Source organism: Anguilla rostrata, chromosome 6 (genome assembly GCF_018555375.3).
Source record: "Anguilla rostrata isolate EN2019 chromosome 6, ASM1855537v3, whole genome shotgun sequence".
In the NCBI taxonomy this organism is placed as follows: Eukaryota; Metazoa; Chordata; class Actinopteri; order Anguilliformes; family Anguillidae; genus Anguilla; species Anguilla rostrata.
This window is the reverse complement of record NC_057938.1, coordinates 23,622,476-23,732,870: the sequence shown is the minus strand read 5'-3', so window position 1 is coordinate 23,732,870 and position 110,395 is coordinate 23,622,476. Positions and strand designations below refer to the sequence as shown.

General features: G+C 41.0%; 7 protein-coding genes and 1 long non-coding RNA gene across 15 annotated transcripts; 2 read left to right on the top strand and 6 right to left on the bottom strand.

Moving 5' to 3' along the window:
• Positions 1 to 1,961: 1,961 nt before the first annotated feature.
• mfn1b (mitofusin 1b) lies at positions 1,962 to 20,879 on the bottom strand. Of its 4 annotated transcripts, none has more exons than XM_064339101.1 (19): positions 20,704 to 20,879; positions 19,554 to 19,711; positions 18,822 to 18,945; positions 18,102 to 18,237; positions 17,657 to 17,819; positions 16,856 to 16,980; positions 16,130 to 16,238; positions 14,705 to 14,812; positions 13,920 to 14,073; positions 13,530 to 13,597; positions 11,972 to 12,093; positions 11,133 to 11,259; positions 10,763 to 10,867; positions 9,358 to 9,460; positions 8,993 to 9,219; positions 8,066 to 8,221; positions 7,103 to 7,299; positions 5,998 to 6,132; positions 1,962 to 3,959 (listed from the first exon to the last, which is right to left on the bottom strand). In XM_064339101.1, exons 2-19 carry the CDS (start codon positions 19,563 to 19,565, stop codon positions 3,890 to 3,892), a joined length of 2,241 nt encoding a protein of 746 aa, XP_064195171.1. In that variant the 5' UTR covers positions 19,566 to 19,711; positions 20,704 to 20,879; the 3' UTR covers positions 1,962 to 3,889. The 4 variants fall into 4 exon arrangements, with proteins under 4 accessions (XP_064195171.1, XP_064195173.1, XP_064195174.1 ...); XM_064339103.1 differs by having other exon boundaries at positions 19,554 to 19,658; XM_064339104.1 differs by lacking the exon at positions 20,704 to 20,879 and adding an exon at positions 19,948 to 20,532 and having other exon boundaries at positions 19,554 to 19,658.
• A 3,486-nt stretch (positions 20,880 to 24,365) lies between these two features.
• LOC135256867 (phospholipase A and acyltransferase 1-like) lies at positions 24,366 to 28,210 on the top strand. 2 transcript variants are annotated; one of them, XM_064339099.1, is made up of 4 exons: positions 24,366 to 25,625; positions 26,268 to 26,406; positions 26,503 to 26,768; positions 27,602 to 28,210. In XM_064339099.1, the coding sequence occupies exons 1-4, from the start codon at positions 25,623 to 25,625 to the stop codon at positions 27,701 to 27,703; spliced, it is 510 nt and encodes a 169-aa protein (XP_064195169.1). In that variant the 5' UTR covers positions 24,366 to 25,622; the 3' UTR covers positions 27,704 to 28,210. The 2 variants fall into 2 exon arrangements, with proteins under 2 accessions (XP_064195169.1, XP_064195170.1); XM_064339100.1 differs by having other exon boundaries at positions 24,368 to 25,625; positions 26,503 to 26,690.
• Positions 28,211 to 29,667: 1,457 nt separating this feature from the next.
• gpank1 (G patch domain and ankyrin repeats 1) lies at positions 29,668 to 32,245 on the bottom strand. The gene is made up of 3 exons (XM_064339098.1): positions 32,055 to 32,245; positions 30,709 to 31,365; positions 29,668 to 30,217 (listed from the first exon to the last, which is right to left on the bottom strand). The coding sequence occupies exons 2-3, from the start codon at positions 31,272 to 31,274 to the stop codon at positions 29,773 to 29,775; spliced, it is 1,011 nt and encodes a 336-aa protein (XP_064195168.1). The 5' UTR covers positions 31,275 to 31,365; positions 32,055 to 32,245; the 3' UTR covers positions 29,668 to 29,772.
• A 2,419-nt stretch (positions 32,246 to 34,664) lies between these two features.
• On the top strand, positions 34,665 to 39,365 carry lim2.2 (lens intrinsic membrane protein 2.2). The gene is made up of 5 exons (XM_064339097.1): positions 34,665 to 34,775; positions 35,861 to 36,068; positions 36,658 to 36,795; positions 37,646 to 37,780; positions 38,465 to 39,365. The coding sequence occupies exons 2-5, from the start codon at positions 35,891 to 35,893 to the stop codon at positions 38,533 to 38,535; spliced, it is 522 nt and encodes a 173-aa protein (XP_064195167.1). The 5' UTR covers positions 34,665 to 34,775; positions 35,861 to 35,890; the 3' UTR covers positions 38,536 to 39,365.
• A 1,061-nt stretch (positions 39,366 to 40,426) lies between these two features.
• LOC135256863 (uncharacterized) lies at positions 40,427 to 79,405 on the bottom strand. The gene is made up of 56 exons (XM_064339096.1): positions 79,232 to 79,405; positions 78,939 to 79,030; positions 77,855 to 78,024; positions 77,455 to 77,614; positions 77,285 to 77,364; positions 76,886 to 77,066; positions 76,573 to 76,728; positions 76,265 to 76,398; positions 74,003 to 74,161; positions 73,434 to 73,614; positions 72,870 to 73,081; positions 72,063 to 72,251; positions 71,672 to 71,814; positions 70,719 to 70,878; positions 70,153 to 70,236; positions 69,126 to 69,260; positions 67,371 to 67,490; positions 67,056 to 67,145; positions 65,474 to 65,691; positions 64,992 to 65,188; positions 64,041 to 64,280; positions 62,389 to 62,618; positions 62,052 to 62,219; positions 60,394 to 60,471; positions 59,012 to 59,383; positions 57,709 to 58,065; positions 56,647 to 56,958; positions 56,366 to 56,497; positions 55,627 to 55,776; positions 55,136 to 55,252; positions 54,862 to 55,035; positions 54,414 to 54,618; positions 54,014 to 54,162; positions 53,497 to 53,609; positions 53,211 to 53,292; positions 52,907 to 53,044; positions 52,626 to 52,788; positions 52,014 to 52,141; positions 51,614 to 51,760; positions 50,614 to 50,727; positions 50,274 to 50,402; positions 49,261 to 49,419; positions 48,760 to 48,921; positions 47,974 to 48,136; positions 47,395 to 47,570; positions 46,887 to 46,979; positions 46,474 to 46,654; positions 45,700 to 45,887; positions 45,409 to 45,506; positions 45,109 to 45,293; positions 44,609 to 44,811; positions 44,222 to 44,384; positions 43,551 to 43,660; positions 42,671 to 42,811; positions 41,644 to 41,785; positions 40,427 to 41,538 (listed from the first exon to the last, which is right to left on the bottom strand). Exons 1-56 carry the CDS (start codon positions 79,387 to 79,389, stop codon positions 41,528 to 41,530), a joined length of 8,892 nt encoding a protein of 2,963 aa, XP_064195166.1. The 5' UTR covers positions 79,390 to 79,405; the 3' UTR covers positions 40,427 to 41,527.
• A 144-nt stretch (positions 79,406 to 79,549) lies between these two features.
• Positions 79,550 to 89,598, bottom strand: LOC135257958 (apolipophorins-like). The gene is made up of 16 exons (XM_064341171.1): positions 89,593 to 89,598; positions 89,374 to 89,444; positions 88,470 to 88,635; positions 87,502 to 87,639; positions 86,813 to 86,990; positions 86,576 to 86,715; positions 85,806 to 85,909; positions 84,841 to 85,006; positions 83,894 to 84,079; positions 83,536 to 83,688; positions 82,497 to 82,641; positions 82,065 to 82,223; positions 81,859 to 81,977; positions 80,983 to 81,195; positions 80,668 to 80,823; positions 79,550 to 79,753 (listed from the first exon to the last, which is right to left on the bottom strand). The coding sequence occupies exons 1-16, from the start codon at positions 89,596 to 89,598 to the stop codon at positions 79,550 to 79,552; spliced, it is 2,304 nt and encodes a 767-aa protein (XP_064197241.1).
• LOC135257975 (uncharacterized) lies at positions 89,599 to 90,896 on the bottom strand. The gene is made up of 3 exons (XR_010330828.1): positions 90,803 to 90,896; positions 90,343 to 90,393; positions 89,599 to 89,750 (listed from the first exon to the last, which is right to left on the bottom strand). It is a non-coding gene; the product is annotated as an uncharacterized LOC135257975 (long non-coding RNA).
• A 2,319-nt stretch (positions 90,897 to 93,215) lies between these two features.
• LOC135256862 (GRAM domain-containing protein 2B-like) lies at positions 93,216 to 106,524 on the bottom strand. 4 transcript variants are annotated; one of them, XM_064339093.1, is made up of 14 exons: positions 106,028 to 106,524; positions 102,309 to 102,456; positions 100,464 to 100,604; positions 100,069 to 100,126; positions 99,696 to 99,768; positions 99,277 to 99,380; positions 98,437 to 98,535; positions 98,160 to 98,231; positions 97,977 to 98,045; positions 97,751 to 97,847; positions 97,475 to 97,543; positions 96,349 to 96,448; positions 95,906 to 96,013; positions 93,216 to 94,463 (listed from the first exon to the last, which is right to left on the bottom strand). In XM_064339093.1, exons 2-14 carry the CDS (start codon positions 102,377 to 102,379, stop codon positions 94,448 to 94,450), a joined length of 1,077 nt encoding a protein of 358 aa, XP_064195163.1. In that variant the 5' UTR covers positions 102,380 to 102,456; positions 106,028 to 106,524; the 3' UTR covers positions 93,216 to 94,447. The 4 variants fall into 4 exon arrangements, with proteins under 4 accessions (XP_064195163.1, XP_064195162.1, XP_064195164.1 ...); XM_064339092.1 differs by lacking the exon at positions 102,309 to 102,456 and having other exon boundaries at positions 106,028 to 106,522; XM_064339094.1 differs by lacking the exon at positions 106,028 to 106,524 and having other exon boundaries at positions 102,178 to 102,316.
• Positions 106,525 to 110,395: the final 3,871 nt, after the last annotated feature.

Below are 110,395 nucleotides of genomic sequence, written 5' to 3'. Positions count from 1 at the left end.
GTTTATATTAGGCCCACGTTCAGATTCGATGCTTTTCATTGTATAAAGATTTCACCAGCGGGCGTTCCCTTAATGTCCTCGTTCCTATTTTAATCAGAAGTGCAAATTTGACCCATTCGACATAACAGAAATGCGCATCTGATTGTCATCCCCGTGCGTCTCGACAGTGCACCAACTTTAATTCGTTGGAGTGCCAGAAGAGGCCACTCTTCTGCAGCAATCAAGGCATGCAAGTTGGGGAATGAATGGATTAAATGGGTTAGAGGATGAAAAACAGGCCATAACAATGAATATGTATATTACCGTCAATGTAATATATTTCAATATATTTCACTCATTGAATTCTCCATTAACTCAATAACCCCAATAATTAAAAAATACCTGCATACACCCTATGACTCAAAACAATCATGTGGGGGAACTAAACTAAAAGGGTAAATATACACAAAGAATTTAATACAAAACCCAGGAACAAACAAAGGGGCTACAAGGAGCAAAAACACAACCAAAAAAAAAAAAAAAGAACAGAACACAGGCGGGCGGAACACAGGCAGGTCAGAAAAACGGGCAGGCGGAACACACACAAACAGTCAGAAACACAAACACAAGCAAGCAGATACATACAAGCGAAACACACATGAAACGCAAGCAGGACAAAAGCGAGTAGGTACATATAATCGGATACAAACACAAGGACCCAGCACCCGAGTCAAGCGGGACAAAGAACTTAAATAGACAAGACACAGGTGAACTCAATACATAATCAAACGAGAGGGAAGGGATAACGAGAGGCAGGTGGGGACGATGATTAAATAACGAGACAAATAATGGAAAACAATAATACAATTAACACAGGAAACCAATGAGGGAATGAACAGAAATACAAAAACTGAGAAGGAACCGCACGCGGCAGCCGAAAAGGAAAAATAGAAAACAAAGTGAACCATACATCATGAGGAAATAGAGCAGGGGCTCATTAACCAAAAAGACAAATAATGAAACAATACAATTAAACGAAACCAATAATGGATGACACAGAATACAAATTGGAAGGGAGTCTGAACCTAAAACGAGGAAAAATAGAACAAAAGACAGAACCATGACAATGGATACTATGATCAATGCTTCAGTAAAAAAACTAATAAATAAATTGGATACAATGTAAATTCTATGTAAAAAGCGGTGTAAGTTGCTCTGGATAAGAGCATCTGCTAAATGCCTATAATGTTATGTAATGACCTTGTGCATTCCAAACCTAAAGTAACTACCTACAAACCTACAACCAGCATCAACAGAAGGAAGACAAAAGGTGACTGCTTTTATTTATTTATTTATTTATTTATGTAATTCTTTCCTCTGTGAATGTAAATGGAGACAACTCTATTTTGCCCTTGATTTTTATTTAGAGAAGTTTCAAGTGTTAATTTTGGAGATCCCAGACTTGCCAAGTGCCACTTGTTTTCTGGTCAAGGTTGAGGACAGGGATTGATTTAAACCAGGTCAGAGCCATTTTTCTGTTCATATGAGCAACTGAATTTTGTCAATACTCATGAGCTTAGAGAGAGAAAAGAGAGAGAGAGGGGGAAAAAATTGAATTAAAAATCTGATGCAGTAAACAACCATTCAAGTGTACAGCCATGCAGTATTAAGCTTTGTGACAATTTATGTACTGCTATACCTGCAAAAATTAGTTTTGTAATGGCACACCACCTTTTGCCTCGTATGTATTCCAGCAGTCTTATTTTGTATATTTATTATTATTCATAATAATAATGCATTTTTTATTCAGTCAAAACTGAGTGGCATGAGCTATTTACAGTGATGTTGCACTAGTCAAGTTAACATTTTGTAGTATTTTATTGTTTTTTTCTCACACCAGATAGGTATTCTTACTGTGGCTCTGTGATTCTGATATTACATCACACATCACTGAATATTGCGACCAATAAAAGGCAGCTTAGTTTAAACCAAGGGTGTAGTTTATTGTCTATATTGTTTCTTCATTTTTCAGAACCTGGACTTAATAAAACCCAGATAAGAAATAATTCAGTTATCAGTGTGATTTCCTCTTGCACACACATAAACAAGACACACAATAAAATGCAACCTCTACCTGGTAAAATAGACAAAGTTCAATTTTTCAACCTTCCAGGTCATATTTGTAGAAACTTAAAACTGATGAAAAGTACAAAATGGATACAGAAAAGGCTATCCACAAGAATTTATTATCCTGGGCAATGCAACAATGTTGCAACTAGCCTGTCACCAAAAACATAGCTTTGTTTCATGGGTATTATTTGCAAATTCAGAAAATAGTGTTCTCAAAATACTTAATTTGAGGTAACAGTCAAAATACTGACAGAGATCTTAAACTGATCTGACCACGTAATTTACAATAATATTCACTAGTGACAATAAAGTTGTTCACTTAGGGGAAAAAAACGTCATAGTTCATCTACAGACACTGTAAAGCAAGGATCTCAAACTCCAGTCTTGGGGGGCTGTGATGTCTCCATGTTTTTGTGGTTTCCTTCCAATCAGCAGCCAATTAAGGCCTTATTAAAAAGCATGGTGACTGGACCCTTCAGCCAATCAGGGACTTGGCACTGAAACAGTGCAGCAAGGCACCAAACCTCAGCAGACACTGTGGCCATCCAGGGTTCGAGTTTGAGATCCCTGCTGAAAGCATATTCACAGTTGTAAAGCATTTCATTTAAATATAGTACAGTGCGTCAAGTTTGTATTGTCTGGATTTACAGCATGAATTTGAAGTCATAACATTTACAGGACATTCAATTTACAATTTCGGTATCACAGCCTACACATTTTAGGTACATATCCCTTAAAAATATGTTAAGTACATTTCAAGCCATTAGGCTCTGCTGAGGACAGGAGAAAGCTTTCATGTAAAATCAGGGATAAGGAATAATAACGCTGTAATGGCCTAATGTCAGCATGCTAATTTCTCAAACCACCCCTTTTAGTGTGCAGTCCTTCCGCTTGACTTATCCGTTCACTTGGCATTCAGACAGTTTACAGTGTGCTCCTGTCCATTACATTTATTTGACAGTGACCACTGAATCAGCCAGTTATTATGCTACTACAACTGAACAGATTAAAAGATAACTCGTATCATGGGGTATGCAAGTACACAATTACTTGTATCATGTAATAAATCACGCCGTCAAAGCTATCCATAACCCATGCAACCTGTGATATCTATCATTTATCAACAGAAAACGCATTCACGTAAAACATTTGATCTGCTGCTTCTTCCATTTTTACAAATTGGTCTCACATACAGAGCCATCCTTCAAGAGTTTACTTCATTAGCAGCATCCTCACATAATACTTACTTTGCATTCAAGTAATACTGCCACCAGTGTTACCTTCCTCTCCAAATTGTCTTTGCAGTTGCATCTGCCAACACTGCCAATAGTGATCATTTCAATTAATTTTGTTAATCACACTAATATTTTTTAAATAATTGGTTCTGTTTTAACGTTAATTAGATCACTAATATAATGCTAACAAATGCCTATGCTATTATACTGTAGTACATACATGTGCTATACCTAGGTATTATATTAGTGGTGAGTGCAATGTAATTTATTAGTCGTGTCATTAATGTTAAGGTTGCTTGTTCCAAATATTTAGGGCTTGGTAGGGTTAAAAAGTGCTTGGCTTGGAGTGAAGGAGTAGTTTTTTTCCTGGCTAAGTTACAACTGTATTCTCACATCTGCTGGAGGGCAAGAGTCTAGTGTAGGAGGTAAACCAGAGGAGAACAGCAGTGTCCATTTAACTCTGTGTAACGAGGCAGTAAAACGAAAGAGTCCAGACAAAAAGATCGTCTGACACTGAGCACCAAACAAAGTGGATTTCCCAAAGCTCACTGATGAGGGTGCAGATACTCTGCTGTGAAACTGTCCAGCTGAGACTCCAGATCAGTTGCTTTGTGTCTGTAAAAACAAAAAAAAAGGCATTAGTTATTTCTGCACCCATCCAACTTTGACTGATCAAACTTTGACTGACACGTTACAATAAACAGATAAAGGAGGGAGCCTCCACATAAACATGCTCATAAAATCACAAATCCATTGCAGGGCACACACACCATTCACTCACGAGCGTGCAAACTCCACACAGAAAGGCCCTGGCCAGGATTTGAAACAGTATCTTCTTCTCGCAATATCTTATTGATTTATTTAATTACAAGGAAATGTGAGACATCTAGAGCAGGGTCCATCACATAGCTGCTGGGTAAGTGGAAATAGCACTGCACTTGTACAAAAGGACAATTTCGATCCTAACAGGACATCCAGGATCAGGCTTACTTATTCCAAATCCTGCTGCCGAGTAAACTCCATTCATTTCGCACAGATGGTTTTAAATTTTCATACTCTCAGCAAATAGGATCGAACTGATTTCACCTGTCAGTTCGCAATTAAAACAATTAAAAATTGAATATCTTTCAATTGGAAATATCCGATAAATAGCACACACAGCACAGTAAATGGAAGCATAAGTAGTTCCGACTGACCTAAATTCCTAGGATTCCTGGGAACCACTGTGCATGCTGGTTTTTGTTCCAACCATAATAACAAGCTCTGTATTGTAAAGAGCTGCTAATAGTTCTGAATTAGGCACCATTATAGTCTAGTGAAGGACGATTTACCCTCTTAAAGCAAAACTAAGCCATCCATCCATACCTCACAACAGGTATAAGCTATATCAGGTCTGATGATTACAATTCTGAATTCATACACATCCCTACTTGGTAGGGGTGGGAGAAAAATAATCCTGTGTATATAGATGAAAATCAATTGACACTAAACATCAAAATAGTTGAACCGTATATATTATCACATTATTTTATCAGTAGTTGCACTACCCATATAATTCTGCGTCTTTGGCAGGCATTTCAAAATCGGTGTTTTACATCAATTCATTTGTGTTCTGATGCCAACTAACATTACGTCGTTCATAATTTTATTACGACACTTACAATTAAGGCTTTGGAGTTCTGATCAAAACAAATTACTGCCACACAGGCTAATAATAATGAAAAACCCTAGGAGCTATGTCAGTTTTAATTTAATCATGTTGAGTAATTAAGATAGCGTGACATCTCACTTTCGACTTTTAATTCAAATTGAGTGCTTTCTCTTTGATTCTCATAATGCTACAGCTGTGCAGGTATTATGATCAATAAACAGCACAAATGTCAGACAACGAAAGACAATAGGCTCAAAGAATCAGGAGTAATTATTTTTCTGTGGTTCAAGTATGGGTCATCGTCCATTGGGTTCTTTAAAAAATCTTTTTAAAAGACCTCAGAATATCACAGAACACAGTGTATGTTCGTCCTGTATTTTGGCTTTTTTCAGCGTAAAAAAAACAGAATCCTGTGTTAACGTGACCATTATTTATTTTAAGTGAATTTAGTTTAAAAGTTTAAAAGGTGTAGACAGATAATTTTCTAACAAACTATTTTAAAAACCTGCAGGAGAACCCCAAAGCACCTGGCATTGACAGAAGAAAACTCCTGAGTGCCATGTGACTAAAATATTCACAAGCTCATTCATTCGACATGCTGATTTGTTTAGAACACGCTTTACCGTGACTGGTTCTAACAGCCACCTGGAAGGGATCTGATGATAGATACTTCTGATAAAGGATGGATGGATGCACTGTTTTCTCCCAATACATTTAGTGGAGAAAATAGTCCATAAAAAAAGAGTAAAGAATATAAATAAAAAATAGAAATACTTTGAGATATGTCTCGTTAATAAAAAGTCTTATTTCATTGTAAATAAACAGCATGCTGTTTAAAAAAACCCTACCCAGTACGCACTGTACCGTGAACTCTTTATCGTGATATGAATCGTATCGTTAGCTGTGTGTACTGTTACATCCCTACTACCAGGGGTGTAATGTTTACCCCATGGAATACCTGGGGGTGCATATTAGCCCCTGTGAAACACAAGCAGGCCCTACCTGAGAGCCTTTGAGCGGCTCTGTACGGTCTCCAGCTGCTGGATCCGGGCAGTCAGCCTCTGGATCTCTCCTTCCAGCTCCTTCTGGCTCAGGTCAACCTGCCGGCATAGCCGAGCAAAGCTAGTGGCCATCTCCCTGCATGGAACAGCCCCATCATCATCCACGCACACACCTCTGCATACCAAATCAGCTCAAAGCAGAACCACATGTACATGCTCAGCTAAAAAAGCAGTCTGCAGAAACATACTGTATGAGCGACATCCCCAAAAATCATATTGTTTTTCTCGATTAACGGGCAATGATAACATGATTAATGAACAATGCTTTTAGTGTTTAAGTTTTGTTTTGACCTTCTCAAAATTTATTGAGGAGCCCTTATCCTAAGTAACATTAATGCACTTCTTTATAATCAGGAAATATTGGGGCATGTGATTTAGAAGGAAATGTTCCATGCATGTTTACATTATATACATTTATCAATTATTTTCAGTGCATTTAGGTGACTCACTAATTACTAGCAGACAGTAGCCATCAGAGACAAAACAATATAACCCTGGAAAAATACTACTGTATGTGGTTTTACTACAGTTCTACTTCAATACATTGACAACAAAGCAACAACACTGGTGTGTTAGATAGATAGTTAGAAATCCTAGCTTTTCAGAAATGTCAAAGGAAATCACCACTGCATGAAAACGCACATCATGGATGAAACTGTACTGGTGATGACACAGAATTTTCAAATCACACACAGGCGAAGGTAACATGGTCAATACAGGAACAGTTGACATGGGCAGAACTTCAAAATAACAGAAGACACCGGTCAACCACCCTTTCCAGGAATATGGTAAACAATACAATGATGGGATAGTGTGGGTCAGCAGTCACAGGAACCCCACAGTAGAACAAATAAAACTACTCAAACTCTGAAAACCAGCTGTGTGGTATTTGCAGGGTCACTACCAGTCTGTGGAGTTATTGCTCAATGCTCCAAAATGGGGTCACAGCGATTAGCATGAACACACGTGAATCCACACATGCACACACGCACACATTACGCCCTCTAAACCAGGTTCACTGAGTTCACCTGGATGGAGCCACTTACTGCTGGACCTGCTGGCTGCAGTTGCTGCTGGTGAGGCTGACGATCATTCGCAGCTTCTCGCTGGAATAGTCCACAAACTGCCGTTTTAAGGCCCTCTCCATGGCTTTGGTGGTCCACATCATTCTCTCGTAAAGGTAGAGTAACCCGTACATCCCGAAGGACAGCCCGATGATCCTCCACCCCATTGAACGCCACACCTGTCGCGAGACACAGCTATTCAGAAGAACGTCCAAGCAAAAAACCTACGTGTATTCAAGTTTCACTTGAACACTTTTCTAAAATAACACTTGGAATGTAGTACTTCCAAGTAGTACTAAAAACAGTCAACTATTACCATGAAAAATAATCAGATGTTGACATATATACAGGAATTTGCAGCCAAATGCAGTCCATAGACACTTGGGCCTTTGACTACTGAAGGAAAAATATACTTATTAAAAATAAATATCATTCAGATGCATCAAATGTTCTGGCTATGTCCAGTTCTGCATCTTAGCAGTGTCAGCATGAAAAAGGTTGCATAAATTTTGTTTCAGGAGTCAATTTCACTGTATTGATTTTCAAATAATTTCCTGAACTGGCTAAACTGAATAGACCTGAACCCTGCTGGCTGTTCACAGAATAGTAATAGCTATGCATATTTTAAGAAGGCATCTAATTTGTTGAAGAACCCTGTTATGCAGACTACAAAACTACTTAACTTGTATGTAACCTAGTCAGGTCACAAACATGAAAGCGCTAAGTAATTGTGTGGTACTTCCAAGCATGTACTCCAGGATTCACTGTATGTCTTTACACATGTCCATCCCTTCAACCATATCATGCTAATGGAATGAAAACATATTGTATTACAGTATTGTCTCACTGCCCATAATCCCAGCTATCCAGAATTGTGCTTTCGGAAAACACTGACGTGCTCATCAGCCTGAATGAGAAAGGGTGGGGCTCGGGGCTGGATCTTACCACGCCCCCAACGATGATCACGCCCATGGAGGCTCGTGACATCAGCGAGGCCATGCCAGATGCCACGGACATCATGAGCTGCTCGGGGGAAGCTGTGGCCTCCTGAGCCAGGGGCCCGGCGTGGGTCGATGCAGTGCTGTCTACAGGCCGGGGAATCTGCAGAGGTCATGGGTTATGAGAGATTTATCACTTTAATCCACTGTATAAAATTCATGCACACAAACAAAGCACCGGCTCCAGTGGAGAGCCAATAGCTTGTAGCCTCAAGTCAACATTTTGAAGTAGTGCTTTGGAAACTGCACCAGGAGGTAGAATCCCTAAGCCCTCCTGGCTTAGGGATTCAAAGAATGTGAGAGGAGATGCTAAAATGAAACCATGCTAGAGATTCATAATAAATTAAAGGTGTGTAAGAGACATTCGCACCACGATATAAATCTGGTTAACAAGTAAAATAGAAAAAGAACTGTTTGGTATCTAGAAGGTTAAGATGGCATGGTAGGGACCACACCTGTAAGTCTGTGCCAGGGCACATAAATTAGCTTGGTCTACCATTCAGTTTCCCCCCCATTTGTGAGCCATTTAACTTGACAAAATGTAAATTGCACCTCTGGTCTGCTATTGCTTCCTTTGTATGAGATTTAATCGGATACACAATGTCTCTTATTTGAATAACAGGTTAAAATACGGGGGAGAATGGCTCCACCTGAGACCAAGGTTTGAGAGCCTATGTTCTGGGAGATTTGATACATAAACGGCTCTCTTGAGAAAGCAGTTCCGTTCATAGACAAAACTAGAAATGTGCAAAATTCAGAGGAAATGTTTATGTTTAAAATGAACCCTCAACAACTGAACGTCGGTCTGTCAGCTACGTTCTTGAAAAAAGCGCTTGGGTTATCTTGATTGACATGCACTGAAATGTGAGGTCACCTGAAAGTTCTGATCCACTATCCTGAGAGCCCGCTTTGCATTGGCGGGACCCAGGAAGCGGTTGACCAGGGCGGTCCAGCCCAGGGAGAACTGGAATTCAATGTTCTCCTGGAAGTCGGAGCAGAGGGTCGCACAGTTGAGATCATAGCTGAGATCAAACTTCCTGCAAGGGACGTGCATGTAGAGCTGGCTCTGGACACTAGAGGGCAGCAACGGCCGGATTCTGTCTGGCAGAGCAACACCAAATAAACATTTGCATGACAGCACAAAAAAAGTCCTTTTAGTGCAAAATGTATTAAGCACTGGCATAACAAGGCTGTACCAACTTTCTCAGGGCTGTTCATATTGCAGTGGTCTCAGCGTACCTATCATGTCTTTCTGAGATGACTGTACGATGGTGTCGACTGTACTGGAGCACTGGAAAGCCAGGTTCTTCCCCAGTCCCTCCTCTACATGCGTGAGCAGCTCCTAAGTGACACAATATGACAGGAAGTGCACAGAGACAGTCAGCCAATGGATGGAAATATACATGACATGCATTTGATCAAGACATGGTGTTAATTCATGCTCCTTTAAGGTTTATTCAGTTATTGGCATGGGCTAATATATATTATACATACATTTTTGTGGGTTCCCAGCTTTTAATATTTATCCAGTTATATACGTAGTTCCCCACCCCATTTCAGTAACATCCTCCATCTATTTCAGAGGGAGACACAGACAAGCACGCGCTCCCCTCCCAAGCCAGTCCTCTCATCTACCACCTCTCACCTCCTCACCATGAGGAGCACACGCTGCTGCTGGTGCAGACAGACTGAGACTGAGGCACCTGATCAACCAATCAACGCTGTGCGATGAAACGAGGACGACGCCTTCCTCCCTACTGAAGCTACAGCTAATCACTCGCTGCCCTAGGGGCTTTGTAGCTATAGGAAGCATGCACAGGCTGATTGTCTTGGTGGGATTACCAAATCAGCAGCCACCATCAAACCCATTATGATAGGCTTTTGCTCATAGATTACCATGAGATGAAGAAGAGTGGACAACCTGAAAAACCTCAATCTCAATTGGCAAAAAAACAAAAAAATAATGTGTTGGCCACTAACTGAAGCATTTGCTACAGAATATTCAATATTCAACTACATCTAAATTTCGACAGTTCCTTCTCAGGAAACCTTTATTTCAAATGCATGTTTCCAATAATATAGAGCTACCAATCAAAGCAAAACTGAATAATGAATAGAGGTCCCAGCTCTGAGGTAGACAGTAATTCACATGAATCATCAGAGGATGGTAGATAGTGCACAACATTAACTTTCCTTGGATGGGATCCAATGCTACAAATAAACTTTCCTAGAATGTTATTCAAAAGAGTCATTGTCATGTTACAGTGGCAAAACAAGACATTATTTAGGCTTGCTCGACACCCATTAACAAAGTTACAGCCTTACCACCAAATGAGCCCAAACATTGGATTGTTTTTATATTATATGTCGACAACTGGAGATATCAAGTATTCTACGAGGTTAGCTACCTAGCAAGCTAGGTCTTGTGGAAATGAATTTTCTCTGTTCAATTCAATTCAGGCACCCTCACATCAATGACAGAATTCTATGTTTTGGCCCCTCTTTTTCCATTACTAATGACCTTGGAGCTCAGTGATCCAGACATCTGACTGTATCTCCAGAATAAAACATGACAGCGGCCATTAATATCTGTGAGACAGCAGCTTGAGCAGGACGGGCTGACGGAAAGTTCCGGAGCACTCACGGTCTTGTAAAGTTTCAGCATGTGAGGGGAAGGATGGAAATCGGAGTGAAACTCGTCGATTAGCGTTGAGAGACGGCAGATCTCCTCGGACATGGCCACGGACACCTGCACACCCAAACGCCAAAGACCAGTGATATAAAAAAATAACAAAACTAATGTTACCAACAAGGACATAAGATGGTTTTAGGATAGAAAATAAACATCCCAAGGCCTTGCAAGGGATTACCACTCTGCTTTCCGCCTCAAACACCTGACTGCTTTCCAGCATTAAAGTGATAGTAACGCGCATTTGTTCACTGTCGTTTAGTTTCCAAGCTTTCGATGATTAGAATTATGATGCTGCAGAGGCGTTTTGCTGAGGTGGTGCTACCTTGGCTGCGACTTCTTCAGTGACCGCCTTTATCCTTCTCTTGATGTCCTCAGTCAGGAGGTTAAGCTGGTTGCGAATAAAGTCCAGACGGTCCATCTGGAACTCCCTCTCTTCCAGTGAAAAGACCCTGCAGTGGTCAAATCCGGTCAGACACACACAGCGGTCTCGCCCTGCTTCTTGCTAATTTGCAACATCAGGGCTCTAACTAACGAGACCATACGGTGGCCGGGACATTATAGCAGGACCGTGACGTAGTTAAAGCCTATTCAAACGGACATCCTCGCTTAAAGTCCTCCATGCACACCCTATTTTACAAAAAACAACTTGGGCTATCCAATGTCATTGAATGTAAGCCAGCACTGTTCAGCTACCTTTGAGGAGGGCCCAAAACCAACAGGTTTTTTCAGCTGCATAACTGCTGAACAGGTGGGAAAGCATAAAATTAATTCCAAACAATTAGTTTAATGAGGCGGTTATGGGCCAGGTTGGAAAACCTGCAGGCAGCTACTCCTAGGGTTTAGCTGTCAGAGCACTGTGGTGCTAGTCATAAGAACCTGGCTGTGATATTCTAGCGTATGCTCTGAAAGCAGTGATTTTACCTGGGTATATTAATACAACGCAATAAACCTTTGCCCTCTAGGTTTAATTCCTGCCAAAGATCCAACACAATGAGAGCAGCATTCTTTCTTCATACATGACCTACATTTAACGTGCGTCTGACGATGCATTGAAGGTTGCCTTGTCCGAAAGGCAGGTCAATAAGAAAAAAAAATATATATATATTTAACGCAGGAATACCCAGAGAGAAAAAAAGAAAAGAAAAAGAGAGCAGGACTCACCTCTTTTCAGCAGAAGCGATATTGATGGAGTCCATGATGGCTCTGACAGTCTCAGTGATCTGCTTAGCCCTGATCGTGTGCTGCTCAAACTTTGTTTTCACTGCTGACTGCGAGATACACTCCTGCGAGGCCGCAACACATTACTGTGACACGTCTGCCCCGCCAAACCGCGGACGAGGTGCCGACCTGCTGCCGCAAAATCAGGACGAAAACGCGAAACGAACAAACAGAAACGCCGACGGAAGCAGCAGGTCTGCACCTTGTATCCGAGGGCCCATGCTTATCTCAGAGTCGTGTGCTCATTCAGGAGTAAGGAAAATAACAGAAAAGGATAAATTAATGCAAACCAAAAATAATCCATTTTTGAACATATAACCTTCATGTTACAGTAGAAGGTCTCATGCACAAATCTGAAAGTTAACTTCCATACTCCAATTCACATAAACCGGGCATGCAGTTAACTGAAAAAATATGCAACCAAAAATTGAACATAACAGTCAACGGCAATGTCTTTGATAATATTTTGAACAGTACTCATTTTACAATAACATATGATTAATTATTTTCTCATTTTTCTCATTATAGGTGTTCTTATAGTCCCCAATCTGTATTTTTGGCCCACAAAACAATTTCTTCGAAAGAACAAAAAACTGATAAGAGAGTGAGCCGCACAGTTTTGGTATGGAAGAAAGTAGTTATAAACCCATTACTATTTGAAATAGTCAATCTGAACAAAGACAATAAATTCTGGATGAATTCAGCTTCAAAAAGTGAAATGTTTTTCTCAATTGACATTCAACCAGTTGAAAATATCAACAGAACAGAACAGAACAAAAAAAAGGAGAAAAACAGAAGATACACAACAAAAGAGAAGAAAGAAAGATAATATGAATGGGGGGGGTGTGCCTTCGCCAAAGTAAATCTAGACTTCAGCAATGAAGACATAGGTTGATAGAAAGTGTGCACTGATTGGGCCTGCAGTTAGTGACACGGCTGGCTTGAAAAGCCACAAGAGACTGGGAGACAACAGCAACATTAGACTGTCTCCAGGGGAGATGCACACATCACCGAATCACATCGCAAAGCTTTCAGACCCCACTGCAGTGCTGACACCGAGGAACACATAGACCGAGACCCAGTTAGAGAAAGAGAGAGAGGGAGGCAGGGACTGATGGGGAATTCTTGAATTCCACACCATACACTAAATAAGATATTTGTGAATTTTACAGCCAGTGTTTGAATCCCTGGCTGACTTCCGCATCAGAAGCCACCAGTTTTAAAGACGTTTTTTCCAAAAAAGATGTTTTTTTTCCTATAAAGTCTCCTCCTCTAAAAAGTCATTGGGTGAGTATATATTAACAAGACATTGCTACTGGACTAACTGAGTTTGTCCTAAAAGCTTGTTGTTCAATTATCACATGACAATTTTCTCATTCTATAAATATTATGTTGGAAAGCGATATGTGTTTATGGCTGAAGTTGTTAGTCTTTTAAAGGGAGTAAAATGTGTGAAAGCAGGAAAATGACATCACAGGCATCTCGTGCTCTCTGCACTTGCCTCAAAGGTTCTCTCAAATCTCTGGAACTCCTGCAATCGGTCCAGGAACCCTTCAGCTAAAGCACCACCTGCAATTATTAAACTCACTTAAATTCATGAACTAGCAACACGTCATCTAGCACTCATTGGCCCTTTCAGAAGCAAAAATCAGGATTCTAAGCCAAATAAACACAAAAATGACAACAGACCTGTTGGTGGCAGCTGGTATGAGGTATAGTTACACTTGTCTGAATACGTTATGTGACAGAAAATTCTAGAGATGACACATCTGACTACTGGTAGAAATGGCTTTAATTTCAACCGAAAATGTTGCAGTACTTGTCTTTAACCGTGCCAATCCTGCACGCCCATGATTGGCATGCCCATTGGCCATTAACGTTGATCCCTTACCCGCCTCGGGCATGCCCTGGGCACGCTGCATTCTGGAGTTCAGCACCTCTTTGGCAGACACAAAGAAAATGCGATTGGGCGCCTTCTCCCTGTCAATCACCTTGAGCTCCTCCACAAGGAAGCTGACACAGCGGTCTGTGTGCTGTCTGCGCACCTGTAAAAAGAGCATGATTCTAACACCAGGCTTTTAGTTATTAAAGTCTCAGAGAAGCACTCAGCAACAGTTGGGACAGTGCAACACCGCAGGCTAAAGCCTTTAGCCTAAACCCCGGTCAACATAATTGGCTCAATTACTTGGCTTACAGCTCTGGAGTTTCAGAGGCTTGACCCTGTCAATGGGTAGCTTTTCTTTATCTCTGCTTTCTGAAGAGTAATGCCAAAAATTCCTTCTTTAAAGAGCAACTGTATGATTTTTGATCAGCTATTTTTTGGATATTGCAAGAATAAAGTTGGAGGTGCTTGACTGTGATTACTTGTGTTCTAAGGGTGGAACAGACAACAAGCTTTGAAACGTCACACAAATTTGAATGCATCCAGAACCTAACAAGTGAGGATATGCACACTCACACACTCATGCACACGCACTCTGTCACACACTCTCTCTCACACTCTCACTCTCTCACACACGCACACACACACAAACACTCATTCCACCTACCCATCAACGCCGCAATTCCTACCAAATTCAATTTATATGTATTTTAGGACAAAAATTGTTGGATTAACCATATACATATCACCTTAGAGATGTGCCATATTTGCTATTTTTAATCTTTTGAACTTACGTCCTCCATATACTCTGGCTCCGAGGCAGACGCATCCCACCGGTTGTTCAGGATGAAAATATTTGGCTTCGAAAGACGCTCGTTCACTTTGTGGAAAAAATGTTTCTCCTTTCAACCAAATACAAAGGCATATAAATTAATGATGTAGCAACAGATTATATTACAGATGCTGTTCATGCTGTGGGCCTCTTTAGGTTGACGAACAATGTACAACTGAACTCAAATGCTTGGTGACCGATGCATAGCTCATTACATAAGAGATGCGTGCAAACATGTATGATCAATGTAGGTGACAGGTAAGTAAAGGTCAATAAGTAGCCCGAAAAATGTTCAATTGTTAAATCAATCATATGTAAAACTAACCATTGCATCAACACTGTGTTTCTGTTTATTTTAATAGCCTCTTCTTACTTTTATTTTCTCGTAGATGTAGCTTAAGACTGGGCGGGTATGATTAAAGAAATAAAAATGAAAGACAGCCCAGAGGCCACGTGGCACTGAGGACTGTTATTGCACACAAGAAATATTATCATAATGGTGTATCACCCAGTCCAAGCGTAAAATCTCCCTCCATTATCAACACATAGAATTACAAAAGAATACGAGTTGTCACCACCTGGTGACATCATAACCAGGAATCTACATTTCCATATCCATTCTGTATTAATTGAATTAATTGAACAGATAGGTCAGGCCTCTGTGAGAAAATGTTAAAAAAAAACCTGTCTGCACACTGCTGTTTACCCCTGGCTAATACTCTACAGTCCAAAGCAGCAGTTGCACATATTTATAGAACACAGTGCACAAGACACTATGCTATAAATAACACAAACTAGCATAAGCAACAGACCTAACCAGCCGAACCTCAAACTGCCCGTCACTTTCAGAAGTCTAGTGTGAATGAGCAGTTCTGTGATTGGCTGCAAGCCCTGGGCATGCCATACAATGTTGGCACATTCAATGCAGCCCCAGTAGGCCTGTGTTATCTGGGTCATGAGTTAAAATCTGCTTTGAAAACCCTTCTGCTTCTTTATAGACAAGGCCTCAATCCTTAAATAGTTTCCAGTTTTTGCATATTCAGCCAATTCTGAAATACAATATACATTCAAAAGACGCAATGTCAGCACAGATCTAATTCCAGATTAAATGACACAAAAGTACAGTGCGTTTCATGCTGCAGTATGTCAAGTACTTCACTCAAGAATACTACAATGCAGTATATCTGGACATGACTGGCACTCCAAGATACAGGAAAAACAATCCAGAAGACTTAAACGGGATCCAAAGAAGACTATTAGTTCATATCTTGGTCAGTTGAGTCAACTACACATTGTCAAACATGGTTTCTTCCCAATATCCAGTTTAAATATTTTGATTATTTTTTTAAAGATACAGAACGGCTTACTGACGATTTACTGGGCTTACCGTGTTCATCAGTGTGGACTCTGAGTTGGCTACCAGCACAAAGACATCCGCGTCCAGGCAGAACTTGTCAATCCAAGTGTCCAGCTCTGAGGTGACATCAGTCCCCGGGCTCAAGGAAGAAGATCAGTGTTATAGCATAAGCCTTTAATTCAATTCTGCCCTGTATCTCATTACCATTCACTCAAACAAGTGCTAAGAGGTGGGAGAGCTTTAAATGAGTATCGCCAGCCTACTGTCAGTATTTATGACAACATACATTGTCCTTTGGTGAATACGTGTCCTCTGCTGCTACATCTACCATTTTAGGGGCAATGATCTCCATTAGCTCGCACTGGGCATCTTATTCGCAATCATACCATTTCTTTCCACTGCTATGCTGCTATACTCAGCCGCAGGTGTCAGATAACCCCGAAACTCCCAGTAAATTTACAGCCCAAAATGACTTTCTCAGAGATACCAAATCGGATGGTACAAAATGCACCGCGAGTCAGCGCTTACTGAAGAATTAGCCCTAGGACCTTAAATACAATTAGACATAATGTATTTGTAATGGGTTATGGTCATATGCTGTGAAGGTGCTAAATAAGCAGAGATGTCACTATCAAGAGAGTAAATAAGAAAAGCAAAACAGCAATAACATTATCAACAGTACCGATACAGTTGCTATTTCTGCATCATAGGCTGGGAAGAGATGGGGAGAGGTCGTCTGTAGCGGCTGTTCTCTACCTGTCCATGAGAACCAGGTCATCCCTCAGCAGGGCGCACTTGCTCTTTGGCCAGAACACCTTGACTAGACAGCCTGCGTCCAGGCTCTCGTCCATATGCAGCGCGTGGGCCAGCTGGTTGACCGTCTGCAAAAAAGAGCAGGGGAGGGTCAGGGCGGTCTACCGCAGCCTGACCGTGACCTCCTTACCCCACTGGCCCAGAATGCCCCTGAAGACCAAAGCCAAGCAGCTGCTTTCTCACTAATTGATAACGGAAGTTGCAGCAACGAGCGCTGATGTATAAATAAATGATTAGCCATTGCAAACTGGGGAGAACAAGGGGGAAAGTGTTCAAAAATAATAAATAACATGGTGTGTCGTTATCCTGAGCTTGTAAAAATGTAAAACAGGCCGAGACCGTGAGGGTCAGTCTGTAGGACAGCCGAATATCAACCCATGTAGAAATCCCCTAAGTGATTTAGGGTTTGATTCCCAGCTATGGCATGCTCTGTGCTGCGATCACATCTCTACCTGCACCCTCTCTACCCTATCTATTTACTACTGACATGTTGCAGAAATGTGTTCCTGTAAAAAGATATGGGCACCAGCTCCCATGTGTGTTAAATAAGGAACTGTACAAGTAAACAGTACTAGTGGATAACTACAGGCCAGCTACTTATGAGTATCGGTTTCATTTTATAAAACACCTCATAGCATCAAAATGGTTTGAAGAAACTAGAGTAGACCTTGAAACCAGAAATCAGCCCATGCCTTCTGTGCACCAGGCTCCGGAGGGGAAAGCTCGTAGATGGGAACGCTGTACCTTGATGCTCTTCTCCTCCGCGCAGCCCTCGGTGGTGAGGAAGGCCTTGTCCTCGTCGGTGCCCTCCACGCTCAGGAAGCAGTTGGTGGTGTGCCCGATGCCGCTGGGCAGAACCCGGTCCCGCAGCATGGCGTTGATCACTGTGCTCTTACCGTTGCTCGTCCTGCAAGGGGCAGGAAGCAAAAATAAAATAATTCAAATACATTCAAATAATTCAACTCTATTTACAACTGTATTAACATTCTTATCATACAGGTTATAAAGGGGCTGTCTCTTGCCCAACAGGCAAATGTATGGATATAAATTGTATGACTACTCATGCGTGTCATTATAAGCAGGGCAAAGGTGGCGCTGATTCCAGCAGAACTCCAGTTGGCATTACTTCAATGTTAAGGCAATCATTCAAGGAAGCCCTCATGGGAAAAGATTTTCTTACTTTACTCACCTGCCAAAAAAGGCCACCTTCATGTGTCTGCGGGCCAGCACCTCTCTGATCACAGACAGCTTCCTGGCATAGGCCTGTATCTGGGCCTGCTGCTCCTTCTCAGCAATGCATTCCAGGTCCTCGTTTTGGCATGTTTCTGACAATAAATGCCAAATGCAAAGGCCACAAGAAATCCAGCACCGTGAATCAGCAATGTCACTGCTTTAGTAATAAGGTGCAGACCAACAGAGGGACTTGTAAAAATGAACAACTGTGACCTGGTTGAAATATTACTATTACGCTTAAAATCGTGGTTACAAACCGTATTCACTATGGTGAAGCAAACACCTTAATCCAGGGCAAATTAGTTTTAATATATTTTCATATATTATGTTACCAATCAACAAAGTCAACTACCTTTAATAAAGACACAGCAATGGAGCCATTGTAACAGTTCTATGGCAGACATGTGGGGGCAATCTGCATCCCTAGATAGGCTACAGCTATTATATGCATATAGAAAATTATACTAAACTGCTTCAATATACAGGACATACACAGATTCTGAAATCAATAGAAAGCAAACTGTGACCTAGGCAGGCCAATCCAGACAAGGATGTGTGCCATGAAGCAACTAAATACTATTAATTACAGTAAAAAGTCTGGTGCCCTTTACCCTCTGTTATTGGCACTTCTGTTGGAGAGGTAGTCTATGATGTACAGGATGACCTCAGCGCTCACCTTCTACAAATTCAGAGCCTTCCTGGACATACTCCAGCAACTGCTCAAATACTGCGCTGATCTTCTTCTTTGCCAGCACAAAGTGTTTGAGTGGTGACGAGTCCCTGTGATCCATGACAACCGTCTAAAAAGAGAGGAAATGCCTGTGATTTCATGCATTACACTCCGGATTCAAGGCTTATTTCTTACCTTTATAATGATGATAGTATTGCACCCCACCTGTTCTAACTGTTTAAGAGAACATGAATGGTGCATTAAACTCAGTTAAAACATTACATGTCTTGCCTTCTAGGTGAAAAGGGCAGATTAAGGAGTTTCACAGACAGTGGCAGGGACTTAATCAGCACTTGTCCTTAGCTTGGGCTAACAATTACAAGCACGTTTCTACACAAACAGTTTGGTGAATTCTGAAGTCACTAAAACTAACATGGTGTACATATGCAGAGGGTCTTTTCTGGTTAATAGTCACAGTCCATGGCTGAGACCAGCACGCTGAAACTGCAAACCTTGTCAGTTGTACATTTCATTGCTCATACTCAACCGCCTGCGGACTTCAGCTAACTGTGATTCCGTAACGTTGCAACAGTTTTGGGGCTTTATTTCGGACGAGCAGTGTTGTAGCCTACTTCATTAAGCAATGCCAATTGCGCTGGTACATCTTTTGACAAGGTTACGACTATCTCCAGCTAATATCAAACTTGCTGTTAATAAGCATCTGCCTATGAAACATACCTTGCTATCCATTTCTGCATTGGCCTTGACAGTTATCGTTCGTTGCGTTTGTTGTTCCGTCTTTAGCAAAAACTTTTGGATAATGGTCACTGGAATCAGGCCAACCTAAGAGTAGAACGCTGTAATCTTGCTAGCAATGTTTGCCATAATGTTCAAAGCTGCGGGCGAACACACGGTTAGGCTGGTTAGCTAGTTATCACAACACAATAAGAAAGCGTTCACCCAAGTTAGGACGTAATGTTAGCATGGATACCAACGCCAGAAAATCTCGAATGTTTATCTGTATTGAGATAGCAAGTTAGCGTTAGCTTTCTAGCAAGACAGGAGGCACTGAATTCTATGCAGTGTGGGAAAATGGCTATTCAAAACATTGCATTCCAAGGCATGCACTTACAGAAAGCTAGACCTATACAGCTAGTACTACACATCAAAATAATTAAAACGCTAAGTAACATAAATGTATTATCTCTTGACACACAGAGATAGCCTAGCTAGTCTACAGTTAGATAACTGAGATTCTTCCAGCTAGCAAGAAGCCGCCGGTAGTCTAGATTCGTACTGCAATGTACATTGACGTTAGCTAGCTAAATACATTAATATCAACGAAGTCAACTAAATTTCTGGTTTAGACTTGCAGATAATCCAAACATGTTAGCTAGCTAATATTTAGGTTTAATAATCGAATGTGACCGACGATATGGACGAAACACAGCAAAGGCAAACCAGCTATCCCTAGATGGTTGATTTTTATTTGTGTAACGTTATGCACTGGACGTCAAGTAATAGTGTCCAGCTAGCTTGCTGCTATCAATCTAGACTAGTCAATAATTTCATTTTTGAATGCTCGTTGTTTCCGTTTGAATGCAGTGTCTGTTATGATGCCGATTTTAATTAGCTAGTATCAACAGCTAACTTTGGTATTTTGCGGTTCGTATTTAAAGATAAACATCCAAGCCAAGCTTAGCAGTGTTAGTTTAGTAGCGGGATAGCTTGCTAACCCAACAGCTAACAACACATTAACTCGCAGGGCTCATCTTCTGTGCGTATCCATGGCATCGCAGAGAGCTCACAGCTGTACTCCTACTACCACTGCCTACTAGCCAGCTAGTTTACGTCCAGTTGTCGTTAGACTAGTTTAATTCATTCTTACCTCGATGCACTGCCTTGTTTATTTGCGGATTTTCATACCAAATGCTATGTGCAGTTACATTACCGATAGTTTCACTGGAATTACCCAGTTTTATATTGTAGTTAGCTTAGTGTTCTTGAAGGTCCGACACATTGGATGTGCCAGACCGCTCAATGCCGATACACGTGAAAAGAGAGGGGTTACTGTAGGTCATGAGACACTGGGAAACAAAGTTGAGAAATATAAAACGAGATTTGCACATCCTACAGACGCCAACTATGTTATGGGCTTGCCAAAATGAATACCCTCACTTAAATACACTACATATTGCTGAATTATTTTACAAGATTAATTCTTATTCATAATTCAGTTTGTTTAAAGCACATTGTATGTAGCCTAAAAACTTGAGATTTAAAAACAAATGTTTTCAGCTGGAGTGAATTAACTTCAGTGCTACAGACAACATACAGATGTATCAATTCCATCTCATTTGTAATGAATCATTTTCTAGGAGCAGAATTTGTATTGCCTAATATGCAAGTATTACCGGTGCTGGCTGGAGTGGTGGCATTTAAGCACCAGAAAAAAAATGTGTATCACCAGAAGCCTGTTTTAAAACCTTGCTTAGACTATCCATACTCTGTGTTTGTCCATGCTTTATTGCACATAGGAAAAAAAAAGAAAAAAAACGGTCTGTAGCTTCTTTCCACCATTCTGTCTGGTTACAGCTCAACCCTCAAGGTTGCAATGGTGTTTTACACTTTTGAAATATAGACCCGTCTGCCAGCTGAAGAACGTGTGGTGCAGGGAGGAAACACATCACATGCACAATATGGGTCTGGTGGTGAGGACTTCCAGATTATCCAGATTCCATTTTGTTGTGGTCATCCATAAATTGCACATACATGTGGATTATCTTTAGGTAACATGGAGAGATTGGAGACAAACCGTTTTCTCCACGCAAGGAAGAGGTCATAGTGCACTCATCCATTAACTGAAACCATGGTCTTTGTCAGAGCCACAAACAGCCACTCTGCTGTACTGGGCCATACTGAGGGGTTAAAGCTTGCAAGAAGAGTGGTGGTTTCTCTTCTTGCTCTTGCTGTGATCTCATAACACAGAGACCTTGTCTCAGTGACTACAATAAAGGAGATGAAGTGATACTGTACGGCTGTTTCTTCACCGCTCCATATGCGTGGTAGAACACCCTTAATTCCCACAATGTGCACAGTCTCCTCATAGGAGACAATCACCTTTTAACCACAGCCAGATTAAGGCTGTCTCCTCTTGCTGCAGAAAGGGCCTCAGGTTTTCACATGCAGACACAGATTCAAAGTCAAGAATCCTTCAAACCAATAGTGGCCAGCTTTGTATGTTGCTTTGGAAAAGCCATTGATGCCATTGGCTTTTGCAAATTGAACAGTCAGTAATGAATCCCTGACTTCCTTATCAGAAGCTGCCAGTTTGAAAGACTTTTAATTTATTCCATTAAAATAGTCTCATCATGTTGTGAAATGAGAGGCTTAATATGCGTGTATGTATATTCCTTTATTATGCCCTTGACCCATCTTTGTAGTGTGGACTTTGACACATTCCATGACCTTGTCAACAACTTCTGCTGAAGAACCTGGCCTGCCTCAGCTTGCTCTCTATACTCGTGTGTCGCTCCCATCACTCTTCTGGTTGAGTTGTCTTCCTCTAGCATGCTTTCTCATCTCTCTGCCTGTCTCTTTAGTACCATTCACTACGTACTTCATTTTAATAAGGTAGTTGCAAATCATAATTAATTTTTTCATTTGTTTTTGTCTAATGAATCAAAATATGTATATATCAACAATCACTATTGCAATCTACCCTCTCTATACCCAACGTGTATCATAGTTTAAATACATATAGCTTTATCTTTTATTTCATTCTCAAGTAAAAAAAAAAAAATTAAAGAGGACTCAAAAAAGCTTCCCCCAGCCCCCACAATGACATCACATCAATGAAATCATGTGATTTTGATCACACGGTTTGTCTGAAAGCTTAGTAGTAATTATTTTGATTTGCAAATTGTCAGCAGGAAACAAACATATAAAAGCTTATTTTGCATACAGCTCAAAGCCATCCAGCTTGTGCCTTTTGATTGTGGTAATGGTGCAATCGTGATCTTTATTAAAGCTGGCTTTATTCACTTTACCATGTATTTGTATTCCATTTAAGGGTAATTGAAATGAACATACAGTTTTGAAGCTAGCAGTTTGTTTTTTTGTTTGGTTTTTTTTTGAAATGTTGAAATGATATGTTGATATTAATGTTAACTTCCATTTGTAGATCAGATGACGGCATTTGTTCACAGCCATGAGAATGAATGATTGTACATAGATTGGACAGGTTTGCTCATTTTTAATTAGCTTTTAGTAAGAATGTGTATGCCATGTTAGCTTCAGCATATGTCACTCACATACATCACTTCTGGAAATTTTGGGTCGCAGTTTAAAATCATGCATTCCAGAAATGATTGACTTAACACATTCAGTAATATGACAATTCTGCTTAATGTTCTCTTTAAGACTATGCTAAATTTAGCCCTGGGGGGTGATGTTCTGCCAGCACAGCATATTTCATTAAAATGTGTGATATTTTCATACCTAGGTATATTACCCTCAATGTGCCAGTCTCACGTTTTACCATTAGGTGTGAGATTTATTTTATGAGCTATGAGCTAGCCAGCTGTTTATGAAATGGGAAAGGTGTAGCTTGGGATAATTGTACTCATTTTAACATGCATTTTGTTTGGGGGTTGTTCTCTTCCTGGAAAGCTAGCTAATGTGCCCATTTTAATGAAAGACCTGAAATTAATTCCTTTTGTGAAACTCTGAAAAGTGGCAAATTCTCAGTGCTGCACAGGTATAGCACATGCTCACAAACTTTGCAAAAGGCATACCTGCCATCATAACAAACCATGATGCTCTGGTGGATTAGCCTTTTATCTTTTATGTGATTGATCATATTAAGTTTGGGGCAACTGGGCAACTGTAGCAAGTTAAGTATTGTAATATTACATCAATAATGCTATGTGGACTACGATAGCCTGCCATCCCATACTATTTGCTAGCTTTGTTGATTCATTGTTGAAAGTCAGTTTTATTAGTGGTTTTTATGATTTATTACAGAACATTTCCTGAAGCCTGTACTTAGGCTCTCATTCAATAAGGCTTTAGTTGCTGTTACCATAGCCAATTTTGCTGATGGCATTCTGGAAGTGACATTGTGTAACTGAACACCTCACGGCATGAAAGAGCAGATGTGACAAACGCTTCACTATCACCTTGAAAGCAGTAGTTGAAGTACAGCTCGTATGAATGACTGTACAATCTCCAGGACTTGAAAAAGCTATGGCAGATTTACCATAGATTGCTTTGTTGGAAGTTGCACATGTACATGAACGGGGTACAGAGTAAATATAATATTAGCAACAATAGTGATAATTATAATAATTATAGTGGCATTTTATTATATGATTGTACACACATTGTTGTGACACAAAATGTGCGCTTTTTCATTTGTTTCATTTATCTTGCATTGTCCTTGATTTACACGCAATACTGTACTTGTCCAATTATTATTATTATTATCATTATTATTATTATTATTATTGTTGTTGTTATTGTTTCTGTTCATCCTGAAACTGAGGTTGTAAATTACTGTCTGTTGAAAAAAAATGTTGTGTGGTTATATTGCCTAAAGCAAAAGGTTTTTCAAATGTCAATGTTTGATAGACATGCATATGGATACTATAATTATCATTTTCTGATAACAGAAATTACCAACTTTCTTTGCTTTCTCATAGACATTTTCAGTTTTTAGGCACAATTGTTTGGTAGGCTGTTTGTGAATTTTGTGTGTACATGTGTGTATTTATGTCACCCTTTTCATCAGCTTTGTGTTCCAGCACTTTGCACTCTCTAGCAATTTGTCCTCTCTCAGACAAGAAATCAGTACAACCCTGTGTAAAGCAAAATTATCCTACACATCAATTAAATTCAAAACATTCTGCATATGTGTGCAGACCGATTTGCTACATTGCAGAGAGAGTCTGTCCTATTCCCTCTCATGGGAACCTCCATGTTATTAAAATGTGACATTTCAGAGCCAGTAAAACTCAAGTGCTGGGCCGTAGGTACTCTGCTGTCATGCAATGACCTGGAGTTTCAGATTTTGTGCGCTTGTCTGTGACATACAGTCAAAGCTTCAAGTATTGGAGTTCAGCCACATCCGTCTGGGAATCCAGGGTAGGTGGGTAGGTGTTACTACTTGGTTATATCACTCAGAATAACTGTGTTGAATCACTGGTCTGTTGAATTCTATGAGAACTGCAACAGTCCCACTATAGTTATACAGTATTCCAGCGACCGTAAAGCAGCTGTACAAGCCGTAATAGATAAGATACATTACATTACAGTTACATTTGCATTTCACGTGCATCTTACCACACTAGTCGAATGACCCCTCCATCTGTGAGCCGGCCTACTCTTTCAGCACTGCGTCTCGTAATCGGAATATTATCTTCTATTCATGTCCTGTGTTGCATTATGGGACTATGCAAATTGAATTTTAGTGTGATGCATTCAGCTCCTCCTTTTCCTGTGGAGCAAGGTGAAACATCCTTAATAATGCATGCTCGTGCAGAGAGATGTGCTCTCTGTCCTATATCCCATCATGGGCTCTCTTGTGTATCTGTAGATCCTTCTCAACTTGAGCAAATTACATTCCTGCAGTGCCTGTAGTGAACTGACCCAGCTTGCACAACCCTTGTGTTTTATTGGCGCTGGGCGAGGAACTGAGGGGACACTTAAGCTCAAACAGAAGAGGAATGTTGCACCACCCGATGCAGAGGAGGACATTTATCTGTACTCATCTGGTGCTGCTGGGAGACAGAGGGCTGCAGACTCATTATGGTATGGTACTGAGCTCTCACAGTTGTAACTTTGGTCATCTTGGACACTGTTTGCTGTCTAGTGTTTTGGTGCTTTTGTGCTTGGAAAGTGGAGCAGACATTACTTGAGTTCTATCACATTAAGTGACGCACACTGTTGTCGCTGCTTGTAGTCATTGTTCTGCTACAAATAAGGGATACAGAGAACTTTATACTGATTATGGATGTGATCTTGTGCCTCTGTAATTAAGTGATGAATAAACTTGTCAGCTGTAGCATTTTAAGCTGAAAATTCATTTTAATTTAATATACCTGTGTTTAATGTGGTAGCATTATAAAGTAATATGTGAAGTAATTTCAGTGATTGTCAAACTTAATTGTGGGGGACCTCTGACCACAGCTGCTTCCTATTCTTTTGCTGTATGTAACAGGGAATGTGTCATCAAATCTGACTTTTGTGTATTGTGCTTTAAAAAGACAGGATAGTTTCTGAAAATGTAAATGGATACTGCTGCTTAGACCTGACATTTCTGACCACATCAGTTAACATTTGAAACAATCTTCTGAAGTGACCTCAATACAGTATCTCTATAGTGTGTACTACAATGGAATTCCAGTTAATAAATGCAGCTTGATTTTGTACCCACCTCTTCACCCTCTGTAGATGGCGTATAATGACCTTGACACCTTTGACACCCGTGGGAGTCCCCAACCCGGTGACCTCATTGAGATCTTCAGACCAGCCTATCAGCACTGGGCTCTGTACCTGGGCAATGGTTACATCATCAACCTGGAGCCAGTGGGTCAGTACAGTTATAAGTACTCTTTTGGTAAACTCTAGTGTTTTCTAGTAGTGTCGTTGTAATTTGCTGACATATGCTGTGCCTATCCCTCCCCAGGAAAGATCCAGGTGGGCAAGTCCAGTCTGAAGTCTGTGTTGAGCCAGAAAGCAGTCATTCGCTTGCAGCTGCTGAAGGAGGTTGCTAGGGGTGACTCATACCGCATTAACAACAAATATGATGACGACCACACCCCCCTGCCCATCTGCGACATTGTTCAACGAGCCCGGCTCTACATTGGTCACGAGGTGCCCTACGACGTACTGTGCAGCAATTGTGAACACTTTGTCACCCTACTGCGCTATGGAGAAGGCGTTTCTGAGCAGGTCTTTCTCTCATATGGATCTTTTTTTCAGTGGTGACAAAGAGCAGCTTGATGAACCCAGTCAAGGACACAGCTAATATTTGCAGTCAGCTCATTGCAACCAAATAAAGCTTAACTAAGGACACCACCCAAAAAAAAGCAGGTCAGCAGATTGAAGAATCATAGATGTAAATTAGCTAAAGGTTTTTTGTTTTTTATTGTGAAAAGGGTAACTAAGTGGAACACCCTGCCAGGTGCTTTAGTAGAGACAGAAACTCTTTTTCTTTACACCAGTGGTTCCCAAACCAGTCTTTGACATGCTTAACGGGTTAACACATCACCTGCATCTTGTTAAAATGTAACCCGTCAAATATAGAAATATGGGATTAAAATGTTAATATACCTACATATACAGTGCCAGACATACGATTTAAATTGACGGGTGTGGATGTCAATGGAACGTGCACTCTTATTTGACTGAAATAACTTGGTATATATATATCTTACAAGACCACCTCAACCCTTCTCAAAACCTACATTGTGCCCTTACCCCTGGTTTGAGAACCACTGTGCTCAACAGCCAGCAAATGACAAAAAATATTCTCTTCCACTCTCCACAGCCTTACACTGCAGTAGGTTAAAAACGCTGAGCCAGCACATTGGATTTAGGGCATCACTTTCAAATGTCCCTGCTCCTCATCAGTACTTTAAACTGCCTGCAATGCACTATTACTATAAACCTGCATCACATAATTGCCTGTGTCATATTACATACTGGTGGAAAGTCTCAGTCTGACACAATGTAACTGAACGCTAGAATGAATGCCAAATGATACCACTCTCTTGTCTCCTCAGGCAACCTGGGCCATTGAGGCCCTCAGTTTGGTGACAGCGGCTGCAGGTGCATTGTCTGTGCTGGGAATGATCAACCCCCACTACCGAAACAGGCCATTCTAACCCCTGCTGTATACCTCTTCTGAGTTGCATTAGGCTATCGTTGTCTTTGAGCATAAATGTCCCAAACTGCCCTCTTGGTCCAGTTGACCTCTTATGTTGCAGATCATGCCTGCAAGATACTCACAGCTTAGGTTTTATGATATATTTTATGATATATAATGCACATTGTAAGATGAGAAGAGAGAATACAGGTTGCTGAACAGACAGTTTTTATACATGCCATGGTGCAGTTCTTTAATTCTAAGATGTTAAGATGTTCTAAGTGCAGACGTGAAAAATAAAAGTAGTATCTTGTGAATTCTTAAAAGATATACATAAAGTCATTTGAAAGAATGACTGATGGCATTGTGAAATTATTCTTGCACTTTTGCTCCAAAGACAAAATTATATTGCTAATTTAACCATCTAACAGCTAACATTTGACTCTTCGGTCTTCATCAGAACAACCTGCTCAGTCCACACAGGTCTGTTTAAATATTAAACCTTATGGAACCCATACGTATACAAGATAAGCACATCCCAGATACATGTTTGAAGAAGGCAGTTCATAGAACCTAGGGCCGTGTCCAAAATGGCATACTTGCCTACTGTTGAGTATTTAAGTTGATTACACTGGATTGGAAAGTTAAGTATTTAAAATTGTATCACACAGAGAAGAGGCAGAGCCATCTTTAGGTCCTATAAATCAGAGAGGAAGAGGCAGGTCCTTTTTACTACAAGGGCCTGACATTTTATGACACTTCATCAGTACTATTGAAAAAATAGGATGGATATTTTTTTCTATTTTGACCATTGCATACTAAAGAATAAAACAGTAAACAGCAGGTAGTATGTTTAGTCGGCAGTACGTGTTTTGAGGACACAGTAGTTAGAATGCTGTTTCTGACACTACCTAGGACACTGTATAGAAAAGATGGTTGAATATATATATATATATATATATATATATATATATTTTTTTTTTTTTTTTAATCTTCACATATTCAAACAAGAAGCAGAATAACAAGCATACTAGATATGCCTACCAATCGCCTATCAATTACAAATATAATTTTCTAATACAAACTAATTATTCAAGCCAAATTGCCAAAATTCAGACATACGGCTTTATACCAAATACTTTAACGTCTTTAAAGCATAACTGTGCAAGTTTTCATTCTGGATTTTCAAATGTGACATTTTTACTCTACACCTTTTTCCCAGGACTTTTCGGAGTGTATATGCACATTCTCTCATCTTCAAATTATTCTTCTTAAAATGATGCAAGCATAGTACAAATTAAATTGTATAAATTAAAGTAAAATTCCCCTCCTTGCTGTGTGGTGATTAAATTCTTATTTAATCAGGTGGTTCCCACCTAGTGAAAATAAAAATATGAAGAAAATGTCTTGCATTGAAAAAACAATTTCCTATGAAATGAAATGTTATTTCCGCTTGTTTTGTAACTTCACAAACTCCTAATCAAAAAATGTGCAACCAAGCTTACAAATTGTTATCTTTACTCGCTATATCACATAATACAGGCCATGTGTAGTCATGGCAGCTCCAATCATATTTTGAATATTTTTTTAAGACCATAAAATAACTCCCAGTAACTAGTAAAATAACTACCATAACTAATATTTTCTTTTCTCTGAACAATTACTTTAAACTACACAAACTCATTATTTCTATGAACATGACTCCTTTACACAATCCACATTTCTTAGCCCCCTCATATTTCAAATCAAAGGTTTTTTTTTTTTAGATAAATATATTGTCACAGAAATATGAACTACTCTAAACAGGAGTAATGCCTTTGAGCTGCAAGATGAACCTGAAGATGCTTCCAATCACTGACAGCATTAGGAAGTCTGTTACAGTACACTGGGTCCTGAAAAATCAAGTACTATCACCCTACTGTGCCACTGATCACACAGAAATGTTTAGCTGCTCGCTGAATCAAAAAATATATACTTGTAACATAAAGTAACCAATTGTTTTATTAAAATAAATGCATGTAAAAGAGGTAGCACCTTTGCCAGACAATCCCACTTGAATTAGAATGTACATTTATGTGGGAAAACAGATTAAAGATCGAAGGATGTGCGAAAGTCCCGCTCCCAGTTCCTGTCCTTCTCTTCCTGTCTCCTCTCAGCCCTGCGTCCCAGTGTGGCCCCTCTCTCCATGCGGCCCTTGGGAACCCGCTTCACTGCCTGCGCGTCCTTGGCCTTGAAGTGCGTGACACGGGCCTTGGGGGCGGGGCCGTAGCCCAGCCCTCCCTGGTCCCTCTTCAGCACCGTCTGGATGGGGTCCTTTCGGCCCACCCCCTCAGGCCCCAGCCCCACCCTTGGGTCCCAGCCCTCACGGAGCATCATGCGGTAGCCGGCGCTAGAGGGGGGAAGGCAGTACTGGGGGGTGGGTGGAGGTCGACGCAGGCTGAACTGGTGTAGAGTGGAGCTCTGGTGTGTTTCCATGCTCTCGCTGTACTGGGTCCCACAGACCGAACACCACTGGGGCTGGGAGGCAGAGACACTGGAGAAACATATAGTGTTAGAGAGAAAAATAAAAAAAGAGAAAGAGCAAGTGCCCATTCATTAATGCTTTATGCAAAAATGTTCTGAAATTCACCTTTTCTAGCAATTAATTATAAACTCGTAGTAATTATAAACTCGTTTGTGGTTGACAACTTGTAATTGATAGAAAACCTTGACATATCATGTTACAAAGTAAATGAACAAGCATTGCAGGTTTGTATTTCCCCAAATTGAGAGATGAAATCTAGGTCAACCTTTTTCAAACTCACAAAATTAGTTAAGAGTAGTTCAGCTCTCTCTTCCCATTGTTTATGCAACCATTTCACATACCATTCAAGAGTTTGTGTGTGGTCTACAGTTTGCCATATGATATTCACTGCTTTATGCTGATTCATAACACTCTTGCCCATTGAACCCAATTTAGTTGTGTTATTAAACCAAAATAAAAACAGGTGTGAAGGTGAGTCTCAGGACGGAGTCAGTACTGACCTTCTTGTGTTTCTGGGCGTGTCTGAACGAACACCATAGCTATCCAGCTCTCTCACCACCTCCACGTGACCAGCTTGGTCAGCCAAGTCGCGCGCGTCTCGACCCTGAGTGTCCACCACCCCGACCCAAGCCGCGCCCTTGTCCAGAAGAAGCCTCACGGCCCTCCGCTGCCCCGCATAGCTTGCGCACATGATGGCCGTCCAGTAATACGTGTCCTTAAAGTTTATGTCGCATCCCTTCTTCTCCAGTAGCTCCCTGAGTCCAGGCAGATCTCCCTCTTGGGCGCATTTCAGCAGCCTGTGTCCGTCCCTCTCAGAGGCCACGGCGGTGGGGCGGGGCTGCTCCCTCCTGCTGCCGTGCGCCCTTTCAGGGTCGGTGGTCCTCCTCCTCTTCTCCCTCCTGCCCTCCCTCGCTGTGCTTCCCTCCTCTATAAGACTCTGGTAAAAATGCCTGGCCTCCTCTCCACTTTTAATGCTCTGCCAGTCTTCCAGGCGCCTCCTCCTGTCGCTTCCCAGCCAGCACCCACTTGTCTCTTTGGCAGCAGTGAATCTGATCAGGCCATTCATGGCTGCACACTGTCATCACAAACCTTGTTGCAGAGTTGCTCTCGTGGCCACTGCTAGCCAAACACACGCCGTAAGTTTGTGGTTGTACACCCTTAAGAAAAGAACATAAGCATTGGATAGGTCACTCAAATAGGCCAGCCTAATGTGTCATTGGTAGCACATGAAATACAATGGAACAGAATCATGCGGTTGCTGCAGTTAGACATTTGCAGAAGTCAAGGCAAAATATAACATATTGTTCACTAACTCATATTTGAATCAGTCCCATTGGTTTTGTATCCCTTTACTCAACCCCAAAAAAACATAATGCACCTATAATTTATAGCCTAAGTCAGTTCAGTAAAAACTACACACGCTTTTATGTTTAAATTGCCAACATTACTCGTTACTTCACCGAAATTGCCACGTTAAGAGTTTCTTTAGACATTAATTCAATGTAAGCTGCAATTACGGCGTATTTTCCTTTCTAAATTTAGCCCACGGAATAGTTTAATTTTTAAGACAAATTACTGTAACACTGGTAACGTCAGACTACCGTTACACTTAAACAACGCGATACAGGAAAACAAACAAGTCAGAAAAACGCAAGTAAAGATTTAATTATGTCAGTTAAATCAAGTTATACTAATGTAACGTTAGTTACGGTCGCTTTCGTGGTGTAAACTGAAATTAATCTGTAAAGGATTTCCAACATTCGATGGTCCGAAAAACGTTAGCTAACCAGTTTTGCAAAAATGTGTAAAGGCTACATATAGCTGACCTAACTATAAATTCACATACCTGACATCGGTGGTCAGCTTCAATCTGTTGTTGGTAAGTAGTCTACATAACGTAGCAGCATGTAGACCACATTAAACGGATTTAACAAATAAATAAAACATAGAAAATGGTACGTCGATTCAACCGAAACAAACACCGGAAACCCAGGGAAACACACTGGCGAATTTTGATGACGACATTGAATGCGTCTGACGTTAATTACGTACGTAATCACGTGTTTAACCTCTTCGTGCAGGTCCAAATCTGGCCAATCCTCAGCCATTTAGGGCGCGTTCTATTTAAGTCTTTATCAGAGCCAGTTCACACGGTCTATGGTTCCGACAGTAAGCATAGGCTAGGTCAGGAAGTTATTGTAAATCAACCTAGGAGACAAGTGCAATATAAGTGCTGGATTGAGATGCAAGTGTACAGTAACATGAAAGTGCTACAGGAACAAATTAGAAGGATTCAAATGATAGAAGCGATCTTAGATTTGGAGTGCCCTGCAGAATAATGATAGTTAGTCCAGGTACAGTCTGAAGAGATGCGGGGAATGATTCATGGAGGAATAGGGAGTTTGTTCCACCACTGTGGAGCTAGGGTGGAGATCACATATATAGAACAGATAAAACTATACATGTCATAGATCATAAACTCCTTGACCACAACTGTGCAAAACCCAAGGGTGATATGTGGAACTACTACTACTAAAGAAATATGAAGCAAAAAAGAAAGCAGTGTACTCTGGTGTCCCTTAGTGTCTCCATGTCTATCCAAAATACCTAAATTGTGCATTGCTGTACATCATAATATAATCAGATATTGCAGTAGAATCAACCATTTTGACTCATGAAATTCACTTCTGCATCATTATCAAGTGGGAATTACTATCTTCATCTCAGGGATCTTTAATATTGTAGTGAATATTATTTCTGACTGGATGTTATATACATCATTACAATAGGCTCATTAAAACGTCAGTCATCATTGTTCACTAAGCTAACCAATAAGAATCCTTGTAACACCTTTGTCATTTTCTTTTACAATATACTGTGTATACAGTTCAGATGTTGTATTCACGTAAACAGTAGCTTGGAGATCATGGTATTGATGACATATAATTCCATCTGTGCCCAAGCATAAACACCATTATTTGTTTTTTGTGTCTTTTCCAAATTCATAAATCATTCTCCCAAAAAACGTTTCATTTTTTGCTACCAGGAGTGAGGGGTACCTCCTTAAATAAGCAACCATTAATTAATTTAAACTTTCAGATATTTAGCTAGAGTTGATACCTTAACCTGTGGTACTGTCAGGCTTGTACAAGTGTCAGACTCTGTCCAATCGTAGCTGGGCAGATTTGCGAGGGGCACATTTTGGACGAAAGCAGGTGCAAAAAAATAACACGACTGTGAGTGAGTTCCATGACACTGAAGGTCATAGTTTTTATATCTATGGTTGAAGGATGGCTGAGTTTCTTTTCTTTGTTTTTGGTATTATATCAATTTTAGGATATGTATTCGCCCATTAATCGCAGAATGCCCTGATACCCAACATTTTAAAGCCTAGATAAATATCTAAAATATCCATATTAAAAAGTGATATCCATTCATAAGAAGAGGAATGAAACCCAAACCACGATCATTGTTTTAAAACCCCTTTTCATATGAGAAACTCAAAATTCAGAATACAGCATCCACCATGTGTCCTTTCCCTACCCGGGCGTGATATGGATGTTGTAATATTACAAAAGTTTATCATGTTAATATAGCTTCTTGTGGGGAATTCTCACATTGATGGAATAGCAATAAACTCAGAGGTGTGTGTGTGTGTGTGTGTGTGTGTGTCAGGTTTGCCAAGTCTCATGCATCTGATGAGACACTCAGGCGTTCAGCCTTTATCTCACACTCTCACGCTTCTCCAGAAATCTCATGCCAGAGCTATTTACAGATTTCCAAATGAAGAAAATTGTGCACAGATCCATTACACCGGACCAGCTGCCCAAAGTTACATATCATATCACATATTTATCTCTGCACTATTTAGTTTTATTTGATTAATCTAGGTTATGGCAGTAGATTTTATTGTTGATTCCCTGAAAACATTTGCAATTAATTGCCTATTAATAAATTAATTGAAAATGAGAAAAAGGTTCTTATTTTCTCATTTTATGGGTAGAAAAAGATGTGTACAATGCATGTAAGCATGTGTGTGTGCAAGACAGTCTCAAATGGAAAATCTCACTCCAGCCAACTGACCAAAGTTGGCAACTCTGGTATGTGTGTGTGTGTGTGTGTGTGTCTTTGTGTGTCTGTCTCTATTTGTCTGTTTCCAACCCGACACAACCTGATCCCAACAGGGAGTCCCATGACGCCAAGTGTTGCTAGGGCTGATCAATGACTTTCGAAGGGAGACATGGATTGATAAAACAACACTGAGAGAGTGCTGTGAAATCGAAGGGTGTTGGAAGCAGGTGATGATGGAAGCGGGTGAAGAAAGTAAAGAATGCAGGGGGATGAGTAGAAGAGGAAGTAGAGGAGAGGGACAATTGCGGGTGTGAGATGGTGGGCGAGACAGAGTGGGCCAGGGGGGATTACTATCTCTCACATGTTGCGCTGGATCATTCGGCTCTATTGTGGCCAGAACAATGCGGGCACGCAGGGCAGGGCTTAAAAGGATAGGCACAGGCGACCAGGCACACAGTGGATGCCTGTGAAGTGAGGGAACTGCTGAAAAACCAAGGTATCTGAAACTTTGCACCTCTTCATTGGCATGTGTGATATCAGTGACATAGATACAGGTTGGGAACAGCAGGACACTTCTAATTACACAGAATTATGAATGTATTAATGAATCTTCAGAAATCTACTTAAGTAAGCTTATAGGTAAAAGTTTTTTCATGTTATACTATCATTGGGAGACTCACACTCTCCAGCTTTTTGCCATGTAGTGCACTCAATAGGGACCGCTAATATTGGCAGAAAAATGTATGTGCACGCTTAAATTGTCAGTTGTCATTTTTTAACAATTATTTTTCTCACTATTGTGGACATTATTGGATTATTTATTAATCATTGCATTGGGAGGGGCAAGCAGCTATTAAGATTTGGTCACTTCAAAACACAAAATCAGATGAAAAGGTGTTCCACTAATTCAGTGTTTGCATTTGTTTGAAGTGCTTAACTGGGTATGTTAAGGCAAAGGCAACATTTTATTGGCAAACACTGTGTTGAAGATTCAGGTTTATTTCACAGATGAAAGCTTGTTCAAAAGCTGTAAATAGTTTGCAGTGTGTTATGTCATGGTGTTCTGTGTTGTGCTCAAAGCTGGTTTTTGAATTGAGCAATTGATGGGGCACTGTTGTCACTGTTTCATTCCTGTGACACATGTGTGCAATGTGCTGACCCAGGCTGTTCTGTGCAAACCAGGTCACATTTATGGCTATCTTGCACTAGCACTGAATCACAAAGAGAATGAATAGCCCCACTCCCACCCTGTTTCACAACACAGCACAGCATACTGAGACTATATTGCTTCATTACAGTGAACCCAAGCTCTTCATTGATAAGTACCAAAAGATTATTTGGTGATTGGCCACTGGTTTGATTCTACATTGGTTTAATTATATGCTTGTAATTGTCACCAACTTAGACAGAAAACAGTACAAGCGTTGTACACTTGTATTTGTGCAGCATAAGGGTTTATTCTACATTTACATGGAAAAAGGTGACATCCATTTCCTCTCTCCTTTTTTCTCTATTAGGAAAAACATGCGTTCTCTCACTCTCACTCACTCTTTTCTTCCTATTGATAACGGCTGCATTTAGGAGGACTGTGCAATCCCAGGCTGCTCCTTGATGCTGTACACTCTAGCAGGTGGGGGCACACTTTGTGGTGTGGCTGCCCTAGTGCTGCTGATTGTCTCTACATCGACCGATTTTTGGATGCAATATCGCTACTCTGGAAGTTCAGCCAATCAAGGCCTCTGGAGGTTTTGCATCAATCACAAGTGCCATGCTCACACTGTCACTGTTGGTAAGCTGACAACTATATTATGGTTTATGTGTACTATAGCAGAATACTAAGCAAACATGTTTGTAAATTGTGTTTTTTTCAATAAAAACATTATTATTATTATTATTATTATTATTTAATGAACTGCAGGGAAACTTATTAGGCCATGGTCCTATAAATCAGTAGCCACTAGAGAGTTTGAAATGACAGAGGCAGACATACTTTTGAACCAACTGTGTCTCACATTGTAATGTTTTCTTTTTTCATGTCACATTAGAGAATGTCCAGTAAAAAAAGTAGATGAGACAGATGTCCATTTATTAAAATCAATTGAAATGCAGCTAAAAATACCTTTACAAGGTAATCCCTTTGTTAAGAGCAGGTATAATTATCTCTCTGTTGGTATTAATTTTCATGCTTGATTGTTAATCTTACTAAGTAAAGGGAAATGGGTCGAGATAAATGATTAGCTGAAAGGTTAGGCTTCTGCCTACTATTTCCAGCTGAATGTTTTGGACTATGTTATGCTGAGGTTTGTGTTAGAAAAGGTGGCTGTATCTTGTGTAACTAGTGGTTGCTGACAGGTGACTATGCATTTATCATCACGCAGCATTCTGGGATGCAACTCGAGCCTTCATGCTGCTGTCTGTTCTGAGCTGCTTTGCTGGGGTGCTGCTGGGCCTCAGCGCCTTCGCCAATGGAACCAGTAGACGAGTGAGGACTGGAGGAATTGCACTGATACTCTCTGGTGAGAGAGAGAGAGGCAGAGAGAGACACAGAGAAGGATAGAGTGAGAGAGAGAGAGAGACAGAGAGCGAGAGAAAGAGAGAGTGTGGGGAGTGTGAGAGAAAGAGAGAAAGATACGGGGGGTGGGCGGGCAAGAGGGATGGCAAGGACAAAATATAGTATATAAAGGGAGCAAGACGCAGAGGGCGATATTTGGAGATTTGGCCCACTCAGTTCTATGTCAAACCGAAGTAGTTTTCTAGAACATTAACACTAACCGGCTAACTATAGTAACATCATATCCATTACCGGTTATAACTCATTTAAATTATTTTTGCTCGCTGTACAAGTTTGAAAATCTCTTTGGCTTGCTGGTTAGCTTAACTATCATTCACATAGTGGCAGGTGCCGTGCAGGTGTACCAAATGATACTGTAATGTATGGGCATAATAATAGTGTAATTCACATTAACAGTGAAGTATTCTACAGGCATAAACCTATACTCCAACGCTGTATTGTGTACCCAATAGTGTATTATTCCTACAGAACTGTATCATTTGTTTGCAACAAACATTTCCACCAAGCCAGAATTCACAACTAGGTGACAGTGTATAATCATGGCTTCATCTGCTACAACGGTAGCTTTTTCTAGGTAGCAAGGTCATGGCTATTTATAATTTTATGCTAACTTGAAACTTTGCTTTAGTTTGATACCACTGTTGATTACCTGCAGAACTAAAATGTGTTTTTTAAACAATTTTTTTTCATTATTTTCCCACTCGGATACCCCTATCAAACCTGCCTTTTGTCTAGTATGTTTAAAATCCTTGTTCTTTCTGTCTCTTAATCCTCTCAATTTTTTGATCTCCTAGGGTTCCTTGCACTGTTAGCTTTGTCCATATATACAGGGGTCACTGTTAACTTTTTTGGCAAGCGGTTCCTTGACTGGCGCTTCTCCTGGTCCTACATCTTGGCCTGGGTGGGCATCATCTTGGCCTTTGCTGCTGGTAAACTACCTTTCCCACCCATCATTTTACTGGTTAATTTTTATACAAACACAGATCTAGATATACTATGCAGGCCTGGTGGAGGTGAATAACACTGACATATTCTATATAGTTTCCAACCCACTGGACTATATCGGCCAACCAGAATGTTGAAGTCTCAACCAGAATGTTTCTTGTTTGCCACAATTAAGAAAATGCAGTACCTACTGAATTAGGTAATTTGGCATTGATTTTGTACATTGATTTTGTGCCATTTAGAAGTAGTAGGTAAATATGTTGGTACACTATCGAACGGATTGTGATGTCTGCCTATTCAATACACAATTATGGTACATTAACTTGCACAACAAAAGCATTGTGATTGGAGTTGAAGATATGGAGAGTATTGATCACGGACATTTTAATTATTTGAAGAACTACTGGGTTTAAAGAATTGCATTGTTAGATGAACTGAAGTGTTCAGAATTGTAGATGAGGGAGAGGAGTCACACATTGAGTATGGTAATAGGTGCTCCAATGAAATGGATTTGTATGAGCAGCCATTATATGCTATAAACAGTTAGTTAATCAGTTAAAACTCAACTGTTTTCATGACCCATCGAAAGGTCCAAACATGACGTTTGGTAAGTATACTGATTTAAAGTGTTGATCTTGTGTGATTTATAGTGTTCTCTCATCCTCCAGGGGTGTTCCAGATGTGCGCTTATCAGAAGAATGCCACTGGGCCACCTACTCCCAACATTGCAGAAAGCTAAACACACTCGCTTCCAAATCACCACCACATGACCCACATCACAAACAGCTAAACATCCTCATCTCCACATCACCATCACACTACCCAACATCACAGAAAGATAAACACATTCACCTCCAAATTAACATCACACAACCCATCATGACAGACAGCGAAACACACTCACCTCTAAATCACTGCCACACCCAAAATCTCAGGTAACTGGACACACTCACCTTCCAATCACCCTGACATAAAGTATACTTCCCCAGAGTGTAGTCCATAACCCATATTAAATTTACCCTTTTTTGGCTTGCAATTTGGCTGGTTCATGTGAAAACATGTACCAGGTAGTATCTGTGAGATCTCACAAAACAGTATTTCGGAGTGTCTCTCAAAACAAATTACAGTTTTGTTTCATGTTGAAAATCTCATGATTGGAACTTCGGCCAGTTGGAAATCATTGCCATTCCTTTGTCTCCTAATGTGTCAATGGCAATTCAAGTGCCCCATAACACCTGACAATTACGACCATGGAGACTGGCTCCCAACTGATAGCTCATTTTTTCACTAAACAAAGTCAGGTAATTTTCCACAACCATGAGCCATGATCATAATCATTAGAACAAGTAAAAAAAAAAAAAAAAAAAAGATCTGATTACAGAAGCAAAATTTGGAATTCTGGTAAAAAAAAACAAAAAAAAAAAACAGTAAAAATTTCAAGTAGTCACATACAGTATTGTGTTTGTGAAATGAGCCCCTGAATAGAAACCCAACAATAACAATAGAATTGTTCATTATACTTGCCTGAACTAGCTTTGGCCAAAAAATAAAAGGACAATTTACAGTCAATTGGAACTGGGCAGCCTCTTTTTTTACAGTTGAGGCCAAACGTTTACATACACCTAGGCTAAAGACATTCAAACTCAATTTTTCACAACTTCAAACATTTCATGTTACCATACATTTCCTGTGTTAATAAGAGGTTAATTTCAAAATAATGGCTAAGAGACAGATTTATTTCAGCTTTTATGTACTATATCAGATTTTCAGTGGGTCAACATTTACATACACTTTGTTAGTATTTGGTGGCATTGCCTTTGAATTGCTTAACTTGAATCAAACGCTTGGGGTAGCCTTCCACAAGCTTCTCATAATACTTTGCCAGAATGCAAGCCCATTCCTCCTGACAGAATGGGTGTAACCCAATCAGGTTTGTGGGCCTCCTTGCTCAGACACACTCAGTTCAGTCCACAAATTTTCTATGGGATTCATGTCAGGGCTTTGTGATGGCCACTCCAATACTTTTACTTTGTTGCCTTTAAGCCATTTTGTTACAACATTAGAGGTATGCTTAGGATCATTGTCCTGCCAGAAGACCCAGTTGTGACCAAGATTTAACTTTCTAGGTGATGTCTTGAGGTGTTGCTTCAGTATTTCTAGATAATCCTCCTTCTTCATGATGCCATCTATTTTCTGAAGTGTACCAGTCCCTTTTCCAGCCAAACACCCCCACAACATAATGCTGCCACCCCCATGCTTCATACTGGGATGGTGTTCTTCGGATTAAAAGCTTCACCCTTTTTCCTCCATACATAGCGCTGATCATTATGGCCAAACAGTTCATAAAATCATTTAAAACGCCAGATTGAAGTTTGAAGGTGATCACCAGGGCAAAGACCTTGGCTTTTGGAGTGTTCTTGGTCAGATTAAACAAAAATTGAACTATTTGGCCATAATGATCAGCGCTATGTATAGAGGAAAAAGGGTGAGGCTTTTAATCCGAAGAACACCATCCCAACTCTGAAGCATGGGGGTGGCAGCATCACTGAGCAGGCAATAATGACCTGTCACAAACAATAGCAGTGGACACTGGAGGGCTGGAAAATAAAGAGATAAAAAGCACACGTTCCTTGCAGTTACAAAAACTGAAGCAGTTAATTTATTCCTGACAAAAGTAACCACTCCCATTTAATTGGCAGAGCAGAACCCTGTTGTCCATAATCGCAAACACAGCGGCACACCCTCCCGTGTGTGTAACCTACATTACCATGGTAAACTGTCCATTGTTCACTGTGTCATACAAGATACTGCAGTGTATTCAGATTCCCAAGAGTCAAAGTACAAAAACATGAAAAACGTCACAGTACAAATTCCTACAACATACAATACTGAATCTGAGATTCTCATTAATTTTCTAAATACTATGCCAGAGTTTCAATTACTTATTAAAAAATGATACAAACAAACAAAATCGCCAAAACAAATGTTGAGCGGTGACACAAATTGTGCCGCAGAGCTTAGCATGTCCCTTTAAAAGCTGCACAATAATTTTACCAGTCATCAGTCAATTATAAAAATGAGGAATTATGCAAGTTTTTCACAAACACAAAATCAGACAGAAATCAACTACATCAAGTGTTACACAAGAAATTTAAATCACTGTATATACATTTGCATTCAAGAATGAAGCAATGCGTTCTGATATGGCAGTGATCACAGATACAGGCTGCACTTTAAATGCTTGAAAAGCGGGTAGCTTTCAAATCATCCACTACAAAATTCCTCAGGAATACATTATTCGTCATGTATGAATCATTCAAAAATATCTCAGACGCAAAGTGCAGGTGGTACTCTTCTTTGGTGTAATGTCTGGGGTTTTCCATTCTGAAGTATGATTCTGACATACAGTACAGTCAAATGATCAAAACACAGAAGTTTACCATTGCTGATTCAAATGGCTGTTGTATCACATATCCCATAACTCTCCCTTATTATTGCAATGGATTGAACAATAGCTCATTTTATACACTCAAAAAATATCATCTACCTTTCAATACTTTCCACAAGGACTTATGTGGAATTTAAAATGTGTTTCCATGGAATTAACTGAAAAACACAGGTCTTGATTTTGCATGTACATCCACAAGCTTTTCCTGTGAACACTGCAGGCTGTCACCATTTGTGCTACGAATTTCACTTTATGGTCCACCAAGACTCCCAACACCAACCTTTCACTCATGCACTGGAACACAAGACAGAAAGGAGCAGGAAATGATGTCATAAACAGCATTATAGTTAAGGAAGACAGTGCTTAAATTGTGTGGGGGTATATGGTATTAGTACGGACCACATTGTTGGGGAAGCTCCAGGGGAACGTAGTTGCTGTTGCAGAGGTGGACATAGGCAGCTGCCAACCTACAGGGGGCGCTGTCAGGGATTGAGGCACAACGTCTTCTTTTGCACACAGACAGGAACTGCATAGGGTCAACCTGAGAGGGGGGTTCCATTCAGTTATAAATAATGTACATAATTTAATTTAATATCATTGTTATCAATAAATAAATATAATACATTGATTTATTTTAAATAATCAGAAGTAAATACGAAAACATAAAACTACTAAAGTTAATAATAGAAAAAAAAATCTAATAATAATATAATAGCATATCATCCAGATAAAAAAAATCCTCCTATTATAGAAGTGAAAATGCTGTGTTCCACAAATGTTTGTCCTCAATCTTGTCACATATATGCTGATAACCAAAAACTCAAGATTTGCTCTCTCAGACAGACAGGGAATGTGGTGGTTTCCAGCAAATAGCTTACACAATGAAAGCCCTTGCAAACCTGGTCGTCACAGAACTTATACATATTTGTTGTGTAACACAGTAAATAAAAATGAAGGTATTGCAAGCCTGTCATTCCTCTGGTGAAATGAGACATTGTCAAAATAGTTTGACAATGACATTTCAAATTGTTTTTGGCAAAAGGCCATACAGACAACATCTGATTAAATATAGACAAAAATGTTGCTCAGTATGTTTAGATGGAATATTAACAAATTTAATTCTCGAATCTGATAGGTCGAGCCCGTTTCTCTCTCTTGGTGCCAGATCAAATCATTTCTCAGTGGGGAGAGATAAAAGTGGATGACATACGTTTGACCCCATTAATAATAGGCATTGGGCAGTATCCAGAGTAAGAAAAGACTTAATAATAAACCCTGTCTGATCATATGAAATTGGTGAGGTCATGAGCTGAAATTAGCAGGCAAGTACTGCTGCAAAAATAATTAAATCTAAAAAAAGAGTGGGCAGTAGCTAGTGCAATCAGATTAATATTTGCTTTTCTTGATGAGCAATGGGAGAACTCACCACTCTGAAGCAGGGGCTGAGGGGGGAGTCAGGACTGGAGAACAGGGACACACACCTGGGCACGTCTGCAGTCAGGTCATGCCTGGAGGCATTGGAACAGAGTCCTGCCTTCCCAGATTCACTGTAACACTGAGCCCGTACCTGCTCACACGCAGGCACGCACGCATGTACACACATGCACGCACACAAATGCACGCATGCATGAAGACACAGACGTGAGCACAGAGACACACTCTCATGCAATGTATCTGCTTTAACAGTCAATTTAATGGTAAATTAAATGTGTTTTAATAGTACATTTACAGACTGGTATCCCTTCTAAATCCTTTGAATGTGCAGTATAGAACAAACTCTCCATATCTCACAGCAGAACCTACTTGACCTGAACCAGTCAGGCTTAAAAGTAGTCAACTCAGACAGCGCTCCACACATGCTGATGCCTGTTACACGTACATCTGGATTTCTCCACTGCCTTTCACATGGTCAACCACCAGTTCCTCCTCACCACCTTTTCTGAGGTCATAGTTTGAGTCCTACCCAACAGGCTGCTGCTACTAGATGCTGTGGAGATGATCTACATCTGCCCCATAAAAACTCAGGGCTCTCCTATCACTCATATACTGATCACATTCAGCTTATCTTTTCTTTTCCCTCTTCTGAAAATGCCAAGTCACAGTTCAGCATACCTAGACATGTCAAATATGATAGCATCTCACCACCTGACCTGAAACTGAACCTTGGCAAATCACTTACATAAGCTGCTCTCAGTAAGAGCGTCTGCCAAATTATGTAAATGTCAAGGTAAATAAAAATAATTGAGTGAGTGTCTGCGTGCAATCACAGTAGCATGTGTAGGTCTCTCATAGCACCTTAGTCATACCTGCCAGCTGTGAATGAAGTGAGCCAAGCTGCTTGCCTGGGACCCATCAGGCAGGGGCAGCTCATTCCCTGCCTCATTATCATTGGTCCCCAGGAGACCAGCAGAAATGCCTGCAGAACGGAGATGCAAACCTGGTACAACTTGCTTGCCTCATTTGGTGTTTAAATGTATCACCTCAGCATAAGTTTATGAAACGCTAAATGAGAACAAGCCATTCATCTCATCTGGGACTGTCATTTTGCATGTAGTGAAGAGTATACAAAGCACTGTGTGAGTATTGGTAAGGATCCCAGGCAACAAGCATACACTGGGCCACTAGCGGCCTGCCATCGGCTCAGCCGTCAGCTTGCCAGCACTGCTAACAGCCGTTACAGCTGGCAGCTAATGGCAGCTTGTTGGCAGACTGACAGTTGCCACTGATGGTGGTCCACTACATGCTGTGGGGCTTGCCCTCCTCCACAGAAGTGCTCTCCTTTGGTTTCCTCGTAAAAACCAGCATATTTACAATAGGTTGCCTAAGTACCTAAGTAGTGCTTACCCTTCTAATAAGAATAAGATTCACATACCATAGATTCAATTATGATTAATGACCCATTAACTTCATACCTTTTCTACTTTGTAAATTCTTGAGATATACAATGTGAGAACATAGTGGAGGGGTTTCATATTACCATGCTTCCAGCCATCTAGAGTCAAACTGCAGAGAGCCTGTGATAAGTCACATGTCACAAGTGCTCCATCCTGATTAGAAACCTCTATAATGTTGGGTTCTCTCCTTATGGTAACCTCAGTGTGAGAGACTGATGCATCCATCATACGGCAGTTAACCTCCACCTGTAGAACACAGACAGAAAGTCATTATGTCCATCTCGTTAGGTCAGTTGGGATATGATAGTATGGCTTACAACTGCCAGGCAGACTTGAGGGATTCCAAAAATTCTCCTATGAAAACCCAAATGGAGACCCGACAGGCTTACATTTTTATTCCTGTTCAGAAATGCCTTGTGATTGGTTGACTTTAAACCACAAATGAATAAGATAATATTCTGAATTTTTACCTGCCCTTCAGGGAAGATGCTCACAGTGGTATTTCCCATTTCCACCAGTAGCAGGCGCTGTGGTGTCATATCTGGGCTCAGCAGTACAGTGAAGGATTCCTGGACAACATCGTGGGCTAGGAGGAGGGCACACCTCCCAGGTATTTCATACAGATGTCCGTCAAATGACACCACAAACTGGTTGGATACCAGGAGAGCCTGGTCTGAGAAGGGGAGAGAAAGTGGCTGCATTTAATGGGAGAGGAAGTGACATAAATGAAGCTAGGTCTAAAACGCACAAGAGTCAGCTGGCTTTATCAATGTACTGTAAGTGTGTACTTGTCATGCCGATAAAGCAAAATTGAAGATGAACTCATGAAGCAAAGTCCAGTAGCCAAACATTGCATTATAATCATTTAGAAGACACCCAACAACGAAAGGGCTGTAGGAGCTGCAACATCTGCTCTACACTGCTGCACACTGCTTTGAGGGAATGTATTCTATGTTAAATAAAAACTCACGGCGGAAGGGACTGTCCATTAGCCTCCTTTTCAGTCGGTACAGCTCTGCTAAGGGTCTGAGAGAGGTAAGAGCCTGGAGAGGCTTCAGGAGCCACTCCTCAAGAAGGAACTCCGTCAGCCCGGCACCCCCAATCTCTGACCATGGCCCTCTTGGTAATGGCACCTGGACCGTCACTTCACAGCGCCTGTGACAAACACACAAACACCATGATAATCAGTCAGCTTTCATAATCAATCCCAGTAATGATTCTTCAAAAGGTATATTAGTCCAAAGAAGATTTCAGTCCCAACGAGGACCACCTTTTAGAGAGCCTATACAACGACGCCAGCCGTCTTCTGATTCCGGTCAAGGCTGCTGCCACCTTAGCTTCTGTCCACTGTGCTGTTTGCTGGCTCACCTGAGACAGATACAAGCATGTACAAGCGCAAGTGCACACACACACAGTCAGTTATAGACACATGTACACACACTGAGCTTTAAGATCTTATTGCTTTACAGATAGTTCAAATATATGATTGACACCAATTCACAAAATCATATTCTTTAGATTACAACAGCTTTATTATCAAGCTTATCCTGAAAAGTCTTACAACGTCTAGAACCGTCGTGAGTGTTCCCAGCACTGCTTTTAATGGCGCACTCAGGTGTCGGTCCTCCAGTACTACAGGCAGCAGTTCCGCCAGTTTTTCTGCCCACAGAGTTGTTGTCTCACGCCACTCCATGTGTAGCCACCTTCCAGTCACATCCTGGTACACACCAGCCAATGTTGTCAGTGGCTCTGAAAGCAGACATACACCAGGTAGTGTTGTCAGTGGTCCTGGAAACAAATGTGCATTCTTGGCTTGGAGTGACAGGGGCCCCGTGGAATTCGCGATTCTGCATAACCCTTCAAAAACGTAACATTCTTGCAATGTATCTGGCATGCTGGAGCAATAAAACCATTCTCCTACAAACACCAAAAATGGACCCTGTTATAAGCTAATTGGGTAGAGACACCATGTTATGTGTTAACTGTGTAAACACACTGCTTTTTGAGTTGGCAGATTAGAGACACCATGCTATGAGTGAGCTGGGTAGAGACTCCATGCTATGAGTGAGCTGGGTAGAGACATCATGCTATGCGTTAGCTGGGTAGAGACTCCACGATATGAGTTAGCTGGGTAGAGACACTGTGCTATGCATTAGCTGGGTAGGGACACCATGCTATGCGTTAGTTGGATAGAGACACTGTGCTATGCGTCAGCTGGGTCGAGACACTGGGTAGAGACACTGTGCTATGCGTTAGCTGGGTAGATACACCATGAATTAGCTGGGAAGAGACAGCGCTGTTATGAGCTTATGGGCAGAGTGTGACTAAGTCTCACTCTTGAGTTCCTGCTGGATCTGCAGGGAAACTTGCTGCAGGGAGTCCAGGCAGCGTGGCAGGGTGTCAGTGAGGGTGTGGCGTAGGGAGCCTCTTCTCCAGACCTGCCAGGCCTCTCTCAGCCCCTGGACCAGCAGAACCTCAGCCTTCTGTGTCAGACGGTAAGGCCGCTCACTCAGTTCCTGAAGAAACAAGCTGTCTTTAGACTTGGTGGACACTGGTGAGAATTATTATTCAGAATGCTAACAAGCATAGCATTTTATGAGCCTACAGTAATTGATATTGCATGGAGCCTGTTTTCTTACCCACATTATCAAGTCTTCTGTTTGACTTAGGGTATTTATATGGGTCAGAAAGTTACACAGCCATGTGCTCCAGTAATTGTCCTGTGTGTAGTAAATGCTTTGCACTGACCTGGCACTTGAATTCCACTAGAAGGCGCTGCAGGTTCTGTATTCTGGCCAACAGCTTGTTCCTTATCTGGGAGCCAAGCACACGAACCCGAGCCTACACACACATCATATAAGACCACAGGGCATATTTCAAGCATTTCCATGCAGTATCAAGGTCCTTTCCAGAGATACCAGTCATGAAAAAGAGAACTTAATATAAAGGCATTACTTTTTTCTGACATAAATACATAGACACTACATGAAAACACTTCATTGTAACATCATATGCAAGCACCCACAACTAATGGTAAGTGCAGGTAATACAATATTGAATTGCATTTTACAATGAATCTTGTTTAGAGCTGGACATTACATGACTCAGCCCCTGAGAATCTTACTGACCTGCTGACCCTGTACAGCCCGTAGATCCCACTAAGTCTCTCCAAGTTTATCCTGCTTTAAAACGTTTTTCTTTAAAAAACGTCTAAAAAATGTTGCTATTATTAACATTATGCCCTGAAACGTCTTACCTCCGTTGTCCATAGGTTTTCCACACACCCTTGTGCAACTAATGTCAAACTCTGATTGGCTGCACCCACAGAGACTGACGCCAGCTTCTGGTACTTGGCTCCACCCTCCCTCCTCTGGGCAGCAAAGGTAATATGGCGTCGTCCCTCCAGACATAGTGCTATGGTGACGTCATCATCTGACACAGATATGCACATATGCGCACAAACACACACACACACATACACACACACGCACACACATGCCCACACACACCCGTAAACACACATACAAGCACACACACACCCATACATGCACATACATGCACACACACAAACACACACACACACACACACACAAATACATGCACATGCACACACAGTAAAAACAGAACAAAACAGCTTTTAGTCTAGTATTTTTAATAGGATAATTGTTTGTGTTGGCTACCATAATATATCTCTGTCCAAAAATGGCAAGGGTCTTATCTATATATTTATATTAATAATTGATTCAAAATTATGTGATCAAAGTGCTTAAAAGAATGTGCATGCAAAAGCAGTGAGACAATATTGGCATATGCAATATTACCACGTCAGTCTTACCATCATTGTATCCAGCAGCTGCTTGCAGGCAACGGCCCTCTAGTGCCCCCTGAAGCCAGACCCTCTCAATATCATCCAGTCGGGCCTGCATCAGGAGCCCAAGGCCCCTATGGGACAAGGTTGCACTGCTCCCCAAATCTAGACTTCCATCACCCACCTGAAACTACAATACACACACAAACACCAGCAAGTTGGCTGGCAGGAGTTTTACCAATGATATCTTGTGTAGCAGTGTGAAGCTGATACAGTGAGCTGGAGAAGCAGGCTAATGTACTCACTCTAGTGAGTATGGAGAAGCAGGCTAGTGTACTCACACTGGTGTGTATGGAGAAGCAGACTAATGTACTCACTCTGGTGTGCAGGGAGAAGCAGGCTAATGTACTTACTCTGGTGTGTATGGAGAAGCAGACTAATGTACTCACTCTGGTGAGTATGGAGAAGCAGGCTAATGTACTCACTCTGGTGTGCAGGGAGAAGCAGGCTAATGCACTCACTCTGGTGTGTATGGAGAAGCAGGCTAATTGTGCTCACTCTGGTGTGCAGGGTGAAGCAGGCTAATGTACTCACTCTGGTGTGTATGGAGAAGCAGGCTAATTGTGCTCACTCTGGTGTGCAGGGTGAAGCAGGCTAATGTACTCACTCTGGTGTGTATGGCGAAGCAGGCTAATTTTGCTCACTCTGGTGTGCAGGGTGAAGCAGGCTAATGTACTCACTCTGGTGTGTATGGAGAAGCAGGCTAATTGTGCTCACTCTGGTGTGCAGGGTGAAGCAGGCAAATGTACTTACTCTGGTGTGCAGGGAGAAGTTGGTGCGATGAGCGGTAGAGGTGTTGGTGAGGGCCAGCGTGAAACTGCTGTGGTGGGGTTCCCCTGACACAGACAGGCGGGTCTGGGTGTAGAGCAGCTCCTTGCCAGTGTTGACACGATGATGTCCAGACACAACCCAGGACTACCAGACACACAAAGGTGCAAGAGTAGTACACACGCCATAGCAAAGACAGCCATTTCAGTACATTTGGGGCTGGTGGTGAGTAAACGTGTATCTGTGTATGTGAATGGCATGCACCTTGGCTTGGAAGACGAATAATTAGTGTGATATGTGATAATGTGTGTTTGTGAGTGTGTGTGTGTGTGTATGTTGTTGTTTTCATTACTCAGGTGAATGAATTTATGTCATCATTTATTGTAAGTCACTGTGTAAGAAAGCTTCTGCTAAATGAACATAGTGTAATATAATGTAATGTACTTTTAGAAGGTTCGTAGAGGGTCATTGCATAAGCACACTCACAGGGTGTGGTGGGCAGAGGCCCAGCAGTAAGTGATGCTCCAGGTGGTTTCTGCAGTCAGTGTGCACTTGGGCCAGGAAGGTGTGGGATGGGCAGGGGGAGGGAGACACATTTTCAGCTCCACCTTCTAACTGCAGTGTGTGCATTCCCCTGGCCCCTCTCTGTGGAAACACACAGAACAATAGAAAGACCACGCCTGCACAATCAATGTAACATTACTAACATAACAGACAACGCATACAATCAAAACAATATAGACAGCACATACCAGCCAAACAACCTATACAGCATAGACAGAGCATATGACATAGATAGGGCCTGGATAAGCAAGCTGGTTGTTATTTCACATGTATTCCAATCTGCCACTTCCAAGTGGTTGATGGATAGACAGCTCATATAACATCCCATAAAACCAATATGAAAGACAACCTGCAAAACCCATACAACATACAGTAGACAAGATGTACAAGAGAAAAAGGCAATCCATATAAACCATACAACATAAAAACCCATACAGCATACACTATAAGTAAAGGATTTCCCTGTTAGCCTTTTCTGTACAACAAACAAGCACATACACACACATGCACAGCACACACAAGCATACATATATTTTGTTGTTGTTGGTGGGTTCTAAGTTCTCATGACTTATTTTTTAGGGGAACTACCATCTTCTTATCACTGAAATAAAATGACTTTGAGCATTGTAAATTTGTGATTGAATATTGGCTGAAACCAAGTCTGTGCACGAAATTCATGGAATTTAAGAGAGACTAAGTGTCTTTACAGATCACAAACACAGTTGATGGCAAAACGCCTTTAAGATACTGATTAATATGAACAGACACAGGCATTAAGACCCAGAACCTAAAAAGTACAGTACCCTCTGAACAATGGTAATCGGATTGAAAAATCAATGTTAAGTAAAAGGCATTCAGTCATTTACACCAGTAATTTACATTAATAGAATGCATCTCTGCAGCTGTGATAGCCCACTAAAGGTGATTTACTGTACCTGGTACTTCATGCTCTGTGTAATTCTCTTATTGCCCCAGTTCAGCTCTGCCATCTGGGAGTAAGAGTTTCTCTCCCGAGCCACTGAACCACAGCCTTGAATGTCCACTAGGGGGAGCACGGTCCTCAACTGAAACGCAAGCATCCGCAAATCAGATAACACATAGTACAGTCCTATTAGCCATTATCACAGACATTCAGAATGAGAACATTTTAATCTTTAGTTAATAAAGTAGGCTACATTATAGATTTACATTCATCAAAACACATCGGGACTTAGAGGTGCAAGATATGAGGTCAGCGTGCAAGCTTTAGAAATTGGGGAGATGTTAAACACATACTTGGCCAGGCGAGAGATAGAGACAAGCATTTCCCCTGCTGAAGTCAGTACGCCAGTACTTGTTCACACGCAGTGTAAGATTTACAGGCATCCCATCATTCCAAGACAGTTGAGCCTAGAACCACAGAGATAATACGTTTAAAAAACACACACAATCTGTACTTTTGCCAGCTTTTAATTTTAGTCTTTGTGAAGTGAAGTGAAAGTGAAGTTTGCTCGAGGACAGGGAGACATTTGTAATTTTTCACAGAAAATAAATGTGTTGGGGGACATTCAGCATGCTCTACTGAATCTAATTGACTTTTAAATGTTCCTTGGGTGCTCAACTGAGAATTCAATTTGAAAATAAAAAAATGCGAGGTACTCACAAAAATGTTAAATTCTTTGTGAATCTTTTAATATTTTATTTCCTCACACTAGTCTTCTTATTACAGTGTCACATTTTAGCTACTGGCTACTGCCAGCAACTGAAACACAGCTAGAAAATAAACTGTTAAATAATTCACAAGGAATTAAATATTTTTGCTGCCCTTTTTATTATTTTCCAGGTGTCCTTACACTTACAGCTTTCAGCATGTCCTTTATGATTGTATGCAGGGAAATAATCCATCCATGCAAGAATCATTATTTTCCTCAAGTGTAAACCCTTCTCTGGTAGAGGCAGTAAGGGGGGATGGAGTAAAGTACAGCATCTGTGTGAGGTTTATCTTGAGCTTTAATGCAGTACGTGAAATGTAGCGTCCAGAATTGCATGTGTGTGTGTGAGAGAGAGAGCATAAATGCATGCCTTCTGTGTGTGTGTGTGTGGGTAAGAGACAGAGAGAGAGAGAGAGAGAGATAGAGGGATTGGGAGTGCGTATGTGAGCGTACAACCTATGTGCGTATGCGTGCATTCTGTGGGTGGATGTGTAAATATTTGCGTGAGTGCGTGTCCTGTACATGCCCTGTGCATATGTGTGTGTGCAGATGTTTGTGTTAGTATGTGCACTTGTATGTCTTACCTGATGGCTGTTCCCCTGCCCTCCAGTGTGATGGAGAGATGATGTATGTAGGTGAAGGTGGGATAAAACGGGGGTGAAAGGTTGCCTCAGGTCCACCTGACCTTCCCACCTGTCCTCTTCATGGCTCCAAGAGCAGAGTGCTCGGACCTGGCAGCCAGATAAAGACAATTTCACTCCCCAAAGAGGCAACATTACTGACAAGCAACGCTATTAACATACTGCGCGACTGACACGTGTATATAATACAGTACTGACACACAGTCCTTCCAACACACAACATCACTGACAGAAAGCAGTATTGACATTAGACAAGTAATACTCCTGACATACTTGGTGCTTCACAATATTGCATACAACTCTATTGCTAGATAATCTTAGTCTTAGTCTTCCTGTTCCCAACCTGCTCATGGCTGCCGTGTCCCATCCAGTCCAGTCGCACACGGTCCAGTCGCCTGTGAGCTAACCTTCCCAGCTGGACATCCAGATTGCACTCATGAGGCAGAGAGGCAAACGCACTGGATATCTGGACTGAGAATCAATCAATCAATCAATCAATCGTTACCAGATTTTTATAGCACCTTTTACAAGAAAGTTGTCACACAGCACTTCACATTTGGTTTGGTGACTACATTAATAAGACAACAATACCAGGCTGCAGCTCAAGAATTAAGCAGCTCAATTTGGGTATAGACTCAGCTTATAGGAGACAGGTGTTCAAGGAGAAACCCAGAAGGCAACTTTTCAGTTTTGATTTAAGACCAAAACAACCACTGGAGGCATGAAGTCACTGCTCAAGCTGCTTTGAACTTAAAGTGCTTGCTTTAAACCACAAACCTGTAAATCATAAATCAACCTGTTGGCAGATCATCATAAAAACCTCTCTAATTATCTAAAATATCCTTCATCACACACAAAAAACTGGGCCAAAACTGAAGTGGTATTTAATAAATCCTGAAAGTGAACTACTCAATTCAAATAGATTGCTATAACCTGCTAGTGGACAACACCATACCTCTCAGTCTGTGGGTTCCTTTCTCCTGGTCAGGGGGGGTTGTGTACAGGCCTGAGACCCTGAGGTCCTGACCTCCCCACAAAACGTGCTGTTGCAGTTGTTGGGTGTGGCTGTCCCCGTCATAGGTCATCCTCACTTCCACGGTCTTGGGGAGGGTTTTGAGCTAAGAGTGAGGAGGGGTGGGGATGAACCTGGTCATGACCAAGTTCCCAAGAGTAGCCAAGCAGATGACGTGGTCATGAAGGACATATGCTCAGCAAATGATGGCAACAACAGCCTACCTGCAAGAAGGACTGGTCAAGCTCTAGAGTTTGGCTGTACCCAGTTTTGGTCAGAGCCAGGTCCCCTCGTATCCGTAGCTCCCCCCTACCCAGTTGCAGCTCAGCTGCTCCCTGTAGCCTGGTACTAGTGTGGTTCAGCTGCAGATGAACAGGGGAGAATACACACCTGCTGACCTCCAAACACATTCCTGTGTATAAATTCTCATATCATTTCTGGCTGTGTGATTTTATGTTACTAATTACAGGCGACATAAAGAACGAAAGGGTTTATGCTAAACTGGTAAGAGCCATAGCTTCACTGCACCTGCGTTTGGGTTCCAAGATGTGATGGGAGATAGCGCTGCAGCCCAGGTATGCTCTGACGAAGTGTCACATCAAACTCTTTTCTAGAAGAAAGAATAAATCAAAATGTCAGGAATAAAAATATTAAACCAGTAAATCTGTGGTTTACGAACATCATGGGTCACCATTGAAAACCATTGGAAATATTTGGTTGCATATAATTAAGGTTAATAAATAATAATATTAGCATGGTTCATGAGCATTTGCAGAATCATTTGCACAGTGATTGGTGGGGGGTCTGAGTGTACCTGTTGGGTAAGCTGTGGCCCTGCACTCTGAGTGCCAGGGAGGAATTGGTCTCAGGGTTCACAGCCAAATAACCAGAGAGCTGTGAGTCAGTCAGCCTTCCCCAGACCTCCAGCTGGAAACATGCACGCATAATAATAATAATAATAATAATAATAATAATAATAATAATTATTATTATTATTATTATTATTGCTGTTGTTGATATTTTCATTATATTGTACAATACCCTTTTTTAAAAGTTTGTTATAAGATATTCAAGATACTGTCATTTTTAATAGATATTCTGTCAGCCAAAGATTTTTCACAGACATTTTACACACATACCCCTTCACTGCTACTATAATAATGACTGGCCCTGTTGTGCTACTACTACCATGTTCAAGTCTATTCCTCAAGTAACTATAAGTAACAGTTATTTCTGGAACTCTCTATCTGCTTGTTTGATTTACCTTTTTATCAGTTATGTTCACAGTGCACTGAGGCGTGCCTTCAGTGATGCAGCACCCGAATGCTCACCTGAAGCATCGGGGTGTCTTGGCCTTCTGCGTTTTCCTGTATCGCAGCTCTGATCTCCCTTCCTTGTGTCCCCCAACCTCCCACCTCCCCAGCAACACGGATCTGCCTGCCGTCACAATGCACATCCGCGGACACACGCCTCTGGACCCCTAAGGACACACACACGTAACATAAGAGCACTCCTGGTGTACCACTAGAGGATGGTTCCAGACGACAATGCTGCTATGAAAACAGGAACAAATACAATTAGCAAAGCCTACATTGACCTTTAATGATGTTTGTTACCAAGGCACTAAAGAGTGATTACGTAAGCAGATTATGGAGCAGGCACCAGAGTGCAGAGAGTTGATGTTGCTTTCTCTTAGCCAGTGCAGCACTGCTGGGACTATGGTGCACCCACCTGCGTACTCTGCAGAGAGGGTAGTATTTAAAATGCGGGGCAGTCCGACTGTGAGTGAGGGGGTGCTGGCCAGCGAGAGCAGCAAGTCCAGGTGACCTTCAGCTATGCTGATGTTCAGGGTGGAGACCAAAAGCTTCTCCCCTTCCACAGACAGACTTGCTTCAGACTGAAGCTGAGGAAGGACACCATGCACGATACATACTGCCTGCAGACAGAGAGCCATACATCAGGAAGTGAAATGTTGAATGTTGTCAACATACTATACTGACTCCTTATAATATAAAGAATTACCCTTCATAATTTAGAAAATGTGAACAGCACATAATAGCAAACCTGCACCAACTTCCATCAGCTGTTGTAACTATAACTGATTACATACGTAACAACTAGCATGACCCAACATTCACCTGTGTCATGCCCTCATGCAAACAGGTCAAGGTGCCATTACCTCAACGGCCTTCGGAAGGCCGAGCCGCTGTAGCCACGGCAAGCTGTGCCGTAGTGCACCAGCCACCTCCACATCCGTGGGTGTGTCACTCAGCTTAGCTTTCAGACTCGCCAGTCCATCTCCAAACCGCAAGGACAGCGCCAGGCTCTTGGCCTCCCCCAGGGCTAGCTCAGCCTGACCCCATTCACAAATGCAGACAACAGAAGAGTGAGCTGCGGAATTACAGCAGGAGAAGAAAGGTCCATTTGTATTCAGATGAGACCCTGTGACTTACCTGGATGCTGTTGTTCCCTGGAAGTCCCCAGTGTTTCAGATAGTCCAGTGTGTGAATAAGGAGATACTGCCCTCTGAGCTCACCCTGTGACCTCTGCACTCTCACCACCTCGCTGATCTGCAGGGATGCACCAATAGCTGTTTCCACAACATCCAGGGAATAATATACACTGTGAAACATTCACTCCCTTCACCATATAAACACAATGTCTTCACATTTTCAGACTGGTCACATTTGAAGGCTTGAAACAGTTCACCTCCTTGTCACGTTTCAAGTGTAAAAGCACAGTCCCCATCTGTTCCGAAACCAAAACCAGGAACCAGTCTGAACTGACAGATTATGGAGTGTGCCACAAACTGAAACCTAGTTTATTACAAAAATATGACAAAAATATTCAGCACTGCACACTCCTTCTATATAATTGCTATATGGTTCCCTTAAAAATAATCAATCGAAGACAAAATTCCCCACTGCACGCTACTGCCCCCTACCTGTTTGCTGTCCAGGCTGCAGCTCAGAACACGATGGTAGTGGTCAGGCCCCCTCTCTGAGCTGATGGACAGTGTGGCATTGGCAGGGACTCCGCTACTCAGTAATAGAGGCACTGAGTGAGTGATCTGGACCAGTGTCTCCTGTTGGCCCTGAGACACACACAGCAGAGGGAACACTAAAGCCAGAGGTTGGAAATCCAGCTCCAGAAAGTAAAAGTCCTCCCCAGTATTTTGTTCCAGTCACCCGTATTTGCTAGCCAGGAAGTAGAAATAATTAGTGAAATCAGCTAGCTGACTTCATGGCTGGAAGAAACACGTGGCAGGACTTTCTGACCCCCTGCCTCTGATTAAAGCCAGAGTTCACACCAATGCATTGCCTATGAAGAGAGCACCTTCCCCACTGACAACCTGCTCCCTTATCCTCGCAGTAATGGCAAGTGAGCACATAGGAGAGTTAAGGAATGGCTTTGAATTCACTTGATGTTATGAAATACTTTCTGAGTTATCAAGAGCACTCTACAATTTCAATAAAATTCTGCAAATGCATTGAAATTTCACTTGAACTCTCATCTTGAAATTGAACTCACCTAAGAGCATGTATATCAAAGGCCCTGTTAGCTTTTAAGGCAATATAATTCCTGTGGATTTCAAATGCAATTAATATTAGTTTAAATACACTAAATTATACACAGGTCAGTAAGTTCCAGCAATGCCAAACCTGACAAGATAACATACACACCCTGCCTGTTTTCAGTGTCAAATGAGCCTGCAGTTTTGGCTCGTCAGTGAGGAGAGACAAATGTGAATCCAGAAGCTTCTTGTCAATGAATAAGAATCCAGACCCCTCCATCCTCGATGGAGTCCCCATTTCCTGTGAATCAAAAAATAATTCACACTGCTTAATGGAGATTGCACTTCACCAGACAACTGTCCTCTGAAGTGAAACTTCAAGTGGGTAAATATGACTGAAAGTTCCATGCCATGTCAAATGGGAAGAAAGGCATCCGAAGAGTGAAGCACCTGCAGGGTCGAGCAGTTGTTCTGCAGCAGCACCGTGCCCCGCAGCTTGTCATGTGACTGCAGCCCTACGGAAGCCCGGAGGGCACAGCTGCCCAGCTGCAGCTCCAGCTCCCCTCGGCGTTGCCGTGGACCTGCCTTCCCGGTCACCAGCAGCCGGCTGCGGCCTGGAAGCCCCCCCGCGGCCGAGAACCTGTGCTGCAGCACCGCCTCCACCTGGAGCCCCGAGCCGCAGCCCGCCCACCCCGCTTCCAACACGCAGCCATCCAACCGGAGGGAGCCATTCAACTGGGTCTGCGCAGGAAGGCCAAAGGCCTGGAGCAAAGTATTCAATACGTAAGAAAAATCATTATATCATAAACATGAACATAATGACTAACACTCATACAAGTATACATGTAAATATTCATGAATGATTGTGTCATACATATACATACACATGAATGTGCAGAACTAAGACTATCCCTGGAACTTTCTAAATGCCAATTTTGTCCCTGGCACTCTTCAAAAATCATATAAAATGCATGTTTTTCTGTTGAAAAGGTTCATAAAATAACTTGCATATTAAGGCAGCTCTTCCAAGTGTGTTAATTGGCACTCGTATAGCCCCCTGAGGCGAGAGCAGGCAGCTTTAGTCTTTCACAGCGAGTGATGACACTTCAGATCTCAAGGACAGATCTCCAGGACCTTAGAAAGTGTCCCCTCAACATTTGGAACCACATAATACAACTATCAGACAAATATATTCATGACCGTGCATTAATAACGGTATCATATTCACTGAGATGAATATGCATGGAGAAGACTTCCATTTCTTTCCCCGGAAAAATTAGAATAAAATCATATATTTTTTCAGCTGGTGCTGAAGATGAAAAATGAAATAGTGGCTTACATAAAATAGGCTCATACAATACACATTTGCTTTTAAATTATGTCTGCTAAAAATTCTTTTTTTTTATTTTATTACAACAAACATTATACCAAGTTGTTAAATAAAGCTTCTAATCATATGAAAATGAGCGACGTATTTCTGCAGTATGTTGAGTGCAGGGTGAGGAGTGGTACCTCTAAAAGAGGACACTGAGTCTCTGAGACCCATGCCCACTGGCTCCTCCCCCCAGGCCTCACGTCCCCGCTCGCCCTGATCCAGCAGGGACCCGCCTTAAACACCATGACCCGGCTCTGACCTGGGCCCCCCGGCGCCGACAGGGTGAGGCTGGTTTCTGGGGGCAGGCCCCTGCTGTGTAGCTGGGTGAAGGAGTGCGTCAGGACGCCGGAGAGGCTGGCGGTGGGCTCGCACTGGTGCCCCAGACGCAGGGACAGGCTCTCCCCCTCCACGCTCACGTTGCAGGACAGGGTGGACTGACAGGGAGTCACGGAGAGGAGGCCAGAGAGAGCCGTGTGTGCAGGGACACCAGCGTGCTGTAACAGAACACAGAAAGACCCGCTGCGGACTCACGCGAGAAATACTACAGTAGTATCAGCCAAATACTCTTAAACCAGCAAGGTTCACCCAATTCAAGAGGTCACCTCGAAGATTATAGTATTTTCATATTTGACAGGCAGAATATGTGGGAACAACTGTCAAAAGCAATTGTGCTGCTGTGAACAATGAATCACCTCTATCACCCCCCTAAAGAAATGTATTGCAGAACACATGCAGGATTGATTGAATAATTGATTGATTGCGATCAGCTAATCTACTCAAATATAATTCAGTACTACATAATTCTCTGATCAGGTCATCTATGCATGAAAATAAACTACTAATAAATCAATCTCAAATGACAAGAAATATTATGAACTGCTACACACGTATGAAGTATGCAATTACAGTGTATGCCATGAGTTATTTATGTGACTGTCGGTTCCAATCTTGAGTGTTTTATATGAGGGGCACTGATCTTCACCTCTTTCTCCCTCAGTTGTCTCAAGTTTAAAGATAAACAAAGCAGGAACCAGTGCAGCTGCATCCACAACTTCTGCTCTTTGAACCTAAGATCACCACCCCAATCTGACAAACTGCTCTCAATTACCGAGGGGAGCTCACGCTGGCTTTTCAAACAAACACCACCAGGCACACTCAGGCAATGTGTCAGCCATTTTGTCAATGTGATCTATCACGCTCTGTCATCAGGGACAAGTCAAATGACTAATGAGCTCCCAATTTTTGTTCACTTCCTAGGCTAACCCATCAAAGGCCTGTGTGTGTGGGGGCTGGGAGTGTTTGATGAAAGAGATTCACTGAAAAGGTCAGTGTCTACTTCTGTCCCTGCATCACCTTTTCAAATGACCTCATGGCACAAGAAATGAGCTGGAACTGGACCCAGGATCGGTGCTCCAGCTGCCCTGGAAGGGGAGGGCATACCTGCAGGGCAGGGCAGTGGTTGGTGAAGTTGGCAGCCCAGCTGGACTGAGTATGTTGCGGGACAGAGGTGCCGTCAGTGCTAGCGATAGCGATGAGCTCACACCGCCCCAGCACGAGGTCCAGCTGGACAGAGGGCCGGGTCGCCAGGAGGGCAGACAGGACCAGGGTGTTGCTGGGCGGGATTCCCAGGGCCTGCAGCGGGGGCAGGGAGTGCTGAACGGAGGCCTGGACACTCAGCCGGGGGGAGCAGGACAAGGCCAGGCTCAGCTCCCCCTTCTCCACCCCCCCAATCTCTACCCTCATCTCCAAACGTTTGTTGCACCCCCAGTTTGCCACGGAACCCTTCACCAAGAGCTGTTTGGATAGATGTGCCTGAAAGAAGGAAGTCCAGTGGTCAGTTGTGCACAGAAGGGCCTGTTGAACAAGCCTACTTGAGGTTTCCACTGATTCCCAGGGATAAATAAAAATAACATGCTTCTGAAAATTAAAATTAAAAAATTAAAAAATTAAAAAATTAAAAAATTAAAAAATTAAAAAATTAAAAAATTAAAATTAAAATATTTTTTACTTCTTCTCTTAGTAATGGACTATTTGCACTACAAACTTCCGCATTTGCTTCATAAAGCTTGAATACTTCCAGTCAACTCAAACTCAGTTGTCAAACTCAACTGTCAAAATGTTTTTTTTTACACCAGATGATTACAACAGCTGCCAAAAGTTGCAACCAATGTTCCGTAAAACTCCACGGAACAAACTGGAGAAAGGATTTCAATTCTACGTGTCATCATACATTGATTATGAACTATGAAGGTACCAAAAAGATCACAACTAACTTTAAGCCAATATAAGTTAATGTAACCTTTATTAAATTAAATGTCATGTGGTGTTAAATTGATTTACTTTAATTATTCTGCAACTCTACACTCCAATTAGACTCACACCAAATGTACCTCATGACCCAATTTCAGAAGTTGGTTTGCTTAAGTTAGTGAGCTAGTAATGTTACTGCGTCATACATCAGTATGTTATGGTTAATGTGGGAAACCAGAAAATGTTCATTGACCATGTATTTTAAACTAAACTTTGTAATGATCTCTCTCCATCGGATTTCAAAATTTTGTTAACAGCAGGTGTGATTGTAGGTTACAGCGTAACATACAGGCCATGTCACAGAACATTACTCTAGATCATGGTACACTGTTTTGATATTGTATGTTATGTGCATCTTAATGGTCACATTATTTCTAATGTTAACTTCTCATTGCTATGCAGTCTCAAACACAAGACAAAATAGCATTGAATTCAGGTTAGGGCCTGTTGTTTCAGGTCTATGAAGAACCTGGCAGTGTTTGTGTGGTTGTGGGTGAGTGAGACCCTCGTACCTCCACGGGCCCACCAGCCACATTCCCCGAGCACTGGCCCGAGAGCCTGTCCACTGTGACCCCTCCCGAGCAGTTCATCTGTTAAAACAAACCCTATCTCTCTCAGTTTATTTAAACAGGAGGTGCAGGGCACGAGTCAGAGGATTCTCACTTTCATAACACAACCCTGTGGCCTTGAACGTGCCAGGCCATGTTTGGCCAAATGAACCAGATTCAGGAATAAGGAATAACATATTGCAACCAGTTACATATTATGAAAATATATCAGAAAAAATCTGTGGGGAGACATCATTTGTTTCTCACTAGGAATTTGAGCTATTCCATAATTGCAAATGGATATATATATATATATATATATATATATATATATATAATATTATATATATAATTATATATATATATATATATATATATATAAATAAGTTTATTTTTCTGTCTTGGTCTAAAAGTACAATTGCTATCATGTTGGACTCTTCCCTTCCATCTCAGTAAATAAAGAAACTTGCTTGACAGGAGGGCTTATATAGCATAGAGGTTCAAGAAAACATACAGGGAGCTCCATAATGTTTGGGACAAAGACATTTTTTCCTCGACTTGGCTCTGTACTCCACAATTTTAGATTTGTGATCAAGCCATTCAAATGTGGTTAAAATGCACAATCTCAGCTTTTATCTAAGGGAATCTTCAGCTCTTGTTTGTTTTAAGGGCTATTTGCCTTAAGATATGAAACGCATGTTTAATTGGATTCAGATCAGGTGAATGATTTGGTCAGTCAAGAATTTTCCAGTCTTCGGCTTTAAAAAACTCCTGTTGATTTAGAATTATGTTTGAGGTCATTGTCTTGCTGTAGGATGAGGTTTCCTCTAATCAGTTTGGAGGCATTTGGTTGATCTTGAGCAGATGAGATGCTTCTGTACACTTCAGAATTAATTCTACTGCTGCTATCAGCAGTTACATCATCAGTGAAGACAAGCAAGCCAGTACATGTGGCAGCCACACATGCCCAACAACAACACCCCCACCACCATGTTTCACAGATGTTCCAAACAGTTGATTTTGGTAAGCCTAAGGTTTGCTCAATGTTTCCGACTCTTTTTCCTTATTTCTCAGCCTCATAATGGCTTCCTTGACTAGCACAACTCTGGACCTCATGTTGAGAAAATCACTAGATGCTAAAAGCTCTCGTATACCTGCAAGGAAACAAATGAACACGCCAGACTAATCAGAAACACCCATGAAGCCATTTGTCCCAAATGTTATGGTGCCCTGAAATAGAGAGACTATGTGCTGTAGTGCTAGTTTCTACATGGTGAAACCAAAATGTATAAAATACTATTTAATAAAAGCTGAGAATGTGTACTGTAACCACACGTGAATAGTTTGATTACAAATATAAATTTGTGGAGTACAGAGCTAAATCAAGAAAAAAAAGTATTTGTCCCAAACATTTTGGAGCTCACTGTACTTCTTGCAGAAAACACCAAAGGGTTTTACTGCTACTGTAAGCAAGTTTGTCAGTTATGCTCTATGATCTACCCAATGGCATGGTGTCAACTGTGTATTTGATCGTAACTTGTTTCTTCATGTAGCCTATCAGGTACGATGACAGAAGTGGGTTGTGGTAATAAACTAACAAGAAGGAAACACAAATCTTTCACCTGAAATAATGAGGGCACAACTCCCTCTAGCTGCCTCATGTGGTGCTGTAGAGACATTGCCAGCCTGGCACTGACATCCGTCCTGCCCGCTTCCAGAAGCACCTCCAATGCCCTCTGCTCTTCCATGTGGACGACCACGCCTGCACTAACAACCCCTGTGTCCACCTGCTGAGACAGAATGAGGGATCGGAAGACAAATTGCTGTCCACCTCTTTGCCTCATCATTTTGTTTTTGTAAGTTGATTGACTGAAAAGGGGTAATAGGGAAGCAAGTTAATACAGAGGGGAATGCAGTTCAGTACAGAAGGACATGGTAGAGAAATGGAGAGGAGCAGACCTGGTAGTGTCCTACAGCTGCTGCAGAGCCTAGAACACCTCTCTCCAGCAGGAGCTGGATATTTTGCTGTAAGCTGGAGGAAAGTTCCCATCTCCCAGCCTCCTGCTCACTCCTGAGACCCTCCAGCCTGGCCCTGAGCCCTCGACCCCCTGCCTGGAACTCCCCCGCTGCTGAGAGTCTGCATTCCTCCTGGGCCCAGCTGAGCTGCACACTGCCATTGTAAGCCAGACCTGTTCCCGTGACAACAGAACACCAGATTACACTTCCTGCCAGAGAGCAGCCTGAAGGACCTCACACTCGCAGCATGCCATTTTAGCTGTACATGTCACTCAGTCTGAAAATGAGGGGTAGCTGAAAATCAAACTTGACTTCCATTTGTTTTCAGTTAAATAGTGAGTTATGATGTCATTATATTATTTGGTGGTTCCCGCGTTTTGTTTTTCTTCCCTTCTGGAATATCTGACTGACAAGGTTTTGCATTTGCCAGCAGTTCAAATATTTTCTACAAGTGAATTGATTTAATTGCTAGGGCTTGGAGAAAGTCTTGAGCTGTTATCTCGCATGCATTTCAGTCCACCATCAAATCATGCATTAAGTCATGTACAGTTAATCTGCAGCGATCATCTCAATCATGAATCATGCAGTACACATGAATGTACAATATAATGCAAAAACACTCTCAAATCACTGTAATATGTTCTCTAAAAATCGTAGATTTTAGATTCGTCAGAGATGCTTTGATTTTTTTAAATGTGCAAATCAGCAATGAGGATAAATACTTATCTTAATAGTCTGCATGCTTCTTAAAAATGCATCTACATTTGGGTGATTCACTTTTTATTCTATATGAATATTTGGGATGACTAACAGCTCTGTTAAATCATAAATGGAACTCATTTATCTCTTCCTCCACATGCTTTTTGACAACTGCTTCACACTCCCCTCTGTCTTCCTGAACGTTGTTGCGTTTTATGTTTCTGTATCATTCAATGTTGTCCTGTGGTCTAAATATATGCTGGAGTATGTGAAAAATAAAATACATCAATCTGTATTCAATTTACTAGAAAGATATTTTTTCTCTGTAATTGCTCTTCATGTTGTTTGAGTGTCTGTTCCCCTTCCTCTAGAAATTGATTTGATTAATTTAGTATAAATAATGAATCATAAAGTCATAATCAACTAATCTACTCAAAGATAATTACATAATCCACTCTGTCTATACATACAAATAAACTCTAATTAAATCAATCACAAATAAAAAGGAATGATTATAAACTGTTGCATTAATTCAAATACACATGTATAAGGAAAACAGTTATTTATGTTATTGCCAGTGACAATCTTGAGTATTGCATTTTTAGGAGACTCCTACCAGATGTTTCAAGCATTTAAACAGTAAAATGATGAAATGCTTCAAGCATTACAGTTTTTCACTGATAAATACCTCATAATTAGTCCCTAAATGTATGATAAGTCACACATCCGTACTGACTGACTTACTAATTGCAGATTTAAAAGTGCCTCCAGGGGAGCCTGGAGGATAACTGCTAGAATTCAAGGTAACAACTCAGACGGTCACATGTTCAAGATGAACTCTATGCCCTAGTGATGGCACGGTGGCTGATGATGATGCTACTGCTCCTAGCTGGTACCTGCGGCGTAGAGCTTGGGCGAAGTATGGGACAGAAGGGCATGGAGTCTGCCAGCTCGCCATGTCTCCAGAATGCTGCTTATTTCCACGCACAGAGCCTGCTCTGTGGCGTAAACACACAGTGAGTCCCTCGCCCGAGCTGCTTTCTCTCCCAGCATGTCTTCCTTCCCTGGACCACTAGCCTCCTGGTGATTCAGCTCCACCGCATACACAGCATCCATCACCGTCACTTTCAGCTCTCCTGTGAAAAGTATGGGGCCAAACATAGCCAAAAACAAGATTTCCAATGCTGAACCCTGAGGGTTAGTTTTCTTGGAATGTTTTTTTCAACTCCATTGCTTTCAATTAACAATTATCATTACCAATAGTTATTATATCGGCATTAGAATGTTCAGTTAAGACCATTCTAATCCCATATGTGTGATCTAATGCAGCATTCCAGATTTCTACTGTAGAAAACTCCTAATTAGGAAACTAACTATAGCCATCCAACCATGAAAGATACACTGGAATGGCCCGTTAACACAGAATTACTAGTCGGAAAGTTGGGTATCATTTCATAGCTGAGTTGCCGACTAGGAGGAAACTGATATCACTGAATGGTTGAAATATCGGTGTACACAATAACAGCTAACAGCAGTTAACTTTCAAAATATGTTTTCATATCTATTCTACTGTTCCCAATTAAAAGCCTATGTTACAAAGTAGGTCTGAAGCTTTTGGTGCTCAAAGAGTGTCAGAGCTAGCGACAGCTTCTGGCCAGCCATCATGTTATGAATGCACAACAGAATGCACAACAGACGTACTGTAGATTATCTACTGTTAGGGTTGAATAGTAGCTTTGATGAGATTTGTACATTTTACAATATTTGTCACTGGTCTACACTTGTTGAAAAATTTGCACCACTTCAAAGACTCTGGGCCTGAACACTACGGCCCAATATTACAATACCTTCAGTGAGCCTTGGTGACTGTCTGAGCACCCCCTTCAGTCCCAGGGCAGGGGGGAGCACTTTCAGGCGGGGCAGGGAGTTCTGAAGTGTGCCACTGACGTTCAGCCGCAGCCCAGGGCCGTGCTCCACCGCTCCACCCAACCGGGCCTCCAGAGCCCTGCCTCCTTCCTGCGTCAGGGATAACAGTGCAGACAGCCTGCCAAGAAAAGGCACAGCCAGGGATTGATCATGACACCTTGATAGGAAGCATTGGGAAGAATGGTGAAGTTCAAAAAGTAAAGTTTCACTTCCAGTGTGCTTGGTGAGTGCCTGCAAATGTATTGCAGGCTTGTATACTGTAGCACTTGAAACTACAGTGAAAGTCATTTAACACATGCCTAGCTAGCTTAGCTTGCGAATTTAGTGAAATTCTTTTTTTTATTTTTACACTTTACACAATAACAGCATCACCCCTTTGCTGTTAAATGTTGAGGTCACTTACCTCTCAGTAGAGATGTTAGCAGACAGTTGCAGCTCAGTGTCCTGAATGATAGGCAGGAGCCTCTGACGTAGGGCCACTTTGGCCTCAAGTATTTTGGTGCTGTTCTTCTGGGCATTGACCAAGTTAGCCTCCAGTGTGGCCTGGTCTTCTCCATCCGTCTTCACACAGACATAGCTGCTGACTCCACCCTCCCCGGACAACTCAGCCTCAGCATGAGCCTGGACAGGAAATTGATGTCATTGACGTTTCTTATTTCAGAAGAGCCTGTGATTAGCCTGAATTCCAGATTAATCCATTAATCCAAGTTAGAAATGGAAGAATTATCCATCCATGCACAGATAATTATATTATTTTATTTGTACACCCTTTATTAAACATCTACTGTATTAGGGAGGGACAAGTGATAGATAAGAAGAGAAAAGGGGTTATAAATGCAAACAGATTAATGTGTTATTGCTAATGACCAGTTTAAGACTGTTTTTGGATCGCAAGTAACATTTGTATGTTGTGAAATAGGAGAAAAACATTACAACTTTCACACAGTGGTTTGGTAGTAAGTCTCATTTGGTTTTGACGGCAGAGGCGGAGGTCCAAGGGTCAGAAAGTAAAAGTCCTGCCATGCGTTTCGTCCACGCATGAACTTCAGCTGATTTTACTTAATTAGTTCTAGCTCCTTGCTGATGAATTTAGCTAATTAGCAAATTCATGTGATTGGAATACAATACTGGGGAGGACTTTCTGAACCTGAATTTTCCATCTCAGTTTGAGGGTTAGCTGAAAACTTTGCTTATTAGCTATCTAAGCTAATGAAAAAAAGGAATTTGTTGTTGCCACTAAAAAGAATTTCTAGCATTTAAATCTTGTGAAATTTGATTGTAGTTGTTTTTAAATCATTTACTAATTGCATGGCAAACATTTATTATTATTTTTATTAGTTTATTTAGTATATAAGTATCACCAGTGCATGTTCCAACTTTGACTCCTGCAATTGGAATTCTATTCAAGATTGTGACTCATCGGAAATATTAAATGACTGATGGTTTAATAGCCAAGCACATTCCTGATGTTGGTGGGGTTACACCAGTTGGAAAGACAGGTGAATTACGCTCATACCTGACAAGTGAGGCTGATTATTTGAAAGATGAATTACAAGTTGGTTACATTTTGACTGGTGTAGTCATTAATGTGTTGCACCTTGTAGGTTGGGCGGCAAACACAGCAAGGGAATTGCATTTCAATTCTACATGCAAAGCCTGCATTTATTAACACTCAAATTCGCAGTAAGCCTGGTATACAGACAGGTCATTAAATGAGACTGTGTCACAGCCCAGTCTATACCATGGTCATTAGAACAGAGTGTCAAGGAAAAGCCTAAACCATGCTGAACAGATCAGATAAAAACATGGTTTAAACTAGACCATGGCCCTAAGTTAAGAGAACTTCACACCCTTCCATTTAAACCACACTTAAACATTAACAGCTGCATACAGTAGTTGGCATGTCATAAATTATCAATACAGATTACAGGCCTACCTCTTTGAGAATAAATAATTATTGACAAATAAGATGAGGATGAACCCACCTGTAATGTCCTTGGAATAAAGTTAAATGGATGACTGAAGGAAGAGTAGAGCCCCAATCCATTTGATGACCCATTGAACTGCACACTGAACTGCAAGGGAATAAATAACATGTAAAACCTAATTGGGGTATTATATATTAAATTAATATTACAGCACCAGGTAATACAGAGTGATGCTTTCTCGAAAAAGAAAGAAATTTGACATACTGATACATTACGGTAAAAAGGGTGTGTGTGTGTGTGTGTGTGTGTGTGTGTGTGTGTGTGTGTGTGTGTGTGCGGGTGTGTGTGTAGGATCAGCAGTAGTGGTCTCACCCGGCACTTCTCTTTATGGTTGATCACAGCCCTTCCTGCACCCAAATATTCAAATTGTGGACTGTTATTGGTATTCCATGAAATCTTTCCTTCCAGATTTACTGAAGGGGGGAGCTGTGACTGGAATACAGTGTCATTACCACACAAGCAAAACATCAGAACCACACATACACATGCAGACACACATACACCTGCACAACATAAACACAATAGTATAACTACGCATACTATTATTAGATGCAAAAGGACATGGCTTGAGAAAAAAAGACACAAAATATCAGAAAGTGTCACAACATCAGATTGAAGAAATACAGCAAGGTCAACAGTGCCCTTAGCTAGAGTCTGAACCTCAGGTATAAACCATCAGACCATGGAACTAAATAAGAGCCAGAGCAGGTTTCCACATCTTTTAAATAAGGATTAGCTGTTTCCAAGGGCATACCATCAATTTGAAATTTGGGGGTGGGTTAAATACATAGACCCCGAGAACTGCAACCGTGTAGAGGGGTTTGGTGGCAAGCCCCCTGGAAGAATTTTTTTAAAAGGACAGCAATGAAATTATAATTTCTGGTGAATACTACAGATGACTGATCATTAAGGCTGGGTATTTGTCATTTAAAATATTGGCAGAAGTCGCAGGGCAGTAACAGCAAAGTTGTTAAAAATCATAGAACATTGAAAAAAGTGAGAGTTAAAAACAAAAATGTAGTTATTAAATGAATTAAGAGATCTCATGTGCAGCAGTGAGAAAAGATTTAAATTTGGCCTGGGTATTTGGCCTGGGGGGAACGGGTTGTCTCCCTCTAATGTCAGAGGCACAAGTACAATATCAAAAGGAGGCCAGAAACAGTACAGTCCTTGACACTTAACAAAACAGATATGTGTATCAGAAACAAGCTAAGTCAATGTCAGGAAAGTCATAGAGACCCCTTTTCAAGGCATTGCTAAATTGTTCAAATAGAAATTTGTTGATTCTCAACCTTGAATATTGAATGTTCTCAGTGTGAGGGAGTGGGAGTTTTGGGAGACCAACCGCGACTGAACAGGGGGTTCTTAACTATTCTAAGCTATTAACCAGAGGTAAAATAGCCACAAAGTCTCAAGAGATAAGGGAAAGGAAAACAATACTCCTTAGGGAGAGTATCCCAAAGAAAAGATCTACACAACCCACGTACTAGGTAAAAAAAATAAAGCTTAAGGAGTATGAAAATAAAACAAAACTGCCGGAGCAGAAAACGGGGAAACTCAAAGAAAACAGACCTCGAACCGAGGCTGAAAAAGTAACACCCTAAAGAAAGAATACTGAGCTTAGATTGTGGCACTAACTTGTTACCAACAATCTAAAAAAAGCTAAAGACTGTTGTGCTAATTTTATAGCCACAACAATCCAATATCGCAACTCAATCCTTTACCTTTACCTTTACCTTTACCTTTACCTTTACCTTTACCTCGCTTGACAGAATACCGGCTCTCGTGCAACATAAGTGACACTGAAGCAAAGCTTATCAGCTTGCTTGGGGTTTAAATAGAACGCCAACAAATTGTAAAAAGAAAATTTGCACGTGTATAATTCAATCAACTCAATGGCCGTAATAACTGAAGAAAAGGCGCATAAAAAAAACCAATGGCCGTAATAACTGAAGAAAAGGCGCAGGAAGGAAAAGAAATGGTGGCATCAGCCAAAACCATGACACTCAGCTGCCACCAGGGATTCGGTATTCTGACAAAGTAGAACTCCTAGGGAGAATTGTTTACCTGGAAGAGGTGAGTAAGGTTGAACTGGAGGGTCAGTCCATGCTGAGAAGTGTCTGCTGTGTTCTGGACCCTTCCCAGGACTGTCAGTTTATCCTTTTTGTTGATGCGCATCATCCCTTGCACCTCTTGCTGTGTCTACAGAGAGGGGGAAGGGTGTCCAGACACAATAATGGCTGTCTCATTATTACACCTTTGACCGAGGACAATAAATAGATAAAACAGAATAAAAATTTCTAAAAAAGAAATACGGAAAAAAAAAATCCTGAGCAGTCAGTGAAGGTGCCCATCATGAACGCTGATGAGCCAAATAGGGCAGACATTGCAGGTCGAAGCCTAGGTTGTGCCATTAGATACAAATCAGATCCATTAGGGTTAGGGTAGATTAACATCACCCTGGATTGCCAGGGTACAGTACCACTGTAATAGTTCTTCCCAACAACAAGCTATCCACCTACAGTAAACCACCTATCATCAGTGAGATACCTTTCTCCTCCAAATGGCGTAAACTCTCTGGAAGTACTGTGCCTATGGTGTGGATACAGGTTACAGGCTTGCAGGTGAGTGGATGAGTGGAGTAAACAAATTTCAAATGCAGTGCTCCCTTTGTTTGATACAAGTAGCATAGCAGTAACTTAAGGAGCAAGTAAAAATTCCAAACAGTAAAGAAGTCACAATTTTTTCTTCTTCTTCTCTCATTATTGTTGTGGGAAATGGTTGTTCAACTACATTACAACTTTGACTTCAAAATAATAATAATCATAATAATAATTATTATTATTATTATGATTATTATTATGATTATTATAAAATGTCTTTTGCATAGCGCATTTCTCAAACCTAAGGAGATTTTACAAGCAAGGTATTTAGAAAGAGAAAAGGACAAATAACGTACTACAGGAAAACAATAAGGAAAAAAAGACAAACAATGTGTGATCTGAGGCTTATTTATTTTTTCAGACCATGATGTCATGTGATGATATACAATGCGAGTATTTTAACAGGTATAGATCAGTCCTCTTTATCTTACCTGGTTACTGTGCAGTCTTACACACAGCTCAGACTCCTGGGGAATGACCTCAGAGCTGTAGGGGTGAGTTAGTGAAGAACAAACCTGTGCCAAACAAAATAATAATCTGAGTACTGGAAGTTTGATTATTATGGATGGTACTGCGAAAAAAATAACATCTCTGGCATTCCTGGGGTAGGAGGATCCTTGAAATTGGGCAATTGCAATTATCGCCTGAAGAATCCCAGCTGATTTTTTGTAGGTGCTTGCGTCCAAAAGTTTATAAAATAAAAAGGCTAAAAAGAAAGCCACCAATTGCTTTCATTGCAGTGAAAAAGACCTATGGGTCATAATGTTACACAAATTGTTAAATAAACAGAAGCAATGAAAGCAGTTTGCGGCATTATTTTTCAGACAAATCTCCTGAAGCACACCACAAGAGATAAGTAAGCTTTTAAGTAACATTTTTTTTTTTCTGATTCTCAGCTACAAAATATTAAAATGGCAGCATACAGCAGATCATTTCAGTAGAATTGCCCACAGTCTTTAGTAGACCCGCCATGTCGCTTTGATTTCCCATAACTCACGAAAGGGCCGGTGGGCTTGTAGCCGAGGGTGAAGGTGTGGACGCTCTCTTTGCCTCCGCTGAGAATGGCTCTGGACTCCAGGACATAGCGGGCCTGACGGAGATCCACGGTGAAGGTCTCCTGGAGGACCAGACTCTGGGGAAAGTTCCGGAATGGCTGCCTGGAAGAGAGAGGAGCTCAGCACTGGCAAGACAGATATCAGCTTTACTGGTAGCTCGGTAGAAGGACGTGAATGACATAACCACGGTCCATTCTGGAGGACAAGACCTGGGTCAAATATGTGAGTATTTAAATATTTGTCTTTGAAAACACAACTTCTATGTATTCAAAGCATTTCCAACCAAAATTTTAAATACTTTTCACACACCAGCTACTATACATATTTTAACTACATTTAAAATACCTTGACCAAATAATTATGCCCAAAAAGGGGTGTTGTTGAACAATGTTTTTTTCCCTAATATGGAGATATCATATGATAACAGACAGGTGGCAAGGGCTTTATATCATTCCCACTGGTGAAAGCATTTCCTTGTTAAAATCAGACCTGGGCCAAATACTTTTCTGTGCTCTATTGATCTTGCCTGGTGTAATTGAGCCTGCCAATATGACCAGAAGGCGGGGTTTGCACTGAGAGTATTTCATTGGTTCCAATACACCAGACGAGATCAGTAAAGCATATAAAAGAATTTGAATCCAAAACGAATACGTATTTGTCCCAGGTCTGGTTAAAATCGGATAATATCGCAACACAACCATTGTCATTTGCGAATATACATGCGAATGGAGTGTGCACTATATGTGATGGGTAGCCCACTGAAGGTAAGTAAAGGTTACTCTTCTGTGTGAAACCCTAGAATAAGACACCACTTCAACCCAGGAGGATATAGGATCCATGCCCATTAGAGAGAGCAGGAGCACCTGTCCCCTTTGCCCAGGTACCCCACACATACCTGAGGTGCAATCTCCCCTGTTTCTGGTATAGATCTTTATGCCTTTTCAGCTCTTCCACAATACCCTCCAGCTCCAGCTCCACAGCTGGGCTCATAGGCTCCGTCAGCACCAACTTTACCGTCACCAGCCTCTTCCTCAGTTTCTGTCACATACACATGTATTATATCAATGAAACCATCTAAAATTGCAACTGCATATACTGCCTCTACCTCCCCAATCAGTTGACCAGTCAGTTTTTAACTCCGAAGTTCTACTGTAATTTTTTTATGTGACACAAAAACAAAAGAGACTTTATAAACTTTGTTTCCTCTTGACAGAAATCATATTTTGAAGGATTAATTTAAGTACTTCAATAAAAGATGCTACCGGTATGGCAGAATGGTTTTCTACCTTGTCTGCGATACTGAGAGCACTGGAGAGGCTGATGTTTTGCTTGCCATAGCTGGCCACCAGCTGCAGGGCTTTCTGGTGCCTGCTGTTCTCCATGGAGATGTCTCCCAGCAGGGTCGAGGTCCATGCACTGCTCAGGGAGCTGGAGACTTTGAGGCCCTTTTTCCCCACCACTCCCCTGCCACTGGCCTGGAACAGGATCCCCACGAGACCAAATTACAGGCCCAGAAACAACCATAAACCTTTAATCAACCAACATTAATCATTCCATGTTATGTCTAAGCCTGTCAAGAGCTATGTATCTGATCCTGATACAAGATTATGTTCCCATTCTCTGAAACAATAGCTGTGATAGCCCTCTTTAGCTGATTAGCTTTACTGGATAATTGCTTTTTAAAAATCCTGATTTAGCCATTGAGCATTCTTCAGTAATAGTTGGCTCTACATCCCTTTCCACAAAAGTGATGGTGAATGACTGACAGGTCTAATATATTCAGAGAAAAATGAAAGAGATTGCCATGTTATTTGAGATGTGGCCAATAACAAATGATGACAAGGATTAAGTCATGATTTTCTTCAAATTGTATGTTTTAGATAAAGAAAAAGAAATGTCAATTTCCTTATGGAATTAATTAAATTTTTTTCCACAACTCTCCCAGTGTTATCCAAAATGTCTTCAGGTCTTTACAATACAGCAAACTACTGTATTACTAATGCTATACACAATCAGAACATTGAGAAATCCTTAGTTTGCCCTATACCAAAATTAGGTTGACTGACACAATGTTGTTTCAGTGAGCCCCAAACCTTCAAGTAGGTGCCTGCAGGGGTGTAGAGGTGTAGAAGCCCTTCCCTCTCCTTGCTCTTCTCCCTGTAGAAGCCCTCCACCGCTAAGTTGCGTAGGTTGACCAACTTGCGGGTGGTGATCTCTGATTTAAAATGGAAGGCACGGCGCTGGGGCTGGCTGAGTTTGTGGGCAGTGTAGACATAGAGCCAGGGTGTGTCCATGTTAAAGGAGCCTGATGATCACCACAGAGATCAGTTACTCATATTGTGAGACAGAACATCACTGCTTACTGCATAAACTTTCTTTAAATGATATTGCCTAAGCATAGAGTTGCTCGCTGCTATCACATGATATTACAATACAGGATAGACCAGACTGTTTTATTATGGCCACAGATAATATACAGGCTGTTCAATTGGTTGGTTATTGAAAGATAAACGAGCTAGAAATTGATAACTGGGTTGGTTCTCTGACCTGAATGCCTTTTCTGCAATGCATTGAAGTCAATCGAAATTAGTCTTCGAAATTTAACTGAGAGGTGTTGAAAATGTTCTTGAAAGGTAAGGGTGCAAGCTCATAGTTACCTTCCCATTTCTGCACTAGAGCCTTTGAGGAATCCTTCCAGTGCAGGCCAGCTACCAGAGGCATCTGGTCATTGTAGTTGACCTTCAAGTGGGTGCTGCTTTCTGCCCCCCTCTGACGCAGATGGGAGTGGAGAAGCTGGGTCTTGTAGTTCATGTGTTTCTCTAGCACCTGCAGGCTGAACTGACGTGGTGGAATGCAGTATTGGGAAGAAGATTATAATTCTCTCATTCTCATTCAATCAGTCCCATGACCCCCCTCAAAATAAACTCCATACTTCAGCCATCCTTCAGTCAGGACAATTAGATGTATATGGTATGAAGAGGATAATAAAGAAAATAGAAGGTAGGATTTAAAATGGTGGTTAAAACTTGTAGCCAATGACAACATTTTTCTAAAACGAACCACAACCTACCAATATTTTCAGGTTAATGAATATGGGCAATATTTGTTGACACTCTTCTTTTCATTTTCAATGAGCATGGTGCTGTACAGGGTGGCAAGAACAGTACCTCCAGCAGGTAGCTGGTGTAAATGAACATGGTGCTGTACAGGGTGGAGAGAACAGTACCTCCAGCAGGTAGCTGGTGAGAGCATGTCTGGACTGGTTCTTAAAGGCCTGGCTGAGAAGAACACGGCGCTTGTTGTTGATCTCATCCCAGTGTTTTCCGTAGCTGAGGTCCAGAGCAGACTGTATGTGACCTGGACCTTCCTCGTGTCTCAGCTGGACCTACATGTGATAAGAGTGGGTCCAAGACTCAACCTGCTAATTCAGCAGCAAGGCTCTTTATCATTTGTGTTTGAAGCAATGAAAGCATGAAAGTTAAAGGTTGTGAAATATATGTAACAGGTGAATTGATTGAGCCTCAATAGAAGCTGGCTCAGTGAAGAGTATTTCCAAAGACTACGCACCACCCCCATTAAACTGAGACAATTCTTTCCGATCCTATAAAGATCGATTTTTTAAATGAGAGAATATCTTCTTATCCATATCTTGGCCTTTGGCTGTATTGTCTTTTAATATTAATGTAAGCTGCTGAGCTATGAAATGGAAAGTGAAACTGGGTTTCTTTTGGAGCAAGCCTTGTTCTTATTTCATTTGAAAGCATGTTTTTTAAATCCCCCACTATCATAATGAAACTGGAAGAATTGCTTCCACTTATGCTCTGGGGTCATGGAACATGTTACTGAAAAAACTTAATCCTGTTTCTGTCAATGAGTTCAATTCTGGGTTCTGAAATATAATATCTGAGGAGGGTAAATAAAATAAAATAAACTTTAATCACTGTTCCCTTGCATCATTGCTTTTCTTCTGAAAAAATGTGCGTCATTATATCTCAATGATGCTTTCATTCTGCATCCCACAATCAATAGTCATATAGTGCAATACTAATAAATATTTTGATGGGAAGGGCTGGGCCCAAGAAAATGTATGCTGAATGCTGAAGACAGAGAACTAGGGCATATGAATTAATACATTATTTGCCATTTGAAATGTCTAAACTGGCCAAATACCCGAGGACAGAGGACCATGAGGAGAAGTGATCATTTGATGTTCTATTATAAAAAGAATAAGAGGAACTAACATGCATGATACCTCAATTACACCTTTCTAAGGAGGTATGGTTTTCAATGCAAACTTGAAAATAATCAAGGATTATCCATATAGGAAAATGTATGTTTTTATTTGGTATAACAGTACTATTATGCTGGGAAAAATTGCATGCAAAAAGCATTCATACTTTGGGGGAACTATCACCTTATTTAAAGCTAGGCTCAAAACATATCTTTTTAGTCTCTCCTATATTTGAGGGGCAGGAGTGGGTGGCGGGCATAACTATAGAGTCTCTGGTGGACTGAGCGGTTAGTGCTGTCACTGGATCATCATTGGTAGTGCTTTGTTAAGCTGAACTGGTCATGGTCTGGTGATGACTGTCTCAAGCCTACCCTCATGGCTGCGTTGGCCCCTGTCTCTGTTTCCCTTAGCTATGCTGCCAAAGCCTTATTCTGCCAGGGTTTTCCTTATTGCATGCAGGCACCTCTGTCTCTTCTGCTCTGCTTGCTAATCTACCATCTGAACCCCCTAACAATGTTTTTTTTTTCTCATCTTCCTCAGCCTGGAGCTCTAGCCCAAGTTTGCTGAGCACCCCCTCCCTGGCCCGGAGCTCCAGCCCTACACCAGCTAGACCAGCTGGGCACCCCCACCTCCTGCCACTGTTGATTTTCCATAACAAACAGGTGCCTGCCCACGGCAGGTGGGTTCCCCCTCTGAGTCCGGTTCTGGTCAAGGTTTCTTCCAGTTATCAGTCAGGGAGTTTTTCCTTGCCACTGTTGCCCTAGGCTTACTCTTTGGGGGCCGGTTCTCTGTAAAGCTGCATTGTGACAAAGCTCCTTTGTTAAAAGCGCTATACAAATAAAAATTGATTGATTGATTGATTGAACTACAGAACTATACGTTGTTTTCCTTATTGTATGAGGGCATCTCTGTGAAAAGAATAAATCAACCTTACTGTTTTTAGCAGTGCCTAGGTGCTTCTGAAAAAGATGTAACTGATATGAAAAACCAGACCATGTTTACTTTCACGTTTTGACCATTAGTGATCAATACTAATCATATTTACAGGGCCATTTCAGCAACTATGTGGATGGAAGAGATGCATGCTGTACTTGGATGCTTTATCTTAGTCGTATAGTATAGGAAGGCCCACAGTGAGTGAAGTAGGTGAGAGGTGTGGTGTGATGTGGGCTGGCCTAAACTAAACCACAAGCTTCAGATTTCAAGTTTCAAATAATTCTAAGACATTCTACCTTCTTAAGAAGTCCCTGGACTTACCTTGTGATTTAAAGAGGTGATGTGGGAACAGTAGAGCTCATGCTTGGCCCACAGGCGATAGATTTGTCTGGAGTCCCTTTCGTTCTTCAGGTTCTGTGTCATGTGGCACTCCTGCCGCTGGTTCTGAGCATCTCCTGTTATACGACACAGGGATTAGAGCTCTATGATCACTGCTTCTCGCTAAACAGATCTCAATGAGTATGCCTATATTCACATGAGCCTCCATGCTGGGTTCCATGTAGACATCTCGGCCTGCAGCTCCCTCTTTGGCCCTAACACTTGGCATTGTGACATCACTTCAGCCTTACCTTGCAGTCCGTATCTGAGCCTCATGGCGGTGCTCCAGAGTGGGCCCCTTTGCTGCAGCAGCCCGATGATTTGGCCCCCCAGCACACCGGGCAGGAGGAGCTCTGCCTCCGTGGTGTACTGCCTGTGCCCCTCCTCTACCCTGCGATCCAGCAGCACTGTCGACATCCAACCACAACAAGCACCCCTCAGGGTAATCCCCAGTGTTAGCAAATTTTTAGACCTGTATTAGTATTGAGCTAGTCAGACTGAGAAAACAATGGTGATGTAAACAACAGGAGATTCAAGTCAACCAATACTATCACAACTGTATACCAGAGAATGAAGCGGTCTCCCTGAACAGATTTTTCAGCTTGGCAGACACACTGATCTTTCTACCCATCCCACGGGTAATGTTGGCAGAGAGGATTATGGGATGGCCTTCAGCTGTTATTTTAGCCTCCAGGTGGGACAGGAGCCTCTGCTCTGTGGGAAGGATCTGCATGTCCATCAGTCCCTAACATGACAAAGAATGCCATGGGAAATAAACATGGAAGTTCAGATCCTATGAGATTCACATAAGGATAACATATGATCATGTTCAAACTTACATGGAAAACAGCTTATAAGTGTTCTGCTTCGAAAATGAAAAAAAAAAAATAATAATAATAATTTTCAAACTCCAAAAATATATTTTCAATGTCTCAGAACCTATTTTTTAAGTTGATATTTTACCTTTATATAATAATGATGAAGATTATCAACCAGGAGCTCCAACTTCCCACTGTGCATACCTCTAAATTGATCAGCTTGCCCTGGGAAAAGTGACACATTAACACTTGTTGTATGAATGAAATCAATGAACTGAAGCCTTAATATGGTCAGACTGTGGAATTTTAGCCAACCTTGAATGTGTAAGCTTTTTAGTGGATGAGTCATTTTCAGAGTCAGCTTAGGGGTGACAGAGCTGAAGCTCAGGTCCAGGGCGACATCTCTTGGAACAGTAGAATGTGGGGTGCCCAGGAAGAGGTGCAGGGAGGCCTCAAGGGGGACCCAGGTGCCCCGCTGAAACATATATGAACATACAATGAGTACACACAAAAGCCCAAAGGGAGCAAGTTCACTTTTTTAAGGTCCTTTCTCTTGAGATCTATATGCACCACTGCCTAAAGCAACCGCGATGAACTGAAACATCATGGTTTCAAAGTAGGTGGTATTTCATTCGAGAAAATAGTACCAGTGGTATCTGGGCAGACGTATTTCCTTGTCGTTGATTTGAAGGACCGCAGAGATAATGGGGTGTACCTGGGACTGGAGGGAATAAGCTGCCTCCAGAAGGTACTGGTGAAGGCCTCTGTCCAGCTTCAGCAGCCTTAGGGACAGGACGGCTGGGCCTGCTGGCGGCAGTGCCACACCCAACCCGGACAAGGGGTAGGATGCCTGGGAGCACAGCTGCCATCCCACAAGCTTGGACCCTGTCAGAAAAACAGATTCAAGATTAAATCAGGCCAAAGCACTCAAAGGAGAAAGACACATTAACAGCCATACACTGCATTAGGGCTGCACTATGTATCTTTCACTGCAAAGGGCTGTGCTGTCAGAATTATGAATATTAGAACAAGTCATGTTGACCCTGTCAACCTCACTCCACAATCAAATCTTTTTTTTTCTCCACAATGCAATCGGTAAAGCCTAATTTATAATTCACGCAAAGCTTTTTTGTAAAAAATGTAGTGTGATACAAATGACATATTTTCAACTAAAAAAAGTGTCGCACTTTGTCTCAGTGTCACAAACCTCTAGAATTTTGTGATGTCGTGGACGCAGTCATACTTTGTCATGCAGTGCGATTAGACAGCAAGAGGGAACACCAAAAAACTTTGTCACTGATACTATTTTTTATTTTTTTATATTTATTTATTTATTTATTTATTTTTTTTGCTTCATTGTTTTGGTTTGTACTGGTGCTGAGTGGATAAAAGAAAGGCTATTGGAATAAATAAGAATCATCTGACATGTTAATTGTACATTGCACATTTTGCCCATGTCATACAGCCCTACCCTACATGATCAACAACATATCTGTTCTTGATTGAAGAAGGTGAAATATCTAAAGAACTGACAAATTAAAAACAATATACTCAGGGACAGAGTTTGCTTTGATCTATGTAATTTGGTCATATTTTCCTTGTTTTATTGATATGCACTTCTTCTTTATGTAATATAAAAATAACAGTTTGGAGACCTAGAAATAAATTTAAAAGACAATTCTGAATACACATAACTACACTGTAAAACAGTATATTTGTTACTAGTATACACCCTGATATCTGGCCCCACTTTACAATTCACTGTTGAAGCTTATAATTGAAACCAGGGGGACACTCACAATCTTGAGGTGTGCAAATAGTCTTGTCCACACGATCTCGAAAACCTGTCAGTTCCTCTCTGACTGCTGCATTCACGCTGTAGGTTCTAGAGCTGGGTATTAGAGCGCAAGGCTTTCATGTTAATAATCACTGGGTGGTGACACAGTACTAAATGATACATTGAGGAGCATCAGTTTGGAACAAACCAGGTGACAGTAGAACAGTCAAAAATAACTCCTTTTTTTAGCTGACCACATTTTGGCAGGCTTGCTGGTTATGACATCTTGAGGGAAGGCTTCATTTTTGACCTCACCTGAAATGAACGATGTCCATGATGTCTTCGGGAGTATTCAGGGTCACTCTCAGGTCCTGCCCTTTCTGCAGCTGAATGGCGCCATCCAGGCTCGTGGAGGTTCGGAGCCCCATGGCCCACTCCACCCCCGCCTGGCCATAGGGCCCCTCCACCCCCATACGGGTCCACACCCCCACATACGCACTGAAGGGGTGACAAATAAGCATCACTCAGGTGTTGACCAAAAGTGTCAGGTGTCAGCATCACTCAGGTGTTGCCAAAGGTGTCAGGTGTCACCATCACTCAGGCATTGACCAAAATGACACCTTCCACAGCCTGTCAGTGACAGGCAACGTACCTTGGTTTGATGTAGCCAGAGACTGAGAAGTGGGACCAGCTTACAAGGTTGGCACTTCCTTTCACTCGCAGGCTGAGAGAGGAAGATACATTGAGGGCCAGCTTGACAGGCAGGCCAGAAAGAGAGGGCAGGACCAGCTCTTCCGTAACTAGCACTGCTCTGCGGTTGAGCTGCAACTCTTGACCCTGCAGACAGAGGAGAGTTTGAGCTCAGGTGTTAAGGTTCATTCAAATCATCGCCAGCCAATACGTATGTCCAATATACATGGTTGTATGGTTGTTTTATGCAAGTTAATGTTGCTCTTATGAACAGGGCCATGAGTTTCTTCCGGGCTTCTTTTAACCTGTCATTCTGTCCTTTGACACCAAGAGATTGATACAGGACTTTCTGAATCCATGTCTTCAGCAGCCAACTTATTGCAGAACCTTATTCATCACAATTAATCATTCAGTTGGCAATCAGTTATGGGTGTCCAATCCTGTGCAAAAATATAGAAACGCTAACCCTGTACCAGTACTTTTGGAGCACAAATTGTGGACATGGCTCTTGCAATTTAGGTGGTTACTCCATTTACTTGAGATACAGGAAGAGTTACCAGCAGCCTGCCACTGAGCAAACTCTTTGTTTTCAGCCAATGCCTGCATGAGCACAGGGGCTCTAGCAGTGGGAAGCTAGAGCCCCAGGAGGCAGGTGCCTGTTTCACGTAATTCATCTAGGCTACACTTAACTGAAATGTCAAACTATTTCTGTGTGTTTGCATGCAGTGCCTGGGGATCTGCATGAATATGCTGTAGGTTAAATGTTTCCCAGGTCACACGGTCAGGAAAAATTCACAATTATGATTTTGATTGTGTGATTATGGTCTGCTCTTGAGGAAAATCATTAGACAGGAGTTTGTAATAATGGTTTTATTTTAGCTCTGTGCCTCAGTGCCTATTTACTCCTGCCGCTTCATACCTCTGCTCCTGTTCTTGTTGCTGATGATGAATAAAATGAATAAATAATATGAATGCTGTGGTAAATTTTGATCTCATACCAGCAGGAATAGAAAGAAAGAAATACTAAGGTTTCACTGAGGTATCACCGCTAACAGTCTCACCTTCAGCAGTCTGACTGCTACTCCAGCCAGGCTGAGCGACAGCTGCCTCATCTGCGCACTGACGTCATCGCAGGTAACAAAGGCCAGCTCGTCGCCAAACACCTTCACGCTCAGCCCACACCGCGGCCTGGTGTCACCTGACCGTCGCCCTGCAAACTGAACCGCGCAGCAGTGAGTGCAAGTGCTTTACGAAACCGCCTTCACCCGCCATATATTCCATTCAGCGCTAACACAATATCCACATGGCAGTAATGTAAGAGTCATTTAGTCTTTCATGTGACACTGAGTCACTTTTCCAGGGGCCAGTGCCTTTACCTTAGCCTTGGCCTGTCCGAGGCGAGTCGAGCCGGTACTGCGACAGGCCTTCTCCTTCCTGTCTGAGAAACCGTTGGCTTCTTTCCCTGCTTCTCCACTCCTCCTTTTCCTCTCAGGCGCTTCTGGGCGGCCAGCCTCCTCTTCAGATGGTGGTGCTTGGCGACCAAACACTTGTTTCATAAGAGGCTCCATGTTTTCTGCTCGGACGTTAATCTGAGATGAAGAACATAGCAAATGCACTGCATTTAAAAGTGAAAGAAACATATCTATCACCATTTTTTATTTTTCGTTAGAGAAAATTCAGAAAATGGCAACAGCAATGCCCATACAATAGACAATTCCACAGCTGTCTAGATCAGTTCTCAAACAACATATGCTTTAATTTTCTGCGATGTGTTTATATGCCAAATAATTCATTTAGGAAGTGATTAAGTGTTTAATGGATAAAATTTTACAATAACAAGTGAAATTTATCCTTTTTATGACCCCAGATCAGGAGCACTCTCCACTTATATCAAATAGGGACTTTATTATTGAATCAATGTTTCTTATGTTTGCATGGCATTATTACTTTCTATTCTGTTGCTTGTGTGCTTCGACACATAACTGATTCAGTGCAAAAGGCACTCAGTATATTGCTATAAATACTTTCTGTGTTCTCTCTGCAACATTGTTTTGGCTATAGTCTATTAATCTTTTCAAAAGGTCATTATGAATACTATTTTAGTTCCATAGTGTTTGGTCATGTTTTACAGTACAGTACAAATTAATTTCACTGTACACTACCATTATGAATTGTGAAATCATTGCCAAAGGTGTTGATTGCATTTTTTGTAATTATGTCTATTGCTCCCTCACTCTCTTCATCCTACCCACCTCTAGCAGGTTGAAGGCTCTTCCCAGAATGTGGAGGGTGAGGTTGGCCATGGCAGAGCGTGGAAAAAGGGAGCTGGGTGAGAAGACCAGGGCCCCCTCCACATTGACATCTCCATACCCTGTCACATAGACAGATCATAATGCACAACACAGTCATTACATAGCATTACAACATCAAGCATTATTCTCTTTCATTTCCAGCACACCTGTGTCCATAGTGGCATCGATGTAAGAGGAATATTTCCAAGATTCTGCCTCAAAGTCTTTGCTGATGATGTCATCAGGCAGCGACTCCATTAGGGCCTGCTTCAGAGGGTCCTCGGTCTTCTGAATCTGAGTCAGGTGACTCCAGACAAAGGCGCCCACTGTGAAGAGATTCATGCCCACATACATCTACAAATGCACTGAAAATTCTGAGAGTACACTGTTTGGATTTACTGCTTAATATTCCTACAATAAACAAGTTGTTATGGACTGTAAACAACAACAACAAAAAGAAATGAACACCAAAACTGACAAACAAGGAAAAATTTCCTCACAACTAAATCGCAGTACTACTATTTTGATTGATTTCAGGAAACCTTACTGTTGGCTGAGTGCTCCCTGGTTTCACCACACATCCACCTCTTGCCTCTCACCTTGGCTTGATGTCTCATTTCTCAGAGTAGTCCTCACTCTCCGCAGCACCTGTGGGTCTGGGCAGCGCATCAGCTGCTGGTATGCAGCGATCCTGACCTCTACGTCTTCCTGAGCTGAGCAGTACAACTGGACCAGAGCCTTTCTCTGGATAGAAAAAAGGGTTGTCACACTTGTTTCATTTATTTAAAGAAAAAAGTTATCAAACACCCATATAACCCATGTGAAAAAGTAATTGCCCCCTTTAAAGCAGTTGCACCTCCTTTAGGAGAAATAACCAAACACTTCCTAGAATTTTATATCCATGTTGCATATCGCTGTGGAGGAATTTTAGCAAACTCTTCTTTGCAGAACTGCTTTAATTCAAACAAATTGGCAAGTTTTTGACAATATCTGCTCATTTCAGGTCCTGCAACAGCATCTGAAATTTGATGTCATAAATTTGACTGCACTACTTCAAAACTTGAATTTTGTTTATATTCAGCTATTCAGATGTGGACTGGCTTTTGTGTTTCGGATCATTGGCTTGCTGCATAACACAATTACACTTCAGCTTCAGCTCACAGACAGAAGACCAGACATTCTCCTTAAGAATTTTCTGGCACAGATTAGAATGATGCTATGATTCCTTCAGTAATAGAAAATGGACCAAGCAGCAAAGCATCTCCACACTCTCACACTGCCACCACCATGTTTGACTATTGTTATGATGTTCTTACTGTGAAATGCCAGACATAATGGGACCTGTGCCATCAAAGAAGTATCACTTTTGACTCTATCGACCTAATATTACATTTTGTCTGAAGATCTGAAACCATTCAGTGTGACAAATATGCAGTAATAGAGGAAATCAATACGGGCAAATGTTTTTCATGGCACTTGTACTTATACTTGTGGAATTAAATGGATATGTAAGTCCATATTTATATGCAGCAATGTAATTCATCAAACAAATAAAGACTCTTTTACTAAACCTGAAGCTGTTTCTTACTATAAGAAAGTCCTTAACTTCAGGCATGACCAGTCTAAGATGATACTTACATTAGCACTGCAGGGGATGCGTCTGAAAGCATGGATAGCAGCAAGCCTCAGCTCCAGGGGGCTGGAAACATTCTGAGCACAAGCGCTCAGCACAGAGGTGAAAGAAGAAGCTGCAAGGCCTGCATTCCCCACTGCCTTCAACACTCTGAGCTTCTGCACGCACAGAGAATCCACCATCATCATTACAATCAAAATCATCACCATTGACAATATTGTCATCATTACCATCATAAAACAGTATTTCTCAGTGTCAATGTTTCCACTGTCATTGTCATGGTTGTTATTTTCATCGCCATCTCATCTACGTCTTCCTCAATTGTCTCCATTAAAATGAGCGAGAGAGCACACTGTTCTGTACCTCAGCTAGCTGTGAGGTTCTCCCATCCTTGCAGTCTTTTCCCAGCATCTCCCTCAGCATATCCATGAGCTGCTGAACCTCAGGGAAGAGGCTGCATGGAGACCGTGCCCTCTGGCAGAGGGAGTGGACCATTGCAGACACAGCCAGAAGGGTGCCAGATCCAACCTCTGGAGACTTCAGTAAAGCCTGGGGGATACAATGTCCATGAGTCAGCCCTCAAACTAAGAACTGTCAGCCAGTCGCTCTGTAAAGCTATGATAGAGAACTGTTAGTTGGCCAGAGTCTCCTTACTATGCTAGGACAGAGAACTGTGGGCGAGTCTCTTTGTTAAGCTAGGACAGAGAACTGTAGGCTAGCCTCCTTACTACGCTAGGACAGATAACTGTAGGCCAATCTCCTTGTTAAGCTAGGACACATAACTGTAGGTCAGTCTCTTTGCTCTTATTGGTTGAGATGCTGCTAAAAACAGCCTTAGTGGGGATATTTAAGTATAAAAACTTAATATTGGATGTATTGTTTCCTGTGAGATTGCAGATATTGTAAACATTCAGTTTTTTGTTCCTTAGTCAAAGCTTAACATTTTCAAACTATAGACTCAGACATATTTCCTGCAAAACATTATAATTTCAGCCTTTTGCATTATTTTTAAAGGTTCAATGTAGATTTAAAAATTAATCAAGATTCAGAAGATAGGAGGCTTGGGGGCACAATCAGACAATCTGATTTACTGAAATAACTGCACATCAGTGATTCACGCAGAAGAGGTTTACTTGCTGTAACATGTGTGTTACCCTCTTTTTAAAATCTCAATGAGACTACACTGGTTAAATAACGGACATATACACAGTATATGTAACTGATTGACCTGGGGTTCCTAAAAGTTCCCTTGATGGATTCAGGTTTAGGTTGCTCCACAGTGCTGTACCATGTGGCCAGGTTGTACTCACACTGATGGAACGAATCATGGCGGGGGTGGGGTGGGGAATAAACGCAAAGGAGGAGAGGAAGGAGGACACCCGTTCTTCTTCCACCTCGCCGCCCAGAATGAGGTCCGTCATGATGGAGATGCACGCCTCGGAGCCACACGCTGGCAGGGCGTCCAGTAGAGGCTGCCTGCAACCAAGGCGATGGCCAGGATTCAGCAGCATACATTGACATATAAATTCAAATAGAGCAAATCGTAACAAACACTGTCATTTATATGTAGGTCCAAAATTAAGGACAAATTTCATTTGAATCCTAGACAATGAATCACATTTGCCAATGGAAAGTGATTGGAAAGACTACATATGAAGCTTTTTTTAAGGTCTCCCCTCTGCCTCAAACAAACCCCAATGCTCCAGTGCGGTGGTAGGGGTAATGTGCTATAGGGGATGCTGTCTTTCAGATGAGATGTTATGCCAAGGTCCTAAATCTCTGTAGCCATTAACAGTCCCTTATTGCACAATGTAGGGGTTATCCCAATCTTTCTCAAGCTGGCCACCTAATCATCCCCCAGATTAAGTGGCTCAATCATTTCCTTCCTCTCCACTGAAGATAATGTGTGATATGCATCCTGTCTCAAAATGGTGAGAGCTACGCATGGTTGAGGTCAGCTTCCCCCTTTGCTGTGTAGAGCAATGGCATAGTGAAAAGCCTTAAATAAATGCAATCGATTCATATTTATTATTTAATCCCTCTCGATTCAATATGTTGTACCCTAACTTGTTTGTGTAATTCTCTTTTTTTGTGTTGCTTAATCAAAATTAGCCATTATGATAGTGTTGCTATGTTATATGCCATATTTTAAGTTTTTATATTTTATTCTAGGCTAATTGAGTGACCTGTGGCTCCTGCTGTTTTGTGATTTTTTTTCTAGCAGTCATGTGAACATTGGAAAGGCAAACGTTTTGATGCTGCAGAGGAGACTGACCAATCATCACGGCACTTGAAGGATGCCTCCAGCCACAGTTCCTGCAGCTGGTCCCTGGACAGCGCCCTCAGCTGGAACACCAGGCGTAGGAACAGGGCTGCCTGCTGGAAGGGGGTGAATGAAGCCCAGGATCAGGGACGTGCAAATAAACCCCCCCAACACCATCACAATCTCAACCAGCAGCCAATGAATTTAAACTCATTGGAATGCAAACAAAGTGCAAAAAAAACGGAAAATAAAATGGAAAAGGGCTTGCGCAATTATTAGAGAAATGCTAAAGAAGGATCAGTTTGGGTTACAAACAAACTTCCTAAAACACCATAGAATAATGGCTCGTCTACATCAAATGTGTAATGACCATTACATACAGCTACAGAATGGCACTTTGAGTCACATGAGGCTTTGTGTTTCAAGTAGTCCTTGCGGTTGGGAGTGGGATAAAACCTCCAATATTTCACATTTGCTTAATTCACTTTTACTTTACTTTTACCACCAGTGCATTAATTAAAAATGACTTTCCTTACACCATATTCAGTTTACCTGTCATTTATCTGGCAGCCTGATTAACCTGGCAGTTTTTTGGCATACTATGATATATTATCATAAAGATAAATTTAGATTTTATCAGGATCTTAATCCAGGCTGCTATATGAGTTTAATTTGTCTTATTTTTTCATTTTAATTTTGTGTTTTCATCAGTGGTGCACTCAGATCAGGGTCATAGACTCTGCTCAGATGTACAGGAAATGACCTCATTATGCTTCCCTTACCTTCTGATGGTCCCCTTTTAAGGCACAGAGCTTTCTCACTGTGTCAGAGGACTCAGCGGGTGTCTGTTTACTGCCCTGACCTGGGACTCCAGGGGGTTGCTTGAACCTCAAATTGCTGGAATACACAGGGCCTACTGCATCTGGAGAAGGAAAAGTGAGACTTAACCCCAGACCACTGCAGCACACTGGACCTCCTTCTTTGTATTTGTGGTTGTATTTTAGCACTGTAGTACCCACCTGGACTCACTCGCACCCCATCCTGGGCCCTCAGAAGGGTGAGAGTGGTCACAGTCTCAGTGTGTGGCCCACCTGATGGGCCAGACAGTGTGGCTAGACTGACTGTCTCCGTACAGTTGACCTCTTCCATGGCCTGGTCTCTATGGCGCTGAAAGCACTTCACCCTGGACTCCAAGGCCTGCTCTTGGAATGTAGGAATAGATCTAGAACATTCCAGTACGTACACTCGACCTGACTGCTCATGAGATGCTCTGCTTACAATGCCAATATCAATGATCAAAATGACACAAACTTTATAGAAAATGGGAAAAAAATTATACATGTACTACAGTATAATTATACCTAGATACAGTATTTACTCTTTGTCCCATATTTACATAGATATATTTTTTCTCATTTGTTTGGAATGGAGATTCAGTGTTCATAAAGCTAAGTTGCCTGAAGCATTCCAGAACTTATTGGTATCTTCCATTTTTAAAAATTCTTCACCCTCTCCCTGGTCATGATTTCTATACCAAATTTAGGATAACTGTGTTATCCAAGACTGCAACGAAATGCTGATCCCATCCAAGGATTTGCATCAAAACTGACCCTCTGTGCTGTAACATCACCTAGCGTGTTATTACTTTGCGAAGATGGACACAGTCTAGTCACAGGCCTTCCCACGCAAAGGGGCCGCTAGAGCTCACCGTGGTGTCAGCGAGAGGGACAGAGTGCACCCAGAAATCAGCCAGCCTGTCCTGGTAACACTGCTGAAGGTTTCGTGTTTTTACTAGCAGTGGCCCCCTCCTTTCATAGGTGCTCCAGCAGGTTCCATGAATGTCTGTCTGCACAAAAAAGAGAGGCATTTAGGTAACAGTCCAAATCTCTCGCTGACCAGGCTTTAAGCTGCCTTAAAATGTCCAATATTCTGCTCTCTGACTTGTCCTTTAAAACACATGTCATTGAAATAAAAGTAAAAAGATTTTTTTTATAAAGATCCATATTGAATTTGATAATAAATCCAAGGACAAAACATTTTGTTCACACACACACACACACACACACACACACACACACAGAGCCAGTGGCTTTTGCAAGAAGGACTTATATATGCTTAATGTACAACGCCCTGCTAATTGCCTGACATTCTCACATGTACTTTAGAAACACCCTACATGCTTATGATGAGTATGTTGATTAGGCTGGAAAATTACTTGGAAATAATAATAGGGCTCTGTTCCAGATCTCCAGGGTCATATCTCAAGGTATTTGATCCCTTTCTGAATTCCTCTATTATTTCATATTTGTCACACTGAATGGTTTCAGATCTTTTGACAAAATGTAATATTAGACAAAGGGAATCTGAGTTAACACAAAACACATTTTTTAAAAGTATTATTTCATTTATTTAATGAAAAACGCAATCAAACACCCATATCACCCATGTGAAAAAGTAATTGATACCCCTTACAAAACTGGTTGTACCACCTTTAGCAACAATAGCTGCAACCAAATGCTTGCTATAATTCTATATCAGTCTTTCACATCGCTATGGAGGAAATCAAGAAGGGGCAAAATGCTTTTTCATGGTACTGCAGATGGATTGCAGATCTGGATCTCTTACACCACAGACTGCATCTTGTGAGGCCGATGGCTATATGACCTGTGCTCTCACCTCTTCCACCATTTCCTGTGTCTCCCCAGTGTGAGAGGTCTGGAGCACGCTCAGTATGGCCCTCTTGATGTTGAGCGTCCACGCAGCCTCCCCTGCCCTGGGGCAGACTTCCAGCACCTTCCCCTGCCGCATAGAGAACAGCAGGGCATTCCTCTCCAGGGCCTCCCTGGAAATACAAACAACAGATGGATCTGCTCCCAGCAGTTCCACAGGTTGCTATACATCGCAGCTTTGCATCCCAGAAGCCCCACAGGCCACTGCGCCTAACAGCTCCACCTCCGAGCACCCCCCACAGGCCACTCTGCCTCCCAGTAGCCCCACAGGCCACTCCGCCTCCTAGCAACACCACAGGCCACTCATTCTCGCAGGTTCATACTGTTCTCATGATAGCTGCATCTTCAGGGTCGGCAAAAGCTGTGTTTTCACCCAAGCAAATTCATGGATAACATAACAATGACTGTTTGCAAACGGCTTGAATGAATGTAATTTGAACCCAAGCTGAAATCTTGTCCCAAGTAAATAAAGTGTTGAATAATAAACACTCCAGGGGTTAGGACTTCTTTGACTCACCTAATATGCCTTGCATATGCTTTCCATTAGTCAGACTTTACATTCTTTATTTGTATTATCCAGGGTGAGCTACACAGGTCAAATTTTACATATCTCTCTTTGAACGCCTGGATACTGAAGACATTTGGGGCAAGTGTCTTCTATTACATGGTTGATTTTTACACACACTGCTGGATACAAGCCTAACTTATTAAGCACTATACCACACCTTCATGCAAAAACAAAAACTGTTCACCACAAAATTAAGCAGTTGAGAGCACCATTAAAATAAACTTTAAAAAAAAGTTTTGTTTGATAAATCCTCCAAATAATCAGAGGATGATATCAGCTTTACCTAAAATTCTTCAAGCGTTGCACTGAATTTTCCCTCTGCGGAGATACCTTCTTGATCTGTGAATTCCTCAGCTACAGAAAACAAACAAGCACCATGAAAATGAGACAAGTGCAAAGACATACCTCAGTAAGACCTTAGTAGGACCATACAATGCAGGTCTTAGGGATCAGTTAAAACGCAATTGAATGGTTAAATCCAGAAGTTTCTATGGTGGCAGACCTTCATCATCAGCAGGCACCCGGAAAGGACGTCAATGTCAATCAGACAGTCAAGAGCCAGTCCACTGCTGTCTGAGGCTGAACTCTGAAGTGAGCTGGTTACTATGGTGCTGTACCTGTAGGTGTACCTCATGCCACTCGGGTAGCGCACATCCATAGCTGTTGGAAGCAGCACGGTAGGAAATATTGCATGTTAATTTCAGATGGTAGTGTGTGATTACATGCATGGTTATAGTTAGCTAAGCAACATTTTGGCCAACTTTTTGCCATTTGTCATATTTTTCCACCAAAGTAATGTAATAAGTTAATGTTATGACTGTTTTACAACCTAAATAGAATATAGTATTAATATAGATGCAGAATGTGCAGGTCTGACAAAGTACTGTGAGCACATTCACCTTGTGTGGGTATGTGCAGAGTGCCCAATAGCACAAGCACATGAGTATAAAACATGTGTCCCTGCTGTTTTATCAGGATAAAAACTTAATTGTCCTTGAATAATATGCATATAGTCAAGCTGTATCAATATGGAAGTTATTTTTGGCCTCTCGTCAATTATGCTTTAACTACATCACTATTGAACACACATGCAGATGTATCTTTGAATCTAGAAATGTTCTGTTGGGCTAATATTTAGTTAAATGTTTTTAGTTAACATTTTTCCAACACAGTGCTTCAAGAAAACAGACTGTAGATTAAAAGGGTCTACAGGATGATCTAGTTTGAAATTGAGTTTCAACTGCTCTCTTACCATTGCATGCTGCAGTGCAAGGCCGATCTGTTTGCTTTGGTTTACACTCACCTGTCAAAACAATATCCATTGTAAGCTAACTGATGGTAATGCAGAAACAACTCAATGGGCAGACAGCGCAGTCCTATAGTTAATCTAACAGGGTGTGCGATATGTATTTGACACTAGAGCACATCATTTTGAAAAGTCCTTACAAGAGTCAAAACATAGTGTAAGCAGAATTGCCTTATTAATGTGAGGCATAATTACTTATTAGATTAGACGTATGACCTTCTTTTCAGTTAATTTGTTTGTAGCTAATATTTGTAACAAAAAAATCAATATTCACAAATAAGAAAATCATTATATAACTACTTTGCCTTGATTTCTCACTGACATAAATTTGAAAAACAGAGTGGAATTAATTGTGAAATCTTTAGCTTGGAAGAATTCAGAGCAAACAAGAATGTTAATCACTTACTGATGATAATGGCAACCATGAAAACGAGGATGCGACACATGTCCAATGGCATGGCTATTCAGGAGTCTGGAAGCAGCGGCCCTTGGTTTCAACATGAGCAGTCAGACAAATAAGCAGCATCTGACAGTATGAGCTGGGAATAGACTGGCCTGTTGGCCACACTGACCCAAACACAGCAGGAGTCATGTTAGCCAATCAGAATCATCTGCTACACTTAGCATTTCTCCCAGGTCACATGACAAATCTGTTGCTCTTTGAAAACTGGGGCTTGTCCAAATCAGCACACTTTCCTACTACTGAGTTTGCAAGTTGCATACAACTTTAATTCTTAATAGTAGGCAAGTATGTTGATTCGGACATGTGTAGGGGTATCTTAAACTAATGCTGATCTTTTGCCTTTCTTTTAACAAATTTAGAGACACAGCCTCATTCCCACAGGGGTCATGAGGAAATGTCATGCCAACATCAACATATTTCCTGGGGATTTGAGATTACAGATTACAGATGTATTTTTAATTGCTGATTTCCAGTCATAAGTACACTTTTCTGTTACTGCTCTTAAAAAAGACTATATTGGTCAATTGAAGATAGTACTATTAACTATTAATCATGCTTTGGTATACTGATATCATAGAATATTTGACATTTAACATCTAGCGTTATTAAAATTACATCTCTATGCTCTTACACAAACTGCTAAAAAGATATCCAGATATATCTACAAGAGTCATAACTGTGATCTGACTTAACTACTATCTTCAGAACGAAACCTCCTCTAATTCAGAGTGTCAATGGTTCGTAGCTCATACTGTAGTTCTACGCTTTCTAATGCAAGTCAGTAATTATTTAGTTATCAATTACAGTATTTCAATGAGCGTTATTACTCATTACAGCCTTTGAGCACTTGAATCACTTCTGGGATCATTTCCAGCACAATACAACACACCTTTCAATCATAGTTTATTGATACCCTGCTAATATTTTATTCCTACTGTATGTTTAATAAAAGTAGGTTTTTCATGCCATACTGGAAGTCTCAGAGTATAAATATAGGAAAATAGAACAGAGTAGTCACTGTGAGAGGCAGGAAGGAAAGCATTTCTCTTTGCTTAATATTTATAAATGCAGATTTATAAAAATCGAACATTGATTAATAATTTTGTGCAACTTGCCTTATGGGAAACAGGCATTATGAAATTAGATTTTTTCCCCCCGTCAGCATCATAAAAATATGGAAAAATGAAAAATATTTTCAACTATTTTAATATTATCAACATATAAACATATGTTATGTTTTATCACTTGTTGTACGCGCCTGATAGAGTCGCAATGCCGTAAAATGAATGTAATTAGCATGACTAAAATGATTAACCTGCAACACATCACACACCAACTACATTTAAACATCCTCTGCACTCATATTATCATTTCATGATCATCAGTCTGCAAGTAAAGGAAAACCTGCCTGGTGGGTATTTTGCAATTGCAATTGTTTTTAGCGCTGAGTCATACATTTACACCAGTATTCAAATGGAAAAAATAACTACTGTCATATTGCTTTTTTTTTGTTGTCAAGAACCATATATACTATTGAAAATGGTGTAAATGTATGTATCAATTGTATACTATATGAGCAGTTTCCATTACGCATTTTCTGTTAAATAAACATGGAGACATGCAGTTCTTCAAAGGGCCTCTTTTTTGAAGGACCTGCACGAGCTATTACTAATTGTTGATATTTATCATTTTGTATTACTGTCCTGATTGTGAATTAAACAAAGACCATCATAAACAATAGGATTTGTCCTTTGAACTGTGGAAGCTTCAGGTATTTTCTATCCAATAACATGAGAGACCATGAAAAAAAAAAGACTGCCTACTAATCAATGCTTTGCTTAATCGTTTAATTGTGTAAGTGTGCAACAGTTAAAGCCATTTTTAAGGCCTAACATATGGTGGTTAAGGTGATCAGACTTAATAGTGATGAGAGCCGATGTACTGATGGCACTGATAACCAGGGGGAGGGGATTATCGTGTGTCGTGTTATTTCTTAATACTGTGTAATGGTGGTTATTAATGAATGCTACAGTTGTTGCACTTTGTAAACATTCAGCAGGTTTTCCTGTAGATGTTTCACTCCAACCCAAACAATGCACACCTCAATCAACAGCTAGAGATCTTGTTGAGCTGCTGATTAGTAGAATTATGTGAGCCAAATTAAAACTTACACGACAGTAGATGTCCAGGAGCAGAGTTAAGAACCACTGCTATACTGCAATCCCAATTTTGTAGGTTATTCCAAAAAGCACTATATATAGGACAAACCATTTGGCTGATTAGTCCTAGCTAATACAGCTAGGACTAATATTGGCAACATCACAGAAAGAATTCGTAACAATTATGTCAGCAGACATACTTTAAAAAACGGTCTTTATTGAAGAACAGGAATGAATGAAAATGCAATACATGGTAAAATATGACAGTATTCTACATGAAAAACATTTTTTATATCCTAAACCCTGGCAATTAATTTTAGTCCCCTGTAGGGGGCATAGGTATCTGGTCTTAATCTCAATAACCAAATGTTATACTGTGCTGAAACCTACACAATGGACATTCAGTAAAAAAAATAATTAAATAATGGTTTGATAATATTTTTAATGCAACATGTTTTTATCATCCAAGATACTTGGATTATGTCAAAAATGAAATTAATATTTTAACTTTCATCTTTTTTTATGCCAGGTCTCAGGATTCAGAATCAGGTCTCAAATTCTAAAAAAAAAACAAAAAAAAACACACATTCATATTTTTGTACATTTTTGTAATGCCTGGTATATGTTGCAAATATGACAACATATAATGTCACATATTCTATGTGACATTAACTTATATGTCTGATAGAGTACTTACTGCAATGTGGAGTCTTTTGTAAATGTAAAAGTCATATTCTTATTATTATTGGAATTTGAACAGATTTGTTATTAAAGAACAAAGTAAAGCCTTTCACTCAGTTTATATTCATATATTAAGCTTTCAGCCAAGATGTAAAACTGAGACAGACAACATTCCTGATCTACAAGACTTTAAAAGGTCACTTGTAGAAATGTAGAAGGGCCACATAAAATTAAGCATGGTTTTTGTGATACTCCAAATGCACACTATTTGTTTTTCTGTGACACAGTACTTAAAGTAGTTTATTCCAAAAAAAGTACATTCTGCTCCTTCTGACATAACAAAGGTTACACTCTATCTCTTTTGCTTTCAGAAGAATACATAACAAAGTATGTTAAAAAAAAATACAAAAGTACAACATGCTCATCGAACGTGTAAAACTGAACGGTCCCCAAAGTGAGGACTTAGCCGCAGACAGGCCTGCTGTCTTTGGTTTCACAAGGGAAATAACCACACTGCTCCACTTGCCCAAGGGAGCCATGCGACTCCTAAAAAAACACCACTGGTGTCTGGCTATACTCTCAGTGGTCCTACCCCCGCCTTTTAAAAAACCATTTACAGAGGAGGTGGAATTTTGCAAATAGGTACTGGGGCATCACTTATATTTTAAATGATGACAAAAAAGGTCTCCAGTATTGTCCACTGAATGAGTCAAGCAATCGTCTTTCTTCATTTTCCTTGTCCAAAAGGCTATGTGTCTTTGTACCTGAGAAAAAGGAAGGAACGATCAGGTCACTGTACCCTCAGAACACGCCCTCCACCACACAAGTGCACAAAAATCCACTTTCACAGAAATGCCTATTATCCCCACTTTCAATAAATCTTCAGCTTTTATTACAAAAAAAAAAAACTGATTTTGAAGCCCTGGTTCTACTACATATTAAACAAAACGGGAGTCAAACGACATTATGATATCCCTCGAAGGAGGAGGTTAGCTCCACCCAGAATGGGAGGGCTATGTGAGAGGTGATAGTGGAGTGATTTCAAGCAAACAATCAGATGATATGACACGGTGGAGTCCATTTTCTCCCGGAGGTACAGACTTAAATACCTCAGAAAGTCTTACAGCATTCCTTTTGTAGAATTTAAGCTAAGAGTAATGCCCTTTGCCAAGGCTCACTGTTTCACTGTCTCATTAAAAAATTCCTTCTGCTTTGATTGTTTTTTTATTTAATTATATATTAAACTATGACAATTGATGGTATGTAGAGCAACATACTTTTGTCATGTCAAATGTTTACAAAAGAAAAGGCTTGGGTGGAACAGAACTTAGGAGATGCTCATCAACCCCAAGATTTGTTAATAAAATGCATAAAATAAGTAATATGGAAAAGTATTGAAAACGTATGCAGGAAATATGGAATGGAAAGTAAGGAATGGGAAGGTATGGATCATGACAAATGAAACAGAAAAATAATTATACATTCACCTCAACGTTCAAATGCTTTACAATCCAGGAAGTGGGATAATTATGAGCAAATATAGTTGTTGATACTTTTTTTCAGATTTGGATTTACTGCCTTGTCTTCTGACCCAGGTTTCTAATGAGGGGATTTAATTTGGTTTCCAGGTATAGGTGGTCTACTGGCACATTAGGATACCTCCGTAGAGTGTGTGGAGCCCTGAAATACAGCCTCTGGACCTCTACTGTACACAGTGTGTGGAGCCCTGAAATACAGTCTCTAGACCTCTACTGTATACAGTGTGTGGAACCTTGAAATACAGTCTCATGACCTCTACTGTATACAGTATGTGGAACCCTGAAATACAGTCTCTGGACATCTACTGTAAACAGCATGTTGAGCCCTGAAATATAGCCTCTGGACCTCTACTGTAAACTGTGTGTGGAGCCCTGAGATACAGTCTCTGGACATCTACTGTAAACAGCATGTTGAGCCCTGAAATATAGCCTCTGGACCTCTACTGTAAACAGTGTGTTGAGCTCTGAGATACAGTCTCTGAACCTCTACTGTATACAGTGTGTGGAGCCCTGAGATACAGTCTCTGGACCTCTACTGTATACAGTGTGTGGAGCCCTGAGATACAGTCTCTGGACCTCTACTGCATATAATGTGTGAAACCTTATATGGAAGGAGAAGGATACATTAAAGGGGATGGGGGTAGGTTAGGGGGAATTCAGGGACTTACCCGCTCTGCAGAGAGAACTCGGGCAGCGCCCCCATGGAGCTCAGCTGCTCCTCCAGAGCCATGATGCGCAGGCCGATGTACCCCGACGTCAGCACGAGAAGCAGCACCCTGCGCGAAACAGCAAATGAGCACTCAGACCCCCCTCACCGGAGAGCATGCGTCACACTGTCACACGGCCACCAGAGCAGGGGGCTCACGGGCTCAGAAACACCCCATTCCAAATCACCGGACTGATGCGATCTAGAAATGATTGTGATGATTACAAGTGGCATGTGATTATCTGAGAAATGCCAACAATGTGCCAATCATTTTAATATATCTCACGTAGCTACTTTTTGACCACTGTGACTGTGCGTGCGAGCTAAAGCGGGTGGAACTAGAATCAGATGCAACGGCGTCACAGTATACTGTAAAGCATGTGAAAGTGAGGGAATGGGACTCACAGAAGTAGGTAGATGCAGAGGAGGAGGTTGAAGTTATTGGACTCTCTCAGTACGAGGAGGGACTTGACCTTCTCTGTTACGGACCAAATCCAAGACGGCTCTGTAAAAAAGAACAAGAGCACAACAGTTCATACAGGACTGTTGTGCTCTTGAAAGAAACTTTGGTTGTTTCTGTCAGGACCACTGTCATCAAAGTAGAACTTTATTGACAATAAAGGCAATACAGTTATGTTTGGCGGTATGGCTCTGTTCTGGAGCTCTCCCGCCAACCACGCAGCCCACGTGGATAAGGCTGGGAGGCCAGCAGCCAAACCCCCCTAGAGGGGTACACACAGAACAGATCCAGCAGCAAAGCAAGTTCTTAACACATAGGGATGGAGCAATGCAATTTCTTAACACATAGGGATGGAGCAGTACAAATTCTTAACACATAGGAATGGAGAAATGCAAATTCTTGACGCATGGGGATGGAGCTGGGGCGGTGGAGGGGATTTACGAAGCAACGTGCAGCGCTTGCATGCAGGAGGAGCAGCCGAATGAGTAGAGGGAGGCTGTTTAAGTAGACCGCCCTGTTAGTGAATGTACTGTGATAGGCGAACATCACTCAGCTGAGCCATCAGCTGATTCAGCCGGAGCGCTTGATTCTCGTGGCCTGCCAGAACTACGCGATGCTCCATTTTTGTGACTTTTTAAAATAAAACGAGAGGCACTCTGTCCTTATGTATTTTTCCACTTTATTCTGACTGGGTTACAGACAGATATAAGATCACAGCACAGAAAGTGCCATGGCCAGAAATATAATCCCTGACTACACAGCTGCCCAACAGACAGTGCAACAAGGTCTAGCCCAGTTTATGTTACCATTATCGCAGAGGTAGCTGTTGACACTGTCATTAAATATTGTATGTGTGCGCGTGGTGTGTGTCTTGAAGCAACCAATAGAAACAGAAGTACAAACATCCAATACGAGCTGTTCAATCAATGGTTTAATAAACAAATGGGAAAATGTGTCCATAATTACTTGGTGATAAGAGACTTCTAATCTACACTAACCTCAATATATCTACAGCCACTTAAATGGTATGTGTGTGTGTGTGTGTCTGTACACATTTAATGCAGGGGATACCTGTGTTTTCGTCACTGGAACTCTCGTCATTGTCTGTAGAAGTTGAGCTGCTCTGACGAGTCCTTGAGGCTGTGGGTATCATGAAGAAAACTCATACATCTCGCTACTGAGGTAATTGCTTTCACTAGCATCAACTGATTCATCGCTGCTGCGGTATTCACTTGCAGTATCATCACCTGATACCTCAGTCTCGTCTCACCAGCCTCACCGCCCACCTAACACCACCAAGGCCACAGCAAACCATGGGTCGGGGGCCCATGTTAAGGAGACACTCACTTCTGATCAGCTTGGGCAAGGGTGCTTTCAACTGGACGCTGCGGTTTCTGTCATCCAGGTGATTCGGAGTGTCCTCCAGACTTGACTCACTTGAGTTCTGTAAACATGCAGAAGAGAGAGAACCACTGACTCTCACGACACACCAGAAACCCAGAAAGTTCCATAACCAAACTAAGTTACAGTTAGGGAAGCTCATTAAAAATAAAGGCTGATAGAGTAGACTTACTGAGTCCTTCCCGGGATCAATGCCATTCTCTGCTGAGGAGGCAACCGGGCTGTTCTGACCGCTCTTTTCCTATAAACAAAACCACCAGATAGAACCGTTACTGATCCGTGGCTGCCAAGGCCCTGTCCGGGACCAGGCCAAGTGACCTAATAATGTAGCGTGACACAGCCCTATTGTACGTACCACCACGTTCGGACACACTGAGCACAGTAACTTGTAGCAGGCCTCGCGGTTCCGTAAAGACACAAACAAATACTGAAATGCAAGAAGAATGGCGGCCTTAATACATCATTACACAGTTCAAAGTGTTTTCATTTTACAAATGAATGATGTAAATGCATGCTACGTTTGCTACGCTACAGCATTTTTAGCAGCTGGTTTGGTTTCATTCCTGAAGGACTGTTCACCACGGCGGGGCCATTCAGAGGCCCAGAGGTGTGACCGTGGTGACGGTGCTCACCTTCTCCCCCTCGTTGGTGTGGATTGACAGGGCGTTGGGCACCACTCGGGCTGTGTTCTGCTTCTTCACTGCTTGCACATTAGATACATGGATCACCACCTAGGAAAGGAAAACAGAACAGCCCTTAACCTTATTGGACAATTCAAACAAAGTTTGGTATAAGTATTATCCATATTGTTTTTTGTTTTTTTAAGCAAAGCAATACTGCGGTCGCAAGGCAATCAAATGACGGCTTTTTAGAATGAGCGTTCAGCTGAATATGCAAGCTTAATACACCAACCCATTCATTGCTTTAAACTTCCCACAAGGCAAGAGAATGCTGAGTTGATGTTGTGTTCATTTTACATTAGCCGAGATTACAATTATGCTGTAAGGATTCATCTCTACTAGCAGATGCACATGAAGGCAGCATTTAGAATCCCACAGATTTTGTTGCTAAGTTAATTGCACATTTTTATTTAAATCTTAAAACCAAAGACAACATATAAATCCTGCTCTGTAGTGCTATTAGCAACAGCCTGTGCTCAAAATGGCTACCGAAGATGAATCACTCCAGTTAATACATTTCTCGTTATTCTAAATATATACAGCCTATATAAAAGTATTTTTTCTGTATCTATAAATGATATTTGTATGAATATTGTTATTTGTGTGAATATTCAGGGAAAGACTCTACTGAAATAAGAATATAATCAGATTTAAGGTAATATCAGTGCCTCCTCAATTTTTTATGGATGCCTGAAACCTCTGGAATTGTCTTTAGAAGGCTGATAAATGATAGATGCAGTACACTTCAGAAAACAGTTTACCCAGGTGGCATGTAAAGGGTTAAATACTTACTCTGGTTTCCTTGAGCAGCACAGAGGAGTAGAAGCACACGTAATTATCCGACACAAAGAGCTTGCCTTGATAGAGCACCTCCTTCTGCAGGGCACAGGTGAAAGCTGTGGAAGGAAGGGCATACCTGTGTTACGTAAAGGCCTCCCACAACCACCTCATATGTTCATGACGCAGAACAGATAACATCGATTTTCCATTTGTCACGTTTCAGTGCCCCGGCACCTCTTCAAAAATGTAACTAAAAAAATGGACCCGATCGACATCCTATCCATTCGGGCTAAACATATAGCGACTGTGCTACCAACAATCGGGTGTGGACAGGGGAGATAGGGTTGTACTGTTTTGGTTGTACTAATTAATTAATTCTATGTGCCAAGCAATAAACAGGATTTTTCGGTTTAAGGCTTAGACCAGCTCACCATGTGTTAATTCCTCGCCCTCAGGAATGTCTAGGAAAATCTTGTGGAATGTCTTGTTGTGCTTGATAAAACTCTGCATTGTAAAAGAGGAAGAGAAGCAAACACAACCATGAAGATCAAACAATTACAGGCATCAAAATGGCATGCGTTTTGAAGGTCAGAATTGACAGCGTGCTTTGTTTTCAGACACCATCAATCCATTTATGCTTTGAAAAGAACATGACAGCTCAAAGGATGGTTTGATTTTCATCAGACTGCCATAAATAAAATATTTAAACCTCGAAAAAAATTTTATGTTACATCACTTTTCCCTGGTGTTTCTTGTGAGCAGCTGGGCGTGCGAAAATACTGGAGTAAAATTACAGGAACTTACACTCCGTGTGACATCGCTTTCAGACCTTTCAAAGCCTCTCTCATCAATGGTCTGTGAGCTGAGGAACCAGAAAACACCAGAATGATTCAGGCAAAAACTTATTTAGTAGAAAAAGGGCCTAATCATATATTCTTTTAAAACATCTTCAATGTATATTTTTTGTATAATTCAAAATGAAGAATTATGAACAGGAAATGTATATGTACAGGATTTTGAACAAATGAACAGGGACAGAAATAGACAAATTGGCATGCACGGAACTGTTACTGTCCAGTAATAGGGCTTTCTTATTCCAGCATGATGAAACATGCATGCCTGCGTGCGCATACACACACACACACACGCACGCACACACACACGTAAACACACACACACACGCACACACACACACACACCTGATTGGAGTCTGCCTGCTGAGGCTCTTGTTGAGCTCCTGTATCTCCAGCTGGGCGTCCTCCACACTCTCTACTTTCATGGGTTCAAGCCTGCTCTTGCTCTTCACTTTCCTCAGCCTCCCACCCCCTTCCACTGTGTAGCTGGAAGAAAGGACATACACATGTGAGTCCAGAATCAGACAGCTTCTCATGGCTTAGAGCAGGCTGATGGATCTCCAGAACTGCTCTCCACTGCCACCACCCACAGCACTTCTAACGACCGTTTAGCCGGTTAGCAGTCCCCATAAGACGTGAGATTGAAGCAGATGAGCAAATGAGAAAAAGAGGCACTTTATCTTCTGATTCTAGATGCTACGTTATTTAGGGTGCTTGGTCTTGGGTCTCACGGGGGTTTCTGTGCCACAGCAGAACCTACTTTTCCAGCTTTTACTCAGTCAATGTACACAGACAACAAACAGCCTCAGGTCCAGTAATGAAATCAGCCATCAACATGCTGACCAGACACCGGCCGACTGCATCTACTGCCAAGGAATGGCAGCTGCCCATCTCAGTCCTAATACTGTTAGCAAAGCCTTGCTTGTTAGCCTCAACTTCCAGCGATCTCACACTAGACTGTGTATTCAAATCTCTCTTACTTTAATAATGAAATGATTAAAGTTATGTTTGTTTGCAAGAATTTTTGTTTTATTCATTACAAATACATTAAAATAATTATTATAACACATTTTTGCCATGTATACCTGGTAATGCTGCTGCTGGTGGTGGTAATAATACAGTTGTTTTTGATAGCAAACAAAATTCATAGAAAACAAAAGGGCTGACGCAAGCTAGCTGGGCTGATGAACCCTTGGTTGGTGCTCAGCATCAACCTATCCCTACAGGGTAGTGATAACACGGGGGAGGTACAGTAATCTGACTGACAGACTAATTTAAGTGAGTACTTCCTCCTTGGGTGTATGCGGTGAGTCTATATTAAGCCAGCTATATAATAAGTCTGCTTTTCCAGTCTGAATACTTCACAACAAATAGCTTATATTGTGTGACCATCTTTAGCTCGCTTACCCCTAACAAGGGTGAGGATGTTGTCATCAATATTATTGGGGTGTATTATGTCAGCATAAGCTCATCTACAATTAAACATGCTAATTCGAGTCAGCGTAACTGGAGTATAGCAGTTGAGACAGATTTTAAAGTTTAGCTACATGAAGTCATAATTCATGAGTCATGAATTATGACTAAATTAGCAAGAAGCAGACATGGAAAATGTATTCTCAAAGTAATTCTCAGAATCCCACAGCCCCACAATAAGAGCGTTTGGCAGACATACACATATACACACTCATAAAGAGGCCCTTTACTTAAACTAAAACACTTTGTGTTGAGTATAAATATAATTTGTTATCCTGTGTTAACAGCACTTTAGTCTGAGCATGAGTTTTAAAGGCTAAATCAGTCAAACAGACAAACAAGATATGACATTCTCTTTCCAGAATTGCACAGTTCTTCGAGAGTTTTTCATTTCTAAATAATATTGTGTATCCCCTGCCAGTAAAAAACATTGAAATCAGTTTTTGATCAGTGTTGATATAAAAATCAGTTTTCCCATTTAGAACTAGTAAGGTATGAAGGCTTCACGAAAAAGAAACTAAAAATCTCAACATGACAAATTGGGTTACCTTTAAAAACTTGCCGAACAGAGAAACACAGCCCTTACCAGTCTTCTGGCTTGCCTTTAACTGAGCGAAAACTCCAACACCTTTCCATTGCAAACTGTACCCATATTTCGGAGACAGAAACTTAATGCTTTGCTAAGATAAGTACCCTAAGCCACGGAAAATATATTACTTCTGGTATAGGTTCTGATCTCGCCTTGTCCGACGTGTAGATCCACCATGGCTTCTTTCGTGAACCATCATCAATGGACATCTACTGAAAGCAACAGCTTATCTCAGGCAAACTGTTGTTGCAATTTCTGGCTCTACCGGGAAACCTGCTTTAAGGGAAATGGCATTTAGTCACTGTTGCCATGGGGTCAGGCCACTCCCACCAGGGCATCCTTTGTGTTTGTTGCTCAGGCAGGTGTGAACGCACGGCACAGGCCCCGCCAGTTTTCCACACAGCATAGTTCACGTAGCCTGCGCAGGATATCTCTGAAGCAGAGAGCAATCAGCCACAGGATTTTACGCAAACAGATTATGTCTAAGGCACGTGCGAAAACGAAAGCAAAGGCAAAAGCGCTATCTCACATACACGCCGTCCTCAAATCAGATACGAGATAAAGCCCTCACTGATGCAATAAATGCATGGTGCTCTGGGTAAATAAAAAAAATTCTTTCAGACACAATAGAAAAAAACATTTAAAAGAATTTTTCTTGCGTGTTAATCAGTGCATTTCTACGTGCCTCTGCTGTTTGGTCAACATGTGCATACGTGAGTGAGAGAGCGCGCGTATGTGTGTGCGTATGTGAGTGCATTTGTGCGGATGTGTTCCTTTGCGTGTGTGTGCATTTTTGGGCTTTGTTGTTTCCTTTCTGACAATCTGTACCAGGGTTCAGCAGAACTTCGGGGGAAGAGAATAAGGCCAAAGCCCTGAGCAGACCGGATTCACCAGATGCCAAAGACAGAGGGTGGAGCTTCACTGCGCTGCAGGCTGGCTGTAACCGGCTTCACTTACAATCTGACTGGGTGCAAAGGCAAACCATTTTCCACAATGTTTTTGTATCGTATTAGAGAATCCCTGAATTTAAAGTTATTCTATTTAAATCCACGCAGTGTAAAATACAAAAACAATTTTATTTATGGGATACATTTGAAAATAATGACATCAAATGCTTCACACACACACACACACACACATAATATAATACTTCACAGTAATAATACTAGAGAGTTGTGACAAATTTTAACAGGAAATCCAAAAACTTCTGTGGAAACCTCTGTAGTTAATAAGAGTCTTAAAGCGGTTGCACACCTGGTGAATTCAGTTCAATACAGGGTTGTCCCTGGCTCAAAACAGGGCTAGGTGGTAACTTTGCGTGACAGAGCCAGCTTTACAGCTACTGCCAACTCAATGTATTGGCTCCCTATATTTAGCTAGTTTCAGAATATAAAGTGCTGTAATTTCTTCAAGAGACCACCACATTGCATTGAGATGTTGACAATATAAAATTAAATGCGGGCGGAAAAAAATGGGAACAATTGAAATATTTATTGAAGGGTTATACATTTTAAGTGCCAGAACTAGCCTACACTGAAGGACCAACACATTGCAAGGGGTCATTCTACAGGAACAGTGGTATTTGGAACAGCAAAATGCACTGCAGTTTTGGCTGTCAAAACTTAGGGTACAATATTAACCTTTTAAATTAATGAATGCACATAAATATCACCTTAATATATATAAATTAATTTTATACACTGCTTGCATCATCCTTTTTTCACACTGGTGTAACTAGTACTCTGTAACAACATAAAAGGCTTTTCAGAATTGTATTCCTCAGTTCAATCTGCATACATAGACAAAAACAGCAAAGTTAATGATGATACACAGTAGGGGCCACTTAAATGCATACTGGATATTGCATAATTTGGGTATTTTCACAGAATTTCCAAACCCCAAACCATTTCCCATTCATTCCATTATAAAGAGATCAGATATTTGCATAAACCATTATTGCATATTTCTGATATTTTCAAGGAATTATGTCCAAATTAGGTCACATAATAATCTATAAATTATATGTTGGCAGATCCCTCATAAATAAACTGACAATTGCCCTATAAGGACACTAAACTGCTCAAATGTACGACGGTAGGTGTCGACTGAGTCATGGTTGTTGGCACTCTGTCTACTGACTCATTCTTTTATGCAATTAAGCGGATTCTACTGAAGTTCACTTAGCATGTCTAAGATTCCACATAAACCTGAAAGCAGTCAAAACAAACAAAAAAAAAAAAAAAAAAAAAAAACCTGAAATGCAGTATTATTCATGACCAAAATGTACCAATAAATGCACATGCCATTTCTAATTGTTTTATGGGTGCTTTTGTTTGTGTGATTTCTCCTATAGGTGGCATAGGAGGCTTGAAAAAACACTTAGGCGGTCCGACTGAGACATTTCAATGCAGGAAAAGCCCTGCAATAAAGTAGTTGGACCCATTAATGAAGTTAAATTCACCTTATTGCTATTGTACATGTAATTTATTATTATAATATTATAATAATAATAATTATAATAATAATAATTATAATAATAATAATAATACTAGAAATAATGCATCACTTTTCTTTACGTGCTTCACAAAAAGTAGGCTAAAAGAAACTGTTTGAAAACAGAGCAAAACCAACAACAGGCACAATGTAAATATGTATATAAAAGTATTAAAAAAAACTATTGCCATTTAAATATGAAAACAAAAATGCTATTATTGTGTTTTGCTTGTAAGTAGATTTTGTTTTGTTCTTGAACAGCTAATCTTTCTCTGTAATATTTTACATTTTATATGATCTTACATTGTGTCATCTACACCTTCTTTTGTTCATGGATCTAAAATAGCATGTTGTGCAAGTGCATCTCTTTGTAGTTCTGCACTGCAGATCACTTTCACTTTAGGCTCTAGAATTAGAATGAGCTTTTCCAGTTCCATTTTCTTTAACAAAAAAATAAAATAAAATAAAAAGGTTGGTGCGAGATTCATTGCAATTGATACTGTGAAAAAGTGACTGTGATTTCAAAGCAATTTTGAAACTAACGTTGTAATTGCAATGTTTTTACTATTTGACCGCAGCATTACTCAACTACTGATGCACTTGTCCTGGCTAGCACCAAAAGTGCAGTTTGTAAGAACTGGGATAAACCATAAAAAGAATACTGACCATGAACAGTGTGTTAAAGGTGTTTCAGTAATAAAGTGTACTTTAAATCAAATAATGAGATCCTGCCACCATCTCCATTGTACAAGATCTAAAGTTGTAGTCTAGATCTGTTTATTATTTAACGATGATTACAGTGTCCTGTCTGCAGGTGAGTCTTGAAACTCACCAAATGTTTAACAAGTATATTTTAATTGCTCACGGGAGACGTGCAAGAACTAATCACTAGTACGGCGTGACTATAAATGTTCTAAAATTCCTTCATTCTAGTCCTTAGCCAGTCAAAGAAACCAGAATTGTTGCCATGTTCAGGCTGGTTAACACTGCTGTTATTCTCCAGCTGTCAAAAACAGTCAGTGTTGGATTTGTGAGTATATGAGCAACAATTCCTACTCCACAGATGAACAGTGAACAGGTGGAAGAGAGAAGGAGCAATATAGTGAGTGAGCGAACTGAACTCAATTCAAATCTGAACTAAAATGCAATGGATTATATAAAGGAAACAAAAGGTCAGGTTTTAAGACATTCTGATCATTAGTCATCCACGAATAGATGGTAAAGTAAGAAATCATGCGTGTGCGTTTACTTTAAAAAGATTAAGCTACATTTCAGTAACGCGTACAGTAAGCAGCTCGTGTTTTTTTAGCAACTACGATGTAAAGACGTGTGTGCATGGTATAGAAATACTTACCAAGCGCTGTCCAGAGAAAACTTCCTGCATATTTTACCATGTAGATTCATGGTGTGCATTTGAGGGTTGACCAAATATAACGTCCAATTATTCAGTGAACTTCTTTGATATACGACTGTATATGTCTCCCCTTTCGATTTATGAACTCCTGTCCCAGGTCCGACCATGTCCTTAAAAACGCTGAGATCAGTAACTGATAGCAACGGAGGCGGGGCTTTTCCCCCTTTCCTCAGCTTTATCAAATTATCGCTAGTGCCACTGTGCCAGAAAACTGCAACACGCAGTGCTGTCCTCCGTGCTAGTTTCTAGGACGGCTTTCTAAAGTATCCTACTCTACAAATTTTGGATTTACTATGCATTAAGTTTTCAGCGTGCAGCTGGAGTTCCGTACCAGCTGATCCCGTAAAAGTTACAGCATAGGCATGCATATTTGCGCTAGATGCATACTAGTCCCAAAATTCACTGTTTATATTTTATCCGCTGTAGTGCGCATGCTCTTGAGCGGAATTCAGAGAGATTAAACGGTGTAAACGCCAGTTGTATGTTAGGCACCGTGAAAGTCAAGAATATAATTTCCATATTTATATTGGTCAATAATTCGGTCAGTTACACATATTAACCAATCCAAGGCATCCTCCAGAGACGTAGACGTATCTAAAGCTTTTCTTGTGTGCAAATCGCAATACGGTTTCAATATTCCATTTGATTTTGAATCCATTCATAGCAACGCAAAATTAAGGTCACACAGACTATATGATCAATAATATAATCTAATTGTTTAATATCCTCATTCATATTACCAGTATAGAACATTAGTCCCGCACCATATACAAGTTAATACATCGCAAATGTTTTGGAAAGTTCAGCTTTCTTACAAAGTAGAGCCATGACTGTATACTTTCTTTATAATGTTGATGGACTTCTCCTTCCTGTTTATTGTGATTTTTCTTTGGTTTGATTACACTGATAAAGTCAAATTGCTGTTTGAAATTTAATTATAAATCAAAAAATATGACCCAATGCTCATAATAAAGTGTGCATTGAAGCCTGCATCTATTGCTTGTTTGTAATCTACTAGTTATATGAATTAGTAGGTTACAAACGACGAAAACTGAACAGTGTGGATCTACTCATCACAGGACGTAAAGTGCTTCATTAATTTAAACTGATCAAACATTCTTGATCAAATATTACTTAATTAGTAAATCGAATTAGTAAATCTCCATATGTATTGCACTCTATTCCGTAATCCTGATCATATTCATTCGTATTGACATACCTCAGCTCCCTATTGTAGTCAGAGTAAGTATTACATGTGTTGAGTGAGCCCACTGGCCATAATATAAGGACACTGTTGGGGAACCAACAAGGTACTTTGTTCCTGGGCCCAGGCTGTCTCATGGATTGAGGTGCACCTTACAGACCTTATTATTTTGACACCTTCTGAGTCTGTCCACCCAGTTTTTTTCCTTTCCTGCATTCCAAAGTTTCCCTGTCTTATCCATGGATTATTTCTGTCCCTCCCTACTGATGTACCATGCCATTAATGGCAAAACTGTTTACATAGTGTATCAGTTATATTTCCCTTTTATTCTTCTTAGTGCATCCCCAATGTCCATTTATTTTAGTAGTGATAGTGGTTAGTGATCAGTTATTGGCCTTTACATCAACTGTTAACAGAAACAATCTTTCTTATACTGTTCAAAATAGGTACCATGGTGAATGCTGGTTGTCATTCCATCCACAATTGCGATCCCAGAATTTTAAAAAGTTGTACATTTTTCTTACTCCGGTACTCTTCGTTTTTAGAGGGATTATTTGGGCTAAACCACATTGTCAAAAATAGCTATGCATGCCATGAAGTATAAAAGTCCCATACTCACATTGTAATATATTGCAAACAATTTTCCTACAAGACTTAAAAGTGTTTTAACTGATCAAAGTAAAGGCTGAATTTGAATCAGGCTCCTAATTGGTGAAAGTGTGGACACATTACCACTAAAATTAACTATTTGCATATAATGAAGAAAAAAGACTATGCAAATGATAACAAGCCAAACCTCCAATGTATTAAAGAAAAAAAAGAGAGCCAGTGGCCAGTGGAATGCTGTGGAACCACTGTACTTTCACAGTCCAAGATTGTTGGATCTAATGTTCATTGTTGGACTCCAATTGTTGAAACCAATTGATGCGTTAAAGCCATTGGATGCAGCAAAGCCTGTTAACACTTTGTGTTCTATGTTTTTGTCTTCATTATTCGTCTAAAAAGTTGAGCTCCTTTTAAACAGACTTGAACATTATAACAGTGTTAAATACATGCTGCTATATAAATTTTATAAAAATCTTCATTATGCACAGATGCTTTATGGCATACATTTGCCTTTCTTGCCTCATAACTTTCATTTTATAAGTTGCTTGAAAGAAAGCATCATTCATGACAATGAACAATACTTTTTTTGAGTATTCCCAGAAACAAAAGTAAATAGTCCAACTAATCGATTAAAAATAGTCGGCAGATTAATCGATCATCAATATTGTTGTTAGTTGCAGCCCAAAAAAGAATACTGTTAACATCAGGGTGTCAGTAAACGTGCAACTGAAGAACAAGATACAGCCTAACAAACAGGCATGAATCAAATAATAACCAGCTCATTGCTGCTGTTGTTTCAGCATCAATGCTGCAGGAAAAAAAATCACGCCAAAGATTCAGTTGTGTATTTTAATGAAAATTTTCTTAACATAATTTTTTTTTACAAAACAAAGCAAGCTTTGCAGTAGTTTGGCTCCACAGGCCTGTTTCACAACGCAGGATTACTGAGTTAGCTGGATAATTCCAATGAGAAAAACCCAGAACAGCTCTTTTTACTTCAGTCCAGCTAACTCAATCCTGCTTCATGGAACAGGGCCCTGATACCTTGAATCTCTTCCCAGACAGGGAGAGTATAATTCTGCTTCTATGGTTTCTGTTAGAATAGCAACTACAGCCACTTTTATAAGAACAATCCATGGAACAGAAGCCTGGAAAGTCCATCAGTGAGTGTGACTCCAGGTGTGTCCTGAATTGTGCTTCCAGCTAGACTGGTATGCAGTCATTGAACAAAATGGGCAGGGTACCACCATGGCAAAGTTCTTCTGTCGACGTGAACTGGCCTTGACGTTGAACTGCAATGTGTTTTTATTAAGCAGAATAACAAGAGTAACTTTTAGCAAAAAACAACATTTGATCATATGAGCTAAATGAAGTGGCATGTTCTATTTTTCATCATGCTGATGTATCGATGTTGTATACCTTTTTCGTACTACTAAGAATGCCTGACTTGTTTGCATTCTGGACAGATGTGATTGCAAGCAAATCTATCGCAGTGACCGTTATCACTGTGACCCCTCGACACAAGCAACAGCAGAAGCGCTGTCCAAATATATATTCTTATCATGAAGAGTGCCTGACCCGCAAGCCTGTGTTACCACAGTACCACAGTTATATTGAGAAATACAATCGTTGGAAATAAGGCTATTTGCTGACACTGCATTTAGATCAGACCTATCATGCAAATTATAAAAAAACTCATCAGTCACCTGCTCAGTCCATTTATAATGCTATCATAACACGGAGCATTTAAGGCATAATAGATCATGCATTTTCAGTTTCTCAATCATAACATTGTTGCCTGTGCAGTTTCATTAACCCATTAGTGGCTGATGCTCACTTCACTTCTTTATGTACTAACTACGGTTTCTCCCCTGAATATTATTATACTGGTTGCGGCCGTCTCACATTCAGGTCACTTTAGGTATTCCCCCCTCCAATTGAGGGTGAGCACGAAGATTGGAAAAGGGGCCTTGGTTTCGATTTTGATTTACACCCGGGAAATGCAGAAGTCTCAAGAAAATCCCGTACTAGCCTCTTACTTGAAAGCACACTGCAATCAACCCACAAGGCGAAATGTGCTACAAAGATATGTTATATTTTTTATGTCAGTCCTGGATCTGCTTGCTTCTTATCACAAGTCCAAGACCACGTGTTACCATGGTGTGACACTCGGATGGCCACCATCAGATTTTTAAAAGCGTGACTTTTCAAAAAGAAGACTTTTCAAGAATGCACAGTATGTGCAATCAGAAACGTCAGCAGATAAAATCTCCACAGGGTGTATTCTTTGAAGGCACAGTTCGTCTTGTACAGTCCTTCCTTATGAAAATGAAAAAAGATACTGCTGGAAACTCTATACAGTGGGCATTTGCAAAAAAAAAGGTGAGAGTGTAAAGTAGATAAGTGAGAGTTGGAGCAAACTTATCTTATGTTTTAGAGTAAAAAGAAGCCATGAGGTAATGAGCTATAAAATACTCTTAACTTGTATGTGTGCATTT

What these genes read in the sequence shown, in the direction of transcription:
- mfn1b (XM_064339101.1), bottom strand. An exon ending in CCAGGGCATGCCCGAGGCGG is followed by an intron (nt 13,598 to 13,919) that starts GTAAGGGATCAA and finishes TAATAATTGCAG; the next exon opens with GTGGTGCTTTAGCTGAAGGG. An exon ending in TGCAGCCAGCAGGTCCAGCA is followed by an intron (nt 6,133 to 7,102) that starts GTAAGTGGCTCC and finishes TGTTCCATGCAG; the next exon opens with GGAGATGGCCACTAGCTTTG.
- LOC135256867 (XM_064339099.1), top strand. An exon ending in CATCAACCTGGAGCCAGTGG is followed by an intron (nt 26,407 to 26,502) that starts GTCAGTACAGTT and finishes ATCCCTCCCCAG; the next exon opens with GAAAGATCCAGGTGGGCAAG. An exon ending in GAGAAGGCGTTTCTGAGCAG is followed by an intron (nt 26,769 to 27,601) that starts GTCTTTCTCTCA and finishes TTGTCTCCTCAG; the next exon opens with GCAACCTGGGCCATTGAGGC.
- gpank1 (XM_064339098.1), bottom strand. Translation starts at nt 31,274, where the DNA reads ATGAATGGCCTGATCAGATTCACTGCTGCCAAAGAGACAAGTGGGTGC. An exon ending in ACGCCCAGAAACACAAGAAG is followed by an intron (nt 30,218 to 30,708) that starts GTCAGTACTGAC and finishes ATGTTTCTCCAG; the next exon opens with TGTCTCTGCCTCCCAGCCCC.
- lim2.2 (XM_064339097.1), top strand. Translation starts at nt 35,891, where the DNA reads ATGCTGTACACTCTAGCAGGTGGGGGCACACTTTGTGGTGTGGCTGCC. An exon ending in TGCTCACACTGTCACTGTTG is followed by an intron (nt 36,069 to 36,657) that starts GTAAGCTGACAA and finishes ATCATCACGCAG; the next exon opens with CATTCTGGGATGCAACTCGA. An exon ending in CATCTTGGCCTTTGCTGCTG is followed by an intron (nt 37,781 to 38,464) that starts GTAAACTACCTT and finishes CTCATCCTCCAG; the next exon opens with GGGTGTTCCAGATGTGCGCT.
- LOC135256863 (XM_064339096.1), bottom strand. Translation starts at nt 79,389, where the DNA reads ATGGGGGTGGAGGGGCCCTATGGCCAGGCGGGGGTGGAGTGGGCCATG. An exon ending in ACCACTGCCCTGCCCTGCAG is followed by an intron (nt 58,066 to 59,011) that starts GTATGCCCTCCC and finishes GTTCTGTTACAG; the next exon opens with CACGCTGGTGTCCCTGCACA. An exon ending in ACTTCATTCACAGCTGGCAG is followed by an intron (nt 42,812 to 43,550) that starts GTATGACTAAGG and finishes GCGTGTGAGCAG; the next exon opens with GTACGGGCTCAGTGTTACAG.
- LOC135257958 (XM_064341171.1), bottom strand. An exon ending in CAACGCTTGAAGAATTTTAG is followed by an intron (nt 88,636 to 89,373) that starts GTAAAGCTGATA and finishes TTGTATTTCCAG; the next exon opens with GGAGGCCCTGGAGAGGAATG. An exon ending in CCATGATTCGTTCCATCAGT is followed by an intron (nt 84,080 to 84,840) that starts GTGAGTACAACC and finishes TGTATCCCCCAG; the next exon opens with GCTTTACTGAAGTCTCCAGA.
- LOC135256862 (XM_064339092.1), bottom strand. Translation starts at nt 106,194, where the DNA reads ATGGTCGGACCTGGGACAGGAGTTCATAAATCGAAAGGGGAGACATAT. An exon ending in CAGTGTGTCCGAACGTGGTG is followed by an intron (nt 98,046 to 98,159) that starts GTACGTACAATA and finishes TTTTGTTTATAG; the next exon opens with GAAAAGAGCGGTCAGAACAG. An exon ending in TTGATCCCGGGAAGGACTCA is followed by an intron (nt 97,848 to 97,976) that starts GTAAGTCTACTC and finishes GCATGTTTACAG; the next exon opens with AACTCAAGTGAGTCAAGTCT.